At 40.5% G+C, this 144,179-nt stretch overlaps 4 pseudogenes and 7 gene segments (V, D, J or C); all 11 read left to right on the top strand.

Annotated features, from left to right (window-relative positions):
• The first annotated feature begins 27,557 nt into the window (after positions 1-27,557).
• LOC132656341 (T-cell receptor alpha chain V region CTL-F3-like) lies at positions 27,558-28,058 on the top strand. The segment is given in 2 exon segments: positions 27,558-27,609; positions 27,724-28,058. Coding segments are annotated over 2 exon segments (387 nt in total).
• A 5,398-nt stretch (positions 28,059-33,456) lies between these two features.
• LOC132656477 (T cell receptor alpha variable 23/delta variable 6-like) lies at positions 33,457-34,042 on the top strand (annotated as a pseudogene).
• Positions 34,043-34,437: 395 nt separating this feature from the next.
• On the top strand, positions 34,438-40,992 carry LOC110544814 (T cell receptor delta variable 1-like). The segment is given in 2 exon segments: positions 34,438-34,507; positions 40,606-40,992. Coding segments are annotated over 2 exon segments (384 nt in total).
• A 27,193-nt stretch (positions 40,993-68,185) lies between these two features.
• LOC110543185 (T cell receptor alpha variable 13-2-like) lies at positions 68,186-68,908 on the top strand (annotated as a pseudogene).
• Positions 68,909-72,624: 3,716 nt separating this feature from the next.
• Positions 72,625-73,134, top strand: LOC110543184 (T cell receptor alpha variable 9-2-like). The segment is given in 2 exon segments: positions 72,625-72,670; positions 72,782-73,134. Coding segments are annotated over 2 exon segments (399 nt in total).
• Positions 73,135-85,604: 12,470 nt separating this feature from the next.
• LOC132656340 (T cell receptor alpha variable 8-3-like) lies at positions 85,605-86,110 on the top strand. The segment is given in 2 exon segments: positions 85,605-85,650; positions 85,776-86,110. Coding segments are annotated over 2 exon segments (381 nt in total).
• A 4,040-nt stretch (positions 86,111-90,150) lies between these two features.
• LOC132656339 (T cell receptor alpha variable 9-1-like) lies at positions 90,151-103,800 on the top strand (annotated as a pseudogene).
• A 6,783-nt stretch (positions 103,801-110,583) lies between these two features.
• Positions 110,584-111,079, top strand: LOC132656338 (T cell receptor alpha variable 9-2-like). The segment is given in 2 exon segments: positions 110,584-110,632; positions 110,745-111,079. Coding segments are annotated over 2 exon segments (381 nt in total).
• A 5,074-nt stretch (positions 111,080-116,153) lies between these two features.
• On the top strand, positions 116,154-116,675 carry LOC132656337 (T-cell receptor alpha chain V region CTL-F3-like). The segment is given in 2 exon segments: positions 116,154-116,199; positions 116,323-116,675. Coding segments are annotated over 2 exon segments (399 nt in total).
• Positions 116,676-130,251: 13,576 nt separating this feature from the next.
• Positions 130,252-130,835, top strand: LOC132656336 (T cell receptor alpha variable 23/delta variable 6-like; annotated as a pseudogene).
• A 6,371-nt stretch (positions 130,836-137,206) lies between these two features.
• On the top strand, positions 137,207-137,792 carry LOC132656335 (T cell receptor delta variable 1-like). The segment is given in 2 exon segments: positions 137,207-137,255; positions 137,479-137,792. Coding segments are annotated over 2 exon segments (363 nt in total).
• The last annotated feature ends 6,387 nt before the right edge of the window (positions 137,793-144,179 follow it).

The following is a 144,179-nucleotide window of genomic DNA, read 5'->3' as shown; positions in this document are numbered from 1 at the left end:
CAAAAAATCAGGAAGCCCCAAAAGAACATCTGTCTAGTTCAATGTCTCCTTCCTGTACTGGCAGTGTTTCATTCTCAGTTAAGCTTTTGGCCTCACTGGTTCAGGACTTTGGTCTTAATCTTCATTTCTCAATATATACTCACTCCTAAGTAAAAATGTCCAACTTGGAACTAACAGAGAAGCTTATGGGAAGAATAAGTAAACATGAGCTTTTTGGAGGGATTATAATGTAATTTCAATGTTTCTCCTTTCCCTTTCCTCCCGTTAAAGGCTCTCATATAACCCTCTCCTTTATCCTTCAGAGTCATGACCTCTTTTAAAATAATATAGATGTATATTATGTATGTATATGTATATGTATATATGTATGTATATTACTAAATATAACCTGTTTAGTCCATATAATGTCGTTTGTATATATGTTATATGTCTTTTCAGAGTTGATCATTTGGTACTGGGCAACCACAGTATTGAGCTTCAACCTACAAATATTTGTCTTTATACCCATTGACAAGTGTACTCTTCACCCCCATCAAAGAAAATTCTCTTTGCAGTAAATGGAGACCAGTATAGAAAACCACAACCAATTCAAACACAGAGCTGTAGAGCCCAGTCCTAGTGGATACATCTGCAGCACACACACACACACACACACACACACACACACACACTCACAGCTAAGGCTCAGGTAACAGTGTGGAAGAGAGGGCAGAAAGATTGCAAGAGCCAGAGGATGGGGAAGGTTGCTGTGAGATTGTGTCTTCTAGTAGCATCGGTAGCACCAGAAAGCTGAACACATAAAGTCTCACCAATATGAGTGCTCAAACATGAGCTAAACAAGCATGGTGTCAGTGGACATGCCAAACTGGACAGGGAAAAGCCCACAGGGGCAATGTGAACATTTAAGCCACAATGCCCTGACCTCCCAAAATGTGCAAAGCAGAAGAAATGAAAATCCACAGCTGTCATCCATGCAAACTCTGCTGTGGACACTGCTGTCTCAAGCACATTCAGTTCTGACCATGGTGGAGCCCAGCAATGGCAGGCACATGTGTCTGGCCTATTGATGCAGAATCACCCCACATGTTTCTATGCTGCTAAACAGATGTGAGCAGCACTTACTGTGTAGTTTTCCCTCCCTTGAGTCTTGTTCATATCGTGGAGTTTCAATGGGCTAGGAGCCCTGTATAATACTGTTCTTAGATACAAATGTGTTTAAAAGCATTCCATTTTCCTCATAGATCACCTTCTTTCTTTTTCCTGAGGATTCAACCCAGGGGTTCCATGGATGCTAGAAAAGCCAAGCCGACCAAAATGAATACATAAGTGGGGAAAAGGTCCCAGTCCTTAGTGAGGAGCTATTGGCTGTTGACATATGATGAAGGAGGAAGAGTCTTCTTTGAGAATGTGTGTCCTGGCAGGTGTCCAGTTTCCCAGTGGATGGCCCCACACTCATCCAAATATGGCCAGAAAGAACTGGACTTAGGGGGAAAGAAAATGAGAAAGAGAAACAATAAAGTCAGAGGGAGAGATGTTTGGTATGGCGAAAGGAAATGGGAGGTATGTGAAATTTTCAAGGAATAACAAAATAATCCTTAAAAGAAATGAAAATACCAGCTTTTGAAATATAAAGAAAGATCCTGATAAATGTTTCATTGAAAAAGAAAGTCATGAGGGTTAAAATAAATGAAAGATGAAAAAGAGGAGGTGCTGAAGCAGCCTCTTCCAGGAGCCAGAAAGGTGGAGACTGTTGTATCCATGGGGCAGATGGTCACTGAACTTGTGGACTCACACTCTTTCCTACGCTTTATGCTGCTTCTGATCCCACACTGAACAAGCAAGAGTCTGATGCCCAACAGAGGGGTCTTCGTTGCTTCTTTGTGTATCAGGCTGCTCTGTGTACCAGGATCCTCTGCTGTATACATTTAGCCTTCGGGTTCTGTGGACTAGGCAGATTTTCTTACTCTCTCAAGTCTCCCCATGTTGGATGCCATGTGGGGCAGGTAATGTTTAGTTTGGGGGCTATGTCTCAAGTGCCTTAGGAGCATGGGAAACAGCATAGCCTTGAAATCCTACAACTACAGGATTGGTCCTTGTCCTTTCAAGACCTCCTGAGAATTAATAATCGTGCTTGAGGGACATATGCAGATCTCCTGATCTCTCCTGGAACTTCAGAATCTTTGATCTCTGTATCCAGGAATGATAGATTGGTGGCTCCAGAGTCTGAATGGCCTCAGTCTTAGAGCTGTCAAACCCCAGGTTGTTCTCAGATTATGAGGTCTCTTCTCAACCACTGAGAGGGGGTCCAAAATCGATATGCATTTTATGATTCTCCTGACTCCTGCACACTTTGGCTCCTTGGTGTCCAACTTTTCTGCTCTCCAAAACTTCCTCACTGGACCTTTCTTTACCTGCAGTTTGGCCAAATTATGGCTTCTTGGCCAGTCATGATCCTAAGTAGGTCACTATTAAATCATAGACTCTTTTTAGGAAGTACTGGACCTCTACTCTAAGTTATAACAAAATGGGATTTCTCTCCACCACCTGTTCACTGGATGAGTCACTGTCTCATGGATATCCATAAGCTGTACTTGTGGCTTGTTACTGCTGTGGGCTTCCCAAGATAATAGAGCTGTTTACCTTCTAGAAGCTGCTCTGGGGAGGATCTGGGAGGAGTTGGGAGAGGGGAAACCATGATCAGAATTTATTGTGGAAAAAAAATATTCAAGTAAAATAAACACCTGCTCTGGGCCCTTTGACCCCAACCAGAGAATTTCATGGACAAAGTTGTTTAGGTGACCTAATTGGGTTCCCCTTTTCCCTTTGCAGGGAGCCATTTTATATTTTAATTTATTTATTCACTTCCCTCCCTCACTTCTGCTCAATTCAGTGGGATCAGAATTGAGCTTATCCTCTTTCCCTGTGGCCTGGTGAGGCAGCCCCCAACTGCGGGTGGGGTGGGGGCGTGATCAGAAAGCAGGCAACAGAGTCCTGTCAGAGACAGCCCTTGATCCTCTTACTAGGGAATCCACATGAAGCCTGAGCTGCCCATCTGCTACATCTCTGTAGAGGTCCTAGGTCCTGTTACACATGTTCCTTCATTGGTGCTTCACAAGGCCCTCTGGGCCCTGGTTAGTTGGCTCTGTTGCTCTTCTTCTGGAGATTCTGGCACCTCCAGATCTTTCTTCCTCTCAATTTTCCATAAGACTCCCGATGCTTCACCCAAAGCCCAGTGTTTGGCTCTGAGTCTCAGCACCTGTTTCAATCCGCTGATGGTTGGTGCCTCTGGAGGACAGCTATGATAGGCTCCCGTCTTGATCTTTCCCCTTTGCCTCTTCCACTGTCTATTCTACTTCTATTTAATTGTTTTGTAGATTCTCAAGCTCTTCCTCTGATTTTGTCTTTGAGATTAATTCTACATTTTTCTTAATCTGACTTTATCTTACTAGCTCACACAAACAAAAATCCTCTAGTCTACCTTCTTATTCATAAGTCTCTAGTTAATTATTTTCTTATGAAAACAATTATGTGGGAATTCTTTTGATATTTCATTGAATTTTTAGTAGGCCTTGGGGAAAACTAAAGCTATTGAATCTTCTAACTTATTATTGTGATTTATCTTTCTATTTACCTATCTTTGTTCAACTTTAGTTAATATTGTTTTGAATTTTGGGAGAGGGAAGAGGAATAGGGATCTTTGAGAAAACAGAATGCCAAACAAGCAATCAGGAGAAATAATTTGAAATATATTGTTCAAATAACTTTAGATATAATATGTACAAAGTTCTAATTCACTGAAAGAGAAAGAAGAACCAGTTTGGAAAAGGACAAATTTTTTTCATAATGAGTGTGGCTTACTAATAACTGCCTGAAAAGGTACTCTACTTTAGGGGTCAACAAAATATAACCCCTCTCAATTCTAGCCATCTTTCTACTGTTTAGATTTTTCTGAAAGAAAAAACATGGACAAAAGAACTATATAGAGTGCTTAAAATTATCACTTAAAATTATCTAAATTTAAAGTCTCTATAAGACCATGTTTTGTCAGTGTGAATGGCTCATGCTGACTTGATTTTAACATGGGAGGAAAGGGAGCATAGACAGTGATAGAACTTGAGAGCCCACTGTGTGCTCTGCAAAGACCTCAGGGCAGGTGTGGTGCATATGTCACACTGCAGAGACATTGTTGGTCCCAAGTGTGTCTGGTATCCTAAGCAAGTATGCCAGATCTCGGTGAGGCACACCTCAGTACAGGACAGAAAGCACAAAACCTCTGCTCTCAACAAGGACAAAGCCTTTTCTATTGGAAGGAATATTGGTGCAGGAGGAAAACTCACTCATGCAGAGGTTTCTGCAAACAAACTTTTAGGAACTTTTAGCTTGGCTGTTGGTGAAGAATTCCATGTTTGGCCACAGAGGGGCAGTGCTGTACCAAAGCACATGAACTTTTTTATTATTACTATTTATTTCATTGGAAAAGAAAAAGAAGGAAAAATTGTTGGGATATACAATTAGATGACAATTAAAGTAAACTATATGGAAGCAGAGCTCACGAAGAATAAAGATCACCGAGGATTAGGAAGCACAAACAGGTAACGTTTAGTGAGAAGGGTGTAAAAAAGAACAATTTCTACTAGTTTCATGATAGTTAAGGAATAAATTGAGATGTTTCTCATTCAGGCCTCAAATTAAGCTATTAACAATTTTCAGTAGACAATATAGTGATGAAATGTAGGTCAGCTACATCTCTGAGCATTTGTTCTTTTTAGTCTAATCTTGGATTGTGATAAGAAGCAGCAGTAGCTATGTTATAATCATTTACTATTTGCATTTAAATATTAGTGTTTAAGTTTAAAATAAAATCAATAGTTTATTTGTTCTGAGTTAAAGCCCTAATTAAAAAAGACATTACTTTAAAAATCTTATTTTTCCAAAATATTTCACATTTTATGATATTCCCATAGAAGCATAAATGTTAGCTGAGCTTATCCAAAAACTTATTTAATTTAAAATTTTTATAAATATTCCCTGTTACATCCTAATTGTAGCTCTCTCCCTCATTTCCTCTGGTCCCACCTTGTGTCCTTCTTCCCCCAATCTCCATCGCCAAGTCCTCAGAAAGTTGAGGCCTCCTCCCCTACCAACTGACTGCAGCCTATTTAGTCTCATCAGGACTCCCTGCATCCTCTTCCTCTGTGGCCTGGCAAGGAGTCACTGCCAGGAGAAAGTGTTCAAAGAGCAGGCAACAGAGTCAATGTCAGAAACAGCCTCTGCTCCCCTTATTAGGGTACCCACATGGGGACTGAGATGCCTATCAGCTACACCTGAGCAGAGGGTCTAGGTTCTCTCCATGCATGCCACCCTTGGCCCAGATTTGTTGGCTCTGTTGGTGTCCTTGTGGAGCTCCTGTCCCCTCCAGGTCCTGCAGTTCCCTACTACTCCAAAAGACTCCCTGTATTCTGCCCAACGTTTAGCTGTGAGTCTCAGCATCTGCTTCGATCCCCTGCTGGGTGGAGTCTTTTAGAGGACATCTATGGTAGGCTTCTCTCCTGTATGTTATCATTCATATTCATCACAAGCAAAAGATTATTGCTAAAAACTAAGTTAGTATTACCCACCTTGCTTAAGTTAAATTAGAGATCAAATACAGTTATTGTTCTCTTTATCTTTTTTGAGTTGTTTGACCATAGCTATAGTCATTCTTTTGGGTCCATTGCCCAGAGGTTATTTCATGTCATTTTTATTAAATGTTATTACTATGGAATATGTTGGTTTGGGAGGAGATATGTTATATTGGGTTCACTCATTCTTTTCATTTCTGCACTTTATTCCTGTTACTTAAGCATCTGCAGTTAATTTGTTGGTTGGAATTTTCTTTTCTTTTTACTCACTTCATCTTTGTTGTTTCAGCAGAGTTCTTTACAGTGTTCAGGAGAAGCTAATTCATAGTGGGATTGAGTTGTTTGATTTCTTCAGTTTGGTTTTTGAGGGTGTAAGACCTGGGGTCTCACAGCTCAGGAGTTTAAGATCACACCCTTCCCAGAAACTCCCCAGACCAAGACTCGTTGCAAAAGCAAGAGGTTTATTAACCATTGCACAATGGGGTCACCCCTGCTGGTCAGCAAAGAGTGGCACCCAGAGACAAAGGCCTTTAGGTTTTTAAAAGAAAAATTGCGGGAGATTTGAAGTTCTAGTTTTGGCAATTTAGGATTGGATGAGGAAGCTATAAAGTAATATAATTGGTTAGTCTTAGGTGCTCAAGCTTGGCCAATCCTGCCAAGTGTGGATGCAGATGCAATTTAAGGTGGGGGTGGTTAGCTCATCATTGAAGATTAGGGGCTGCAGACTTTTGGCTGCAGGTCAAAAGCTACTCAGAAGAAGTCTGGGTTCGTTGCTAAGAAATGCTATCTCAAAGACAAGGGTCTGGTCCTTTTTTTGCTGAGTGAAGGTCATTGCTTGCTTGCCTTTTTTTATATCTGTCCTCACAGATATGGTCACATTCCTCCATTCTCTGGAAAGGTACTAAGAGGCTTTAGCTTAACCTGAACTGAAAATTCAAAGCTATAGGCTTTAGAAGACATACAGTTTACAAAGTTAATCTAACCCTTTCAAGGGCTACAGACATCTTTTAATTGTCGACTACATTCTCCTAAGAGTTTGGGGCAAGTTCCTTCTGGCAGGATGAACTCCTCCTGTGTCTCAAAGCTTTATAAGGCAACTAGAAGATCTCAGTATGGCAGGTGACAGGGATTAGGGCCTCTGGGTCATGGGTTTTGGCTTGAGTCCCTAGAGACTGGGCTGGAATTTGACAAGTCTCAAAGGGAAAAGGAGGGGTTGGAAAGAGGTGGAAAAGCAGCCAAAGAACCTGAACTCATTGATCAGACTAGACTGGCAAACCAGTGAGTCTCCAAGCCTTCAGTATCTGCTCCTGAGTGCTTGGATTACAGATGCACCTCACAATGCTTAAGCCCAAATATAAGACCTCATGTTGTACAGCAAACAATTTACACACTGAAACAAAATATCTACTGCTCCTAACAGCCAACATTTATTCCTCTTATAATTTCACAAGACATAAATCAATGAACAACTGCCAAAATTCTGATGGGTGGACTTTAATCCTGAGGTTTAGAAGCAGCTTTGTTAGTTGCAGAATTTAAATAAGTCCTAATTACCCTGTAAGGAAGAAAAAGGTGTTAACATTGTTTTCAATAACAGCATTTTCACAGAAAACACAAAACTGTGAGGTTTTATAACATCAAATTATATTAGATTCTGAATGGAGAAAATTAAATACATGTTAACACTTAGTAAGTATTTCTGCTCAACATCACTGCTCAGCAGGGACAGATATTCTCAAGCTTCCTTTTAAGTGCTGTCTCTTCTAATTACCAGAAAAGACAAGCCAGCAAGTAAAAGTCTGTGGTGAGCTGCATTTTTTTTCTCTTTGTACTTAGAACTTGTGATCATACAAAACCCCGTTTCCTGGTTGGGGTGCAGTGTAAGAACACAGGCGAGAACCCACATACAATTGTCAGGCACTCAGACATTGGATGCTGAGCAAAACAGAGCAGCCAGACACACTGATGCAGAGGGACCTGTGTCACATGCCTCTCCGAATCCTTGTCTCCTGTTGGTGGCCTTGGCCTTCTCTGGTATAGATGTTTACATATAGCTAAGGATCCTAAGCAGGATGCTCTAGGCATATGGTGTTTTTTTTTTAAGGCCAACGGCATAGGGATTGGGGAAAACAAGCAGAAGTTATGTCTCGGTCTTAGGTTAATCGAATTCCTATGAGTTTTTATTCTCAAATTTACAGGCTCATCTCTGTTCTCTAATTGTTCCCACAGACTTCTCTATAGCCCAAAAAGTGACTCAAGTACAACCAGCTATAAACAAGCAGGAAGGGGAACAGGTCATCATGGACTGTTCCTATGAGACAAGTATGAGATTTTACCAACTTTATTGGTACAAACAACGTCCTAGTGGAGACATGATTTTCCTTATTCATCAAGTTTCATCTTATCATCACAATGAAAGCAGTGGCCGCTATTCTGTCATCTTCCAGAAGTCAGCCAAGTCCATCAGCCTCATCATTTCAGCCTCACGGGTGGGAGATTCAATGAAATATTTCTGTGCCCACGTGGAACCAGTTCAGTGTCTGAAGTAACAGCACAAGCTGAACAAAAACTGGAGCTCCTTAAGCACAGCGCATCGCAGGAGCCCAATTGAGAAGAACACCTGCACATGATGAACAGGAAGGTTCCAACCTGCAGTATGCATAAGAAGTGTCTAACTAAAACACACTCCTATGAAATTTGGAAACAGTCATTGTTTTCTCCTAATATTTCTTAAAACTTTTAAGCAAAAAAATGGTCATAAAATCTATGAAAAATATTTCTATAATCAAAAATCTTACACTGGAATGACTTTAACTGTTGTTTTCTCTTAAAGATACATGATAACAACATACACCTAGGTCTGTGTATCTGGGCTAAAAAGAAAAGAACATAATTTCTTCATGAAAGTTAAACTCAGAGAGGCAGAGCCATCACAAATGAAGCAGTCAAAGACACTTGAAGTTGCAAATCTTTGTCTTTGTGTCTGGTGCTTTGTGTCTGAATCACCACAGTCAGCTAGACCAGCAGTGGGGAAGGATGGCTATATGAGGGTAGCACATGGATGCACCATGACTTGTGAAGATATAGTGAGTCCATAAGACTACTTGGAACCTAGGAGAACAAGCCTGTCTGTTTTACAGCAGTTTCTTCGAAATGTAAACCTTCAAATATGGAGGTAGTCTTAATTAGGATAATAGACTATTTTAAGGCAGGGTGTTGGAGGGGAGGTGAAACAACTGGATGTCTTGAACAGAAGTGAAACATCCTATCCCAAAAGACATGTTTTGTGCTCAGAAAAGCGAGCAACTCAGAAGTTTGAGGAAGTCCCCAAAACTGACTATACTCAGTAGGCTTCTCCCTCCATAGGCGTGTATAAGTAAAGCAGTAACAAGTGTAAGGAGACACTCTTAGATACGCTGAGCTGTCTAGACAAAGGAGACATCACCTGAGTGGTTTGGAAAGAGGTTTAGACCAATGGAACTAAGTGGAAATGGCACTCTCTCACCTGATGAATTGGCTGCAGGTTCTATAGTGCACTTCAGGCTTCCAGCTTTTATGAGCTGCCACCCTTACTTAAATAGGTTTTTACGATGCAGCTGCCATTGAGACATTTCTGCTCCTGCAAGTAAGCACTCTGATATTCTTGTAGGTTAGCCCCCAAAACACTCTCTGTCTCATCAAGTTGGCCTTCGGTGGTATCCATTATGTACACTGTTGTTAGTTCCCTATCTGGAGTGAATATACATTTGTCTACATCTCACCAGAAATAATGTCACACAATATTCCCTCCTAAATCCCACTTCTTAGAAGAACTTCAGAAGAAACAATGTCATTTACTAACATACTACATTGATACTTAACACAAGACCAAAATAAAAATTTAAAAAAAGGAAATAAGAAAGAAGGAATCAGCAAGAAGTGTAGCTGGCAGATCATGAACAGATATGAGCCATCCCAATGTCTAGGGCCTGAATGTGTACAACACTATCAAAAGTAAATATTCTACCACATCAGTTCTCCAATCCATACAGTTTCTTTTTCAATGACAGACTTTGAAACAGAGTGAGACTGGGAAGGAAATTCTGTTTCCTTTTCCCAGATCAAGCTATTACAGGAATTATAGATAAAATATAATATTAAAAACTGTGTTAATGTGATCAGATGAAAACTCAGGAAAGAGCTAAAGAAAATGGAAGTTAGCTAAGTTGTGAATTAAAAATGGCTAATCAGAGCATTTTTGGGGGAGCCAAAATGGCGGCGACGGGAGAGCACCGTGTTTGAGAAGCAGGACAGTACTCTCTGTGCAGAGACCAGGAGACTGAACTCTGGGCCCTGAAACTACATCGATTGTGTTTCCCAGGTGAGGGGAGGCTCAACACGGCGTGGGAATCGGTCGGGTCCACTCATGGATACACAGCCAGAACCCGGAAGAAATCCCGGGTAACGCGGGCTTTGTGTCTCCAGGCTGGAGCCGCAAGCGTGCGTGTCCCAATCACTTTCCCAGGCTGATCCCTGGGCACAAGGGTACCTGAGACTGGGAGTCCCAGTCGCAAGAAAACCCCACGGGGAAGCAAAGTTGCCAGTCTGAACACTGGTCACCCAGACTTTCCCCGGAAGGTCTCTAGGATGGCGCGTACCCACCACCAACACAACTGAGCTCCTGCCGCGCTCAGCTCAGCAGTACAGACAAGCTGCATGCCCCAGTACAACAGGGACTTGGAACCCCTGTCCAGAGAGGACCCCACAGGGAAGGAAGAAACCGTGCTGCTGGGGTCACCTAGGGAAAGTCTAGCAGCCTGCAGATCGCAAACAGGTGAGTACGCCCAGCCATCACAGATCTGGGCCCAAACAGGGAGCACAGAGTGATTGGAAACTCAGCTCCCGCAGACTAGCAGGTGGGTGCAAGCTCCACCAGCCCAGAGGCCTGCTTTGTACCAACTACACCTTAAAGGCAGAACTGTGCGCCCCAAGACACCAGAGCAGTACTCACCTGCCACAGATTACCTCTCAGGTTCTGGGGCACAGAGCCCCAACCTCAGACCTACAAAAGACCGAGAACCCTGAGATAAACCCCCAGATACTGCTCTAAGGGGCAACCAGTTATCCCTAACAAAACCGACCAAACCACGGGACACACAGGTTACAGCAGTTGATCACTAAATTTACAGCAAGAAACCCAGAAGGAGGGCAGCTGTCTCCATGACTTCTCCCAGTGAGAAGAGAGCCCTCTCGACTAATCAGGACCACAGTTACTACCCAGGTCTCTATGCCTGAGGTGAGCAGTAGCAACTCCTGAAAAACACCAGACATCCAGTGACTATACCCAAAAAGCTGGGAGGGCTTCCTTCAGGAAAAACCATCTTCCTGCCCAAGGGATTCTCTCCACTACAAGAGTCCAGGAACAACCAGAAACTAAATTCAAACAACTAAGATAGCCCAATGGGTAGAGGACAGCGTAAAAGTTCATCCAACAAAAGCCAGAGCAATATGGCACCTCCAGTACCCAGTTATCCAGGGGCAAATAGCCCTAGACACCCCAGCATAAATGAAATTCAAGGAGATGACCTACCATCTATGCTCATGAAGAAGATAACAGAGGAAACAAATAAAATACGAAAAGAATTAGAGGAAGATAAAAACAAACAGATTATGGCTATCCGTAAAAAATTGGAGGAAATTAAAGACAAGGAGATTATGGCCATTCCATTCGTGAAGAAATACGGGAAGCTACAGCCAAACAGTGTGTGGCCTTTACAGAGGAAATGCTTAAATCACTGAATGAAATAAAAGAAACAGTGGTTTGTTCAAACAAACAGCTGAAGGAATTGACGGAAAAACATGAAAATACAGTCAGACAGGGGAAGGAAACCAACAAAATAGCTCAAGACCTGAAGATAGAATTGGAAAAATTAAAAAAAATACAAATAGAAGAAATTGTGGAGAGAATTTCTCAACATAAAACCTGACACATTAAATCAGCTAGAAAAAAAAATGGGGAATACACTAGAACTCATTGGTACAGGAGAAAACTTCCTGAAGAGAAATCCAACAGCACAGGCTCTAAGAGCAACAATCAATAAATGGGACCTCATGAAACTGAAAAGCTTCTGCAAAGCAAAGGAGACCATCACCAAAAGAAAGCTACTGCCTACAGATTGGGAAAGAATCTTCACCAACCCTTTATCTGACAGAGGACTCATATCCAGTATATATAAAGAACTAAAGAAGCTGAAAATCAGCAAACCAAGTAATCCACTTAAAAAATGGGGAACAGAGCTAAACAGAGAATTCTCTGTAGAGGAATACCGAATGGCAAAGAAGCACTTAAAGAAATGCTCAACCTCACTAGCCATTAGGGAAATGCAAATCAAAACAACCCTGAGATTTTACCTTACACCCATGAAAATGGCTAAGATCAAAAACTCAAGTGACAACACATGCTGGAGAGGTTGTGGAGAAAGGGGAACGCTTCTCCACTGCTGGTGGGAGTGTAAACTTGTACAACCACTCTGGAAATCAATCTGGCGCTTTCTCAGACAACTAGGAATAGTGCTTCCCCAAGATCCAGCCATACCACTCCTGGGCATATATCCAAAAGAGGCTCAAGTACACAAAAAGGACATTTGCTCAACCATGTTTGTAGCAGCTTTATTTGTAATAGCCAGAAGCTGGAAACAACCCAGATGCCCCTCAACTGAAGAATGGATGCAGAAATTGTGGTACATCTACACAATGAAATATTACTCAGCAATGAAAAATAAGGAAATCATGAAATTTGCAGGTAAATGGTGGGATCTGGAAAGGATCATCCTGAGTGAGTTGTCCCAGAAACAAAAAGACACACAGGGTGTATACTCACTCATATAGACATACAACATAGGACAAACCCACTAAAACCTGTGCGTCTAAAGAAACTAAGCAACAGAGAGGACCCTAACTAAAATGTCCAATCCCCATCCGGAAAGGCAAAGAGGATGGACATCAGAAGAAGAAGAAAACAGGAAACAACCTAGGAACCTACCACAGAGGGCCTCTGAAAACCTCTGCCCTACAGACTATCAAAGCAGATGCTGAGCCTGATGGGCAACTGTTGGGCAGAGTGAATGGAATTTTAGCTAAGAACTGGGAAATAGTAAGAGCTGGAGAGGACAGGGTCTCCACAAGGAGAGCAACAGAACAAGAAAATTGGAATACAGGGAACTTCCCAGAGACTCATACTCCAACCCAGGACTATTCATGGAGATAACCCAGAACCCCTGCACAGATGTAGCCCAGGGCAGTTCAGAGTCCAATTGGGTTACATAGTAATGTGAAGAGGGACTGTCTTTGACATAATCTGATTGGCCTGCTCTTTGATCACCTCCCCCTGGCGGGGAGCAGCCTTACCAGGCCATAGTAGAGGACAATGCATCCACTTTTGATGTGAACTGATGGACTAAGATTAGAAAGGAGAGGAGAACCTCCCCTATTAGTGGACTTGGGAGTGGCATGCATGCAGAGGGAGGAGGGAGGGTGGAATTGAGACGGGAGGAGGCAGGGGCTTATGGTGGGATGCAGAATGATTAAAGTGTAATTGATGAAAAATTAAAAAAAAAGGGGGAAAATAATTTAAGAACCTTAAATGACTTTCAAAAGTGGAGGAAAACATGGAGTTAGTCAATTTACATGGAGCATGTCTCGCCCCTGGGGGCAATAGTCTCCTGAACCTACTCAGACCTCAGACACCACCACTGCTAGTTCTAGAACTGATGAAAGATGTTCCAATGAGGGGGTTAAGGCTTCTCATAATATTTCCTATAAGCCCACACCTGTTTGTTTATATCCCCCATTTTTATTCATTATTAGCCAGATAGAGCCAAGTAATTGTGGTGATGATACTTGCTTTTTTGCCCAATGCTGGAATGCTAGTAAATTTAGGTATGCCCTGGTTATTCGCATGCCTCGCTGGGTGCCTGTGCCCATTGATGCCCCTCGTGCTATGACTCTCTTCAGACAGAAAAGGGATCTTGGAACTACAGCCGCCATTGTTACTGCCATCTCATTGGCGGCTGTTGGAGCTACCACCGTGGCATTAGCCATGAGTCATACTGTGCAGACTGCTCAGACCCTGAATAATCTTTTAGCTAATGCAACTCATGCCTTAGATGTACAAAAAGGAATTAATGCTCAACTAAAAGGAGGCTTGATGGCGTTCAATCAGAGGATTGACCTCATGCAGGAGCAAATTGATACCCTATGGCAAATCACTCAACTTGGCTGTCAATGAAAGTATGCTGGACTTTGTGTCACTAGTATACAACATGGGAATTTTTCCTGTGCTGCAAATCTGTCTAAACAATTGTCTAGCTATATTTTAGGTAATTGGACTGGAGAATTCGATACTATGATGGAGCAGCTGAGAGTGGCCATTGTCACGGTAAATTCTACCAGAGTGGACACAGGAGTAGCCACAGGATTATCACCATGGATTGCTGCAGCCATGAATCATCTGAAGGAATGGGCATGCATCGGAGCGTTAGCAGGCCTTCTGGTGTTGGTCTCCTTGGTTTGCCTGTGGTGTATATGCAAGATTAGAGTCTCACAACAGTGTAATGCAGCCATGATCATTCAGGCCTTTACAGCCATTGAAGCAGGACAGTCTCCCCAAGCATGGTTGGCTACCATAAAAAGCTAAAATGTTATGCTCAGGATGCGAGGCTAAGCACTGCACTCAGGGTCAGCCGCTTTGGACCCAGAGAAGAGCATGTCTGATTGCATGCGGGTTGATGCCCCAGGTCCCGCCTCTGAGAAAAAGGTATTGGACAGGTCTGATGCTCTTTGGGTGGATGACACCTAAATGAACATTGGTACAAAGTCCCAATTTATTTCTAATATCAGAAATCAGACCTCTTCTCTTGCCTGATGCATCTAAAACAAAAAGGGGGAACTGTGGAGAGCTGCGTAATGCCATGCCTTAAAGATGGAGCTGGTTTCTGCCTTCCACCTTCCTGATGGTGAGTGCTCTCTGTCACAAACAACTCCACATTTGGCTCAGGCTGAGGATCTGGCTTGCTTCCATGTATGTGGACCTATCTGCATTGCCCACGTGGCACGCTGGGGTTGGCTACCCAGAGGCTATTTAAGCTGTGGGCTGGCTTTCCCCAGGGTCAGATGATTGTTCAAGGTTCCTGAATCAGCCCAGCAAAAACATACTGCTTTTGCCACCATCACCAGCTCTAGCTACTAGCAAAGTTTCCCCAGGTTAGGACTCTGACAGGGAGAAATTCAGGATATGGTCATGCAGCCACAGGCTGTGTTGGCATGCAGGCAGAGTCAGCAGTAGCTGTGCAGGTGATGGACAGCAGAGCATGACTGTGGCACAGAAGACTGAAGCTGAGGTTGATGGATGTTTGCCAGTGTATCTGCTACTTTGCTGTTGCTATAATGAAATATCATATCTAAGAAAGTTATAGAAGAAAGAATTTACTTTAGCTTGTGGTTCCAGAGGATAAGAGTCCACAATGGCATGAAGACATGGCAGCAAGCAGCAGGGATGGTAGTTGGAGCAGGACTCTTAAGAGCACACACCTTCAAACTGCAAGCAAGAAGCAGAGAGAGAGCTGGATGTGGTGAGAAACTATAAACACTCAAGCCTGCCCTCAGTGACATACTCCTTACAGCCAGTCCAACTAGGAACTACATGCTTAAATATCTGGGCCCTGGAGAATATCCTCATCCAAATCCCTACGTTCATACATATATAGGTACATAGAACATCCCATGATCATACCACAACACAGGAATGTTCTGTGGAAACTGTCACAACATCCTGATAGCCATCAAAACCTGGAAAGTTGTTACTGACAGGTAAATGGTTTGGATGGAGAAAACATGGAGTAATTGGAAGAAGGAAAGTGAGGAAAGGAATATATTTATATTTTAATTAAATTATTTTAAAAATATTACCCTGAAAGGCTATAAGGGAAAAAATTAACTCACATTCAAAGGCACCAACATAAGAATACAATGAGATTAATTGTAAGCAACCTTAAAAGTTAGGAAACTATGGAATAATATGCTTTAAGATCTGGAAGTAAATAGTTATCAACCAACATTGTTATAATTGGCAAAGTTATCTCTTCAAATTGATAGAGAAATTACATTATTACAGAACAAGCACAAGTTAAAGCAATTCACAAAACCCAAATCACTCTATTAGTTGCTTTTCTGTTACTGTGGTAAAACACCATGACCGAGGCAATTTATATATAAATCATTTAATTGAGCTTATGGATCCAGAGGGTTATGGTCCATGATGGAAGAGTGAAGGAATGGCAGTAAGTATGGATGAGAGCTCATATTTCAACCCGCAAACAGGAGGAGAGATAGACCGGCTTAAAAGACCACAAGTCTTTTGAGAGCTCAAAATCTAGCCCCCCTTCATGACACACTTCCTTCCACATGACCGCATCTCCTGTGCTAGCTAGTTATGTTAGAGTCATCAGAGAGGAGGGAGCCTCAATTGAGAAAATGTCTCCATAAGATAGGCTGTAGGCAAGGCTGTTGGGCATTTTCTTAGTTAGTGATTGATGTGGGTAGGCCCAGCCCACGGTGGAGGTCTAAGTTCTATTTAAAAAAAAAGCAGTCAGAGAAAGCCATGTGGAGCAACTCAGTAAGCAGCATCCTCCATGGCTTCTGCTTAGGCTCTTGAAACCAGGTTCCCACTGTGCTTGAGTTTCTGTGCTGACTTTGTTTGGTAATAGAGTATGGATGTGGAATCATAAGCCAAATAAACCCTTTCCTCTCCAACTTGCCTGTGGTCATGGTGTTTCACCATGGCAGTAGTAATCCCAGGAAACCTCATAATCTTTCCCAAACAGCTCCAACTACTGAGGACCACCATAGCTATTCTCATTGAGACCACCACAGACATGGATGGGGTGGAATCTGGTAATAATTGGGAGGGGAAACTGAAATTAGTGAAATTCTCGAAGAATTAAAATAAAAACCCTTCAATATCCAAATACGGTTTCCAAGAAGCACACTTCACTTCACATGCACAAACATCAACAAATTAACAGTCCGAAGATGAAAATCAGCATGCCAAGTTTCATACATGCTGATTTTAAACATGGCATAACAAGTTTGATATCTGAGAAAGTAGACTTCAAACCAAAGGTAGCTAGAAAGATAAAGAGAGGTAACTGTGTAGTAGTAGAGGCAATAGTGCATTAAGAAGATATTACACATCTTTCCAATTTACAGAGGCAATGTGCTCCCAATCACAATCTCCACAATATTATTCACAGAAATTAAAAAGTCATCTTAAAGTATCATCTTAAAATTCAGAGTCACAAAAGACCAAACCAATCTTAAAGAAGAATACTGGGAAAGAAGGAGGAGGAGGAAAAGGAGGAGGAGGAGGAGGAGAAGGAGGAGGAGAATGCTGGAAAGATTATAATTTCAGATCTCACTATATTACAGAGATCTAGCAATAAAAATGCAGCATGATATCAGCACAAAAACTGACATATAGACCAATGGAACAAAACAGAAGATTCAAACACGAGTAACTGTATACAGCCACCTGATACTTGATGGAGTCGAAACTACATACTGGAGTGGGGAAACATCTTGAACAAATGGTAAAATAGGATATCCCAAAACAGAAGAATTAAATTAAACCTGGATTTATCACCCCTCACAAAAATTAACCCCAAATTTATCAAAGACTACAATGTGAAAATTGAAACACTGAAATTGCTAGAATAATACATATCTAGCATCCTACAGGACACATATTGAAAAAGACTTCCTGTTGTATCAAAGCAGATATTAAGATTCATAACCAAACCCCACCATGATGATAATGGACTAAACCTTTGAAATGGGGTTAAATGTTTTTTAACCCCCAATTAAATGTTTTTCTTGTAAGAGTTGCCTTGGTCATGGCGATTCTGTGCAGCAATAAAGCAGTGACTGAGACAAATATAGCAGAGGGCTGATATCATATATGTGTATACACACCCACATTCAAAAAACAGATAGGAAAACAAACAACCCCATTTAAAAAGTGACTGTCTGAATAGAGCTTAAAAAATGAAATAAAAATGACTAAGAAAAAGCTCAAAAAGTGTTCAACATCCTTAATAATTAGACACATGCAAATGAAATCAGAATGCTTAAAATGAAGAAAACAACTGACAAAAATTCTAGAGAGGCTGTGGAGAAGCAGGAATCCTCATTCACTGATGGTGGAATTGGAAATTGGAAATAAGGGTAAAGAATTCTCAAAATAAATAGATAAATAAGTCTCCTATATGACCCAGCTCTACCTGCTTTGCATACATCCCAAACCTAGATGCCCTATTCTATAGCTACTTGCTCAGCCATGTTCATTGTTTCTCTATGTAATACAATAGCAATTAAATGGAAATTACCTAAATATCCTGCAATTGATGAATGCATCATGAAAAGGTGGTACATATGCAGTATGGAAAAAGTATTAATCAGCTGTGAAAAAAATAAAATCAGGAACTTTGCATTGCAGGTAAATAGATGGAACTGGAAATACTATAGTAAGTGAGGAAACACAGATCCAGGAAAAAATCAATACTATATGCCCTCTCTTTTGTGGCTTCTAGTTCTGATTTTTCAGATGGTAGTATGCAACTTGGAATAATCTTAGAAACCAGAAAAGTATGAACAAGGCAGTGGAGGAGTAGCACTAAAGAAGAGAATTGCTACAAAGGAGGAAATTAAAAATGGCAGAGGTCTCAAATTGGGGCTGAGTGATATTGAGTGAGAGAAAGAGAAAAACAATGGAAGAAGAATAAGTAACACCAAGATGTTCAGAAAAGCCATAGGAACCATATTATTCTATACTTAATTAAAATTACTTATTATATATACGCAAAGAGGGTGAGAGAGAGAGAGTTTTAAATGATGTAAATCCACTTGGATTGGTAATGCCATAGACTAACAAAAGCCCCAGAAACAGGAAAAAAAAAGAAAGAAAGAAGAAGAAAAAAACTCCTTTTGAGTTGTTTCTTAGGAATTCCGAGAGACTAAAAATAATATAATTTAATAATATTGTCTCTAGTGGCAGACCAGAAAATGAAGATAAGATCCTACTGCTAAAAACACCTTGGACACAGGACCGATCAGAATCAAGTTACAGCTGACTTGGAATCTTCCCAAGGACCAGCTCTCATGGTATTCAAAGGTGATATGTAACCTGACATAAGAGAAAAGCAACCAATAACCTTGCACAGTTGTAAAGCCTGCAAACCACAACATGACAAAAAAACATCCCCAAAACACCCAAGTGCAATAGTGGTACTTACATCTTGGGAGTAACCAACAGCTCCCAATTGAATTTAAGGCACACTCAGTAGAATGGGATTTATTCCTAACACTGTAAACCTGGCTAATGAGTTGTTGAAGTCATTGACCCTAGAGAACCTACCACTGCCACTTTCCTGAACCAACACCATCCCTATCTACATTCTAAACATTTGTTCTTACACCACAGAATGGTGTAGTTCTCACCCCTTGTCATAAAACTTGTTTGTTTTATTCTGCAAGCAAATGGAGAAAGAGTTGGCTAATCTTGTGTCAATTTGACACAGCTGGAATTATCTCAGAGGAAGAAACATCACTCCAGAAATTTGCTTCATAAGATCACGCTCCTTGTTGGTAAGACTCCTGTAGGCTCCTGCAGGGCTTTTTCTTAACCAATGATTGACATGGGAATGTCCAGCTCAATGTGGGCAGGACTACTTCTGGGATGGTGGTTCTGGGATCCTATAAGAAAGCAGGCTGAGCAAGCCATGGAAAGCAAGCCATGTGGAGCAAGCCATGGGGAGCAAGCCAGTAGGCAGCACTCCTCCCGGCTTCTGTATTAGCTCCTGCCTTCAGATTCCCATCTAATTCAAATTCCCGCAACTTTTAAATTCTGAAACAATAAAAATACAGACAAACAAACCTACTGACTATTAATCACAACACAGAAAATAGTAGCTATCACCGAGTAACTTTGGCAGTTACTTTAACGACCTGTCCGTAACTTTCCTATAACTGAAGACAAACTTAGTAGTTTCATCATTTTTCAAACAAACAACTTAAATTGGAATTTTTATTGATTTTTTTATTTTTTATTTTTTTTAGAAAAAGATTGAGAAATGGGGATGCCAGTATGTTTCTATGACATGGTAAGGACAAGAGCTGATATGTGTCCATGTGTGGTAGGAGATGTGGGCATGGACTCCCTCTAAAGTAATGAATAAGCTCTTGCATCTTGAGGTCAGGAGGTTGAGTTCTCATCAGTTCTTAAAGAAAGAATGAGGTAGTCCAGGAAAGACAAGGGGCAGGTGTGGAAGTGTCTAATCGAGGGGTACACGCTCAGTGTATGGTACAGTGACCATACATTAAGGGGAGATCTAAAAGCATGCTTTGTCGTGCTCACAGCAAACTGCAAGACACAAATTTTCACAAGAGAGGGAGGATAGACATTACATTCAGGTCTGGGGAACCATAGAGAGCCCTTTTGCCCCAACTTGTCAAAGTGGTGAGAAAGATAACAGCCACTTTTGCACCTGAGATACCCTTTAAACTCTGCAGAAAGCATTTTATGTATCCTTGCATTCCCATCCAGATGACAGTGTTACCCTGTCTACAGCCTAAGATACAGAATAAATTACCAGGACAAAAAATTAAAAAAAAAAACAAAGAAAGAAAAAAAACACAAAACAAAAACAAAAAAATATGCTGCAATACAGACAGGAACCACAAGAGGAAGGTTCCCCTTTATGCTATTGATAAATACAAACTCACCCAATGCTTCTAAACATACCTCCCAGCCTCCTATCTCAGCACAGTGCCATGATCTTGGGCATAAGTGTTTGTCTTGCTTAATATGTGAGACAGATTTTGTTGTTGTTTTTTTTAAGTCTTATATTACATGTCTATATGAGTGAGTATATACCATGTGTGTCTTTCTGCTTCTGGGACAGCTCACTCAGGATGATCCTTTCCAGGTCCCACAATTTACCTGCAAATTTCATGATTTCCTTATTTTTCATTGCAGAGTAATACTCCATTGTGTAGATGGACCACAATTTCTGCATCCATTCTTCAGTTGGGGGGAATCTGGGCTGTTTCCAGCTTCTGGATATTAAAAATAAAGCTGCTACAAACATGGCTGAACAAATGTCCTTATTGTGTACTTGAGCCTCTTTTGGATATATACCTAGGAGTGGTATGGCTGGATCTTGAGGAAATGCTATTCCTAGTTGTCTGAGAAAGTGTCAGATTGATTTCCAGAGTGGTTGTACAAGTTTACATTCCCACCAGCAGTGGAGGAGGGTTCCCTATTCTCCACAGCCTCTCCAGTACATGTTGTCACTTGAGTTTTTCATCGTGACGATTCTGATAGGTGTAAGGTGAAATCTCAGGGTTGATTTTCATTTCCCTAATGGCTAATGATGTTGAACATTTCTTTAATTTTTTTGCCCTTCGATATTCCTCTATAGAGAGTTCTCTGTTTAGCTCTGTTCCCCATTTTTTAATTGGATTACTTGGTTTGCTGCTTTTCAGCTTCTTTAGTTCTTTATATATACTGGATATTAGCCCTCTTTCAGATAAAGGTTGGTGAAGATTCTTTCCCAGTCTATAGGCAGTCATTTTGTTTTGATGATGGTGTCCTTCCCTTTACAGAAGCTTTTCGGTTTCATGAGGACCCATTCATTGATTGTTGCTCTTAGAGCCTGTGTTTGTTGGTGTTCTGTTCAGGAAGTTGTCTGCTGTACTAATGAGTTCTAGGGTCTTCCCCACTTTTTCTTCTAATCAATTTAATGTGTCTGGTTTTATGTTGAGGTCTTTGATCCACTTGGACTTTAGTTTTGTGCAGGGTGATAAGTATGGATCTATTTGCATTTTTCTACATGTCAACATCCAGTTAGAACAGAACCATTTGTTGAAGATGCTATCTTTTTTCCATTGTATGGTTTTGGCATCTTTGTCAAATATCAGATGTCTTTAGGTTTGTGGGTTTATTTCTGGGTCTTCTGTTTGGTTCCATTTATCCACCATTCTGTTTCAGTACCATGATGCCAGTACCATGCAATATAGGATTAACCTACTAAAATCTGTCCATCTAAAGCCACTAATCAAGAGAGAGGACCCTGACTAAAATGCTCAATCCCCATCCTGAAGGACAAAGAGGAAGAACATCAGAAAAAGAAGAAAACAGGAAACAAGCTAGGAACCTACCACAGAGGGCCTCTGAAAGGCTCTGCCTTGCAGACTATCAAAGCAGACGCTGAGACTTATGGCCAACTGTTGGTCAGTGTGCATGGAATCTTATCTAAGAAGTAGGAAAGAGTAACAGCTGGAGAGGACAGACACAAAAAGAGCAACAGAGCCAGAAAATTTGAACACAGTCTCTGGGTCTTCCCAGAGACTCATACTCTAACCAAGTACCATGCATGGAGATAACCTAGAACCCCTGCACAGATGTAGCCCATGGCAGTTTAGTGTCCAAGTGGGTTACACAGTAATGGGAAAAGGGACTGCCTCTGACATAATCTGATTGGCCTGCTCTTTGATCACATTGACCTGCGTGGGGTGCAGCCTTACCAGGCCACAGATGACGATGTAGCCACTCCTGATGAGATCTGATAGAGTAAGATCAGAAGGAAGGAGAGGATGACCTCCCCTATCAGTGGACATGGGGAGGGGCATGTGTGAAGAAGAGGGAGGGAGGGTGGGATTGGGACCGGGGAGGGAGCGGCTTACAGGGGAATACAAAGTGAATTAAGTGTAATTAATGAAAAAAATCTTGTAAATGATTTGGTGACTTTTTTGTCTGCAAGAGACTATATTTCTGAAAAAAGAAGCTTCTTTGATGAAAGGTAATATGTGCATATATCATATATATATGATATATGTACATATATGAAATATATATTTCATATATATATATATATATATATATATATATATATATATATATGTCTGCTGATCTGACAATGCTCTCCATAAGAACCATAGACTAACAAAAACCCCAATACTGTGTCTCTGAAAACTAAACAAGCTATTGCTGCTGCTCTTAGTTATTTCTCAGCTGGAAGGGAAATCCCTCTTGCTGAAGACAGTATACTTTGGACACATGACTCAAAAGACTCAAATGGATCCAAACTGATTGTCTCCTCCCTGCAGTCTACCATTCATGGTACAAAAGCCTGTTCTGTAAGGTACCAAGAGAGGGCAGCAAATAACAGTTTCATCCATTGGTAACACCTATGAATCACAATAATAAACAGCATAACAAGATATCCTACCTTGAAATAGTGGTATTAAAAGCTTTGTGCTTCTCAGGGTCAGCTGCTGTAGACCCAGAGAAGAGCATGTCTGATTGCATGCGGGTTGATGCCCCAGGTCCCGCCTCTGAGAAAAAGGTATCGGACGGGTCTGATGCTCTTTGGGTGGATGACACCTAAATGAACATCGGTACAAAGTCCCAATTTATTTCTAATATCAGAGATCAGACCTCTACTCTTGCCTGATGCATCTAAAACAAAAAGGGGGAACTGTAGAGAGCTGCGTAATGCCATGCCTTAAAGATGGAGGTGGTTTCCGCCTTACACCTTCTGATGGTGAGTGCTCTCTGTCACAAACAACTCCACATTTGGCTAAGGCTGAGGATCTGGCTTGCTTCCATGTATGTGGACCTATCTGCATTGCCCACGTGGCACGTTGGGGTTGGCTACCCAGAGGCTATTTAAGCTGTGGGCTGGCTTTCCCCAGGCCCAGGGTCTGATGATTGTTCAAGGTTCTGAATAAACTGCGTTGAAAAAAAAAAAAAAAAAAAGCTTTATGCTTACCAACAGCACTTTAACGGGCCTTAAGACCTGCTCAATGAGAAGGAAATTTTGCCTGGTACTAGAAACTTAGTCAACTACCCAGGGCTAGTGAGGTCAAAGATTGTAGAGGAGAATATGTTACTTCCACTTTATGAGAGTGAAAGAGTGAAACAGTTTTTAATATACTATTCTATAGAAAGGGGCACCAGAATAGAGAAATGAAAACAACAGCTGATGTGCTGATTTTATAAGAGATGGAGTTTTTAAGACTCCTTGATTAAGAGAAACCCATGCCAACTTGCCATTGAATAAAATGTTGTGAATTTACTTTTGTTCATTCTTATGAGTAGGAAACACACAATGTAGATAAACACTGTGTGTGTGTGTGCACACACGCATGCTTTCTTTCTTTCCATTATTTGGCATGACACACATATGACAGACTATAGACGTGCTGCTTCCCCCCATGGCCCTGACAACAGATTCTGTTATTCAGGGGACGTGATGTGAATGTTTTCAATAAGAATAAAATATTTTTCATATAAATTTGCCAAAATCCTTTCACTAGAAATGTAGGCAGAAAAACTGATGCAAAGTTTTGCATTCTTATTAACATTTCAATCTTTTGTTTTCTTCTAGGAAAAAAGACTGTATTGATAAAACTAAAAAGGACATGGAAAGTCATCCATGTATTACTAGGTTTCATAATAAATTGCATGTCCTGTGTTGTCCATTTAAAAAAAAAAGATCCGAAATTTAGCCCATGTTATTACTGATGGTTTCCAGTCCGTTATAATGAGATCAACAGGTCCTCAAGGCAGACTAGCATTCTCCCATGCCCATACAGGAAGGTAAGACAGGGCACAATTAAACTTGCCCCATAACTTTCAATGCATTTCCTGTTGGGGAGGTTGCACCACACAGAGCAGCAACCTTGCCTGTTCCTCTTAAGCACATCGTATAGATTAAGATCTGGGTTGAGAAAGAACATAGAATATTTCACTGCAGACAAGAGCTAACAACATGCTGATGCTGAGCCTGCTGGGAGCAACCCTCAGCTTCTTTTGTTTTGGTAAGGATGTTCCCTAGCACAGGATCAGGCTCTTATCCCTGAAGCTCACTGGAGGAAGAGGCCATTGTTTTCTGCTGAGGCCCAGAAGGGAGGGATTATCAGGATTCTGGCTCATAAACTATTTCTTCCTTTAGAAGCTGATGTCTCTGTGCTCTTTCCATCAGCAACCAGCATGGCCCAGAAGGTAACTCAGGCTCAGACTTCAGTTTCTGTGATGGAGGAGAAGACTGTGACGTTGGACTGTGTGTATGAAACCAAGGAAAGCACTTACTCCTTATTCTGGTACAAGCAAACAACAAGTGGGGAAATGGTCTTCCTTATTCGTCAGGACTCTTACCAAAAGGAAAATGCAACAGAAGGTCACTATTCTCTGAACTTCCAGAAGTCAGAAAGCTCCATTGGACTCATCATCTCAGCCACACAGATTGAGGACTCAGCAGTGTATTTCTGTGCTATGAGAGAGGGCACAGTAGCAGGGACGTTTACAAGGGCCCCACAAAAACCTCAACCAGAGATAGAGGTTCTGAGGAAAGACTTCACAGGCAGGAAGAGGCAGGGCTGTGGCCACACACATACAAGACAGGCTCTGGCAATAGACCTCAGTTCAGTTCGTGTGAATGTCTGTCTATCTTTATAACATACCTGAAGTGTGCATGTTCAGGGCCTGTGTGGGTCTGCACCAGGTCCTCTGCATATAATGAGAGACAGAAAAGATAAATGAAAGGGGAAGTGGAGAGAAGCTGACAGACAGATGCAGTAGTACGTGTGTGTAGATACCATTATATATGTGTACACACATACATATCATATCATAACATATCATATCAATCATATCATATCATCTACCATGACTTCCAGTTAAGTGTTTTTGTGGGATTCCTGAGTGTGCGAGCAAGGAAGTCTCTGAATCTTGTGCCTTCTTTTGGGCTTTTGTCCTTCTGTTGGTTTGTCTTGTCCACCTTTGAGGTGATAGGTTTTATTTTTATTTTAATGTTCTGTTGGTATCTCTGAGAAGTCTATTCTTTTCTGATGAGAGACAGTAAAGGAGTAGATCCAGTCGTAAGGGGAAGTAAAAATTAACTAGACCCCAAGTCTATACACTTAGAATTGGCTAATGCCAACTTTACTTTTCCAGGTGTTGATAAAGTGACCATACACATATTTTGGGTTTCGCTGAAGTGAATAATTCAGTTTGAGTAGATTGTTCATTCAACATTTTTTTCATTGTACACGTAGGTGTTGCCACCAAGATTTTACAGCCGTTAGCTGCAGTCATTTTACATTGTGACTGCATCCAATATTCTTTTCTAATCTCACAGCTCACTGCTACCACACTGCACTCTGATCTGTCTAAAGAGATTCTGTCTTTTGTGTTCCTTCTGGTGGCACAAAATTGCCTCACTGAATGGTACCTGTTAAGGCTTACAGTAATTATCTTTGATTCATTGATAGGTTTATTTGCAAAATTTAATTCTTACAATACCTTGCTACAACTAGAATTGTGGTAGGAGCATTGGAAGGTGATGCTTGTGATTCCTGGTGTGCAAGACCAGCATAATCTCTTGTTGCAATCACCTACAATATGACAGGTGTCACTCCTAGGATTAGGTTACATTTCATAAGAAAGTCAAGGAGTAAAAAAGTCCTTAATCACTTTGACACATGCTGAATTTGACTTTGAATTAGCACAATCAACTGGAATTTGTAAGTTTCAGGCCTGTTATAATAGTTTTATTTACTCAAATTACTTTTGTAATTATTTTCTGGCTCAATAATTTTTAATTGGGTCTTCTTATGGCATCACATTTATAGTGTTTCCCATGAAGAGAGAAAAGAAAGAAAGAATGCTGTGTTTATTACTAGCAACATCATCGAAATTTCTACTCATGATGTACTTTGATGATATTTAGAGCTTTAACAATAAAACATTATATAGTTTTCTGAACAGTGATATTTCTGGTAGGTTCCTTTAAAATATGTTAAGGTACTGTATTTTTTGCCCTCTAATTTTTTTGTCTATAATATTTTAAATTCTAACATTTCAGGTTTCTAAAGTTTAGAAAACCTAACTTTTCTTTGATATATGACTGTTCTAGCTACTTTTCCTTTTGCTGTAACAAACTATGAACCAGAAGGAAGTCTAGGATGAAAGGGTTTATTTTAGCTTACAATCTTGGGCAGGAACACCAGGCAGGAGGGAGTGAGGCTATCTGGCCTGCTCAACTTGCTCTCTCATACAAGACAGGACCAGATATCTGCTCAGGAGCAGAAATGTCCAGAGTGATCTGGGAACTTCCAGATCAATCACCAATCATGAGACTGATCATCTACAAAGATGCCCAGAGGCTAAGCTGAAGGAAGAAAATACTTTTTTTGGGTTCCCTCATACAAGCTGACTGTAGTTTGTGTGAAGCTGACAAAACATTAACACATAAAATTTTCCCTGGTTCATAGACCATCCTCTACTGAAGGAACAAAGCTAAGAGTATATGGGAAGAACAGCCTGAAACGCAAAAAATTATGCGCCTTATTTTAAAAAGAGAGGCCACAAAATGTTGTTGGTAGGGAAGTTGGGTGTATTTGTCAGAACTGGAGGGAACAGATGAGTATAATAATCGTTCACTGCACAACATTCTCTAAGAACTAATAAAAAGAGAAAAATGGATGAATTTTATAAGAGGTATGGGTGTGTGTACACTTTTATTTACACTCACCACATTAAATACCATAGGATACAGGTGGTTCAGTAACACAGGTGTCAACTAGAGACCTGTCTGCTTAGGGTGAGCTTTCAAGTTTCTTCACAATGACTTGTGCAGCCACCTGTGGTGCAGGTTGAAGGGAAATCAGCAGAGGGCGCTGCTTCCTTAGATGTGGGTTACATCTCCTTCAGATGGCTTAACATGACAGACTCACTGTGCAGACAAAGGTCCTTGTCCATGAGTGAGGGGTTGGATGAGGTCCTGCTGAAGACTTGCCCTGTGAGGTTGATGCACTCAAGGACCAAGTGTCATTTCTTCTATGAACATGCTTCCTGTCACCTGCTCAGCTCTTGTGCTCCTCTTCATGCTCAGTAAGTTACATTTTACCCTGAGTGTTAATGATGTCTTTGTCTTACAACTATGGCAGTCTTTAACCTTCCTCCTCACATAGAATAGTAATTCCTCCTTGTTTGTTTGTTTTTTAGGAAGGAGCAATGGAGACTCAGTGACCCAAACAGAAGGCTTGGTCACTGTCACAGAGGGGATGCCTGTGATGCTAAACTGCACCTATCAGACTACTTACACAAATACTTTCCTCTTCTGGTATGTGCAATATCTCAACGAAGCCCCTCAGCTACTCCTGAAGAGCATCACAGACAAGAGGACAGAGCACCGAGGGTTCCACGCCACTCTCCACAAGAGCAGCAGCTCCTTCCACCTGCAGGCGTCCTCAGTGCAGCTGTCAGACTCTGCCCTGTACTACTGTGCTGTGAGTGACACAGTGAGGGAGAGTGCAGGGGAAGCTGCACACAAACCATAGGTGCAGGAGGCCTAGGGGAGCAGCCCTGTGAGGGAGGCTGTGTGCTTTCTCCAAGTGCTCTCACCAGCTTCCTGAAAAACAGCAACAAGTCTCAGGTCAAATATCTAGAAACCTAGGAATCTGTGGAAATTCTCACTGACAGGATGGAAGTCAGTGCTAGAGACAACCCAGGCTATGATCCCTTGAAATGATGTTTTCTCCCTAACTGGAAGTCTTAATAGCAAACTTCTCCATTAAAACCCTGACATAGGCTTTGTCTTTACCAAGATGTCTCACAAAACCTAGGGACTTAAATTCTCCAGCAATCTTCTGTTATTACCCCACAAATTTACGATTTAAATAAGAAATCTAGACTCTAGTCATTAAAATTGGGCTTCAGTCTCATTCTATAAATTATTTAGAATATAACTCACCTTGGTCCATGTTACAGAGTGTTCCCCAACCTCTACTCTTAGTTACTTGTCTATTGCTTTGAAGAGATACCATGGATGATCAAGACAACTTATGAAAGAAAGCATTTCATTGGAGGCTTGACCACAGTTTCAGAGGGTTATTATCATGGTAGGGAGTGCAGCAGCAGGCAGGCAGGCTGGCATGACCCTGGAGTAGTAGCTAAGAGCTTACATCTGAGTACAAGCAAGAGGAAAAGAGAGAGTGAAGCTGGGCCTAGCTTTGGCTTTGAGGTTCCAAAGTCCAGCACCAGTGACACACCTCCTCTCCACAAGGCCACACATCCTGATCCTTCCTAAATAGAACACAAACCGAGAGCCAAACATTCCCATATAGTAGCCTATGGAGGTCATTCTCATTCAAACCACCATGCTCCCTGACAGCCTTCACTTACTGAAGCTATACAGCTGTTGTAGGTCTGAAGATCATGCCCAGAATGGCATTTCCATTTCTTTCAAAGGTTCTTCCACCTTTTCTTACACACGTTGTATGTAACAGCCAGGTCATGAAAGTCTCTGTCCAAAAATCCCTTCCCCTTAAAGTCTATTCTTGTTTGCCATTGTGCTGTGCTTCAATCCCAATGGTGTGGTGGACACACTCACCTGGGATTAGAGTTGGGTTCTCTCATAATTTTTCTGAAACATGAGAAAGGAGGCCAAGGTTTTTGATTCATCTCAATTCTGTAAACAAAATGCTGGTTTAAAGTAAAAAGCTCTACGACTTACACTTATCTCTCTGTAATAAATAAAGAGCTGAAATAATAATAAGAGAAAACCCACAATGTCTTTCAAAGAAGACTCATGTTTGTATATACAAAGATCAGAAAAAAAATTACACATTCTATTATCGGTTAAGGAGAATGATGAGACGTCAAATTGCTTTTCTAAACCCCCAAAACTACTTATAATGGCATAGCATAGAATAGAATCCCTTTTATGAGAGCTTGTGAAATCTAATAAAAGCCTGAATGTAGGCTTAGATTTTACTTAAATACCTTTACCTCCCATCCAACCCCCAAATTTAGTTAGGAGATTAATAGGAAAAAGGGTTGTAGACCTCTTTTATCTACTTCCTACTGGTTAGGATACATGGGTCTTTAAGGGATTACCAAACTCAGTCCACTCCAAAGGCCAAAACCGTGCAGCACCATGAAGTCAGTGAAAGCCACAAGACTTAGGTGGTTGGCCCCAACAAGTTCTCTGGGACAATTCTCTTTGCAAAGAATGAAGATCAGCTCAGTGATGTCGATCCAAAAAGGGATGCCTCTCTGGTCTTTCATTTATCTCCTCTACTCAGAGTCCACCCATGGATGTTCTCAGCTGGCTAACATCATTCGCCTTGCATGAGAGAGATGACAGCAAAACACCACATGCCCTTTCCCAAGACCATCTCCAGCAAAACATCAAGTGTGCAGTTTGCAGGAAAACATCACATGATAAAACTGAGTCTTCAGGGAAAACAGAAACTTACACTTCACATGAGTTCCAGGAGTGGGAACACTTCTTCCAAGTTCTTAGTTAGGTGGTTCAAGAGACTGCTCCAAATAATTGCCATTACCATTTGTTACCCCCATGGAATTTGAAGATAAGACCATAGTTCTAAGAATACCACATACCTTCGACAAGGACTTGTGAGGATTTATCTAAAACTGACCTGACAACTCCTCCCTAATGACAGGTTCTCACAGTATCCAAAGGTATCATCAAGATCCCAAGGGAGAAAAGCAATAGGTAATCCTACCAAGCTATAGAAAGACTATGAATCAAAACAATGACAAAAATGGCAAGAAAACCCACAGAAATGCAATGGTAGCACTTTCATCTTGGGGGAACTAATATATGCTTCATTGGACATAAGGCCTATTCAACAGGAGGGAATTCAGGCACAATACTGTAAGCCTAGTTAACTCCCATGGCTGGAGATGTCATAGACACTAGAGGAGAAACAGTTATGGCCATTTTTCTAAATCAACATAGCTTCTAACTGCATTTTAAATATGTATAATTACTCAAAAAGAAGTGTATTTCTCACCTCTCATCAAAGAAGCTTCCTTTTGAAACAAGTAGAGGATAGTACAGTAATGGGCAAATGGGCAAAATTCAAAGAGTACCTGGCCTCAAGTTATCTAGTGTAGTTAATACATCCAGAATGCAATTCCTATATACAAGGCTCAGGGATTAGCACAGAAGAGGAGTGGGAAGGAGTAGTAAGAACTGGAGGGAGAATACTTCTTCATTGCTGATGTGAATACAAATGGGTACAACCAATAAAAAAATCAGTATGAAGCTTCTTCCAAATGGTAAACATAGAGCTAACACAAGATCTAATTGTTCCACTCTTGAGGATTTAACCAGCAGATTCTACATCTTTCTACAGAGATACTTGCTCTTCCATGTTCATTGCTGTGCACTTTGATCTGTGTGAAGAGGGTTCTGTCCTTTGTGTTCTGCATTTGGCCTAAAACCTACCTTAGTGAATGGTACCTGTTAAGATTCCCAGTGACTTTATTTTAATTTTCACACACACACACACACACACACACACACACACACACACACACACAGGAAAGGGAAAAACTTACACTTCTGGGTAGGAGTTAACCCTTAAGTACCTTGCTAGAATGAGAACTGTTGTAGTGGATTTGCTAGGTGATGATCCTAACTCCTGCCCCCTGGTGTCTACACACAGCATAGTCTCCTCCTGTGTTCAGAATCTAGACTATGGCAGGTGTAACTCCTAAATTGTGTTTTATTTTATGAAAAAGACCAACAGATTGCACAGGCAATCCAGTTTCTCCTTAGTTCACCACACCCTGAATTTGACTTGGAGTTCATCAAATGAGGATTGTCCATGACTTGCATGTTTTTCTAAAATGCAATTTTACAATAATTGTTTGTATCTATACTTCCCAGTAACATCAATCACAACATTTTCCCACATGTTTTGGTGGCATTGTGTAGAACTCATACAACTGTGCAGTGTTCTGAATGCTAAGTTCCTCGCACTTGTTTTGAAATGTGTAAAGATTTTGTAATTTTATCGCTAAATTATTTTCAGCCATTTCAGTTCATAACTTTATATTCTTTAAAAAAAGGCATGAGTTTTACAGTTAGAAAGCATACACCTTCCTCTGTGCATGGTCAGAAAGCCTTGGGATTCCTCATGCAATGGCAGCAAGGACAGTGGGAAGTCCATTACAATTGTGAATGTTTTATTTCTCAGATGGGACTCTAGAGGACAGTCCATTCTAAAGAGTTAATGGCTTCTCCATAGAGCAGTCTGTAAATGGACTTATGTAATAGGACACATGAAAATAATTAGAATAAAATTTAATTTTTTCTTAAGTGAATGGAACCTATATGCTTCTTGGTTCATTTACTCATAACCTTACCTGGTAATAGGATAGTATAATTCATTGCATGTTTTCAACACATTTTGTTAATATTTGCAATAAACCCCAAATGATCTGGACCGGAAAAGACAGCTCGGCGAATAAGCACATTTGATGTATCAATGCTAATCTTGCTGTCCATGCTAGGACTTTTGTCTTTCTTAAGCTTGCACAGGCCTTGTGCAGACTGTCACAAAACTGCTCCTTCATAAGTTCAGCTGCCTTGATGTGTCCAGAAGACATTGTTTCCTGTAGTCATCCACCATCTCTGGTTCCAACACTGACTTTTCTTCTGCAATCATCCCTGAATCTCGAGAGGAGAGCATGTGGTAGACATGTGCCATGAGGGCTGACCATTCCACAGTCTCTTCTCTGCACATTGGCTGACAGTGGGTGCAGGGCTAATCATTGACCAGTGTAGTGAGTTTCTAACGAGCACGGAGAGCTCCATCAATCTATATGTACATGATGCAAAGACATTAGGAGTTGGATTCATACTATAACCATTCAGAAAACTACTATAGTCAGTTCTCCCATAGGGCATATGATATTACCAAAATTATCAACACACATTAATTGTACAAATTAGTGGGTTTGTTGTGAATTTTTAATGTATGCTTATGTGACAATTTCCTCATATTCATCTTGTCTTCACTCTCTGTTGTCCTCTCCTTTCCCTTTGTCCCTGTTCCCCTTCTCTTACTCATTTGTCTGACTTCTGCTTTCGGATCATATTTATTTTCTTTTTCTTTACTCCTCTTTTGCTTTTGTTTTTGATTGTTCATTTGTTTACACAGATGAGAACACATACATATTGTGTATGTCTACAGGTCTGCTTATTTTGCTTAACACCTTGTCCTTAAATACTATCCACTTTCCTACAGATGGCAGGAGCTTATTTTTTCCTAGTGGCTGACCATTACTCTGTAGTTTCAGGGACAATATTCTGTCCATTCATTGGTTGACAGGTGGTCCCTACGCTGTGTCTACATCTTGCAAGTCATGAATGGTGCTGTAACACACAGGCATATGCAAGTGTCTCTCATGAAATGACCTCTTTCTCCTGGATAAATGCCCATAAGTGGTATTAGTTAGATTACCGGTCTTTCTTCCTTCCTTGCTTTCTTTCTTCCTTTCTGCTTTCTGTCTTTTCTTCCTCCTTGCCTTCCTCCTTCCCTCCCTCCCTCCCTCCCTCCCTCCGTTCTTTCTTTCTTTCTTTCTTTCTTTCTTTCTTTCTTTCTTTCTTTCTTTCTTTCTTTCTTTCTTTCTTTCAGAAAAACCACACTATTCTAGATGTCTATATCAAGACACATTTCTAGCAACAGTGTATGATGGTAGAATGGTAATGAGGGGATTTCTGATTCTCATGGCTCTATTTTCAGCAATACCAAATTTGAGAATAATGGAGAAGTGCTTCCTCTGTCAGAAATAGCTTTAGGTAGTGTTAGTGAAGGGTGGAGCCAGCTGAAAGAACTGAGGTGCCTGTGAAGTTGGAGTCAGTGTTCTGTGGGGGATAAAAGGCCACCTGAGTTCTCCCCAATCTTCGGTCTAGGAGGAATGGGCAAGGTCCTGAAAGCATTGTTTTTAGTCCTAGGCCTTCACCTAGCTGGTAAGTCATGGAAGAGAAACCACATATCCCAGGATATGTGATTGATTCAGAGGCAGGAGGGAACTGCAGCACCAGACAAAGTCATCCTTCTTGAAACTATCAGCAGATCTTAGGAACCTAACACCATTTGCTGTTTTCCTACACAGGGGTGAGTGGCCAGCAGAAGGAAGGCATGACCAGCAGCAGGTGAGACAAAGTCCCCAATCTCTGACAGTCTGGGAAGGAGAGACCACAGTTCTGAACTGCACTTACAAGAACAGCGCATTTGACTACTTCTCATGGTACCGGCAGTTCCCTGCTGAAGGCCCTACTCTCCTGATAGCCATACGTTCAGTGTCCAATAAAAAGGAAGAAGGACAATTCACAGTCTTCTTCAGTAAAAGCGACAAACAGCTCTCCTTGCACATCGCAGACTCTCAGCCTGGAGACTCGGCCACCTACTTCTGTGCAGCAAGGGCACAGTGCTTCACAGAAACCTGCAGCCCAGACCCAAACCTGCAGCTGAGGCTCCAGCAAAGCCTGCAATGGGGCTGAGCCTGGAGGGTGTGCAGGACCAGGTGACAGGGGGCACTGTGAGTGTAAGGGTTAGACTCCCTCAGCCCAGAGACAGACCAAGATGAAGTCTCAGCATGCTTTTCTACATTCTCTGTTTGCTCTTCAAGAACAGCTGGAGTTTTAGATCCATTTTCTTAAGTAGTCTAGAGGATTTTTTTTTCCTCCTTTGTTGTAGAAATAGTTTCCTGTGTGTTTGGTTTGAAGCAACTATGAATTATGGAGGCCCTGTTCCCTACACTCTTGTCTGAATGCTGTTCATGTATAGTTGTTACAGCCCAGTGTCAGGAGACCTTGACTTTGGCCTCTGGGATAGAAATCACATAGTCTTTTCTTCTACAGTAATCTCCTTGATAACTAGGGCATTGGGAATTTCTATGACCAATGAACTCTTCTACTTCCTCTTCTTTTGCCTCTTATGTCTTCATCTGCCTTCAAGAAATTCAGGTATGTACCCCAGGAGGCCCTCACAAGGATGCAGGTGTGTTTAAAATAGATGAATGACATCAGTGGGGAGGAAAGAATGCGAATTAATCTATAATGAAAATACACAACGTTAATTAAAGAAGTTATTTTACATGTGTATTTCATAAATGAACAAAATATAAAAATGAACATAAAGGCTTAGTCAATAGAAGCTGCTGCAGTATTTGTAGACATCAGCAAAACACAGAATTAAAGATTCTTTCACTGCCTAATAATTGGCAAGGATTGCTCACTTAATGCTAAATAAAATCCAAAAAGCTTTCCAATCGAGAAAAATTTAAATTTGTTTTTATGCCACATTGTTAATGGCTTTGGAAGACCTAACTTCTATGGGATCCTTACCAGGAGGAATTTTTGAGGCTAGATTTGGTAGGCTAGCCTGAGCAACATAGTAAAACTCTGTCTCAGAAAACCAAAACCAACAAAAACATCATGGAAGACATTATACATAAACATCTAAAGCCTACAAGTTCTTTTTCTCATTTACAGTGAATAGTTTTTCAGTATGAAAACAGAACAGTCACATAGGAAAATAAAGTTAGTGGGTTCTTAGGAGTAGGAGATAGATCTCACAGTACGAATAGGTGAACTCCTCCTGGTTTTCAAGGTCTTCTATCCCTGTCAAGTTTTAAACTTGAATCTAAACAAACAAACAAACAAACAAACAAAAAACACCAGAATATCTATCTGATTGAAATACTCTTCATTGAATACAACAACCTAGCTTGGAAGTCAGCAGAAGAGTGAAAGCATATTTAAGGATGTGCAACAGAAAACTTGGAAACTCTGTGTACCTCAAGACACACCCTGAGCATCTTAGGGAATAAAAGGCTGGAAATAACTGCAAGAGTACTGAGGGAAGGTGAGGGCAAGTTGACTTAGAATAACCCAGTCATCACCACGTGGGTGTCTTCATACAGTTATCAAGCAAATTCTATTTTTAGAGATTGAGGTTTGATATAAATTTCTTCATCAAATGCATTTTCAGCATACAGTCAAGGAGAGTCTTCATTCCTTCAGGGTCTGAAGACAAAAACGTTTATATTGGGTATTGCTCACATATACACAGATTTGTGAATGAAAGATCATTTAGAAAGGGGGTTTGTTTTCATGAAAACTATAACAACTATGGAATAGCATCAAACATGGGCATGGTTCAGTGCCAATGAATGACATTGCCAAACATCTGGTCACAGATGCTCCTCACTCTCATTCTTCTCATTCCCAGACTTCTGAGAAGAGTGCCATAGAGTTGTGTAATCACAATAATCCTTTTTTGGGGTCAATCACTCTCCAGAACCCAAACATAGACTTCAGACTCACAAGTCTGTTTTGATTTCATTTTTCTGAGCTGATGCTTTGTGGATGTTGATGTCCCAGTGGTCTGGGGTGAGGATTCATGGTTTGTCTCTGAAAAGAGGCCAGGACTGATGTGATCATATTTCATTGTCAATCAAACCAGAGTCAGAACAGTTGGAAGTTGAGTGAATACAAGCAATACATTAAGAATTCTTGCTGTCTTCCCGTTCCTTCATCCTGTCCACGAATTTCATGTTCTTTCTCTTCATCTCACTTTCAAAAAACAAAAACAAAAACACCATACAACAAAAACTATACACCCACAAAACAAAACCAGAAGTTCAATTAAATTAAAAATTCCAAAACCAAACAAAACTCATGTTGCAGGAGTTAGAGAATAGGAAAAGTTTGATTAAAAATATTGTATTAAAAAAGTATTAATTTAACAGGTAGCAATTGCTACCTCTTTAGAAAGGGAAAATCTCTTTTCTTCAATATAGAGACACCAAATTTACCAACCACGACACAACCAAGGTAATGCCATCCTGTCCTGACTCCATTTTGTTTCTTCTTAGACACTTCTCAGTCAAGTCTGCCTTAGCAACACATTTGGTATTTCCTTCCCCCTGACCTTGGTCCAGACATATTGACCAAAGTAAGTAATATTTGTACAAACTAAACATGAATTAAAATAGTTTAAGAAGGAAAAACTTAAAGTTAAATGTCATATTGGGCCTGAAATACCTACTATGTACTGTCAAAACAAATGTTAAAAAGTTCCTATGACAATGAAAAAACTAAAGACTAAATACTGGCTTGTCTTGAGAAGGCCACTCAGGCCTTATCACAGATTGATTTATTAACTTTGATATTTTTAATTTATTGCTTTATTTTGGTTAAAATAGAATTACATCATTTTTTACATATAACATTATATCCCTGAAACCCCTTCTGTGTCCTTTATCTCCAGCCTCTCCCAAGCTCTCCAATAATAACTGCCAATCCATGGCCTCTTTTTCTATGATTATTGTTGTTTTACACAGATGCACACACACACAAACATACACACAATTATGTAAATACAACCTACTGAGTCTGTTTTGAGTTGGTTCTGTGTACATGACTTCAGTTCTGACCATTTGCTATTGTATCCCTGGGGATGACCATTTATGCCTCAAAGCATTACTGAGTTGTCTGTAGTTCCTTGTATAGCTACAGAAGGCCCCATGTCATTTCTGTAGTAAAAAAAATTTCCTTAAAACACACAAAAACATTATAGGTATATGTTATTGTTTTAGTCAGGTGTGTAGATACGCGACTGAATCATAGCAGGTGACTATGATTTCCCTCATGATCTAACAAGGGTGTGTTTCTGCTAGCTGCAGATAGTTTCTGTGATTGTCTCAACTTTGGAATTCTGGGAACTTTTCAGAGGATCTTTAAATGCTAGAGACCCAAGTAGCAGAGTTGCTGTTCTTGGGTGGTTGTTGGTTGGATGCTGTTTGTCAAGTAGTTGTATACAAAGAATCAGTTAGAAGTTAGGCATCCTGATGGAGTAGATCAAATTTACCCAAGGAAACCTGACACCTCAGATAAGCAAGAAGTAGCCTAATGATAACATTTCCCGCTTTCACCTTTATTGGTTTTTCTCTATAAGAAATGAAGAACATGGGATGGTGAAGAGTAAAGAAGAAAAAAAGAAACCCAAACTGTAGAAACATCCAGCTATAACTTTTCATGGCTAGTGGTATCATCATTGTTCAGTACTTGTTGTGCAGACATACTTTTGTGGTGTCAAGGCTATTGCTCCCCCATCATTTCTAACAGAACTTCTTGCAGCACACTTCCTGGTCTTCTTGTTCTTATACTTTCTTGTGCCTTGTTTTCTTCAATGTTTTTTGAGCCTTCATTGTAGGAATCTTGTTGTAAATGTACTTGTCTGGGGGGGGGCTCCCATAATCAGTTGTTCTCTTTTTTTTTTTTAAATCAGTTGTGATTTTCTGTGATGGTCTTCACCTGCGGACAAGAAGAGCTTTCTTGAGAGGCATGAGAGGTAGTCTTCCACGTCTCAGTCCAAAGTATATGGCATCCTCAGTTGAGACTTGCTCTTGATCTCTGAGAGGCAACCTAGCACAACAGCAATAGTCAGCATTCTTCCAAGAGCCTCTTGGATCCCTTGATCAACATAGTGAAAAAAGGTTTCCCATGCCTGGTACTTGGTTTCCTGTTTGATGATCCTTATTTTGAGGGGGATATTGCCAGACCAAGTGGAATAACTTCATTAAAAATATATATGACATATAAAGGTAAACATGAAGCAATAAATATCATTAAGGGTATTTCAAACATCCTCAGTGGTATTTATCTTCTCTCTTTCTTCTTCTGTATTGACCTCTCTGCCATCTTCCAAATGAAGCCCACCATTATCCTCATTTTCCTCAACAACAGATCTCTACTTGTAGTTCTTTAAGTTTCATTCTTTTTAAATGTTTAATGTTATTTATTTATTTATTTTTATGTGTGTGAGCTGGGTGGATGCACACAGGTCTGTGTGAGTATACAGAACCTTGTATACATACATGGGTAGACATATCTGTATGTACGAAAAAGCCAAAAGTTGGTGTCCATGCACTCAAAGGTAAAGTTTCAGGTTTTTCAGAAAACATAACTTATTAAATGTGTCCTGAGACATTAACTTCAGTATTTATCATTAGCAACTGGATCTTTTAATCGTTGAACTATCTGTCCACCAACCTTAAGGTTTATCTTCACTGGGAAGCAATGTTTATCAATTAAATCACAGGAAAGTCAAAGCAGTATTTAGAATTTGACCAACTGTCCACTTCAGCACTTAAACCCAGTGTATTCCAAAGCCATGTCTCAGAGGCTGTGTCTATACAGCTTTTGCAGAGCTCTGCAAGATCTGGAGATCTAGAGCAGGGGCACAGCCCTGCCACCCTGTGCTGCCCATGCTGCTGTGGCTCCCATGGTCTCCTGCTTAGCCACAGAGAGAAATCCAGGGCATGGGCTCTCAGCACTAAGCAGTGAAATGGGCAGAAGAATGTGACTCTGATCCCAGCAACTAGTCCCTGAAGTACATGTTGATCTGCTTTTTTTTTTCCTCATAAAACTGGAGCTCTTTCAGAGGCCTGTTTGCATTTTCTCTTCTGAGTGCCTTTAGGGTAATTTCCTCCATTGGGATAATGAGAGCAGATCAAGGATTAAGAGCTATATTCTAAATGGTGATATAGCTGTACACAAATATTCAACCACAAACCCATGTAGTAACATGACTCTAATGCTTGCAGGTTATATGTATCTTGGACATATAATATGCTTAAATCACAGAGAGACTTAGGAAGCTTATCATGAGACTGGTTTATAAATTAAAATACACAGACTTTAACAAGTGAGATGGAATATGACAGTAAAATGTTACAGAAACTTGTAGGACATGTAACAAGCAAGAGTTCTCTGTGTGGAGAGAACAGAACACATCCTGTGAGTACAATGTGATGGTAAACTTTTAAAAACGAGTCAGTTGTTTAGCAGTGGATTTTAAAATTATTGTAAGTCCTCACCCAACTGTGTATGAATGTGTCTGTGTGTGTGTGTGTGTGTGTGTGTGTGTGTGTGTGTGTGTGTGTGTGTGTGTGAACCAGTGGTCATTACTGGTTATCTCTCTATATTTGCCACATTTGTTTATTTGTTTCTTTTTGTAGGAACTCTTACTTAAACTGAAGCTCATCAATGACTGACTAGTGAGACCCCAAGATTCTCCTGTCTATGCTTCCCTGAGCTCAGACTGCAGGGGCAGCCGCTGAATCTGGATTCTTTTGGGGATCCTGGAAATCCACACATAGGGATTCATGATGTACAGCAGTCAACTTACATAATGAACATCTTCTTAACCTCTGAAGACTATTATTTTATTCCTGTTACAATTTGCCAGGGCATAAGCAAATGGGGATCTTCTGGAATGTGATGGGATGCCCTTTACTACATGTTGTAAAACTAGCTTTGTAATTGCAGAATTTAGGTAGACCCTTGCACTGAGCAAAGGAGGAAGACTCAGATACCATTGTTTCACAGGGAAATTGATGGATCTGAGACAATTTTATTTTTTTATTAAGCTTAAATAGACAGTCAGACAATAGATGGAGGGAAATAATACAATGGTCTGCAAGTGAATTATATATCAAACATAGATGATGATGAATTTTACTTTGGTTCCCGAAATCATCTCCCTGAATAACACTCAGGGATGCAAAGCAACTTCCCCCTCAGCCAGGATGGATTTTCTCAAACTCCATTTTCAGACAAGGAAGCAAGTAGAGGCCTGTGGTGAGCTACCCTTTTCTCTCTGTATGTGCATATGATCACACCAAACCACATTTCCTGCTTTAGGCAATGTCAGAAACACAGGAGGTAAACATGCTCAGTGCCTGGCCCTCAGACACTGAACACTGAGCTGAAGCAGAGCTGACACACTCATACAGAGGGACCTGTGACACATGCCTCCCTGCAACCTGCTCTGTGTGTTGGTGGCCTTGGCCTTCTCTGGTATGGACATTTTACATATAGCTGAGGATATTATGGCCTTTTACATGGTCATGAGGGCGAAGAGGGATTGGAGAAAAGTAAGCAGAAATGTCTTCAGTTAAGTTTGCCTTTGGGTCTTATGTGGCCCTCTTCCAACACTGCTTTGTGTACACTATCATAGGATAAGCTTTTTATTCTTTCCTCTGGTTGTTCTGCAGGATGCAATGTGGCCCAGAAAGTCACTCAGGTCCAGTCAACTGCAAGCAGTCAGTATGGAGAAGTCACCCTGGACTGTTCATATGAGACAAGTTATTACTATTACCAATTCATTTGGTATAAGCAGCTTGTTACTGGAGAGATGATTTTCCTTATTAGCCAACTTTCTTCTTCTACTGAGAATGAGAGGAATGGCCGCTATTTTGTCACATGGCAGAAATCAGCCAACTCCATCAGCCTTGTCATTTCAGCCTCACAGCTAGAAGATTCAGGGACATATTTCTGTGCGCTCCGAGAATTGACCCACAGTGTTTGAAGTGACAGCAGAAGCTGAACAAAAACTGGAGCTCCTTAAGAGTTGCCCACCGCAGGAGCCCAGCTGAGAAGCACACCTGCACATGCTGAACAGGAAGTCTCACTGTGGATGCTTCCTCTGTGGTCTACATCAGTAGTGTGTTTCTAAGTAAAACCTCATCCCAGGCAATTCAGAGACAGTTATGATGAGTGGTTTTCTTTTAATACTTTGTCTTGAAATTATTTAGTTAAATATAGATCAGAGAATATGTGTAGCATTTTCTATATTTGGGAATATTGCACCATAATAATTTAAAGTGTTAGTTTCTCTTCATATTGGCAACAGCACACACTTCAGAGGAGTTATCTGGAAGAGCAAAGAACGTAATTTTCTTGTGAAGTTACATTCAGAGAAGCAGAGCCATCATGAGTAAAGTGGTCAGAGACAGATCATAAGGACTTCATCCATGAAATACTGGTGGTTGCTGGTCTATCCCTACAAATCATTGTCTCTGTATCTGATACTGTATCTGAGGTGCTGAAGGTCAGCTAGATCAGCAGTTGGGAAGGAGAGTTACGTGAGGGCAGCACATGGGTGTACTGAGACTTGTGGAAATACAGTGAGACCCAGAAGATAATTGATGTCTGCAAGGACAAACTGCCACAAGGCTCAATCTCTCTAGTTTTGGGGAAATTCAGAAGAAGCCATCGTATTTACCAACATGATAAACACACACTTGCCCTAAAACAAAGAGAAGCTATAAAAGTGAGGAGTAGAGGGTTAATGGTAAATGGAGCTGGCACCTCATTGACATCAGATGTGCTTGGAGCCTGAATCTGCAGAGCTATAACATAGATTATCCAATATATAATATAAATAATCACTCATGATTTTAGTCTTCTACTGTTGCTTTTTCCACGCTCACTCCAAAAGAGAATGACACGGGGAAAGAAAATCTGAGAAATGTGTTTCTGAATGTGTATTTAAAGATTTTTTATAACATGAGTGTAAACTGTTTTGCCAGCATGTACAAGTGTGTACTGTGTGCATGTCTGGTTTTCATGGAGGCTAGAAGGGGCATTAGATTCCCTGACATTGGAGTTATTTTTTTTTCTTTTTTTTTCTTTTTTTATTTTTTTTATCAGTTACATTTTATTAACTCTGTATCCCAGCCATGTCCCAATCCCTCATTTCCTCCCAGTCACTCCCTCCATCCCTCATCTCCACCTTGCCCCTTTCCAAGTCCACTGATAGGGGGGACCTCCTCCCCATTCATCTGATCCTGTTTTATCAGGTATCTTCAGGACTGGCTGCAAAGCCCTCCTCTGTGGCCTAACAGGACTGCTCCTCCCTTCGGGGGTGGGGAGACCAAAGAGCCAGTCATTGAGTTCCTGTTAGAAATAGTCCCTGTTCCCCTCACTTTGGGAAACCAATTGGTTACTGAGCTACCACAGGCTACATCTGAGTGGAGGTTCTAGGTTATATCCATACATGGTCCTTGGTTGAATGTCAGTCTCAGAAAAGACCCTGTGCCCAGATATATTTGGTCCTTGTGGAGCTCCTATCCTTTCCCCATCAGACTAACTCCCCTTCTTTCTTATGATTCCCTGTACTCTGCCAAAGGTTTGGTCATGAGTCTTTGCTTTGAAAACACTGCTAGTTAGAGTCTTTCAGATGCGCTCAGTAGACTCCTGTCATACGTTCAATGCACATCCCATCTGTCTTTCTAAATGAGGATTGATCATCTTACCCCATGTCCGCTCAATTGATTATCTTTTTTAGGTTTCATTATGTTTATCATATCTTATAGGTCTATATAAGTGAGTATATCCCATGTTTGTCTTTCTCCTTCTGGGATATTTCACTCAGAATGATCTTTTCTAGATCCCACCATTTGCCTGCAAATTTCATGATTTCCTCCTTTTTGATTGCTGAGTAGTATTCCATTGTATAAAAATACCACAATTTCTGTACCCATTCCACCGTTGATGGACATCTGGGTTGTTTCCAGGTTCTGGCTATTACAAATAGAGCTGCTATAAACATGGTTGAGCAAGTGTCCTTTTTGTGTACTTGAACAAACTTTGGGTATATACCTAGCAGTGGTATAGCTGGTCTTGAGGAAGCACTATTCCTAATTGTCTTAGAAAGCGCCAGATATCTTTCCAGAGTGGTTGTACCAGTTTACATTCCCACCAGCAGTGGAGGAGGGTTCCCCTTTCTCCACAACCTCTCCAGCATGTGTTATCGCTTGAGTTTTTCATCTTGGCCATTCTGATGGGTGTAAGGTGATATCTCAGGGTCGTTTTGATTTGCATTTCCCTGATGGCTAATGAGGATGAGCATTTCTTTAAGTGTTTTTCTGCCATTCGATATTCCTCTGTCGAGAATTCTCTGTTTAGCTCTGTTCCCCATTTTTTAATTGGATTACTTGGATTGCTGCTTTTCAGCTTCTTTAGTTCTTTGTATATACTGGATATTAGTCCTCTGTCAGATAAAGGGTTAGTGAAGATTCTTTCCCAATCAGTAGGCAGTCGTTTTGTTTTGATGACGGTATCCTTTGCTTTACAGAAACTTTTCAGTTTCATGAGGTCCCATTTATTGATTGTTGCTCTTAGAGCCTGTGCTGTTGGTGTTCTGTTCAGGAAGTTTTCTCCTGTGCCAATGAGTTCTAGGCTGTTCCCCACTTTTTTTTTCCAATTGACTTAGGGTATCTGGTTTTATGTTGAGGTCCTTGATCCACTTTGACTTTAGTTTTGTGCAGGGTGATAAATATGGATCTATTTTCATTTTTCTGCATGTAGACATCCAGTTGGTCCAGCACCATTTGTTGAAGATGCTGTCTTTTTTCCATTGAATGGAATTGGCTTCTTTGTCGAATATCGAGTATTCATAAGTGTGTGGATTTATTTCTGGGTCTTCTATGCAGTTCCATTGATCCTCCTTTCTGTTTCTATGCCCTGTGGGCATGATTGAGGAGCTAAGACAGTTAATGCCAGAAATTGCGCTGCGATCATCATTAGCTCCTGTGACATATACAGTGCAGAGCCCCTCCCACACACTCAAGGGTTCAACATTAGCCATCACTCTGTCCCTCGAGAAACTCATCCACGCACACTTACACACACAGACAAACACGCGTGCGCGCACACACACGCTTGCATTTGCCCCGTTTGCACCTGCGTACTTTCCTCCCACAGGTACAGCTAGTCCTCAGCACACGCTGAGAGTGGTCAGCTTCCTGAAGAACTCTCCAGACACCAGAGAGAGACAGCACCAGTCTGATCTGCAGAATCCAAAAACAAACAGGGAAGGTTTCAGATAAGCCAATGGCCAGAGGTAGGCGAAAGAACACTTCCAACATAAATCAGGACATCATGACTTCACCAGCAAACCCCAAAATCGATGGATACACCAATTCATCAGAAGCACAGGAAAATGATTTTAAAGCCATGCTTGCCCAATTATTTGAGGCTCATAAGGAGGAAATGAACAAGTCTTTCAAAGAGATGGCCAGTCAATTGGAGGCAAAGAAAGAAGAAATAGACAATATCCTTAAAGAAACACAGGCAAACATAGCCAAACAAATAGATACACAAGTAGAGGAAAAATTAATGGCATATAAGAAGGAAATGAAAAAAGAAATAGAGGCCATCGTAGACAGACAGGAATCCAAATTCAAACACATGAAAGAAATGGTGCAAGGCATGAAAACAGAATTAGAATCAATAAAGAAAACACAAAATGAGAAAACCCTTGAGCTGGAGAACTTGGAGAAAAGATCAGGAACCACAAAAGTAAGCATCACCAACAGAATACAAGAGATGGAAGAGAGAATCTCTGGAGCTGAAGACACACTTGCAGAAATGGATACTTCTCTCAAAGAAAAAGTAAAATCAGAAAAGTTCCAATCACAAAATATCCAAGAAATCAAGGATGCTATGAAAAGAAAAAATCTAAGAATAATAGGAATTCACGAAAAAGAAGACTCCAGACTCCAAGGTCCAGAAAATATTTTCAAGAAAATCATAGAAGAAAATTTTCCCAACTTAAAGAAAGAGATGTCCATAAATATACAAGAGGCCTACAGAACTCCAAATAGACTAGACCAGAAAAGAAACACATCACGTCACATCATAGTCAAAACACTAAATTTACAGAACAAAGAAAAGATATTAAAAGCAGCAAGGGAAAAAGGCCAAGTAACATATGAAGGCAGACCTATCGGAATCACACTGGACTTCTCATCAGAAACTATGAAAGCCAGAAGGGCCTGGGCAAGTATCATGGAGACTCTAAGAGATCACAAATGTCAACCCAGACTACTATACCCTGCAAAGCTCTCAATCAACATAGATGGAGAAAACAAAATATTCCATGACAAAACTAAATTTACACAATATCTACACTGCAAACCATCCCTACAGAAGATACTAGAAGGAAAACTCCAATCCAATGAAAACAAATTCACCCAAGAAAACAGGGCATACAGATAATGTCGCAACAAAAATGAAAAGAAAACAAGCAATGAAACAGGGTTAGATCATCGACTCCATTACAAAAGGAACTAACATGAATTCGTCACTATTATCTATCAATATCAATGGACTCAACTCACCAATAAAAAGACACAGGCTAACAGAATGGTTAAGGAAACAGGATCCAACATTCTGTTGCATCCAAGAAACACACCTATGCAACAAAGACAAACACTACCTCAGAGTAAAGGGCTGGAAAACTGATTTTCAAGCAAACGGTTCCAGAAAACAAGCTGGAGTAGCCATCCTAATATCTAATAAAATAGACTTTCAACCCAAGTTAATAAAAAAATATAAGGAGGGCCATTATATTCTCATCAAAGGAAAAATCCACCAAGAGGACATCACAATCTTGAATATCTATGCCCCAAATACAAGAGCACCGACATTCGTAAATGAAACATTATTAAAGCTTAAATCATACATTGATCCGAATACCTTAATAGTGGGAGACTTCAACACTCCACTCTTACCAAGGGACAGATCAACTAGACAGACACCAAATAGGGAAATAAAAGCACTCACAGAATACCTAAATCAAATGGACCTAATAGACATCTACAGATCATTTCACCCAAACTCAAAAGAGTAAACCTTCTTTTCAACACCACATGGAACCTTTTCCAAAATAGACCATATAGTGGGCCAGAAAGAAAGCCTCAACAGATACAAAAGGATTGAAATAATCCCTTGTATACTATCTGACCACCATGGACTAAAGCTCGACCTCAACAACAACAGAAACAACAAAAAGCCGACACACACATGGAAACTGAACAACTTACTACTCAATGACAGCTGGGTTAAGGAAGAAATAAAGAAAGAAATTAAAGACTTTCTAGAATTCAATGAAAAGGAAGGCACAACATACCCAAATTTATGGGACACATTGAAAGCAGTGCTCAGAGGAAAATTTATAGCACTAAATGCCTGCAAGAAGAAATACAAACAACTTAATGGCCCAACTGAAAACCCTAGAAAAAAAAGAAGCGGATACACCCAAGAGGAGCAGACGGCAGGAAATAATCAAACTAAGGGCTGAAATCAATCAACTAGAAACAAATAAAACTATCCAAAGAATCAATGAAACAAAAAGCTGGTTCTTTGAGAAAATCAACAAGATAGACAAACCCTTAGCCAAACTAACTAAAAAGCAGAGAGAAACTATCCAGATCAGCAAAATCAGAAATGAAAATGGGGACATAACCACAGACATTGAGGAAATCCAAACAATTATTAGGTCATACTACAAAAGCCTATATGCCACAAAATTTGAGAATCTAAATGAAATGGATAATTTTCTTGAAAGATTCCATCTACCAAAACTAAGTCAAGATCAGGTAGAAAGACTGAATAGCCCTATATCTCCCAAGGAAATCGAAGCAGTCATTAACAGTCTCCCCTCCAAAAAAAGCCCTGGACCAGATGGCTTCAGCGCAGAATTCTACAAGACCTTCAAAGAAGTGCTAACTCCAATTCTCCTCAAGCTATTCCACAAAATAGAAACAGAAGGAACACTACCAAACTCATTCTATGAAGCCACAGTCACCTTAATACCTAAACCACACAAAGACCCAACAAAAAAAAGAGAACTTTAGGCCTATCTCTCTTATGAACATTGACGCAAAAATACTCAATAAAATACTTGCAAACCGAATCCAAGAACACATCAAAGATATCATCCACCATGACCAAGTAGGCTTCATCCCAGGCATGCAAGGGTGGTTCAACATACGGAAATCCATCAATGTAATCCACTACATAAACAAACTGAAGGAGAAAAACCACATGATAATCTCCTTAGACGCCGAAAAAGCATTTGACAAAGTCCAACACCCATTCATGTTTAAAGTCTTGGAGAGATCAGGGATACAAGGCACATACCTAAACATAGTAAAGGCAATATATAGCAAGCCTATAGCTAACATCAAACTCAATGGAGAGAAACTTAAATCAATCCCACTGAAATCAGGGACAAGACAAGGCTGTCCATTGTCCCCATATCTCTTCAACATAGTACTTGAAGTCCTAGCCAGAGCAATAAGACAACTAAAGGAGATCAAGGGGATACAAATCGGAAAGGAAGAGGTCAAAGTGTCACTATTTGCAGATGATATGATAGTATACATGATCGACCCCAAAAATTCAACCAGAGAACTCCTTCAGCTGATAAACACCTTCAGCAAAGTGGCAGGATACAAAATCAACTCAAAAAAATCAGAAGCCCTCCTATATACCAAAGACAAAAAGGCTGAGAAAGAAATTAGGGAAACAACACCCTTCACAATAGCCACTAATAACATAAAGTACCTTGGTGTGACTCTAACCAAGCAAGTGAAAGACCTGTTTGAGAAAAACTTCAAGTCTCTGAAGAAAGAAATCGAAGAAGATATCAGAAGATGGAAAGATCTCCCGTGCTCATGGATTGGTAGGATTAACATTGTGAAAATGGCCATACTGCCAAAAGCAATCTACAGATTCAATGCAATTCCCATCAAAATACCAACTCAGTTCTTTACAGACTTTGAAAAAAAGATTCTCAGCTTCATATGGAGAAACAAAAAATCCAGACTCTCCAAAACGATCCTGTACGACAACAGATCATCTGGAGGTATCTCCATTCCTGATCTCAAGCTGTACTACAGGGCAACAGTAATAAAGACATTGGAGTTATTGAAGGGAATGAGTTACTATGGAATGCCAGGAACTGAATCTGATTCTTCTGCAAATATAGCAAGTGATTCGAAGTACTGTGTCTAAGTTCCAGCCCCCAATTCAAGGAAAGCTCTTTGACTCACCAATTAGAAGTCACAGGATAACTGTCTGGGTTAACAAACAATGCCAACTATTTGTGTCTCCAGGAAGCATCTCTCATAAAGAACATCTGAAACTGGTAGTTAAAGGTTAGAGATCAACATGCCAAATAAATGAAAGCTGTAAACATGGCACAGTATCTAAAAGAGGAGATTTCTGGCCAGACAGGAAGATGAAGAGAACAACCACATAGCAATAGAGAGTAGACCCTGGAAATCTTGGTGCATGGCACTATGGCGCTCCCAGTTCAACAAAATGAACACTAAATGACATGAAATGTCACATGGACCCCTAATCAGTAAGGATCTGAGAGTGCATTGCTCACTGTGATTTTAACAAACCCTCTACATAAAAAACCCAGCAAAAGAATCTTCAAAGTTACTAAGGACTTCTGCAAGTTCACCTCTCTGATTTTGGAAGAAGAATTCCAGGCAGGCAAGGCAAGGCAAGGCTTGGGAAGTACTTAGAGAACTCACTCAATGTAAAAAAACAAAATCTGTTAACAAATGTAAAATTCATGTTCTCTCTTCTGAGAAACAAAAGCCTGGTTCTTCATTAGAAGAAAAGTCAGCAGGGGAAACAAATTTTAAGGAAAAGTACATACATATCGCTAACATCCAGTGAACTTCTTTGCAATTGTCCTTCTTAAAGGTTACTCAGTTGGATTCAAGGGCATCTGCCTGCTGGCTTAAGTGGTCTGTGCACGTGAGACAGAGGATTGCCAGTTTGAATTCATTCAATAAAACAGCTACATTCTGCCTAAAACAAAACATCAACAAATTTCTTTCTTTTTTTTAAATTTTTTATTTAACTTTTATTAATTACACTTTATTTCTTTTGTATCCTCCAATAAGCCCCTCCCTCCTCCCCTCCAGGTCCCACCCTCCCTCCCTTTCTGCATGCATGCCTCTCTCCAAGTCCACTGATATGGGAGGTCCTCCTCTCCTTCTTTCTGATCTTTTTTTTTTTTTTCTCAATGCAGTTTATTCAGGAACCTTGAACAATCTTCTGACCCTGGGGAAAGCCAGCCCACAGTTTTAAATAGCCTCTGGGTAGCCAACCCCAGCATGCCTCCTGGGAAATGCAGATAGGTCCACATACAGGGAAGCAAGCCAGATCCTCAGCCTTAGCCAAATATGGAGTTGTTTGTGACAGAGAGCACTCACCATCGGGAAGGTGGAAGGTGGAAAACAGCTCCATCTTTAAGGCGTGGCATTACACAGCTCTCTACAATTCCCCCTTTTTGTTTTAGACGCATCAGGCAAGAGTAGAGGTCTGATCTCTGATATTAGAAATAAATTGGGACTTTGTACCAATGTTCATTTAGGTGTCATCCATCCAAAGAGCATTAGACCCGTCCGATACCTTTTTCTCAGAGGTGGGACCTGGGGCATCAACCCGCATGCAATCAGACATGCTCTTCTCTGGGTCCAAAGTGGCTGACCCTGAGTGCAGTGCTTAGCCTCACATCCTGAGCGTAACATTTTAGCTTTTTATGGTAGCCAACCATGCTTGGGGAGACTGTCCTGCTTCAATGGCTGTAAAGGCCTGAATGATCATGGCTGCATTTACGCTGTTGTGAGACTCTAATCTTGCATATACACCGCAGGCAAACCAAGGAGACCAACACCAAAAGGCCTGCTAACGCTCCCATGCCTGCCCATTCCTTCAGATGATTCAAGGCTGCAGCAATCCATGATGATAATCCTGTGGCTAGTCCTGCGTCCACTCTGGTAGAATTTGCCATAACAATGGTCACTCTCAGCTGCTCCATCATAGTATCGAATTCTTCAGTCCAATTACCTAAAATATAGCTAGACAATTGTTTAGACAGATTTGCAGCACAGGAAAAATTCTCATATTGTATGCTAGTGATACAAAGTCCAGCATACTTCCATTGACAGCCAAGTTGAGTGATTTGCCATAGGGTATCAATTTGCTCCTGTATGAGGTCAATTCTCTGATTGAACACCATCAAGTCTCCTTTTAGTTGATCATTAATTCCTTTTTGTACATCTAAAGCATGAGCTACATTGGCTAAAAGATTATTTAGGGTCTGAGCAGTCCACATAGTATGATTCATGGCTAATGCCATGGTGGTAGCTCCAACAGCCGCCAATGAGATGGCAGTAACAATGGCGGCTGTAATTCCAAGATCCCTTTTCTGTCTGAAGAGAGTCATAGCATGAGGGGCATCAACGGGCACTGGCACCCAGGGAGGCATGCGAGTAACCAGGGCATACCTAAATTCACTAGCATTCCAGCATTGGGCAAAAAAGCAAGTATCATTACCACAATTATTTGGCTATATCTGGCTAACAATGAATAAAAATGGGGGATATAAACAAACAGGTGCAGCCACTTTTTGTGTGAACTGGTGGACTGAGATCAGAGGGGAGAGGAGGACCTCCCCTGTAGGTGGACTTGGGGAGTGGCATGCATGCAGAAGGGGGAGGGAGGGTGGGATCGGGAGGGGAGGAGGGAGGGGCTAATGGGGGATGCAGAATGAATAAAGTGTAATTGATGAAAAATTTAAAAAAAAAGAAAAAAGAAAGAAAAGAAAAGATAATTTAAGAACCTTAAATGACTTTCAAAAGTGGAGGAAAACATGGAGTTAGTCAATTTACATGGAGCACGTCTCGCCCCTGGGGGCAATGGTCTCCTGAACCTACTCAGACCTCGGACACCACCACTGCTAGTTCTAGAACTGATGCAGGATATTCCAACGAGGGGGTTAAGGATTCTCATAATATTTCCTATAAGCCCACACCTGTTTGTTTATAACAAATTTCTATACTGGGATGTTCACTGGCACCCTAAAAAATAATGTTGCAATGAAGACTAATCCCAAATGATCCCCATATAGAAGAAAAGAAAGGTTTTACTGAGAAAAAGATGGTTGACTTACTTCTTGTTACTTTTGTTAACATAATGGAAGACTGTATATTTCATACTGTAACTCAGACATGATAATCTTGTATGATGGCTCTTTTCTCATTTTTGGTTTTCAGGATGGAGACGCAGATTTTTCTAACTTAATAGCATCTCTCAGTTTAATATCAGCCAGAATGTAGCACAAGAGCAGTGCCTAATGTGTAAGGGTTTTTCTTCTGCTTCGTGTTTTGTTTCTGATGAGGAGCAGTAGCTTGGAGCAGGGTGGCTGGATGCTTCAGTTATGGTGAGATTACTGGTTGCATCTAAACTAAGGGAATGAGAAAAGGATGCCAAACCTAAATACACATTGCCCAAGAGCAACAAATTTAAAAAAATCATTAATTAAGCTGTTAACAGTGCTGAGTGTCTTAACAAGAAAAGAAAGAAAATGAAAACGAAGGTTTTTGACTGAATCTCTACTTAATTTCTTTTTTTTAATAATTTTTATTTTTTATATTAATCATAGGTTATTTACTTTGTATCTGAGCCATAGCCTCTCCCTCATTCCCTCCCAATTTCACCCTCCTTCCCTCATCTCCTCCATGCCCCTTTCCATGTCCACTAATAGGGTAGGACCTCCTCCCCTTCCATCTGAACCTAGCTTATCAAGTCTCTTCATGACTGGCTGCAATATCCTCTTTTGTGGCCTAGCAAGGCTGTTCCTCCTTCCAATGGGGGGTTCTAAGAGATAGCCATTGAGTTCAGGTCTGAAATAGTCCCTGTTCCCCTTACTAAAGAACCCACTTGGATACTGAGCTACCATGGGCTATATCTGAACAGGGGTTCTAGGTTATATCTATATATGGTCCTTGGTTGGAGAAACAGTTTCATGAAAGACCCCTGTGTGCTGATATATTTGGTACTCGCGGAGTTCCTGTCCTCTCCAGGTCTTACTAACTCCTTCTTCTTTCATATGATTCCCTGCACTCTGCCGAAGGTTTGGTTATGAGTCTTAATATCTGCTTTGATACTTTGCTAGGTAGAGTAATTCAGAGGCCCTCTTTGGTAGGCTCTTGTCATGTTGTTTGTTTTCTCCTACATCCAAATGTCCATCCCATTTGTCTTTCTAAGTAAAGATTGATCATCTTATTCCAGGTCCTCTTTCTTGTTTATCTTCTTTAGGTGTATAAATTTCAGTATATTTATCCTATCTTATAAGTCTATATAAGTGAGTCTATACCATGTGTGTCTTTCTGCTTTTGGGACACCACACTCAGGATGATCATTTCTAGGTCCCACCATTTGCCTGCAAATTTCATGATTTCCTTGGGTTTAATTGCTGAGTAGTATTCTGTTGTTTAAAAGTACCACAATTTCTGTATCCATTCCTCAACTGAGAAATATCTGGGTTGTTTCCAGATTCTGACTATTACGAATAAAGCTGCTATAAATATGGATGAGCAAATGTCCTTGTTGTGTACTTGAGCATCTTTTGGATATATGCCTAGGAGTGGCATAGCTGGATCTTGAGGAATCACTATTTCTAATTGTCTGAGAAAGCACAAGATTGATTTCCAAAGTGGTTGTACAAGTTTGCATTCCTACCAGCAATGGAGGAGGGTTCCTTTTTCTCTACCACTTCTCCAGCATGTGTTGTCACTTGAGTTTTTGATCTTTGCCATTCAGATGGGTTCTACCTAATTTCTATTTCAGTCTCTTGTTGACATACCTTGATAGTTGAGTGAGCTCTTTGCTGCCCTCTACTGCTCATGAATTAAATATCTAGAAGGCCTGGTGGTAGCAGCAGCTATCCTTACTGATCTGAAAAATGAGACTTCATGAAACTGAAAAGCTTCTGTAAAGGAAAGAACACACTCATCAGGATAAAACAACAGCCTATGGATTGGGAAAGGATCTTCACCAACAGTATATCTGGCAGAGGGCTAATATTCATAGTATATAAAGAACCCAAGAAGTTGAAAAGCGACAAATCAATCAAGCCAATTAAAAAATAGGGTATAGAGCTAAATGGTGGATTCTCAATAGACGAATATCAGATGGCAGAGAAGCACTTAAAGACATGGTTAATGTACTTAGTCATCAGGGAAATGCAAATCAAAATGACCCTGAAATTTCACCTTACATGGGTCAGAATGGCAAAGGTCAAAAACACAAGTCACAATACATGCTGGAGAGGATGTGGAGAAAAGGGAATACTCCCCGATTTCTAGAGGGAATGTAAACTTGTACAACCACTTTGGAAATTAATCTGATGCTTTCTCAGACAATTCGGAATAGTGCTAGCTCAACATCTGACCCATCCCGTGGGCTAGTCGAATAGGGTCCACCTGAAAGAGGGAGTGGAAATTGGGGGACAGATACACGAAGAATGGAGACAAGACGGATTCCTGATCAAGTCTCAGTTTACTGAACGTGCAAACAACACTTATAAAGCAAAGGGTACAAGCAAATTTTTTTTCACAGTAGCAACACATCTGTGACACCTGGCAAGGCATGCAGGAATTCACTCAAGGTCACATAAAGTCTGCTATCTGGTTCCCAATGTTGCAGGGAACTTGCTATCTATTTCTCAGGCTCAGAGCACCCTGCCTACAGAGACTGCCAAGAACAGTCTCTGAGAAATGGAACTATGGATAAGATCTGCATCTGCCAAGGCCAGGAGGCAGAATTCCAATTACCAGAATCCTTCAGTTCCCCCTTCTTTGTTTTATGGAGAGCCTGTCTTAGGTTGGCAAAATGTGCATTTTTCTCTTACCTGTCATCAAGGTCTTGGATTCGATTTTTCACGAGCCTCTGTCTTAGATTGGAAAAAACACAATTTCACACTTACCTGTCATTGACTTACCTCCATATCAAATGGGGTTGTTAGAGATCTTTAATTTAAATTCATGCAACCGTACTTGCATGCGTTGGTTGAAGTTGTTGAAGAAGGAACTAACACACAAGGAAGGCAGGCACAGGCATAGGGTTCTTCATTAACATCATTATCATTGTCAAGAGAAAACTCCTCATCCATTTGTCACACCAGGCATTCCAGTACCCATCGAGCTGCATCATTTTCCTGTGAAAAAAACAGACAGCTCCTTATCCCCATATGAGTACAGGGTCAGGTCCATGCCATTGATTTGTTAAAGGATCCATCCATTTTACTTTAGCAAAAGTTTTTTTTTTCTTGGTTTCTGTATGCCAAAATCTATCTGCTGCAGATTTACCATGCTTATCCAAATTTCTAACATTCAGAATTAAAAGAACATGATTAAGAGGATTCTAAGGTATCCAGGGAAGTAGCTCCCCCTTTGTTTTTTTGCAAGTAAATCTTGTATAGTGGGCACATTCTACCATGACTTGTCCTTGAGGATTGTAAGGTATTCCAGTTATATGAGAAACTTGAAATTGTTGACAAAATCTTTTAAAAGATTTGTTAGTATATCCTGTTTCATTGTCAGTTTTAAACTGCTTAGGAACAGCCAGAACATTGAAAGCCTGCAGACAATGAGCAATAACATTCTTTGTGGCTTTTTTTTCTGGTTAAGGAGTGGCAAAAATAAATTTAGAATAGGTATTAATGCAAACAAGTACATATTTTATTTTTTTTAATTTAGGAATATGAGTGATATCCATTTGCCAAATTTGATTTGGAACCAATCCTTTAGGATTGACTCCCAAATGAGGAACAGGTTGACTAAGGACAAGTACTGCAAGCTTTGACTATATTATGGGCCTGTTTCTTAGTCAACCATATTTAAGTCTCAAGGTTTGACTATTAGATGATGCATATTATGAGCATCCTGGGCTCTTTTTAACTGTGAACAATAAACTTTGGTAGTTTTATTTGTCAATATATTTCCTTCAGACAGGGGTCCTGGCAAATCAGAATGAGCCCTTGAATGTCCTATGAAAAAGGGAAAGTTTCTTTCTTGTATCAAATTTTGAATTTGTAAAACTAAAATTGCAACAGAAGAAGATGTCTGAATTTGACCTGCACTCTCTAACCTAGGCAAAGACTGAGCTACATATGCACTATCTGTAAAAATGTTCAAAGACTGCTTATTAAAACTTTGAAACATAGCCAATACTGCAGATAACTCTGCTATTTATGCAGATATGCTAGACACTTGAAAAGAAATTATTTTTCTTTCATAAGTATAGGCAGCAACACCAGATAATGAACCATCAGTAAATACCATTAAAGCATCAACAATTGGAATAACTTTGTTTAAAATGGAAAAACTATAAGTTGTATCTTTAAAAATTGAATTAATTTCTTTTTTTTTTGTGCCTCAACAGGTTGGACTCTGTCATAATAAGCTTATATATGTTAAAATGCCATATTTGTCAGATCTCTGACAAGTCTGAGGGCTAGCATATTTATTTGAATTACTGTTTGTCTACCTTTATCATTTGCTCTAAACTGCAACCTATAAAACAGGATGTTATAATTTCTAATTTTGGCATATTTTTTAAATGTATGATTTAGAATTAAATTTTAGGTAGATTTATATAGGCAAACTTTATGGTTACCCATTTTAGATTTAACCTTAAAAAAACAAACAAACAAACAAAAAAAACAACCTAAACAAAGAGACTAGGTAAAACTCAATCTTGTATTCAACTATACTCTTAGCATAACTTTAAATCTGTGATTTTTAAACTAAAATTAAAGCAAAACTTTTAAGTAAACATAATTTATAAAAGGGCTAGCAAATTTTATTAATCCTATTATACTGTATTAAAACTTAACAGCAAAAAATTAAAGGACAAAAGTTTTATTTAGCATTAAACAGAGAACTAAACTTAGCCTGTAGCCCTCAGCAAAAATGAACTATTCTGGCCATACCAAATCTATAGGCCAGAAAGAAACAGCATTAAATAATTTATTTAGGTACTGGCAGCCAGGCATATATTTTATATAATGGTTAACAATGATCTGAATATAACCCTGCAAAAACCTGGGCTAACATGGAACTGTAGTCCTTTTTCTCCTATAAAGGAGCATAAGCCAACATTTTGTATTGAAGAATTTCTAGCTGTGTCATCCTTTTTGGAGTTAATGGCATCTAAGTAGTGAAATTTGGCCTCTTGGTTCTGGCTATTTTCCAAAGTCCAGTCTCTCATAGACTGACCTTGGTGGTCCTACAGTGGACTGCTCTGACCCTGGGGAACTCTGTGCAACCATAGTAAACCAGACAGCAGGCTCTGTGTAACCTTGAGTGAGCCCTCTCATGTTTTGGCTAAGTAAAATTGCCTGCACGAGAAACTGCTTATACTTTTTTGCCTACTTAAGTGTTAACCTGACACCCATTAAATCGAAATTTGATCAGCATGTAGACTTGGTGTCCTTCTCTGTGTTGCCCTGTCTCTCTCCCCAGCCCTCTCTCAGGTGGTATTTAGATGTCACTGCTGGCGGGTGACATCCAGCCTTTTTAAATGAAGAACAACATATGTTATAGTTTTTTTTTTACGTGATATAGTGTAATAACTGCCATTTTTGTTTAATTGGCTCAAACAGCATGGCTTGGTTTTAGTTTCTAAATTAATAAAATAAATACCAAGGTATTTTGACCTTCCCCAAAGAGTTGAGAAACTGTTTTAAGGTTTTTGTTAGATTGTCCAAGGGTTATTATTCTCTGATGGGTTGAAGACCAAGTAGTTACAGTATCACATTTAAGATTAAGTTGTTTAGAAGTTAAGAAATCTTTTTTTATAGGTAATACCAATAAGGATAAAAGTTAATATAGGTATAGAACTTTAAACTTGTCAAGATAGATAGGATAATCAGACACTTTCTCCTCAGATACCCTCTCCATGTGCTAAACATGGACTAGACATTGCACGTGTAGATCTTACCTAACAGTTTTCATAATTTCATAATTATTATTGTATTAAAAAAGGAGACTTTTATTGGACTTAAAGGGGAAAATGTTGGTATAATGTTCTTTTAAAATGTATATGCCTTACCCTTGTTAATTCAAATGCTGATTTCTCCACCCCCAAACTCTCTGGTTTCAATCTGGATATTGCATTGTGATACTCACTATAAGCATCCTGTCTCAACTCTTGTGTAAACAGGACACAAATAAAGGCATAACTGTCCAGTCTGCATAAAAAAGGGGCAAGCCAAAAAATAGCCACTAACAATGTAAAGTCTAGGTACAAGATGCCTAGGGTATGCTTAAATGCTAGAGGTAAGAGGGAGTTTAAATAAAAAGTTTGGCTATAAAGGCATAACTGCCCATCCTATATAAATAAGGGACAAGCCAAAAAATAGCCACAAACAATGTAAAGCCCAGGTACAAGATGCCTAGGGTATGCTTAAATGCTAAAGGTAAGAGGGAGTTTAAATAAAGTTTGGCTATAAAGGCATAACTGCCCATTCTATATAAACAAGGGGATAGGACAAATAGCTACAACATATATAAAAATCTAGGGCTAAACCTCAAAACAGGTACAAGATACCTGTGGTATGCTTATATTCTAAATTAAAAACGAGTTTATGTAAAGTTTACTTAAAACATACATTTTCTATTGCTCAAGGCAACCAGCTTGTCTCTCTAATGGAAGGCTTCTCTAGGGAAATAGGTAGCAACTTGGCCTAATGAAACAGGCACGCAAGAGCCCAAAAAGATATTTTAATCTATCTAACCTTGTTTTGATGATAATGAATGTATGTTCAATAAAAATGGTAACTTATATTGCTAATCCCTTTACATGGGAACAACTCTAAAACTGACTGAGACATAAAAATGTGTCTCCAGCCAAAAACTTCAACAATACTTGGCCAATAAATCCTTGGCTATAATATCCTCAAAATGTATTATGCTAACCTTTTAATTTGCATAGATAAAATTGGCTTACAGTTTAGTTTCATCCTGCACATCTCATACATTTATAATTTTAGAACTCTATAATGCTTGTGAGAAATTATATGTTTGCAGAACAAAAGAACTAGACACCAGAGTTGCTGGATCAAACCTAACAGAATCATTCTTCAGCATGCTGAGAAATTGACACATCTGTTCCAGCATCTCGCATGTTCCAGCATTCTGCTTGTTCCTGCCTCAACTGCTTCAACTGCCATTTAACATCAAAGCCTGCTCCCAAAAGAACTTTGAAGAAAGCTACTAATTTTAACTGGTCCAAAATTTTGGACTGTTCCAAAATAGACTTTTATTAAGCCTGAAATTTCTCAACATTCAAATGTTATTGGACCACAAATGTTATTGCTTGTTTAGTTAACCATTTTTATTTGGGCCCCCTACAGGATTTCTACATGTCCACAATGTCAGCTAGAAGAAACTCATGAGAACGGCATCCAATTTCCTTTAAAGGGGGTTGGGTATGTTTTTGGTTGTTTGCTATAGCTATGAAATTTTATTGTCATTGGGAGATGTTTATTATTAACAGTCTTATTCAAAGTAAAATAAGGAATATACAGGGATATTTTATAGAAATAGAAAAAAGGTAGATTATTGAATCTACTCAACTTAAGGTTTTGTTATTCCCAAATAAGGTTAATTTTAACTCTGGTATAGGATTTTGCATATTGATGCAAAAATAAGTATGTTTAATACATTGATATAAGCTTTAGTATATTGATAGAAAATCAAGGTTACTTCCAATACTTTTAAACTACTATTAAAAGGTGGTTAGGATATTAGGTATGCAAATTAATTGTTAGTTATTCAACTCATAGTCTTGTCAGACACTAGTTTAATTTATCACAGGAGTATACATCATAGGTTTAACAGATAGATATGATTTTGTATACAAAGCGATTACATAAAGATAGGTAGTCTTCAAAAACTTCAAGACCTACAGAATATGGAATTTAAAATGTTCTTATTATTTTAAAGATTCTTTGACAATGAGACGAGTCATTTCCTGGCAGCACCCTGCCTACCTGAAAGAAGATAATGAGAATCGAAGAACCTCCATATGGAGATGGCTTCAAATATGTCAAACAAGCCACTCGGGTAAAGAAAATACCCTCGCGTCACAACAGACAAATTCTGCCTAAAATGGGCAAGCTTAAATGCAGGACAAGTCGACTGCCAAACTCTGCCAAGACAGGGTAAGCAAGTCCTAAATAGTTCCTGCTTCATGTATATGTCTGTCAAAATATTCTGAGCCAGAAGGCTGAAGATGATGCTCCAACTTTATAGAGATTTATGGGTGACTAACTGTTCAGCAGCAAACTGTCTCTGTCAATTTTTTTTTATTTTTTGGAAGCTGCTAAGATGCACTTCCTATTTACTCTCATAACTAATTTTATTCCTTCTCAAGTCTCTGATGGGGTTGAAGACCAAGTAGTTACAGTATCACATTTAAGATTAAGTTGTTTAGAAGTTAAGAAATCTTTTTTTATAGGTAATACCAATAAGGATAAAAGTTAATTTAGGTATAGAACTTTAAACTTGTCGAGATAGATAGGATAATCAGACACTTTCTCCTAAGATACCCTCTCCATTTGCTAAACATGGACTAGACATTGCACGTGTAGATCTTACCTAACAGTTTTCATAATTTCATAATTATTATTGTATTGAAAGAAAAGGAGCCTTTTATTGGACTTAAAGGGGGAAATGTTGGTATAATGTTCTTTGAAAATGTATATGCTTTACCCTTGTTAATTCAACTGCTGATTTCTCCACCCCCAACTCTCTGGTTTCAATCTGGATATTGCATTGTGATACTCACTACAAGCATCCTGTCTCAACTCTTGTGTAAACAGGACACAAATAAAGCAACTAGATACAATGTTGTGCAATGGGAGGAGCCAGAGGACAGGAAAGAGGGGAGGAGCTAGAGAACAGGAAGGGGCGAGAAGGAGGAGAAGAGCACAAGGAGAGCAGAGCGAGAGGAGAGAGCTTGGAGGACTTGGAGCATGAACCAGACCTAAGATTTCCCAAAAAGCAAGTATAATGTGGGAAATCTAAATGTTAGGAAACTGAGGGCTTGGAGGTTTAGGAGGGAGTAAATATTGCCCAGCATTGTGTTCTAGGTTAACTAAAAACCCAGTCTCTGTGTGGTGATTTGGTTTTACAGCTGCTGAGGATTAACAGCAGCGTTACTAGAAGATAAACCAGTAGTAAATACTAATCACCGCCTACAACATGTTTTATATACTTTAACTTTGACGGTCCAGGACCAAACTCAGAGGTGTTGGTTTAAACTGTCTCATGTCTAAAAATATTAATGTCATCAGTCAGATTTTAAAATATTGTCAAGTCCACAAATAAAGACATACACACATAGAGACATAGCTAAGGAACATAGAAATCCAACATTGTCACCTTGGAGTAAACAGAATACTCAAATACCAGGACTTGACCAGCCCCTACCAGACACAAGTCCCACAAATTCCAGAAAGAGTGGACCCTCTCATGGGTCCCCCCACACACACATGGATACCATAAGGAGCAGAGCCCCCATGGCCCTCTCCACAGCTTCCAGATGGAGAACGGGCTCCAGCAGCCCTCTTATCACATAGAATAGGGTCCCAGCGACCCTCTCTCCTGGTGCCAAAAGAGTAGAGCTTTTACAAGACCCTTCCCCAGGAATTAGAGCATCCTCCATAGTCCCTTGACCAGATTGGAAACTCTCCAAGTTGCCCCATACATCGCAAGCAAACAAAAAACCAGAAACCAAAACAGTCAGCACACAAAAATAAAAAACAGAGACAAAGAAAAAAAAAAAAAGACGTGGTACCTCCTTTTTAAACATTTAAATATTTTTTAAAACCTGTTTTTGTAATATTAAAACAAAGCACCTTCTTTTTTTTTAAATCTTAAAAATAAAGCTTTAATTCTTAGTTATGTCACATGCCTGTTAATCCCAAAGATGGGAAGAAAATAAGGAAATTATCATGGCCAAATTAACTAAAGCAAGTTTTTTTCATTCATCTAAATGGGCTACCTCCCTTAAGGTGGGGTTCAAGAGGCCAACAATGGATATGAGGAAGCTAAGGCTTTTTATAGCTAAGGGGTAAGGAGTTTCTAAATGGGAGATTTGGTGGACAAAATAGGCACGGTTGCAAGAACAGAACACAAGCATAAAAAATTAGTACTAACGACCTCCTGAAACAAAGACACAACTGCAATACGGACATGACAAGGTAGTCATAACAACAGTTAGTCACAGATTATAAAGCCCTTTGGACACTCTGGAACCTTTTCCACTTCTGACCAGAATTCAAACACCGAAGCTATAAAGGCTATCAAAGCATGGACTTGTGAATGGAGAGCATTAATAACTACTACATGTGTTACAGCACAAACATATCAATGACAAAGCACCTTCTTTAGGAGTGAAATCATAGAGCACATTTATAATTTTAAAAGTCAAAACCAGACTTTAAAATTTACCAGTGCAAACAATTTAATTTATTATTATTTATTATTATTATTATTATTATTTTATTTTCTCTAATTCCCTTAGTAACTGAACTTGTTCCCTTTCTAATTGGACTTTCTCTGGGAGAACAGTAATATCTTCCTGCAGTGGTCTCATCTCTCCTGCACATGTGGCATGGAAAGCCACTGGGGCAGAGGGAACAGGCGGCCAGTCTGAATTATGGGACTTGGCAGTTTCTTCTTCTGACTCCGTTTTATCCTCACTATCTAGCTCTTAAATTATTTTCTGCTCTCAAATTACACAAATCTGTTTGAGCTCCTTTATGAACATTTGAAATAACCTTAGTAGTACTTTTTTCTGCCTGTTTTGCTGCTCTAATTTCTCCAAGTAACTCTTTAGCTTGTGAGATCAAAATTTTCATTTTATCACTCTCATGCCTAGGATCCAGCATGTCTCTAATTAGAGTCCACAGGAAAAAAAAGTTATATCAGGTACCTTTTCAGGACCATTATTAGCGTGATATTCTTGTAATCTTTTCCCTACCCTCTCCCAAGTTTCCAGATTTATGTACCTTCAACTGGGAACCAGGGACAAACTTCATTTACAAACTAAAGGGGATAAGGGCATTTCTCCCAGTTCCTCACTTTTCTTAGCATTGACTTTAAAGTCCTCATAAATAACTCCCTGCTACTGCTCTGCCCCATGATTGAGCTGCCAGCCTACATTGTCTTCTCACTGCCATGGGCGGTCGTCACGAAGCATGTTTTTTACTTAGGCATCCAGAGCTCCAAAAACCAGCGTTTCTCACTTTGCCCCTTGTTTTCAAAGTCCCTTGTTCAGGCGCCAACTGACCCGTTCTGAGGGTTAGTCAAACAGGGTCCACCTGGAAGAGGGAGTGGAAATTGGGGGACAGAGACGCGAAGAATGGAGATAAGACAGATTCCTGATCAAGTCTCAATTTTACTGAATGAGCAAAAAACACTTATAAAAAAAGGATATAAGCAATTTTTTTTTTCACAGTACCAACACATCTGTGCCACCTGGCAAGGCATTCAGGAATTCACCCAAGGTCACACAAAGTCTGCTATTGGTTCCCAAGGTTGCAGGGAACTTGCTATCAATTACTCAGACTCAGAGCACCCTGCCTACAGATACTGCCAAGAACATTCTCTGAGAAATGGAACTATGGATAAGATCTGGATCTGTCAAGGCTAGGAGGCAGAATTCCAATTACCAGACTCCTTCAAACATCCAGCTATACCACTCCTAGTCATATATCCAAAAGATGCTCAAGTATACAATAAAGACATTTGCTCAACCATGTTTGTAGCAGCTTTATCTGTAATAGCCAGAAGCTGGAAACAACCCAGATGCCCCTCCACGGAGGAAAGGATACAGAAATTGTGGTGTATTTTTGGAATACTACTCAGCAATTAAAAACAAAGAAATCATGAAATTTGCAGGCAAATGGTGGGAACTAGAAAAGATCATCCTGAGTGAGGTATCCCATAAGCAGAAAGACATACATAGTATATACTCATTTAAAAGTGGATATTAGACATATTATATAGGGTAATCATACTAAAATCTGTACACCTAAAGAAACTAAGCAAGAAGGAGGACCCTGGGTAAGATAATCAATCCCCATTCAGAGGGGCAAATGTGATAGACATCAGAAGAGGGAGAAAACAGGGAACAGGATAGGAGCCTACCACAGAGGGTCTCTGAAATGCTCTACCCAGCAGGGTATAAAAGCATGTGCTGAGACTCAGCCAAGCTTTGGGTAGAGTGCAGGGAATCTTGTGAAAGAAGGACGAGATAGAGAAATGTGGAGGAGACAGGAGCTCCACAAGGAGAGCAACAGAACAAAAAAATCTGGTCCCAGGGTCTTTTCCAAGACTGAAACTCCAGCCATGGACCATGGACCATGGACCATGGACCATGCAGCCAAGGACCATGCATAGAGGCAACCTAGAACCCCTGCACAGATATAGCCCATGGCACCTCAGTATCCAAATGAGTGCCATAGTAATGAGAACAGGGACTGTCTCTGACATCAACTCAGTGACTGGCTCCTTGATCACTTTGTCCTGAGGGGGCAGCAGCCTTAACAGGCCATAGAGGAAGATAATGCAGACAATCCTGATGAAACCTGATATATAAGGTCAGATGGAACGGGAGGAGGATCTTCCCTATCAGTGGACTGGGAGAGGAGCATAGGAGGAGATGAGGGTGGGAGGGTGGAATTTGGAGGGGACAAAGGAGGGGCTACAGCTGGAATACAAAGTGAATAAACTGTAATTAATAATAAATAAATAAAATTTTAAAAGAACTTTGTGGTAATCATGGCAGGGAGCATTAAGGAAGATCACTGTGGTGTTTGACCTACAGATGTCAGATGTGACAGTGGTTCATGCAGGAGTGTCAAATACAAATCAGGAGTGTTCTGGGCTGGAGAACAGAAGACTGCCTAAGATAAGAGGCTCAGCATTGTTGCCAAGGTGGAACTTTTTTTTCCCCCAAGTAAAATTTGGGTCTATTATTCTGCCCTTTTTGAATTGCAGAAACATCCTGAGATGTGGAAACCAGTCACTGATGGGAAGAAGCTGCTGTAGGGAACATGGCACAGTGAGCTCTGGCTGTCCTCCCTCTGCCTTCCACCCTCCCATCATAACACACAGTGTTCCCATTGGCAGTAAGACATGTGACAGACCATGGATGCCTGTGAGAAGCCATGAGAGCCGTAATTAGGATGCTCTTTCAGTAGACCTCAGAAGACACCATGAGCTTTGTCGTGTGGGAGACACTGCAACTTCAGAGTGTGCAGCTGGTCTTTATGGAGTACATGAGAAGCAGACACACTGTGTGAGAGAAGGTGCCAGTGAATTCCATGTGTTTTCTTGGTTAGTACTAAGTGGACATGCCAAAGCTGTTGAATCTTCCCTCCTGGAGACTAGGACTTGGGTTGAAGTTCCAGATCTAACACATTAGCCATGGGGAATTGGGCAGACTGCTGCATAATTTTTGTGCTTCATTTATCTCATTTCTGCAGTTGATTACTGGAAATATCTACTACAAATTTCACTGGAGGGATAGACAAAATGATGGCAACCAGTGCTTAGTAAACCACAGTCAAAGTGTACAACCTCATTTGCAGAAAGGGAAATTGGGTGTGTGTGGAAATGAATACCTTGCCCAGTGCCACCACAACCCTCTCAAAGCAGATTTTCTGTGCTGCTATTTAGAGCCTGCCATCCTGTGCTTGCCTGCATCCCTTTAAATGATCTATTCAGTAGGATTCTCACAGGGGAAGAGATTGAAGTTACTAAGCAAATCTTATTTCTTTTTACTCAATGTGCACAATAATGTGTTTCTTTATGACATTTTATCCAGACATATCACTGTCTGTTTATATTGAACTCATCACCATACCTTGTTCTAATTCCACTCTGCCAGTCTTCTCTTTCTCTAAGGATTACCACTCTACATTCTCTCTTCATCTATATGAATATGTATGTGTATGTATGTGTGTTTGTATGTGTATGTATATGTATGTATTTGCAGCCATGCAACTTACTGATTCCATTAAATTTGTCCATATGGACATGTGTTCAGGACTGAGAAGATGGGATTGGAAAATCTGCATGGGAGCTTGTCCCTGGAGAAAGCTTATCCTTCCTCTGTCTGAAGCTTTTACAACTTGAACCTCTTCATCTAAGAATTGAAGCATGTGGACTCTCCCTTACCCATGCTGGCATGCCTCTGATGTAATCATGATGTTAGTTTTGCTCAAACCACCATATTTTTGAGATGCTTGATTGCATTTCCTTGTCATTTCTAGAGGAATATATCTAGCAGCAGGGATTCTAGTCCTCTGGCTTTCGCCATCTTTCTGTCACTTCCCCTGTGACTTTCTTGAGTCTTTGTTGGAAGGGTTGCATTACAGATATTTCGGTTGGATTTTGTACTGTAGGGACACTTATTCTTTGTATTTTGAGATCTTGTGGATTTCTGGCCTGTGGGGGAGGGGGATGCTCAGAGATTTGTCTTTGGGGATTGTCTTGGCTATTAACTGCTGCAGCGAGGTTCAGCTCACTAAGGATCAGGCCATCCCTAGGCAGGTGGTCCTAAAGTGTATAAGAAGGAAATGAGCTTAAGCTGACCTGCAAGCCAGATGGTAAGCACCATTCTCCTGTTCCCCTGCTGCACTTCTTTGGCTGTAAAGTGTATTGCTGGGCCAGAGGTAATGCTGTATAGAGCAGGAAGCAAGGCTGATTTCATGTTTCTGCACTGACCTCCCTCAGTGATGGACTGTGATCTGAAACTATAAGCTAAAATAAATTTTTCCTCTTTTCCTGTCATCTGCTTCTCTTTTTGTGTCTGCTTCCTTCTATTGTAGAGCTTTCAGGTGTGCTGCTAAGTTACTAGTGTGGGATCTCTCCAGTTGATGAAGGGGCTTAGTGTTATGGATGGACTTTGCTCTTAGCACTGCTTTCCTTGTGTCCCATAAGTTTGGGTATGTGGTGCTTTCATTTTTATTGAATACTAGAATGTCTTTAAGTGTTCCTCCTTATCCCTTCTGATTAATTTGAGCTTAAACCCTAAATTTTTGTGGCATATTAGTATAGGATCAACTGCTTTTGTGTCCTGGTGTTCCCCTAGGTAATTCTCATTGGGAAACATTTCTATAGAACTGGTGGGGTTGTGTGGGAGTGGGGTTCTCTTGGCCTTTCCTATTCTGTGTGTGTTTGTTATATGATCTAGGCATGCTGTCTTCTTTCATTGTGTCTGATATTGTAGCCTGCCTCTGCTTGCCACGGACCAGCCCAGTCGGATTCCCTGCGTTCATGGGGAACAAGGCTCTGGGCAGGAAGACATGGTTTCGGCGATGAATTGACAAACAGAGACACCTTGATGGTTTTGGCTCTGCTGTAATTTTACTGAAGTCAGGCTAACAATTTTATAGTGATTTCATAAGGAAGCACCTTAAAGTTGGCATGCTTTCCAAAACATTCAAACTTTTACCAAGGATACAAAGTTTATGTTTTAACTCGAAAGTGTAGCCAAGCATAAAGCAGTGCCCACAAGAAATCTGAGTATAGAAACTTTCTGATCAACGCAAACAAGAAACAAAAACCTCAAACTGTAGTTTCATTATCACTGACTAGTGAAGGGGAGAGTCAGGAGCTATAATAGTCCTCCAAGCCAAGTCAAATACCTGCCAAAGTCTTTTTCTACATTAAAATCTAAATACACCTTGGTCAACCATCCTCCCATATGTCTTGTTAAAGATTTATAATCTTTCTTAGAAAGAAGATCCTAAAGGAAGGCATGCTCAAGCCTGCTGTACTTGCTTATGCTATTTTTTCTTAAGAAGGAGCCCATTATTTCTTTTTCTATTCTTATAATACTGTCTGATACTAAATCTAATTCATTACTTCTTTTTCTTTTACTCTATTTTTGCTAAAGCTTTTAATAATCTATCAAGAATATATTTCCTTGAATAATTAGTTGTGCTGTACCAGGAATCATAGAGAAAAATCAAAAGGCTCATTCAATCCTTCATCTGAAAAAGCAGGATTTTCAGAGTACATCTTTTTGGCATAGATGGCCAGGGGGAACATCCAGGGACTTCCAGGGAGCGGATTCCCGTAGGAAACCTGTCTTTTCGTCTTAGCAGCACAATTTTATGCTTATATAGCACATTTTTTTATGCTCATATAGTCTCTGGAGTTAGTGTGGCATCTGCTGAGTGGCATTTTGTTCTTGTTCTTGATGTTTTTCAAGCTTGGTTCCTTTCAGATCAGGTTCTAAGAATTGGTAGGTCACATTTTCAGATACAGGTACTTATAAATGATTGCAGGGATGAAAGTGATGCCATTTCACAGCCAATCAAGGAGTGTGAATATGACTCAGGTCTGGGTCTCTGTGCTGAGGCAAAAGCTGTCCAAGCTAAGATATGCCTGGGAGTGTGAGGACGGCACAGGGAGATTCTGGGAAATTTACCAGTTTCGGTTGGTTTGCAAGCGACGGGACCTAAAATATACTTTCTGGTTGTGGGGAGGTGTGAGTTGATGGAGATCTGGGCTTTCCAATTGGAGGTGCTGCTTTACAGGTGAAGGAACCACAGCTAGGCCTGTGAGTGTGGAGATGGAGTGGGCAACTGGGGACCTGGAACACTCTTCTGGTTACAGTGCTTCAGAGGCCAGGAGCCCAGCTAGGTCTGAGAATGTGATACTCACAGGGTGAATGAGAAGATAAAACAAACCCTCACCTGGTTAGGCTGGTTCACAGTCTACATGAGCACAGCTATGTTTCGAAGAGTAGGGATGGCACTGGTGGGCTGGAGTCTCTTTTGAAGTTTATCTATCTATCTGTCTATCTATCTATCTATCTATCTATCCATTTATCTACCTATCTATCTATCATCTATCTATTTAATGTAACTTAAAATACTAGGAAAGAAGCTAGAATCCAGCAGTTAGAAATCTAACCACAGGGTGCCAGTGCACCTCAGCTGATGCACTGAAAGGCAATCTCAGAGTATTCTCAATTAACAGGCTTGCTTCTCATTGGCTGGGCAATTAACTCAGCAGGTGTGATTGTCACAAAGGGCCAATCTAGACTTGCAAGTGGCTCAGCTGGCTGGAGAATGAGCATCTGCAATTGATCTGAATAGGAAGCAACATGAAGATAGCTGTTCATGCTTCATTCATTTTCCTCTGGCTGCAGATGGACTGTGAGTTGAGGATTGGGTGTGTGTGTGGGAGGAGGGAAGGATAGAGTGTGTTAGTGGATAGTCCTTAGATGTCCATAAAATGGCTTCATTCAGCTTTTTTCTGCTTACATTAGCAGTAAGTAAGGAAGAGAAATTACTTGAAAACCTTTCTTTCCATCTTTCTCCATAGGGGAGAGCCGAGGTGAGCAGGTGAAACAGCACCCTTCTTCCCTGATTGTCCAGGAGGGAGACAGCGCTGTCATCAACTGCACTTACACTGACAGTACCTCAGCCTACTTCCCTTGGTATAAGCAAGAGCCTGGAAGGGTCCTCAGTTCATCATTGGCATCCATTCAAATATGGAAAGAAAGCAGAACCAAAGGCTCATCCTTTTGTTGGATAAGAAAGAGAAACACCTGTCCCTGCAAGTCACAGCCACTCAGCCTGGAGACTCAGCCATCTACTTCTGCACAGGAGATACATACGGCACCCCAGGCACCTGCAGCCTGTCCTCAAACCTGTCACCACTTGTTGAGTGCTTTGCACGGCCCTTGTGGTTCAAGGACAAACACAGTGATTGGTCATGGCCTTTGCTTTTGGTTCTGCGGATTGAGTTTAGAGTCTTGAAAGTATTCAACAAGTGTTCTAGCATTGCATCATGTTCAAGCATAATACAATTAACTTCAACTTAACTTCAAATTAACTTCAATTAACTTTAGCATATCATTCCTGGGTTCCACTTTTTCAGAGGATAGCAGGTGATGAAAAAGTGAAATTTCTGAGGGATAGTAAGGTATACCCTCAGTGTTCCAGGAAACTTTTCTTCATAATTATTAGGAATCTAGGTAGAGAACACAAAATGAAACTGAATTTTTACCATTATGGGTATTTTGGATGAGATGTCTCTAATCCTGTAGAAAACAAAAATACATGCTCTTGTTAATACATATTTATATTCAAACAAGAATGCCATTTTATAAATTCGCTGTGGAGATATTTAAATGATCCAATTGGCCTGAGTTTTTGTTAGAATAGCAGCCTTTCAGTTTCTATCATTTTTTTTGTCATTTAAAAAAGACATAACTGAACATAGCCATCTATTCTAAAAAACATTCCATACCCTTGGACACCATTAATAGTAGTTTGCTATGCTTGCAGAGAGGAATCTAACGTAACTAACCTCTGAAAGGCTTCACACAGAAGCAGAACAAAATAGATGCTGAGAGCCAAAGACAAACACTAGGCCGAGCTAAGGGAGATTTGTGGAAGATTTGGGGGAAAGTAGAGACATTAGGAGGGGCAAGAACTCCACAAGAAGACCTAACAGTGTCAACTAACGTAGGCCCATGTGTCCTCAAAGAGACTGAACCACCAACCAAAGACCAAGCAAAGACTGAACCTAGCTCCGTACACACATGTACCTCATTGGAAGCTTGGTCTTCATGAGGGCTCACTAATAATGGGAGCAGGGAGTCTCTCTGACATGGAATTTGTTGCCTGATTTTGGATCACTTTCTCCTGGCTGGGCTACCTTGTCTAGGCTCAGTGAAAGAGGATGCACTTAGTCCTGTTGAGACTGGATGTGCAGGGCTGGGTTAGTTGCTTGGGTCTTCTCTTTTCTTCGGAGAACTGGAAGGAAAAAGTAGGAAGAGGGTGGGACCAGGAGAAGAGGAGGAAGGGGCTGCCATCAGCATGTAATGTGAATGAATAAGTTAATTAATTAAAAAAACAAACATTCCCTACAAACAATTAAGTGGCAGCCATTATACCCATGCCATCATGAGCTGCCTGTGCTGGATTTTATCAAGTGCTCATTGGACATCTGTCAGTCCAGCAGACTACATTACTAGCTTTGATCACATCTTTTCTTCATTGAAGAAACAAATCAGTTCTTTGTCATGTTTCTTTACAACACTGTGAATTACATGTTAGATGCATGATTTTCTGCATTTAAATGGACTAATAATCCCACCTGTGCATTCGTGTTTTTTTTGTTTTGTTTTAAGTTATCCATTCTAAGATGAGAGTCAGAAAGACATGTATAATTTACAGTGATCATCTATTCAAGCATTTCCCTAATTTCAATAATGTCCCCTATGTTGTAGGTATGTTTTTAATAACCCCACTTTTTTCATAATTCTACTTTGAGTAATGTTTAGATTTCAAACAATTCATTCATCACCTATTAACAATGGGAATACATGTGATACACATCTATAAGAAGTTTAGAAAACACCACTGTCACTATAATACATGAAAGCTTTAGACATCAAAGTGTTTATCTTATGATTGCATTATTTTGTAATTTGGCATTCCCAGGAGGAAGTCATTAGTTGAGTAACATGAATTAATTTTTCTTTTTTTAAGGGTTGTATTTTATAATGGTGTAAAGAGTAATTGTTGTCATTACCTATATCAATGTCCAGCATTCCACAATAACCCACTGGGAGCATTAGTGGTTTTCACACCCTAATTGAACTTATGATTTGCTCAAGAGGAGGATAACCATGCCTGGTATGGAAACATAGTCACATACTCAGAGCCATGTGTGTGATATCTCCATGTGAGTTATTTTCCAGGAAGACCCCACAGGTCTTCACACAGTATGTGATACTTTTCTTAGTCTTAGTTATGTAACATAACAAATTGATACAGTTGTATTGATGAAGAAAACATGTACAATGATGTAACATACAGAAAAATAAAATCAGAACTGACTTAGAGTATTCTCTCCTAGTTAGGGGAGATACATCATCATTGGAGTTATTCTCTGTGGATCCTATTTGCTAAATGACCAACCTAATTAGAAAGACATGTCCACTAATGCAACAATGATGTGATTGCTTTTAGGGGCAAACAACTACTTTCTCATTGGACTTGAGACTTGTTCTGTGACAGAGGTACATTTCCATATGTCAACCTATACAAAAGCCTACAGCTATGAAAATGTAAAATTAAAAGGAAACAAGAAAGAAAATGCTATTTTAATAGGTGATTCCAATCTCATATAGAAATGCAATATGAAGAGCACATTCTAAAGCAATTATAAATGTTGCTAGTGAGGAAAGCCCAGAAAGGCTCGATATTCATTATCTTGAACTGTAAGAGACATAGGTTCTGAGCCACAGGCTGTCACTTAAGGATTACATTTATAACTTCAAAACAACAAGAATTAAGAAAAAGATGTGTACAAAGGGGAGAAAGAACAGTTTTGTGAAAAAACCAATCCTGTTGATAGTTGAAATTGCTAAGACCAAATTAAATGATAAAAGGAGCTTCCACAGACACATGGCAGCCATGAAAGCCAGGCTCATGAGTGGACACTTTGAATTTGAAGGAAGAAGATTTTCTGAAGACACATTGGTGAGCTGACTGCTTGGGATGCCATCTGCAGGTTCTCAAGAAAGAGCTGCAAATATCTTGCCAATCCCAAATGACAGTCATCTTCATGTTTCTTAACAACAGCCACCACTGGTCACAATGACATTTACAGAAAAAAGCTAACATTGATTCAGAGTGTGGTGTAACATGTGTGTTATATCAGTTGTGACAATCCCAACTGCTTTCTTTCTTGTGGTTGTTCTATACAGTTAATGTTCAAATATTGTTTCAAGACACCAGTGGCATCCTAAGTAAATGGGCAGCTCAAGCCCATTCTTTAAAACCTTCCAGAAGATACAAAGAGCAAATAGTAGTGATTACACACTCTTAGAGTCAATTTATAATAACTGAATTTTATAGTATGTTCTTAAATTTTTAAAAGCATTTTATTCTACTTTAGGTGCATGAGTGTTTTTCTTCCATATGTGTGCCTGGTGCCAACAGAGGTCAGAAGAGAGAGAGTGAGTTCCCCTAGAGCTGGAGTTATAGTTGTTGTGAACCAGTGTGTGTTCTGAGAATCAAACCTGGATTCTCTGCAAGTGCACCAAGTGCTCTTTAGTACTGACCATCACTCCAGGCCTGGATAGTATCTTTATACAAATTTGGATCACTTAAAATAAAGTGTAAAAACCTCCTTATTGCCATTCAATTTATCATATGGTAAAGACCAAAACAGAAAGCCCACCAGTTGTTCTACTATAACATGTACTCTACTTTCATGTCAGATTTAATCCTCAGAATGATGACAATCAATGTGTTCATGGCCACTGTGCATGTTCTTTACATTGTCAAGGGCCTCTTGAAGTCTGACTTGTGCCCTACAATTGATGTAGATGGTGAGAGTACATTTGTGCCTCTGGGAGGATTGCCAAAGACCATTGTTGAATCTCTATCCAACAGGGGGTGGAGTTTCCTAACACAAGATCATCATCTATGTAAATCATAAGCTTCACAGGTTCATCATTTGATGTCATTTCATCATTTCTTTCTGTGAAGAGTCAAGAACAGTAGCTGGGTGACACTGAAGATGAACCCTCCTCCAGCTTTAGTGACTATGATGCTGCTCATGCTTGGTAAGTAAGTGACTTCCCATTTGCACCCTTATTTATATGATGTCAGAACAATATTTAATCATCCATGAGCTTTGTTGTTAATGTAACAGAGATATCCTGTTCTTGCCCCAGGGAGGATCCATGGATACTCAGTGACACAGAAACAAGGTCAAGTGACCCTCTCAGAAGGCAATTTTCTATTGATAAACTGCACGTACTCAGCCACAGGGTACCCAACTCTCTTCTGGCATGTTCGATATCCTGGAGAAGGTCTACAGCTCCTCCTGAAAGTCATCACAGCTGGTGAGAAGGGAAGCAGCAGAGGGTTTGAAGCCACATATGATAAAAGAACCACCTCCTTCCATTTGCAGAAAGCCTTGGTGCAAGAGTCAGACTTGGCTGTGTACTATTGTGCTCTGAGTGACACAGTGGCAGACACTGCAGGGGAGCTGAGCACAAACCCTGAGAAGCAAAAGAAAGCCTGACTTCTGATCATCTGTCTTTTAGATCATGCTGTTTTTCACCAGTCTGCGTGTGCCCCAAAGTTTCTCTGGTTGGTGAAAGTTGTACAAACAGTCATAGCAGAACAAGAGGAAGATGTTATCACAGCTGGATTTTCATAGGGGAAACTGAAACCCTACAATATCAGTGGTTATTCATGAAGTGTCACATTGATTTCACAGGAAAGCTGTGGATACCATGAAGTGGTCATTTTTCTTCATCTCCACCTACCTACAGGTCATTCTCTTCATATAAAACAGGACACCTCCAGCCCAAGTTCTTCATGCAGAACAACATACTCCAGGAAAGGTGTCATCTATATAATGTATATCTAATACTTTGGAAGGACAGGTTATCAGAGGGCTACAGCCTTTGTATACCTGAAGATTTGTAATAAAGATACATAAGTAGAAAAGACAGGAGAAAGGAAACCCAGAGCAGGCAGATGATCTTCAGAATTTCAATGTCCCCCATCTCCTCTAAATCCAAACCCCAGTCTCATCCTAAGCCATGTAGTAGACTGCCTGCTGTGGTCCTCATATCTCTTTGTCCACATTCCCAGAGCACTAGACTGATCCTGATGCCACTCCTTGATTTCTTCCCTACCATGGATCTCCTCACGCTACATCTTTTAGCCCACCCCTTTGCCTAAGTGTTAGCACCCAATTGGAAAGAAACACATTCTGGCTGGAATCCAGTGTCCACACGTTGCAGGATCTCAAAAGGATTCCCTAGCAGGCAACCCACAGCCAACACCGTGTTCTTAGAACCACGGAGAATAGAATCCAAGGAAAAGAGCATACATCTGACAAAGGCAAGAACACACACCAGCACAGAGAATTACAATGACCTCAAACCTAGATGTCTAGATTCCAGCATAAAAACAATAACATTGAGAATGATATGTCTTCATTAAAGCCCCAAAACACTACTCCAGTAGGCCCTAAGAAACACAAGATAGCTGATGCACGTCACAAGAATTTCAAATTACCCTTTATAACTATGTTAGAGGTCTTGAAAGAGAAAGTGAATATATTCATTAAAGAAATCAATGAGCAAAAAAATCTGGGCCCAGGAGGGCCTGCAGAGACTGATGAATCAACCAAGGGCCATATATGGAGAGGACCTAAACCTCTGCTCAGATGTAGGTTATGGGCAGCTCATTCTCCACAGGGGTTCACTAGTAAGGGGAACAGGGGTAGTCAGTAGCATGAACTCAGTTGCCTGCTCTTTGATCACCTCCCCCTGGAGAGGATGCCTTACTAGGCCACAGAGAAAACGGATCTAGACTGTCCTGATGAGACCTGATTAGGCTAGCTTCAGATAGTAGGGAAGGAGGACCTCCCCTCTCATTGTATTGGGGCAGGGGTATAAGGGAAGAAAAGGGAGGGAGGGTGAGATTGGGAGGGGATAGAGGAGCGGGCTAGAGCTGGGATACAAAGTGAACAAACTGTAACTATATAAAAAAAAAAGAAAATGCTTTCTTTATTCCTTGTATGGTATTGGCTCCTTTGTCAAAATTCAAGTGTCCTAAAAATACACTATGCAGTATCAGTTGACCTAAGCATGAACCAACTTCTTGGCTGTGTTGATCCTACTGCCTTCTTGCTTCCACAGATCTTTACTCTGCTGGCTGTGGAGCTCTCACAGACTCCTGCAGGACAGTTGTTTCCAAACTTGTTCTATGTGGACCCAGTTCAACTCTGGCACAGACATTCCCCTGGTTCAGATGGCTTCATGTCTATGTTAGGAATGGAGAGTGGGAGAAAGTAGAAGTGTTAGGGAAGAAGAGAGATAAGGAAGAAAGGGGAGGAGTGGAGATGGGAGGGAGAGTCAGAAAAAGGGAGGAGGAGAGAAACCATATTTACAACTTTCATGATCAATCCCTAATCAAAGGACTTTATTCAAGAAGAGAGAATAAGAAAAATAGAGAAATTAACAAGCTCCCCGAGTTTTATTTATTGTTGAGTTGCTAGACACAGTTCCATCTGTTCTGCACCAAGCACACAAATATGTTCCTGGCTCTAAATAAAATAAATAATCCCAGGCCTTTCTAGACTCTAACCTAGATAAGCACCCTGTCTAGGCCATCTGTAATGCTTGTAGATGTATTTGAATGGGAGTGACAAGGGTTAGATTTATGCTGTGTGAAAAAGCCTCACTCAGATTTCTGTGGCTGTCATGTCTAGGTGGTTTTCCAGTGCAGGTGAACGCCTGTGTGTGACACTGATTATTACTGAGAAAGAAGACAACATATGCAGAGTGTACACACACACACACACACACACACACACAATCTCACTCCCCACCCACACTTGGGGGGCAAAGGTTTGTTTAAAATGCCAATTGTTCTCTCAAGAACTTTACTTTTAATAATTACATTAGAAGAATTTACAGTTTGATTATTTCTTTTGTCACTATCATAAATCCACAAGATGGCAGTGTCTTCTTAGGGATCCTAAGTAGTGTTCTCAAGTGGGAGAGAGGAAGGGAGGGCAGGAAGTAGAGGGAGGGGTGGAGAAAGGGCTGGAGGAAAGTCTTGGTGCTGCAGAGGTGGTGAAGAGAGTCCCTTTTCTCATTGCTAGCAAAGCGGCTTTTCATGTTTCCTGAAGCAGGAGAGGTGGAAACTTTTGAATGTGACCAAATGAGTTTAGAGTTGAGAATCTGAATCCTAAGTGAAGAGGGAGGAGAGAGGAAATCCTTGAGTGTTTCACTAGTGGTCCTGTGGCTTCATTCAAGGTGTAAGTTTGGGAATTTCTTTGGGATCAAGGTGTGGTATATAAAGTTGTTGCCTGCTCCAGGCTAATGGTAGAAAACACATATGTTTTTAATCTCTAGGTAGGGGTGGGCAGACTATTGAAAAAGCATTCTGGAGTGTTAGCATCCCTATGCCTCCAGGTCTGTTTGTCTGACCTTTGTCTTTCTGCACAGGGGTGAGCAGCCAGCTGAAGGTGGAGCAGATCCCAGAATCCCTCAGTGTCCCAGCGGGAGCCATGGCTTCTCTCAACTGCACTTTCAGTGATCGTAATTCTCAGTACTTCTGGTGGTACAGACAGCATTCTGGGAAAGGCCTTGAGGCACTGATGTCCGTCTTCTCCAATGGTGACAAGGAGGAAGGCAGATTCACAGCTCACCTCAATAAAGCCAGGCTGCATGTTGCCCTACACATCAGAGACTCCCAGCCCAGTGACTCTGCTGTCTATCTCTGTGCAGTGAGCACACAGTGCTCCCCAGGCACCTGCAGCCTGCACACAAACACACTGGGTCACAAAATGCCTTCTAGAGAGCTCAGACCACACAGTGGAGAAATTCTGTTTCTATTCTATATGCAATGGGAATTAATAGCAAGAGCAGCAAGGACTTGATATTGATTGGGAAGGTATTTTAACATTTTGAAAAGACGTAGTCCTGAAGAGAAAGGCAAACTATTGGTTCATTTGAAACATTTTCCACTTTTCTCTTCTCACATGCTGATGGTTATGTAACAATGTTGGAAACAAATATATGGCCATGACACTCACCACATGCTGTGTTATGAAGACGACCACCATCACCACTACAACACTCTAGCTTTCTTGATTTTAAGAGGTTTAAATAAAACCTTCTTGTTTTTTAATTTTTAAAAACAGCTTAGAAAGTCGCAGGTTTCTGTATATCAGGTTCATACATATTTACTTCTGGTTGTCTCTTCTCCCATCTTATCCTCTCTGTCACCTCCCAGTTCCCCATTCCCACTCAGTCCTTCTTGCTCCCAGTATCCCTGCTTCCACTTGCACATCATGGGTTCTATTACCTCCCATTCATCTATCTTAATGATTCAATTTTCCCCTCTCATTGGCTGCTTTCTAGTTGTGTGGTGTCTACACACACTCATATTCATGTGAATACACAAAAATAAAAATTAGAAGCTAAGATTTGCATGTATTTGTCTCTCCAAATCTGAATAACTCACTGTAGTATTTTTCAATTGTGGCCATTTTCATACCAATTCCATAGTTTTATATTTCTGAGCAATGCTCATATGTCTATGTGTCTGTCTATTTCTGTGTATATCTATCTATCTATCTATCTATCTCTCTTTCTATCTATTATTTATCTCTATGTATCTATTTACCAACTACCTATATATCTATAGATGTATCTATCTATCTATCTATTTATCTATTAGATAGGTATACAACTACACAAAGTTATTATTCATTGTTTTGTTGATAACACATAGAATGCTTTCATTCCCAAAGAATTTTGAACAGAGCAGCAATTAACAGGATTGAGTGAGTATTTCTGTCATAAGATATAGAGTACTTCAAATATAAAACAAGAAATTACAGAGTTAGGCCACATAACACTTCCTCTTTTAGGTTTATGAAGCCATTTTATGATTATTATCACAGGTGTCACATCTATGCTTCCAGCAACGGTGAATAAAATCCTGTTTATCAACATCCGCATCAGCATTTGTTATCATTTGATTTCTTGAGGATAGCTGTTCTGAATGGGATGTGATGAAGTCTCAAATCAGTTTAACTTAATTTCACTGATGACTAAGGATGTTCAATGCATTATTATCAATAATGCATTCATTATTCATTTGCATTTTTTTCTTTTGATAATTCTCTGTGCCCAAACCCATTTTTTGATTCTTTTTATTGTTTAGAGTTTTTTTGTATGTGTGGTTTTATCTTCTGTCAGTTGAGTAGCTGGCAAGATTTTCTTTCATTTGTAGTTTGTCTCTTAGATTTGTTAACTGTCTAATCCACTGCCTTCCTGTATTTGCTTTCATTAATTCATTTAGCTTTGGATAAGATTTTGTTGTGGAGCCTAAGCCGGCCTAAAACTCTTGCCCCTTCTGTCTCACCCCGAGATATGGGATTACAGGCTTGTGTCACCATAAGTACCTCCATTTATTACTATTTAAAATGCTGAAAATGTCCCCTCATTTGGTATATTCAGTGGGTGCTCACTGAAGATATACCACAAGTCAGTTCAGTAGCTCTGGATTTTATCATTCTTGGATACATGAAAATGTTATATAACAGATCTCCCTGGGAGTAAGTAATGTACTTCCTTTATCTTAGTCTCTCAAGACACTGTTTATATAGTCTACGATTCCAGGGAAACCTGTATATCAAGGACTGGATATTTGGTTAGGTGTGTTCACATACACACTTACTAAAAGGATGCTACAGAACCAGGATTTTCTATACATTCTCACTGTTCAGAAGTGGAGACTGAACAAATGTTTCCAGATCATGGAAGAATAATGTGAAACACTCCAAAGCATGTATTTAAAAGACATTATATTTTACCATGATAGGTAGATATAAACAGAGACAGAGTAAATCTTTTTCATTATTATTATTATTATTATTATTTTATGTGCATTGGCCCTTTTCCTGCAAGGATATCTGTGTGAGGATGTCAGGTCCATGGAACTAAGGTTACAAATAGATGTGAGCTCCATGTAGGTGCTGGAAATTGAACATAGGTCATTTGAAAGAGCAGCCAGTGCACTTAACCCCTGAATCATCTATCTCTCCCACCCCATGGGATAATCATTCTTAATTAAAATATGGCCACTGGTGAGTTTCACATGCTCCAGGGTATGTCCCCATAATGGACATATGGGTAACACACTAACTGGACATAGTAGATTATAGGGCAAAAAGGACCTCAATTTGGAGAGGAGCTTGTTAGGGAGAAATCTATCTATCTATCTATCTATCTATCTATCTATCTATCTATCTATCTATCTATCTATACATATACATATATAAATATGTTATATATTTATAGTTTATGTCTTTGCTCAGATAACTGTCTCACTGCTTTTCTGTGTTTATTTTAATTAATATAGAAATATATTATGTAATATTTATATATGATTACATAATATATACAGGATGTATTATATAATATAAATATATATGTATATTTAGTGGAAAACTGGGGGTAGATGCAATATTTTATTGTGTATCTGTGTGGCATTTTCAAAAATATTGAAAAGGCATTGAGGAAGAGTAAAAGATTGAAATACAGTAAAAATATTTAAAACTGTGCTCAGTTTTGTATTGTGTAACCTCTGGGTTTGTGGCATTTTGGCAAGAATCCAGGGTAGTGTTCCAATCTGAGTATGGCCTTTGTTACTAAGAGGTCCATGGTGGTTTAATGAGAATGGTCCTCATGTTCTCACACACTGAAGACCTGGTACCCAGGTGGTAGCACTGTCTGTGGGAACACACTGAGATGAGGCCTTGCTGGTGAAGCTAGTCCCTGGGGCTGGTCTTTGAGAGTTACAGCCTCACCCCATTTCCAGCTGACACTTTCTCTGCTTCCAGCACTTGGTTGAAGATGTGATCTCTCAGCTTCCTGCTCCAGCTGCCATGCCTGCTGCTCACTGTCTTCTCTGTCTCCCACCAAGTTGGACTCTTATTCCTCTGGAACTTTAAGCCAAAATAAAGTCTTCCACAACTTTCTTTTTGCTTCAGTATTTTATCACAGTCACAGAAAGAAACTGATTTAGGTTCATTTGCTATAGAGTCTACTATGATAACAATTTCAATATTTGTTTTAGGATTAAAAGAAATGAAATAATACTTTTTTTTTGCCCACGAACAATTGAGGAAAATAAGATGAGATGGAAGAGGCTGGGCTTGGAAGAGGTACAGCTCTTGTATTGATTCAGCCTTATCTTCCAGATCATGAACTGCACCTCAGAGGTTCTAAAGGAATATTGCACACAAGTGAGGAATTATTATTATTCAAGAATCCTGAGACTTCTGGAAAGAATAGACAAATTACTCAACAATAAAGACATTATCTCAGTAAAACAGTAATATTTTAAGATGAGCAAAGGATGAAGAATAAAAGGAATGGAAATAATCAGAAAGAATAAAATGGCATACCTTCACAATAACCCCAAGTGTAAATGGTCTAAGTTCATCAATTAAAAGACTGTTGCTCACCCTAAAACCACATACTTAGCAGTATGCTGTCTTCAAGAAACTCACCTCACTGACAATGGTATACACATACAGAAAGTGAAAGGGTGAAAGATATCATTCTAAGAATTTGGAACTCAAGAGCAAGCAGAAGTAGCTGTGCTTATTATCTGAAAAGCAGATTTCAAGCCATAAACAGTCAGAAGGCACAAAGGTACATGGACAAAGGGAACAGTCCAGCAAAAACAGAGCATTTGTAATTATATGTGCCAGTGATAGTTTGTAAAGAAAACTATGCTAGACAGAAACAGACACACCCAGATGTAATAAGGAGCATAAAAATGGGTGACATCACTCTTATTCTGGCCAATAGGTAAATAATCCACACAAAAAAGCTAGCCATGAAGCATTAGAGATAAACTTCACATAGACAAAATGGCTTATGGGATATCTATAGAATATTTCATTGAATGGCCACAAAGTACATATTACTCTTGGCATCTCATATAACTTTCTTCAAAAGTGACCACATTTAAGCCAAAAGAAAACTTAAACAAAAGAAAAATTAAAATAGCTTCTTAAATCTTATTGCACATTAACAAAGGTAGTAGCAAAGCAAACCTCCACCCTCACAATTCAAGTGTCAGGTATTACACTCATTCTCACAGGGTTTTTTAAAAGCTAAGGAGTATTTCTGCTAACCAAGAGACAATTAACACTCAAAAATAATTCAGAATTCAAACAAGCATATGTAACTTATATATATATATAATACATGTGTATAAATGTATGTAAATACAGAAAATTATAAAGTTGTGATTCCAAATTATTACTTATGATTAGATTACATGACATGATCTTGTTGTTTAAAATAATGAAGACATTTTCACATGCAGAACTGAGACTCCATATGGCAGTAGCAACAAGTGATGCTGACCACATGGACACATGACCTGGCCATGTATTCAGATGGATTGCTTTTAGATTTTTTTTTTTAGAACAGGATTTATTCTATGTTGCTTAGGCAAGCCAGAAACTACTGGATTCATAATTTTCCTGCTTTATTCTTCCTAAGTAACTGGGACTATCAAGATGTGCCCTTGTATCCATCTCTGGGACACATATTTATGAAAAGGCTAACTTTCAGAATTTATAAAATTTCATGGAGTCATAAGAAAAATAAGCTATAAAATATGAAAATGGAGCCATTTCCAAGCTTACTCATTAGGAAAAAAATAGCGATGCTTCATTGTATGTTTCATGTGCATTTTTAAAGTATCCTCTGTGTTACTGTAGTCAAACAGGGTAGTTAAATATGTGACTACCAGCAGGGAAAGTGATAGTTAAGTGTTCTGGAAGCTTTCGTCAGAAAACACATATAGATGGAAGAAGAAATAAATGAGCCTCATATTGGGAAAGAAAGGGTCTCACTAAGACAGAAGTTGATATATTGAAGTTACCATGTGTGAGGCAATGAGTTATCTACTCAGTCACCATCTGATTTAAGTACCCTGCCCACCCCTCCCATATTTATCAGACCCTCCCATCTCCCAACTTTCTCCTTTTAAGAAACCGTCCAAGTCCAATTACTGCTGCCCATTTATAAGTGGACATGGCACCACCCACTGGAACAGGAAAAACCCACCAGATGCTGCCCCCAAAAGAAAACTGATTCATAGCCAGATTCGATGATGAATGCCTTTAATCCTAGCACTCAGGGATTCAGAGGCAGGCCAGTCACTGTGAGTTCAAAGCCTGCTCTGCAAAGCAAGTCCAACACAAGCAAGGGTACAGACAGAAATCCTGGCTGAAATAAACAAAAAACAAAGAGAAAGAGAGAGAGAGAGAGAGAGAGAGAGAGAGAGAGAGAGAGAGAAAGAAAGAAACAAAGAACAGTGTTCTCCTTCTAACAGTCATCAACTGTCACCAATTCCATAGCTAGTCGTGGGAGTCCTGGATCTCTCCCATCCATGCTGGAATGCTGGCTTGATATTGTGCAGGTCTTGTGCAGACAAGTGCAGATGTTGTGAGTTCACAAGCACATTAGTTCTGTCAAGTCCAGAAGCCATTATTTTCACATGTTCCACCCTCTCTTCCAAGAAGGATATTGAGCTCTGTTTATGTGTGTGTGTGTGTGTGTGTGTGTGTGTGTGTGTGTGTGTTATAGATGAACCGTTTATAGCTGTGCAAACCACAGAGAGTATTTCTCTATATTTTGTCCAGTTTTGAGTTTCTTCATGAAAGGTTCTCCATTGTATAGAGAAGCTTCTCTGTTGAGGTCTGTACTTTAGTTTGCATGTTTATACATACATACTTGTTTATGATCTTCATATGACAGAGAACATGTTTTGTAGCTTCTGCCTATGATTGTCATATGACAGAGAACATGTTTTGTTTTGTTTTTTTTAGCTTCTGTCACCTTGATTAATAATATACATTATAAGCCCACAATTTCCCTCCTTTTTTATGAGATTCATGTTTAAAATGCAATTTGATACTATGTTTATGTAGGAAAAGAATGGGTTTATCCACAAGGTGTATGATCTCCCAGCCATAGAGTTTTGGTGAGATTTACAGTACCATCCTGTATGCATTCAGACAAGGCTCACCACAGTGTAAGAATGTCTGAATCTGTTTTTCTTTATTGAGAATCAGTCTCTCAATGCTCTCCATGGAGGGGGCGGTAGTGTATCATTGAAGCAGCGCCATCTGGTGTCCAGCTAAAATATTTATGCTGGTTATACTGCCTTCATTGCTGCCCTACAGTGTTCATGTGCTAAATTATGAGAAAGCCTAGTGCAATAAGGGAGTCCAGTGCTAAACTGAAGTCAAATTCCTGTTGTAGCATTAATGCCAGAAAAAAAATCAGGAGAACAGGCTCTTCTATCTGTTTCTCTCCCAGGTCTGCTTGAGCTTGATTTGAAATAAATTCACAGGGATGGGGGGGTTAGTGCTATGTTTGGAAACCATACTTGGCATTGCTATGCTGGTGGGAGAACTTTTAACTTTTCCTTCTCTTCCTGGTAAATGGAATTGTGTCTGCAGCTATGTCCCTCACTGCATTGTAGAAATATTATGAGGAGTGGAAGTGAGTGTAGATGGAGTAAATGTGTCATTTAAGGATGTTTATACAGCAGAAGGTTTTCTTTATTTTATTTATAGTACCTCTCAGTATCCCAATGTAATATTACAATACAGTAATTTCTCAAGTAAGATATTTATTAGACTATGAATCTCTATGGTGCTCTGTGAAAAATGCTATGTAAATGGAAAAGTACACCACAGAAGGATATTATGAACTTAGTTTATGAATCAATTTCACTTCAATTTCATATGTGTCTTTTTTACTTTATATGTCAAGTACATCATACTGAATGCCCAAGATGAGGAGTTATTATTCTAGACGTTTTATGTGCATTCTCTTTGGAGTTCCTTAAGGTTTTAGCACCTCCTCCCAGGGATGTGGTGTGATAGAGAGTTTGACACTATAGAACTGGGGTAGATTTCAATCTTTAGGGGACCTCTGGGTCCAAGAACTTACAGAGAGGGTGTATCCCATATGGCATTGAGGTTTTGTATAATAACAAAAATGGTGATACTAAAATTTTTTGAATTATAATCTCACACATCACCCAAAACTCAGAAATACAGAGATATTGGCATAAAGAGTAAAAGAGAAAGCGAAACAACAATAACAAAATCCCTCAAAAGCAACACAAGTATCAGAGTTTCTTTTGTTTCAATCTACAGCTTAAAATAATTACTTTAAATATAAGCAGCAAAACATTTCAATCAAAAGAGAAGAACCATGAAGTTAGTTAATACCACCAGGCAATACACAATTCTTTAAAAACAAAACAAAGCAACAAAACAAAACAAAACCCTTTTCACTGACAAGACAGACTGACAAATGAAAACATAGAAAAAAATTCTTTACCATGCTAGTACCTGAGAGGCCAAAAGATTAAAAATCAGTGGCTATTATTTTAAAGTTTAAAGCACAGGCCTGAACTAAGGCTAGCTGGGTGGAGATATGATCAGCCTTAATTCCCTGAGGGGAAGAACTAGCCTTACTGCATGCTTTTCCTGCCCATTAGAGATAAAGTTATTAGAACATTGGCCCATCCACCTAGGAGGGACACCAGATCATAATGGCTTGGGGATTTTCCTATAGCTAATTAATTCAAAATACAACATCCATTTTGCGTTTTGACCAATACATGCTTGCCAGGCAGGAATCACCCCTGCTTTGGGCATGCTGGGAGGGACCAGAATCTTTAAATCACCCAACTAACCTGAGCATGGGGCTCTCTGCTCTCACCACTTTGGTGGTAGGGAATGTGAGCCCAAGCTGCAGCTTGTAATAATTTGTAATAACCAACTTAATTTGAATAGACACACAGAGAGAGACAGAGAGAGACACACACAAAGAGACACACACACACAGAGACAGACACATACACACACAAAGGGAGAGAGAGAAAGAGAGAGAGAGAACCTTAGACCTAAGAGCAATCTGGGCATAGATGGGATAAGACTGAATGTCAAACTGATTTTCTTTGTTCTGGTTCTCTACAAAAATGCTAATGAGAAAATGGTGGGGAAGGCAGAATTTTCTCTGGCTGCTTACATTGAAAAAAGCACAGTTTAAAACTTCAGTCTCTGGGTAAGCTTACTTGCAAATTACTGCTTTTATACCCAATGAGCCCCAAATTTAATGGCTTTGTCATATGATCATTTTTTTCTAAAGAAAATGATCCTTCCATTATACACAGCTTGTTTTTCTTAGGTTAGGATTCGACACAATATAGATTAATTCAGAAACATGAATTGCACTCTAAACAGAAATAATGCACTATTTTGTTTCAAAACGTCTTTATCCCTGGGTCCCCTAACAATGGGAGTAGGGACTGTCTCTGACTGTTGCCTGCAACTGGATCCCTTTGCCCTAGTTTGGCTGCCTCTTTAGGCCCCAGTGGGACAGAATGTATCCTTCTCTGACTTGAAGTGCCTGGGAGGGTTGATAACCCTTGGGGGTCCTCCTCTGAGAAAAACAAGAGGGGAGAGTGGGGGCAGGGATTGGAGGCAGGAAGCGTGAATGCAGGACTGGGAGGAAAGGGAGCTGGGATCAGGCTGTAAGGAGATTAAATTAATAAATAAATGGGAAAAAAAGAAAGGAACGAAAAGAAGAGGGGGAAAGTCTTCATCCTGCACTGGCCGACAGAGGGCGAGGTTGCACAAACCAGAGGTCTCGGTTTCTGATACTAACTTTCAACTCAGTCCTCCCTTGCATCTGGCAGAGTACCTGCCAATTGAAGACAATCAAGAGTCCAGAAAGTCAGGACCAGGACCACGTCTTCAGGTTTTTCTTTTTCTTTAGAATTTCACCTAAACAAGGAAGCTGTTTTGTCAACCTTGTGCCACCTGTCCCCAAGAACTGGGAACCGCAGCCACTATCCTGCTTGAACCAAGCTTTTCTATACAGGCATCAGTGGTGTTTCCTGTAATAAGCCATGCTCTGGGTCCTAACCTCCTTCCTGGGAATACAATTTTTCCTGGGTGAGTATAATTATTGTTTTTAGATGCACACAATTCGCTGTTTTTCTTACTTAAACTTCAGGAAGATCATTTTTCATCATAAAGCCCTCATCACATTTACCGACTTATTGTTGATTTCTCAGGAGCTGTCCAAACACAGTCAGTTACCCAGTCTGATTCCCAAGTCACTGTCTTCGAAGGAGAGTCGGTGGAGCTGAAATGCAACTACTCGTATGGTGGAGCCCTTTCCCTCTTCTGGTACATCCAGCACCGTGGCGGTGGCCTTCAGCTTCTCCTCAGGTACTACTCAGGAGACTCAGTGGTCCATGGCATAAACGGCTTTGAGGCTGAGTTTAGCAAGAGCGATTCTTCCTTCAACCTGAGGAAGGCCCCTGTGCACTGGAGCGACTCAGCTGTGTACTTCTGTGCTCTGAGCGCACAGTGTCTGGGGCTGCAGGGGGAGCTGAACACAAACCTGTAAGAACCTGTGAAGATAGCACAGCTGAGTGATCTTAAATCATCCACGCACCTGTAAGGAATTCAAATAACCTCCCTGGCTCTCCAAGTTGGACTTCTCTGGAATTGTCACTTTTCTCTGCCATCCGGACCTATCTTGGGTATACTGGCATTTGGTCATGGCTCCAAGGAAAAGAGCAGGGTAAAAAAACACAAAATGATTCCTGAGGCACGATTGCTTCTTTAATGGTTATTTTGTAGATTGCTTTTGCCACTGACAGATTATCTCCATGAAACTTGAAGGTACAAGTCAGTTCCATATGACCAATGACTGTAATGGGGATTTACATAATGTGAACCAGAGGGAGAGGTGTTGGCTTCCTTCAGCATTAGACTGAAGGCTAGTGTCAGGAAGGGTAACTGCTTGCACTCGATGCCTCAAGAGCCTCAGAGACACTCTCCACCTGTGATGGTTGATTTACTTCCCTTGACTCAGTGTAGAATAACAGTGTAGCATCTCAGCAAGGACTTATGTGGATCAGGTTGGCATGTAAACATGTCTGTGTCAGATTACAATGACCACTGTGGGAAGACACTGCCTGAACTTGGGCAGCACCATTCCAAGTTTGGGCCCTGGGCACTGAACGAAATGGAGAGTGTGAGCAGAGCACGCCATGCCAACATTCTATGCTCTTTGTTCTTGATTATGGAGGGGATGTGACAAGTTCTGTGGCTGGGAATTCCATTCTAAGATGGACTGTAACCTGGAATTGTTAGGTCACATAAATGCTCTTTCCTCTAAATGATCTTTGTCAGACTCTTTTGTCATGGCAACTGGATAGGGAAGTAGGATGTCATCCTTACTCCAGCACATGTAAGAACACAGAGTAAATAGACAGGAGGCAAGAAAGACACCACACTCTGACCACAACAGGTGAGACAATTTCAAACAGTGAAAGATAATCTTTTGTGGGATATGGAGGTCTGCAAGGAAAGAGGGAAATACTTGGAGTTCGAAAGGGGAATGTGATAAAGACTTGTGTGCAGTTGCAAGGGGCCACATATAGGTTTGCAGCCTCTCAGTCCTGGTGTTGTCTGCTCATTTGAGACAGACTGTCTTGGGAAGCAGCCTCTCTCACCAAAACTTTTCCTTTCTGGGGATCACTGGGGCCAGAGCAAGGACAGCTATAACCTTATAGGGATTTTGTTTGCACAGCTGAGCATGTGATCATATGTGGCCAATACAGTATTATTTTTTCTTCTATAAGTGTGGCAAAAGTTTTGTAAATCTACAAATGAGGAAGTGGAAAACCTCAAAGCTTTAGGCAGTTATATATGCTATTTGAACAAATTACAACATCCTTTAAGTTTATTTTTCTAAATAAATATACTTTTGCTCAAATATAAAGCTTCATTTAAAATTTCAAATATTTACCAATAATGTTGTCATTGCTCTTGTTTTTCTTCTCAGTGTTACTCTCTTTCATTATCTGACAACAAAGATTACAAACTTTGCTTCCCTAGTTTGTGTTTTGCATTTGTAATGTATATGTGTTTGTTAACAGGGTGCAGTGTAGCCTGGCACGGTGGCACATGGCTTTAATCCCAGCACTCAGGGAGGCAGGAGCAGGCAGATCTCTATAAGTTCAAGACCAGGCTGATTTGCAAAATGAGTTCAGGATAGCGGAGGATCCACAGAGAAACCCTGTCTCGAAAACCCAAACCAATCCAAACCAAACCACCACCACCATCACCATCAACAACAAAAGCCAGTGTGCAGCTCTGTGTTTTTAAAATATATGCGAATAATAACTCATTGTAAGCATGATTGTGAAGCTTGATGTTTTCACTAAAATAATTTGAAGGTACAGAAATTTTGTAATAATCTATTTCAAAGTTTTGAACTGCTATGAATCATCTCAACTCAGGAAGAAACAATATGTCACTTTCAATGGGCCTTTGGACAGAGCAGTACCAGCAGAAGTAATGGCAGTCTCAATCAGAAGTCAGGTTCACAAAGATCAATAGGTCACTAGCAGTCATCTTCAGCCCTCTGCACAGTTCAGTCTGCCTGTATCTGCCCTTGCCACTTCTCCTCCCAAATCAAGTGCACAGCTATGAGGGAACATGACCAAACAGACCACCCAGACTTAGAAGAAGCATGCCACAATCAGGCACCAATACTCATTGTTACATTTCAAAAGTCACTAGGATTGTTTTTAAGTATTTACAATTTTCATATTTTTCTTATAATGTGAGTTGTATGGGTTATTCTTAGTTAAATTTATATTTCTGTGAAGAGGCACTATGGCCTAGGCAACTTATAGAAAAAAGAGTTTATTTGGGCCTTACAGTTTCAGACAGTTGAGTCCATGACCTTCATGGTAGGGAGCATGGCAGCAGGCAGGGGTGCATGGTACTGGAGCAGTCCCTGAGAGCTATGTCTTGAGACACAGCACAAGGTAGGAAAAGTGACATTGAAAATTTCTCAAATTTTTTCAAGCCTCAAAGCAGACCACGCCTCGTAACTCTACCCAGTTTTACCAGCTGGGAACCAAGAATTCATGAACCTACAGAGGCCATTATCGTGGAAAAAGACCATAGTGTTTATTATTATTTTTTATCTTTTAAAAAATTATCATTCATTACAATTTATTCTATTTGTATCACTGCTGTGGCCCCCTCCTCATTTCCTCCCAATCTCACCCTCCTTCCCTCTTCTCCCACTATGTCCCTCTCCTAGTCCACTGATAGGGAAGGTCATCCTCTACTTCTATTTGACCCTAGCCTTTCAGGTCTCATCAGGACAGGTTGCATTGTATTCCTCTGTGGTCTTGCAAGGCTGCACCACCTCCAGGGATAGGTGATCAGAGAGACTGTCATTGAGTTCATGCCACACAAAACCTCTGCTCCCCTTACTAGGGCACCCACTTGGAGACTCAGCCTATGGTTTGGAGCACCTGTCCCCTCCAGTTCTTTCTATCTCCCCCTTCTTTCATAAAATTCCATGCACTCTGCTCAAAGTTTGGGTACATGTCTCACCTCTGCTTCGATATTTCAGTCAGTAGTCTTTCAGAGGCCCTCTGTGGTAAGCTCCTCTCCTGTTCCCTGTCCTCTTCTGCTTCCAATATTGATCACATTTGTCCTTCTGAGTGAGGATTAACCATCTTCCCTAGGGACTTCCTTGTTGTTTGTAACCTGGAAGCAGAAAGAAGAACATGGTCTATACTCACTTAGAAGTGGATATTAGCCATATAATATAGGATAAACATACTAAAATCTATACTCCTATTATTATTATTCTTGAAGTGATGGAGACTGACCCTAAGGCCTCATGCATGATAAGCTAAGTGCTGTATCAGTAAATAATACCTATGCTATTTAAAAATAAATTATATATATGTAATAGAAAATTGTCATTTTTCTTTGCAAAATTTTATTAGGTTGAGTTTCTTATGATAAGTGTTTCTAATGTGAAACAAATTGGTATTTTAAGTAGTGACATTCCTTTAATAAAATAACATTCATTCATGTATTAATTAAATAAATATTTTAGCTAATTTTTAGATTTATTCCATTTGTCCAAGTATGGGGATAACACAATTGAGAAAGTTTGTTTCTTTCCTCAAAAGTAATTTGGTAGTGGTTAAATATGTGTTGACATTCCTTGCTTGTGTCATGTTTCCAGTGGATTACAACATGTACAAAACTGGCTACCTGAGACACTTAGAAATGACATGGAAATGTATTACCAGGTAAGACAACACACAAGGTGCAATTAAACCTGTCACAACTACTATTCAGACTTACAGAAATACCATCCAGTAGCTACAGGTGTCTCAGGCAAAATAAAAGAGCCAAGAGCAGCACACTGTCATTGACTTCTGAGAATATAGGTCAACAATCCTCTGAGGTGTTTAAATTATCCACATGTGTTGGGGGGGGGGTCTACACAACACATAGCCATTTCCTGTTTAATTCTGAGCTCACAACCATCCTTTCACTATAACTGTATTCTTTCCTAATATAAGAAGTTAGAGTCCACATCCTCCCATGGCTCAGAAAATGAACTCTTCCCTTGGCCTTACGATTATACTCTTCTTAGTGCTTGGTAAGTGGAATGACACATTGAGCTTCTGTCTTGTCCCATGATATTGATGTAAACTTTTATAGCTCATTTTCCTATGAGGCAGAACCCAGGTCATAGCTGCACTGAACTGTTATTAATTTCTCTTTTTAGGAGAAAGCAATGGAGACTCGGTTACTCAGACAGAAGGCCAAGTGACACTCTCTGAAGGGAGTTCTATGACTGTGAATTGTTCCTATGAAACCAAACAGTACCCTTCCCTGTTCTGGTATGTGCAGTATCCTGGAGAAGGTCCACAGCTCCTCTTTAGAAGCCTCAAAGGCCAACGACAAGGGAAGCAGCAGAGGGTTTGAAGCCACATATGATAAAGGAACAACCTCCTTCCACTTGCAGAAAGCCTCAGTGCAAGAGTCAGACTCGGCTGTGTACTACTGTGCTCTGGGTGACACAGTGACATTAACTGCAGGGGGAGCTGAGCACAAAATCTGAGGAGGAAGGGACTGGCTGCTGAGTATTCTGAGATCACTCTTTTAGGGACCACAGGCAGGTCTTCTATTGTTGATACTCACCACACACCCCGGTACTGCTGGAGTATAAAAGCATCCAAGCTAACATTACAAACAAATTAGGAAGGAAGCATGTCTTGCTTTAGACTTTATCAGGATGAGTGAAAGCAGTCACATACAACAGTGATTTCCTTTTTTTTTTTTTCATTTTGTGAGATGGGATTTCAGGTAGCCCAGGCTGGCCTTGAACAACTTGTGAAGCTAAGGTTGGCCTTGAACTCTTCTTCTCACCTGCACCCCCAGTGATCTAGAGTTTTAGGCATGAACCACCATCAAGGCAGAATGTGTGATTTCTTAAATACAAAATTTTTTGTTGAATGAAACTGTCTGTATGCTCATCATCCTCTATATTTCTAACCTGCAGAACCTGACTCACATCATTCATGGAATTATCATGTAGAGACAATTATCATGTGTAGAGACAAGCCAAGACATATGAGGCTGCATGTTCCTACACATCTTACTTGTAAACTGCAGAGATAAAGGGTTAATTCTTTTATTTCTTCTCAAAGTCTGATAATGTATTTGTTACTTGTAAATATTCTTATGTTTGACTGAATTTAGAAGTAGAAGCTCTTAGTGGAGACAGTTTATATCTTGTAAAAATACATTCCTCCCATTTTTATTTGGCTTTCTTTGTTCTTTTGGCCAAAATCTAGCATATTCTGTAGCCTCATCCTTATGTTTCTAGTGTGTTCTTTTTTGGTGCAATCTGTCCGCAGTCGTGATATGCATGGACTAAAAAGGTGATGCATCTTGGGTGCTTTGGTCCTGGGGGAAAAGTAGAGTAAGATGAAGAGATGAGAGGACTCAGTTCTGTTTACCGGTCAAAGAGAGGAACCTGAAACAAGCACTGGGTGATTCAGAGCTGGCATTGTTAGGAGCAATAAACGTATGGTGGAGCACTTAGGAGATAACAGAGGCAAGATTAGAGAGAGGGTGTAGACAACTATCCCGAAGAGATTCACAGACCTCCAAGAAATCATGGGACAAGTAGATGGACATTCACAAGTCTATGGAAGGAATATTCCTTCTTTCTGTAGGATATTCCAAAAGACAAAATGGATCCCAGACCCAAAATGTAACAACAAGTTATGATTCATTTTCCAAAAATTATTCAGTTTGGGTGGTGTCTCTGTGTGTGTGTGAGTGTCTGTGAGAGGGAGAGGAGGTAAGAGAAAGGGAGGGAGAGGGAGAGAGAGAGGGAGAGGAAGAGAGAGAGAGAGAGAGAGAGAGAGAGAGAGAGAGAGAGAGAGAGGAAGGATACATCAAGTAGAGAGGAAGGATACATCAAGTGTCCTAAAGCTGAAATTACAGGCAGTTCACACCTGGGAACCAAACTGCAAGAACAGTTAGTGCTCTGAGCCACTGAGCCATCTCTCAAGCCCCAGCATAACATGTTTAGGTAATAGAGATAAACTTCCATGACATGATTTGGGTAAATGTGTCTAGATTATGACAACAAAAGGGCAAGAAAATAGTGAATATAAAATATAAACTGAAGATAAAATACTTGGTCCTCACTGATGTGAGAAACATTTAATTTTTTAATTAATTAATCTTAAATTCTGGTTGAAACTTCCCCTCTGTCTTCTCCTCCCAGCTCCTCCGTCTGCTTTCCCCTCCCCTCCACCTATGCCTACTTCCTTTCTTCTCAGAGAAGGGGAGACCTCCTGGGGGTATCAACCACCTTGGCAGATCAAGTAGGACAGGGCACATCTTCTTCTATTGAGGCTAAACAAGGCAGTTCAGTTAGAAGAAGGATCCAAAGACAGGCAACAGAGTCAGAGATAGCACCTGCTCCTGCTGTTAGAGGTTCAACATGAGGGATCAAGCTGTACATCTGAAGAAACATTTAATTTTTTCGATGCTAGGGTTGAACATAGGCTCCATGAATGCTAGTCAAGTGCTCTTCTGAGCTATAGGCTTAGTTTTTAAATGCTTATGCTTTAAAGCTTACCATTAATAAAGTGAAAAGAGAATCCAAAAGTTGAAGGAAATGTTTGCGAATCATGTATCTCCCAAGGCAGTGTCAAACAGAATGTATAAGGATACCATTTTAAAAAACTCTATGGTAACATGAGAAATGCAAAGTGGATAAGTAATTCAATGCATGCTCCTCTAATAAGCATTAATGGTGGCACATGTTTGCAATTGCAACAGTCAGATTGAAGTGACAGAAAGATTATGAATTTGAAGCCAGCCTAAGCTCCACATGACTATTTTAAACATAAAAGATAAACATAAAGCATAATTTAAAAGATAGAATACAAAGTCAGTCTTTAGGATACTCTAATTTTACTCAACATAATAGATAATGTCAAATGAATGTGAAATGGTGATTGTTGGCATTGATGTAGAGTGTTTATACATTTTAGGTACCAATATAAAATGCTGTGGTTAGAAGTAACTTTACTTCTGTTTTTATTCTGAAGAGAATTAATATCATGTCCGCACAAAAAGCTGCACCAAAATGTTCAGGCCAGAATTAGTCATGATAGCCCCAAAGGAGAATAATCTAATGCCTATCACTAGATGAGTGGGAAGACATCCTATATGTTCCAAAGGATATTTTGCACCAATAAAATTGATAGCATACTGATACATAATAAAATATAATGTCCCCTAAAAAATTGAAGATGCTGTGATGATTCTTCTTGGTTATCAGGTTGGTTGGATCTAGAATCAACTAAAAAGTCAATCTACTGTGAACAGTGTTTCTCCTCTTCTGGAGAGCTCTGACTGATTCAGATGCCATGCATTGTCTTTCTATGCACTGTTCAGTATAGACAAGTCTACAAACACATCATTTTTTTCTATCTAGAGTTAGTGAGCTCAGATGTCAGGGAAATTAGTGTGATGGCGAGTGATGATGGTCATACAATTGTATGAACAAAGTAACAATTACTGAAATGTATAGAAAAATGCATATTTTAAATGACTGAAATTATACAGCATATAAAGAATACCTCATAAGATCTGTTAATTATATAAATCACTAGAAAGATGAAAAATTATATTTTATAAAAGTAGCTTTAAAAAACTGACCAAGCAAACAAAAGAAATCCAGTGGCTCAATTTTCTAATTTGATACAGAGACTGTCTCCTCTCAAACCTTCTGATCCTACTGTCTCATTGGAGCCCAAGTATCTGGCAGGTTCTAGAGGCTTCAAGTCCTGCTTATTGGGTTTCCTGCATCTCTACCTGATAGAGGACACTTTCTGTTTCAAAAAGAAACCAGATCTGTTCTTTAAAAACTAAGCAATCTTAACTATCAAAACAAATAAAAAAAATACCCCAACCTTCTCTCAAACCAATCATTTCCTAGTTCACTCATGATAAGCCCCAATGTTTTATTATCTTAAATATTTTGTCACTGCAAGCTCTAAGGAGGAGATCTACTTAGTAGATCTCTTTATAGTTGCTTTGAAAAGCATCCCTTTGAATATACTCACAGATAATTTCTAGTTTCTGCTCAAATCTACTTTAGTGATGTCTTCTCTAAACATCACATATAGAAGGGCAATACTTCACGTGTCATTTAGGCTTAGTCTTTTCTGAATGGACACATGTTATCCATCTATCTATCTATCTATCTATCTATCTATCTATCTATCACAGTTCTACAAGCAAGAATTCCAAGATAAGGGTGTTGACAGAAGTTTCTTCTGAGGGCTTCCTCTTGACTTGTAGATGACCCCTTCTCCTTAAGTCTTCACCATTTTTCTCTGTTGATGTTCATATATTCATATATGAACATCAGCTCATTTAATTAGAGCTGGCCTCATTTTGCTTTGATCCTTTATTTTAAAGGCTCTGTCTTTGAATAAGTCACATTTTGAGGTAGTTAGGGTCTTAGCTTGAACATAAACATTTTGTTGAGGGTACAATTCAGGGTTCAGAAGACTGATATTAAATATATTCTAAATGCATGTGGAATGTAGATTGCTCCATTTCAGTTAGATTTTCAAATTTTGTGGCATACAGATTTTTAAGTAAGTCCTAATGATTGTTTGGATTTCCTCAGTGTCTGTAGTTATGTCCCGCTTTTCATTTCTAATTTTGTTGATTTGGATGGTGTCTCTCTGCCTTTTCGTTAGCTTGGCTAAGGGTTTGTCTATCTTCTTGATTCTCTCAAAGAACCAGTTACATGAGGTTTTGAGAAGAAGGTAAATTCTTTTATGTTTGGGTGTAAGGCTCTGTAAATGTCTGTTAAGTACATTTGATCCATGACCTCTTTTAGAGGCATTGTTTATTTGTTTAGTTTCTGTTTTGTTGACCTGTCTTTTGTTGAGAATGGGGTGTTGAAGTCTCCCACTATTAGTGTGTGGGGATCTATGTGTGGTTTAAGTTTTATCAATGTTTCTTTTACAAATGTGGTGCCCTTGTATTTGGGGCATAGATGTTCAGGATTGTGATATTTTCTTGTTGGAATTTTCCCTTGATGTGTATGAAGTGTCTTTCCCCATCTCTTCTTATTAATTTTGTTTGAAAGTCTATTTTATAGATATTAAAATGGTACTCCTGCTTGCTTCTTGGGACCATTTGCTTGGAAAACCGTCTTCCAACCCTTTTTCCTCAGGTAATGTCTATCTTTGTGACTTAGGTGTGTTTCTTGTATGCAATAGATTGCTGGGTCTTGTTTATGCATCCATTCTGTTAGTCTGTGTCATTTTATTGGAAAATTTAGTCCATTGATATTGAGAGAGATTAATGACCAGTGGGTATCAGATCCTTTGATTTTGTTGTTGGCTGTGGTCATTAGTTTGTGTGCTTGGTTGCTTTTTGTGTTGCTGTAGTGAGGTTATTTTTTTCCTGTGAATTCCTGAAAGTAGTTAGTTTTCTTGGGTTCTATTTTTCCTTCTAGTATCTTCTGTAACGCTGGATTTGTGTGTAGGTATTGTTGAAATTTGTTTTTGTCATTGAATATCTTGTTTTCTCCCATCGATGAAGAAGGACTGAGAGTTTTGCTGGGTATAGTAGCCTGGGTTGACATCTCTGTTCTCTTATTGTCTGCACGGTATCCGTCCAGGCTCTTCTGGCTTTCATAGTGTCTGTTAAAAAGTCAGGTGTGATTCTAATGGTTTTGCCATTACTTGTTACTTGGCCTTTTTCCCTTGCAGGTTTTAGTATTTTTCCTTTGTTCTGTATACCTACTGTTTTGATTATTATGTGGTAGGAGGATTTTCTTTTCTGGTCTAATATATTGGGTATTCGGTAGGCATCTTGTATTTTTATTAGCCTATCCTTTAAGTTGTGGAAATTTTCTTCAGTGATTTTGTTGAAAATATTTTCTGTGCTTTGGAGGAGGGAATCTTCTTTTTCCTCTATTCCTATTATTCTTATGTTTTGTCTTTTTATATTGTCTTGAATTTGTTGGATTGTCTGTGTCAGAAATATTTTAGATTTAACATTTTCTTTGACAGATACATCAATTTCTTCCACTGTATCTTCCACACCTGAGATTCTTTCTTCCATCTCCTGTAGTCTATTGGTTATGCTTACCTCTGTATTTCCTGTTTTCTTCCCTAAGTTCTTTCTCTCCACAATTTCCTCCATTTGTGTTTTCTTTAATTTTTCCAATTCTATCTTCAGATCTTGAGCCATTTTGTTGATTTCCTTCACCTGTCTGACTGTATTTTTCTGTTTTTCCATCAATTCCTTCAACTGTTTGTTTGAACAATCCTCTGTTTCTTTTATTTCTTTCAATGTTTTAAGTATTTCCTCTCTAAAGGCCACAAACTGTTTGGCTGAAACTTCCTGTATTTCTTCACAGATGGCCATAATCTGTTTTTCTTTATCTTCTTCTATTTCTTTGCAGATAGTCATAATCTGTTTGTTTTTGTCTTTCTCTATTTCTTTATGGATGGCCATAATCTACTTGAGTTTATCTTCTTCTAGGTCTTTATGTATTTTATTTGTTCCCTCTGTTATCCTCTTTATGAGCATAGATTTTAGGTCATCTTCTTGAATTTCAATTATGCTGTGGTGTCCAGGGCTACTTGTCCCTGGATAACTGGGTTCTGGAGATGCCATATTGCTCTGATTTTTGTTGCTTGAGCTTTTATGCTGGCCTCTACCCATTGGGCTATCTTAGGTGTTTGGAGTTAGTTTCTGGTGGTTCCTGGGATCCTGTGGTGGAGAGAATGCCCTTGGCAGGAAGATGGTTTTTCCTGAAGGTAACCTCCTCAGTTTTTTCATCATAGTCACTGTATGGCCGGTGTTTTTCAGGAGATTTCACAGATCACTGCAAGCATATAGATCTGAGTGCAACTGTGGTCCTTGTTGGTCGAGAGCTCTCCTCTCACCTGGAGAAGTCCTGGAGACAGCTTCCCTGCTTCTGGGTTTCTTGCTGTAAATTTAGTGATCTGCTGTTGTAACCTGTGTGTCCCTTGGTTTGGTCTGTTTTGTTAGGGATAACAAAACTGGTCCCTTGGAGCAATATGTGGGGGTTGATCGTGGAGATCCCAGGCTTTTGTAGTTCTGAAGTTGGGACTCTGTGCCCCAGAACCCAAGCAGTAATCTGTGGCGGGTGAGTACAGCTGTCCTGGTAGCAGCAGGCTATCTGGTGCACAGCAAGTCCCTGGGTTGGGCCAGTCTGAGGGACCTTTTCCAGGGATATACTGGGAGGCCTAATTCCATCCCCTTTGCTTTGTTCCCTGTGAGGATTTCTCCCGACAATGACTACAAGTCTCTGGCATCCTGGGCACAAAGTTCTGTCTGTGAGGAATAGTTGGTACAGAGCAGGGCTCTTGGCTGGCGGCACACCAGCTTGCTAGTCTGAGGGACATTTTCCAAGGGTATACTGGAAGACCTAATTCAGGTACCCATTTCCTTTTTTCCCTGTGGGGTTAACTCCCTACAGGGACTGCCAGTCTCTGTTGCCCTGGGGGTGCACAGCTCTGTCTGTGCAGGAGAGCTGGGAATGCAACAACTGTCTGTGCTTTGGGCTTGAGCCCAGTTCAATGATGGCGGCTCGTACCTGCTGGTCTGCTAGACCTTCCCCAGGCAAAGCCTGGGTGGCCCAAGTCAGCACCATTTCCTTCCTTTCCTGTGGGGCCCTCTCCCGAAAGGGATTCCCAATTTCTGTTGCACTGGGGCGCACAGCTCCATCTGTGCCAGGCAGCTGGGCGTGCAACAACTGTCCATGCTTGAGGCTTGAGCCCAGTTCAGTGAGGGAAGCTCAAACCGGCCTGTCTGTGAGACCTTTTCCAGGTAAAAACTGGGTGACCCATGGCCAGTCCTGCTTTCCTTCCCCATGTTTTTTTTTTTTTTTTTTTTTTTTTTCTCGTGACTGGGACTCTCAGTCTCTGGTGTTATTGTGCCCACCTTTCAGCCTGGGAAGGTGATTTGGACTCGCTGGCATGTGGCTCTGGTCTGGAGACCTAGTGCCTGAACAACTGGGAAACCCTTCCGGCTTCTGGCTGTATGATCTGTGAGTGGACCCAACAGATTCCAACGCCATTGGGGTTTCCTCTCACCTCCGAAACATGATGGCTATTGTTTTAGGGCCCAGAGTTCAGTCTCTTTGTTGCTGTATGAGAAATATTGTCCTTCTCCTCAGACGCAGTGTTCTCCTGGCACCGCCATCTTGTCCTCTCTATTTTATTTTTAATTACACTTTACTTACTTTGTATTTCCCCTCTAGTTCCCTCCCTTCCTCCCCCTTTTCCACGCATGCCTTTCCCCAAGTCCACTGGTAGAAGAGGGTTTCTTTTTCTTCCTTGTGATCCTAGTCTGTTAGGTCTCATCAGGAGTGATTGCATTGTCTTCCTCTCTGGCCTGGTAAGGCTGCTCCCCCCTAAGTGGGAGATGATCAAAGATCAGGCCAATCAGTTCAGGTCAGAAGCAATCCCTGTTCCCATCACTATGGAACCCACTTTGACACTGAACTGCCATGGGCTACATCTGTGCAGGGGTTCTAGGTTCTCTCCATCCAGGGTACTTGGTTAGAATATGAGTCTCAGGAAAGACCCCTGTGTTCAAATTTTCTGGTTCTGTTGCTCTCCTTGTGTAGTTCCTGTCCTCTCCAGATCTTACTGTTTCCCACTTCTCTCATAAGATTCCCTGCGCTCTGCCCAAAGTTTGGTCATAAGTCTCATCGTCTGCTTTGACAGTCTGCAGGGCAGAGCCTTTCAGAGGCCCTCTGTGGGAGGCTCCTAACTTGTTTCCTGTTTTCGTCTTCTTCTGATGTCCATCCTCTATGAATTTCTGAATGGGGATTGAGCATTTTAGCCAGAGACCTGCCTCTAGATTAGCTTTTTAGGTGTACATATTGTAGTAGGTTTATCCTATATTATATGTCTTTATGAGTGAGTATATGCCATGTGTGTCTTTCTGCTTCTAGGGTACCTCACTAAGGATGATCTTTTCCAGTTTTCACCATTTAACTGCAAATTTCATTATTTCCTTGTTTTTCATTGCTGAGTAATATTCCATTGTGTAAATGTACCACAATTTCAGTATCCATTTTTCAGTTGAGGGGCATGTGGGTTGTTGGCCTGAAATTTTCTTTCTTTGTTGGGTCTTTGTGAGGTTTAGGTACCAAGGTGACTGTGGCTTCATAAAATGAGTTTGGTAGTGCTCCTTCTGTTTATATTTTATAGAATAGTTTGAAAAGAAATGGAATTAGCTCTTCTTTGAAGTTTTGGTAGAATTCTGCACTGAAACCATCTGGTCCTGGCTTTTTTTGGATGAGAGGCTTTTGATGACCACTTCTAATTCCTTAGGGGATATAGGACTATTTAATTGATTTACCGGTCTTGATTCAGCTTTGGTAAGTGGAATCAATTCAGAAAATTGTTCATCTCATTTAGATTTTCAAATTTTGTGGCATATACACTTTTGAAGTAAGACCTAATGATTTTTGGATTTCTTCAGTGTCTGTTGTAATGTCCCCCTTTTCATTTTTATTTTGTTGATTTGGATAGTTTCTCTTTGCCATTTAGTTAGTTTTTCTATCTTGTTGATTTTCTCAAAGAACCAGCTCTTGGTTTCATTGATTCTTTGAATTGTTTTATTTGTTTCTCATTTCAGCCGTGAGTTTTCAGCTAGTTTTATGTCAACTTTACAGAAGCTGTAGCCTTCTACCTGGATAACGGCAATAGGTTATATTGTCTGGGGGGCTTATTGTTACCCTGATCTCTTTTCATTGTATGGTTTTGGCATCTTTGTCAAAATCAGGTTTCTATAAGTGTATGGGTTTATTGCTAGGTCTTCTATTGATTCCAATGATCCACCAGCCATTTTGTCCCTCATTTTAGGAAAGGATATAGAAATTTTGGTACATTTACACAATGGAATACTATTGAGCAATTAAAAGCAAGGAAATCATGAAATTTGTATGCAAATAGTAGTAAGTAAAAAAGGTCATTCTGAGTGAGGTATCCCAGAAGCAGAAAAACACATATGGTATAGACTTACATATAAGTGGATATTAGACATACAATATAGGATGATCATACTAACATGTATTGAAAGGGTTAGACTTACTTTGTAACCTATATGTCTTCTAAAGCCTATAGTTTTGAGTTTTAGGTCCAGGTTAAGCTAAAGCCTCTTGGTACCTTTCCAGAGAGTGAAGGAATGTGACCCTATCTGTGAGGACAGATATAAAAAAAAGGGCAAGCAAGCAATGACCTTCAGATATAAAAAAAAGGGCAAGCAAAAGGAGGACCAGACCCTTGTCCTTGAGATAGCGTTTCTTAGCAACGAACCTAGACTTCTTCTGAGTAGCATTTGACCTCCAAGCAAAAGTCTGTAGCTCCTAATCTTCAAGGATGAGCTAACCACCCCCACCTTAAATTGCAGCTGCATCCACACTTGGCAGGACTGGCCAAGCTGAGCACCTAAAACTAACCAATTATCTTACTTTATAGCTTCCTCATCCAATCCTAAATTGCCAAAACTAGAACTTCAAATCTCCCGCAATTTTTCTTTTAAAAACCTAAAGGCCTTTGTCTCCTGGTGCCACTCTTTGCTGACCAGCAGGGGTGACCCCGTTGTACAATGGTTAATAAACCTCTTGCTTTTGCAATGAGTCTTGGTCTGGGGGAGTTTCTGGGAAGGGCGCGATTGAACTCCTGAGCTGTGAGACCCCAGGTCTTACAGTATACCTAAAGAAGCTAATCGAAAAGGAGGAAACTGGGAGGACCCTGCCTCATGCAGAAAGGCAAATGGGTTGGATATCGCAAGAGGAAAAAAACAGTACAGGAGCCTACCAAAGAGGGACTCTGAAAGAATCTATCTTGCATTTTGTCAAAGCTGAGGCTGAGGGTCATAGCCAAACTTTGAGCAGAGTGCAGGGAATTTAATGAAAGGAGGGGGAGATAGAAAGCCCTGAAGGAAAAAAAAAGAGAGAGAAAAGCAAAAAAAAAAAAACAAAAAAAAAACCTCAAAACAAAAGAACAACAAAACAAAACAACAGGAACAAAAATTCTTGGCACAGGGAACTTTTCTGAGACTGATACTCCAACCAAGGACCATTTGTGAAGATAACCTAGAACCCTTGCATTGGAGGAGCCATGGCAGCTCAGTGTCCAAGTGGGTTCCCTAATAATGGGAACAAGGACTGTGTCTGACATGAACTCAGTGGCCTGCTCTTCGAACAGTTCCCCCTGAGTGGGGAGCAGCCTTACCAGGACACAGAGGAAGACAATGCAGCCACTCCTGATAAGACCTTATAGACTAGGATCAGATGGAAGGGGAGGAGGAACTCTGCTATCAGTAGACTGGGGGAGGGGCATGGGTGAAGAAGAGGGATGGAGTGTGGGATGTGGATGGAATGAGGGAGGGGGCTAGTGTAGGGATACAAAGTGCATAAACTGTAATAGATAGATAGATAGATAGATAGATAGATAGATAGATAGATAGATAGATAGATACATTTTTAATAGGTGGAAGCTGAGAGACCAGGAGTAATAAGCATGTTTGAACTTCATGAGACCTTGTTTCAATAAAGAGATAAAGGAAAAGTAGGAAAGAAGAGATGGAGGATGGGATAAAACATTTTAAATGAATTGATATGTTTCCCCCACACATATGAGGCCCTAGGTTCAATACTCACACCATCCAAAAGGAGGGGTTTAGACAACACACATACAGTCACACAAGCACACACAAAACAATAAACCAAAGAACCCAAACCATATCAAGCCAAAAGAAACCAAACCAAACCAAAATCCCAGAAATCTAACCACTGAAGGAAAAGCATAGGCATAGAACCTTGAAAACCAGGAGATGAAGAAGTGACTCACTGAGTAAAGGTACTTGTTGCCAAGCTTGACAACCTGAGATTGACCTCTGGGATGGACATTGTCAGAAGAGGCAACCAACTTCTGCAAGTTGTCTTCTGGCCCCCACACAAGCTATGGCACAACCATGCGCACCCACATATATATGTACACAAATAAATGCATTTACTAAAAACTTTAGAAACAGATTCCAAAACTAGGCAAGTCTAAATACTGTATTGTCTAATGACATAGACATTCATGATCAAATGGTGCAGAAAAGGCAGAGCTCCTTGCAGATTCACACAGCCTTTTCAATGAGAAAAGGAAGGCTACCAGCACACTGCTAGGGAGGCAACCACAGAGTGCTCAGGATATTCTGGAAGGTTTATTGGTCATAGTGGGAAAAGAAAGACCTGTCTATATATATGACAATATACCCACCAGCTTTTGTGTTTTCTGAATGGACAGATACTACAGTGAAGAAGCATGGATACTGCTGTGACAGTACAGTACCTTTCCCCCTTCCTTTCCTGCTGGCTGTGGCACATTCCACTACCATATATCATTCATGCCATTCTGCTTGGAATATTGTTAGCTGTTCACAAGTGTGTCTGTCTTCCTCTGCCCTTCATTTGTTCATTTAGCTGACAATTATGGAATGTTCCTAAACTGTCAGCATGCAGAAAGGATGTCACTGAAAGGATCATCCAACAAAGAGGATCCACCAGCTATATGGGTATGCCGACATGCCTCACATCCCCAGAATAAGGAAAACAGAAGCAGATGGATCAATAGTCTGACTCCAGCCTAAGTATATGAGACTTCATGTAAAACGATGATAAAAACAAAAATAAAGTCTGACTTCACTTTGGTGGAAAGGTTGACAGAGCTATCTGTACAAACATGACCTGAGTTGGCCCTTTGGTTTCTCAGGACTTATCACACAGAAGGGACAGAATTAGGGGGGCTGAAAGCTTGTCTTGTCTTATAACCCAGCCTAGGTTTCTCAGAGCAGGCCGACACCTCCCTGGACCCTGAGCACAGCCAAGAGCATGGAGACAATTGCTTGGGCCTGGGGTTATGAAAGTCTTAAGTATCACTCAGAGGAGACTCCCCCAGCTTAAATGCAAGCACAGTCACAAAAGTATTTGGCTTTTCTTGGAGGGGACTTCATGGGGTTCAGGCTCACTGGAGCCTTACTGATAAGGGTCTCTATGGTACACATGCAGGTTTAGTTTCCCAGAGGGCCTAACTTGAGTGTCTGTGCCAAAGCCCAGGAACCTGGAAGTCAACATGTCCCTCTAGTGTCTCATGCATAGTCTAGGGATATAACTGCTCTGTGCTAAGAAAGGAATTTTAGAGAGCAAAAGTACTTGTGAACACAGATTAGTATTGGAGAATCCAGGGAAGTCAACACAGAGACTTAACCCTCAAAGAAAAGAGATGTTTACTAGTCTCCCTCCAGGAATGTTGGAAAGGGTGTGGTTTAAAGTCTGATGAGCATTTGCAATTTGTAGAGAATTGTATGGCCCATATCACCCAGAAATGATTATTTGTCCTGTATGCTTCTCACTGGACTCTGGAGCATTTCCTCTAAGTTTATTAAATCCTTCCTTATGAGAGATGCCACTTGTAGTTTATAGTAACCTAAGTCCATTTTATGTGTTTTTAGGGCCTGATCCATCTGGGTTACAATTGGCATTATGCTGACCTCAGTGATTCTCCCCAGACCTTCAATTTTGAGCACTGTTTTTGCATCAACATTAACCATCTGTCAGGGAGATTCCATATGGACTTTGAAAAGAGATTCCATATAAACATGTCTTAACCTTTGTCGTAGACACAGATTGAGCTAATTCTTTTTCAGAACTGGTGGTATGTTTAAATATGGCTAAAACAAAGGAACTCATGTCAGACTCTAAAAGTATGACCCCTTTATGGACAGCTAATTCAAGCAAAACAGTTTCTTGTCTCTCCCTGGATCCTTTGGCTTCTGGACAAGAAACCTTCAGGGACTCCTGCACATCTTATTGTCTGGGAATCCCACATGTTTCTGAGACTAAAAAAAAAGCTAAGAATAGAAGAGGAATCACATTCCTATGAAATTCAAATGAGTCCTTCAACTCAGGAATACTCCAAAGAGTCTACTTGCACATTCTTTTAAAAACATTCCTGGAAGGTACACTGAGGTAGAAAAGAGGTAGACCTGGTTTGGAAATTTGTGGCTTGCACAGGTGTGTGTGTGTGTGTGTGTGTGTGTGTGTGTGTGTGCCTCTGTGTGTTTCAGGTTGTTAGGATATTGTTTTCAATGCTGAATGTTGAACCCAGAGATTTGAGTATGCCAGGCTGCTCTCTACCATGGGTATGAATATTAACCCCTTTTCTTCTTGAAACATGAGTTGGCTCCATGATAACTCAAGCTTTCCTGTTTGCTTAGTAGAAAGACTAATAATGTTATGTATGTCAAAGGGTGACTCTGAGGACTGAGTGATGGGAAGCAAAGGAGCCTGGGATGCAATGGACTCCACACTGAGATTTCAGGTCCCTTTGATCTTGTCTGTTGGTGAAGAGGAGGCAGTGCTGGAGAGAAGTCATTCCAGTGAGGGAGAAGCTGCCTCCCAGAATAAAGGAGGCTCAGAGAGGTAGAGTACAGGTAACAATCCCAGAATCCTGAGGAGGGCCTCTTCTTTTCTGAGAAATAAGAGAGGAAGGGAAGGAGAGGAGGGAGAAGAGTGGGATTGGAGTATAAAGTGATTAAACAAATAAAATTTTAAAATGGGTGAAGAGTTGGAATCTGCATTTTTAAAATTTTGATTAATGAATTTTTTAATATTTTTATTTTTATTAATTACAGTTTATTCACTTAGTATACCCCTGTAGCTCCTTACCACGTCCCTTCCCAATCCTACCCTCCCTATCTCTTCCTCACCCATAACCCTCCCCCAGTACACTGATAAGGGATTTTCTCCTCCCCTTCCCTCTGATCCTATCTATCAGGTCTCATCAGGAGTGGCTGCATTGTCTTCCTCTGTGGCCTGGTAAGGCTGCTCCTCCCTCAGGGTGAGGTGATCAAAGAGCAGGCCAATCAGTTTTCTGAGTGAGACAGTCCCTGACCCCATTAATATGAACCCACTTGGACACTGAACTGCCATGGGCTACCTCTGTGCAGGGGATCCAGGCCATCTCTAGGAGTGGTCCTTAGCTGGAGTATCAGTCTCAGAAAAGACCCCTGTGCCCAGACTTTTTTAATCTGTTGCTCCCTTTGTGGAGCTCCTGTCCTCTCCAGGTCTTACTATCTCCAACTTCTTTCATAAGATTCCCTGCAGTCTCCCCAAAGTTTGGCCATAAGTGTGACCATCTGCTTTGATACCCTGCAGGGTAGAGACTTTCAGAGGCCCTCTGTGGTAGGCTACTGTCCTGTTCCCTGTTTTCTCTCTCCTCCGATGTCCATTCACTGTACATTTCTGAATGGGGATTGACCATCTCAGCCAGATTCCTTCCTTCTTGATTAGCTTCCTTAGGTGTACAGGTTTTGGTATGTTTATCCTATACTATATGTTTAATATCCACTTATGAATGAGTATATACCCTGTGTGTCTTTCTGCTTCTGGGACACCTCTCAGGATTATCTTTTCCAGTTCCCACCATTTATTTGCAAATTTCATGATTTCTTTTTTTTTTTTTTTTATCACTGAATAATATTCCATTTATAAATGTACCACAATTTCTGTATCCATTCCTCAACTGAGGGGCTTTTGGGCTGTATCCAGCTTGAGGCTATTACAAATAAAGCTGCTACAAACATGGCTGAGCAAATGTCCTTGATATATTCTTGATCATCTTTTGGATATATGCCTAGGAGTAGTATAGCTAGATCTTGAGGAAGCGCTTTCCTAATTGTCTGAGAAAGTGCCAGATTGATTACCAAAGTGGTTGTACAAGTTTACATTCCCACCAGCAGTGGAGGAGGGTTCCCCTTTCTCCACATCCTCTCCAGTATGTGTTGTCACTTGTCTTTTTGATCTTAGCCATTTTTAAGGGTATAAGGTGAAATAACATGGTTGTTTCAATTTGCATTTTCCTGATGACTACGTTGAACTTTTCTTTAAGTGTTTCTCTGCCATTCATCAACCCTATATCTGACACAGGGCTAATATCCAGTAAATATAAAGAACTCAAGAAGTTAAACAGCAACAAATGAAGTAATCCACTTAAAAATGGGGTACAGAGCTAAACAGAGAATTTTCAATACAGGAATCTGTATTTTTAATCATAAGAAAATACATTTTAAGAACAGTTATTAATAAAATAATCAGTTCTCTAACCAAAGTTTATAAAACAATAACAAGAATATATAAGTCAAAATAAGAAATTCAAAAACCAAAACAGCCAAAATAACAACAACCATAACCAAGAAAGCAAAACAAAAAACTAAAATTTACACGGAAAATTATGCTCATCAGTTTTCTCTCAGTGTAGATTTAGCAAGACAGCTCCACAGCCTGTGGCTTAACTTGAACACTTAGTGGCAAGGGATACAGCATTTTTCTCAAGGAGTGTTGTCAGAAAAGAGAAGGAAATGAGAGGCCAAAGCAGCCTAGCTGGCTCACTGGCTAGATAAAATTAGGGCTTGTTCATACAGAGGAAACCCATTCTGAATAAGACAATTCCTCCCAGGAATTCAGTGTTTCCTGGGGCTGGGGTTCAGCAGGTGGCTCCTGATGCAGCAGCTCCTTCTGCAGGAGGCTCTCCTCATGGGCTGTGGCCACTTCCATTTGAAGGTGCAGCTTTTCAGACCTGGGAGAGGAAGGCAGTTAAGACACAGGCCTAGTTGCAACACCCTATCTCAGCCTTCAAGCTGCTCCCTCCCACCACCTCAGCTGTGCTCCACAGTCAATACTGATCTCTTCACTGCAGTCAATGTTTGTAATTCATGACAGAAGGGTCACACAGTATCTGTGCCTACAAAATGTTTCTGCTATTAAATGCATGTCAGAATTAGATCTAGGAACGGATGTTCTCTGTTCTACTACAAAGACTAGCCCTTTCTCCTACAGCCCAGGAACATCATTATATAAAAGAACCTACCCAAATATGAACACAATATAAGTTATTCATGATGACTCACTGATGGATCACGTCATTTAAATAGATAGAAATACACCCTTGCAACCTGGGCCACTGAACAATGTCATGAGGCTAGCTCATTTCTCCTGCTCAGGAGGCACCTTGTACCCAGGTAACATGCATGATGGAGCCTGGCATGCTGGGGAAGCCTTTCATGAGTTGTGTACCTGCCAACAATAGTCCTGCACAGGCTGAGGTACCAGACTGAAAGCTGTGTTTTCCTAAGAACTAGAGCTGGCAGACCACATCCTGGCTCATTATGGGAGTGAGTTACAGAACACTCTTTGAATGTCTGATATTCCCTGCTTCAGAGACATCTGCCTGGCTTCTGGAAACTCCTTAACCTATTCTTTCCAGAGAACCCTTCTCACAGAAATGGGTAAACACTGCAGAGATTAGGGTTAAAGGGGAGAATCTGATCACTACACGGGTTGCTCTTAAACAAAAGTATAATTTCAGCCTGGTGTGGTGTGCACATCTTGAGTTCCCATCACTTGGGAGGCAGATGTTGGCAGATCTTGTGACTTTAAACACAGCCTGCTAAGAATATTGTAAAGAACTCAGGAGGGGGGTCACAATGCTCTAGACACATAAGGTGCCAATCACATTGTTTCCTTCACAGAAGTTCCTGTAGACTGGGTCAGCACAACTCTTTGAGGTGTTCTTTCCCAGGAGGGGCTTTTAGCCATGCTGGAGAGCAATCCAGCACAGGAATCCAGGAACAGGGTCCCCAGATATCTTCAACTTCTCCTCCCAGCCTGGGCTCCTACCTCATCCAGAGGTCCTCAAATTGATGCTGCATCTTTATGGCTAAGTCCCTTTCCTGTATGGCCAGCTGAGTCTGCTTCCTCAAATACTGCAGGAGTTTCTCCAGTCTTTCCCGCTCCTGTTCATGACAAGATGGTGTTCTCAGTGGAGGGCTACACACTGGCTTGCACACACTGTCTTACAAGAGCAAGCATAGATAGAGGACCCAAGAGCTGGCAGGACAGCCACCCTAGCCAGAAGATACATCTTCAAGGGAAGTAAGAAACCCTGTTCCAAGATAGAAACTGACATGAAAGAAACCCAATGGCCTCCTTTGAACAATGAACACATGCATGATGGACCACAAAGCTCATGGGCTTCCTGCTAGAAGAACATGGTTTTGAGACACAGCACACAAGCACTTTTTCAATGGTCTCACAACTCTGCTATCATCCATTTGGGAGCTAAGTTAGCTGTGAAGAGCTTGCTCTGCTTGGCTAGACTGTGTTGAGTTGGTTATTGACGTTTTTCCGCTGAAGTCTCAAGACTCTGACCTCCACAAATTGTCTGTCTAAAGTCCTTCCCATGTCCTTTGTTGTCCACTCATCTCCAGACTATACATACTCTCACAAAACCCAAAGGAAACAGGGCTAAGAAAATAGAAATCAGGCATGTATCAGTGTGAATTAAGAGCTGGCCAAATGGAAAAGACCCATTGCAGTGAAGAAAAATGGGGCAGGCCACATAACATTGGCATTGATGACAAAAAGAAGCACTCATTTGACAATAGGACTAGACTCTTCCTTTGCAAGCTGCTCCCTCCCTTGAAGTCATATGACCCTGCAATCAAAAATAATCACAGGACCTTGAAGGAACCAATAATCAGCTTACATGACAGCCCAGCTATTCAGGGACCATGTAATTGTGGGTTATCATATTACCCAAACTCTGCGTTTTGGAATGCACCTTCAAGCAGAAGAGAAGGGTATGCTTGCCAATAATAGAGTTTCTCACAAGAGGCTTATTTCCCAGAATACTTAGGCAGTGGCCGAAAAAAGAAGTCATATGGCATAAGGCGGGGAGATGGCAGAAAGTATAAATTAGTAAGGAGGGTGATGGGTGAGAGCTCAGGTGTGTAGATGAGCAGAAAAAGATTCCAGTGGGCAAATGGTTCCTGACCTTGTCCATTTGCAGTGTCTAGTGGTCACTGGTGTTCTCCTCTTGGTCCTTACACATCTCCTGCATTTCTGCCAACTGGTGCTTTAACAGGATCCAATTTTCTTGAGCCATCTCATTGTCCTGCTTGATCATGTCCATCTTCTTTTTCAGCTGAATCTGTTCCATCAGGAGCTGGCTGTGGAGGTTGCTGGAAACATCCACTGAAGAATAAGCCTCTGGCAGCCTCCTCATGCCCCTCCACCCCTGCCAGCATGCATTTGCCATCCCTACCTTCTGGGCCTATTAACTCCACAAGGACTAAGGTTTCCATGAGGATCTAGGAAAGAGCCCAATACAACCATGCCTGCCGCACTAAGAAGACCATAGAGAGAACAGCTAATTCACAAAAGAATATCAACTACAAAAGTCCCCAACACTGAAAAGGTTCCCTGTCCCTCAGAAAGAAATAGAAGTCTCCACATGTCCTTTATTGTTGCAGGTAATGCAGAAACATCAAAAAATATGAATGTCAGGGTAGGAAAGGAGAACCAAGGGGAGCACATGCTATCCATCTACCTGTTCCATAACACCTAGCTCTGTAAAACTCTGCCTGATTCCCAGATACTCAGGCTCCCTGTGATGATATGAATTGATTTCAATCTAGAGTCTACTGAGGTTCAAAAAAAAATCCTGCAAGAGGCTAACAGTCTCTTTCATACTTAGCAGATCTGACTCCAAAAGAATATGTAGGCTGATATCTCTGAGGCAGAAGGGGTAGAACTAGTACTGGGGACTCCCAGTCCAGAATAAAGGCAAACAGAGACAGCATTTCACAACTGTTGGGGTCCATTACAGGCACTTACCGACAGAAGCCAGTCTCCTTTAAAATCAGTTAAATTTATAAAATGTTTGTAAAGTTTTAAAACTTTTTAATTCTACTTTAGGTGCATGAGTGTTTTTCCTGCGTTTGTGTTTTTATTCTGTGTGTGCTCCTGTTAACAGTGGTCAGAAGAGAGAGTCAGTTCCCCTAGAGCTGGAGTTACAGTTGTTGTGAACCAGTGTGTTCTGAGAATCCAACCTGGGTTCTCTGCAAGTGCACCAAGTGCTCTGTAGTGCTGAACTATGACTCCAGGCCTGCAGAGTATCTTTCTACAAGTTTGGATCAGTGAAAGTAAATTGAAAAAACCTCCTTTTTACCGTTTAGTTTATCATTTGGTAAAGACCAGAACAGAAAGCCCATCAGTTGTTGTACTATAACATGTACTCTACTTTCATGTGAGGTGTAATCCTAAGAATTATGACAGTCAATATGTTAATGGCCACTTTGTATCATCTTTACATTGTCAAGAGCCTCTTGAAGTTTGACATGTGTCCTACAATCGATGTTGAAGGTGAGAGTACATTTCTGACTCTTGGAGGATTGCAAAAGACCCTTTTTTAATCTCTGTCCACCAGGGGGTGGAGTTTCCTAACACAAAATCATCAACTGTATGAGTGATAAGCTTTGCAGGTTCAACTTTTGATGTCATTTCATCATTTCTTTGTGTGAAGAGTCAAGAACAGTAGCTGAGCATCCCTGAAGATGAATGCTTCTCCAGCTTTAGTGACTGTGATGCTGCTCGTGCTTGGTAAGTTAAGTGACTTAAGATTTGCAATCTTTCCCTTATGATATCAGAAAAATACTTAATCATCTATGAGGTTTGTTGTTAATATAACACAAATATCCTGTTCTTCCTCCAGGGAGGATCCATGGAAACTCAGTGATCCAGAAACAAGGTCAAGTGACCCTCTCAGAAGACAGTGTTCTCTTTATAAACTGCACTTATTCATCCACAGGGTACCCAACTCTTTTTTGGTATGTTCAGTATTCTGGAGAAAGCCCTGAGCTCCTTTTGAAAGTTACAACAGCTGGCGAGAAGGGAAGCAGCAGAGGGTTTGAAGCCACATATGATAGAGGAACCACCTCCTTCCACTTGCAGAAAGCCTCGGTGCAGGAGTCAGACTCGGCTGTGTACTACTGTGCTCTGAGAGACACAGTGGCAGACACTGCAGGGGGAGCTGAGCACAAACCCTGAGAAACAAAAGAAGCCTGATGTCTGATCATCTGCTTTTTAGATCATCCTGTTTTCCACACAGTATGGGTTGTGTGCCGCAACCTTTCTCTGGTTGATGAATGTTGTACACATGGTCAGAGCAGAACAAGAGGGAGATGATATCACAGCTGGATTTTCATCAAGGATATCAATGGTTCCTCATGGAGGGTCACATTGATTTCCCAGGAAAGCTATGGATACTGTGAGGTGGTCAGTTGTCTTCATCTCCACATATAGGTCATTTTCTTCATATTATTGAATGTCACCTCTAGTCCAAGTTATTCACACAGGGCAACAAATGCTGGGAAAGATGTCATCTAGATAATGTCTATCTAATACTTTGGAAGAACAGGTTATCAGAGGGTTACAGCCTTTCCATACTTTAAGATTTGTAATAAGGATACATAGGTAGAAAAGACAGGAGAAAGGAAGTCTGAGCAGGTAGGAGATTTTCAGATTTTCAATGTCCATCCTCTCCTCTAAATCCACCCCCCAGTCTCATCCTCACCCCTGTAGTAGAGTGTCTGCTGTGGTCTTCATCCCTCTTTTTCCCCATTTCCAGAGCACTAGATTGATCCTGGTGGCACTCCAGGATCAGATTTCTTTCCTACCATGGAACCTACACCTCTTTTTAGCCCACCTCTATACCTAAGTGTCATTTGCCTATGTGTCAGTACCCAATTGGAAAGAAACACATTCTGTCTGGAATCCAGTGTCCACACATGGCAGGATCTTGGAAGCATTCCCTGGCAGGCAACCTATAGCCACCACACTGTTCTCAGAACCAAAGAGAACAATAGAAACCAAGGAAGAGAGCACACATCTGACAAAGGCAAGAACACACACCAGCACAGAGAATTACAATAATCTCAAAGCCAGATGCCTAGATTCCAGCATGAAACAATAACATCCAAGATGACATGTCTTCATTAAAGCCCAGAAACCCTACTCCAGTAGCCCCAAGAAACACAATATGGCCGATGCACAAGACAAGGATTTCAAATTAGTCTTTATGACTATGTAGAGTTCTTGAAAGAAAAAGTGAATACATTCATTAAAGAAATCAATGAGCCAAAAATCTGGAGTGAGGCAGGCCTGAAGAGACTCATGAGTCAACCAAGGACCATGCATGGAACGGAACTAAAGCCCTGCTCAGATGTAGTCCATAGGCATCTCAGTCTCCATTGGGGTTCCCTAGTAAGGGGAGCAGAGGCAGTCACTGGCATGGAATCAATTGCCTGCTCTTTGATCACCTCCCCCTGGTGAGGTGGACTTACTAGGCCACACAGAGAGAGGATCCAGACAGTCTTGAGACACCTGATAGGCTAGTGTCAGATAGTAAGGGAGGAGGACCTCCCCTATCAGTAGACTAGGGGAGGGAAATGGTGGGGGAGTGAGGGAGGGTAGTATTGGGGGGAGGTGAGGGAAGGGATATAAAGTGAATAAGTTTTAATTAATAGTAATAATAATAATAATAATGGCAAAAAGAAATTAACAAAAACACAAACAATGGCATGAAATGAAGAGCACAGTTCAACACTTCCCAGTGGAAATAAAATCAAAGAAAACAGAAATAGGGGGAGAACTGGAAGAGAGGAATTTAGGAACTCAAACACAGGCTCCCAGGATTCGTCCCCATCCCAGAGATTCTCCTACCATGATTTTGGTCTCGATTTTTCAGTCTCTATTTTTCTGTCTCACACCCAGCCCCACCCCTCCTGCTTTTTCTCAGGGCTCATTCTTACTCTCACTTTCACCAGCAATGGAGGAGTGTTCTCCTTACTCCACATCCTCTCCAGCATGTGTTGTATCTGGAGTTTTTGATCTTAGCCATTGTGATAGGTGTAAGACAAAATTTCATGGTTTTGATTTGCATTTCCCTGATGACAAATGATGTTGAACATTTTTTGAAATGTTTCTTGGGCATTAGAGATCCTCTGCTAAGAATTCTCTTTTAGCACTGTATCCCATTTTTAATTGGGTTATTTGGTTTATGGTGTTTAATTTCTTGAGTCTTCATACATATTATTAACCCTATGTTGGATGTAGGCTTGGTGAAGATATCTTTTTTCCATTTTGTTTGCTGCTGTTTTGTTCTATTGACAGTATCCTTTGCCTTACAGAAACTTTTCAGTTTCATGAAGTCCCATTTATTAATTGTTGATCTTAGTGCTTGAGCTGTTGGTGTTCTGTTTAGGAAGTTGTCTCTTGTATCTGTGTCCGACACTATTTCTCATTTTCTCTTCTAGCAGATTTAGTGTATCCAGTTTTATGTTGATGTCTTTGAATCACTTGGACTTGAATTTTGTACACGGTGATAAACATGGATGTATTTGCATTTTTCTACATGCAGATATCCAATTAGACCAGCACCATTTGTTGAAGATGCTTTCTTTATTCCATTGTATGGTTTTAGTTCCTTTTTCAAAAATCAACTGTCCTGAAGATACACTACTCAGTAGTATCAGAGAACTGAAGCATGAACCAACTCCTTGGCTGTGTTGATCCTACTGCCTTCTTGCCTCCACAGATCTTTTCTCTGCTGACTGTGGAGCTCTCACAGACTCCTGCAGGACAGTTGTTTCCTGACTTTTCTCTGTGGACTCAGTTCAGCTCTGGCACAGACATTCCCCTGGCATAAACATGTGGCTTCATGTCTATGTTAGGAATGTAGAGTGGGAGAAAGTGGAAGTGATAGGGAAGAAGAGAGATAAGGAAGAAAGGGAGTAGTAGAGAGGTGAGGCAGAGTTAGAAAGAGGAAAGGGGAGAGAAACCAGATCTACAACTTTTTTATTTTATTTTTTTTTATTTTATTATTATTTTTTTATCAGTTACATTTTATTAACTCTGTATCCCAGCCATGTCCCGATCCCTCATTCCCTCCCAGTCCCTCCCTCCCTCCCCCATCTCCATACAAGCCACATACCTAAACACAATAAAAGAAATATACAACGAGCCAAAACTCAAGTTAAATGGAGAGAAACTTGAAGAATTCCAGCCAAAATCAGGAACAAGCCTAGGCTGCCCACTCTCCCCTTATTTCTTCAATATAGTTCTTGAGGTTCTAGCCAGAGCAAGACGACAAGCAAAGTTGCTAAAAGGGATACACACTGCAAGTAGAGAAGTCAAAGCTTATATTTGCAGATAATATGATAGTATATAAATGACCCCCAAGATCCTACCAGAAAACACCTACAGCTAACAAACATCTTCAGCAATGTTTATGGATATAAAATTAACTCAAAAAAATTCAGCAGCCCTCCTTTATACAAGTGACACAGGGCTCAGAAAAAAAAAATTAGAGAAACAACACCCCTCATAATAGCCACACATAATATAAAATATCTTGGTGTGACTCTAACCAAGGAAGTGAAAGACCTGTCTGAGAAGAACTTTAAGCATTTGAAGAAAGAAATATTTTAGAAAATGGAAAGATTTCCCATGATCGTGGATTACTAGGATTAACATAGTAAAAATGGCCTTCCTGCAAAAAGCCATCTTAAGATTCAATGCAATACCCAATAAAATTCCACCACTATTCTTTACACACCCAGAAAGAGCAGCCATCAACTTTATATGGAAAAATAAAAAGACCCAGGATAGCTAAAACAATTCTGTACAATAAAAGAAATTCTGGTGGTATAAACATCCTCCCTGATTTCAAGCTATTCTATGGAGCAATAGTAATAAAAACTGCATGGTATTGTTGTAGAAAAAAAAGCAGGTTGATCAATGGAACTGAATTGAAGACCGAGAAATAAACCCACACTCCTCCAGGCACTTGATTTTTTGACAAAGAAGCAAAAAGCATACACTGGAAAAAAAGGAAAGCATCTTCAACAAATGGTGCTGGTTTAATTGATGGCTGCATTTAGAAAAATGCAAATACACCCATATTCATCACCCTGCACAAAACTCAAGTCCAAGTGGATCAAAGACCTTGACCTCTAAATCTATAAGAAGTCACAGTGGGGAAAATTCTGGAACTTATTGGCATAGTAGACAGGTTTCTTACAGAACACCAATGGCACAGAATCTGAGCTCAACAATTAATAAATGGGATCTTATGAAACTGAGAAGCTTCTGTAAGTCACAGGACACTGTCAATAGAACAAAATGGCAGCCTAGTGATGGACAAAAGATCTTCACCAGCTCTACATCAGGCAGAAGACTAATATTCAAAATCTACAAAGAACATAAGAAATGAAACATCAACAAATCAAATAATCCAATTAAAAATGGGTTACAGATCTAAACTGATAATTCACAACAGAGCAGTCTCAAATGGCTGAGAAGCACTTAAAAATGCAGCTGTACATATGAACTCGTAGATGTTGGCAGCAGACATAAGAGTAGCAAAGGATCAGGCCAGACTAATTCCATCAGAGAAGGCCAAAGTGGGCATTCCCACTCTTAGCCAAGGAGCTACTGGCAGTTGGTAGCTGCTGAGAGAGATATCCATTTTTATTTAAAAATGCAGCTCCTGGTTCATAGACCACCCTCTACTGAAGGAACAAAGCTAAGAGTATAAGGGAAGAACTGATGGAAATAAACAAACAAAAAATGATGTGTCTTATTTTAAAAAGAGGGACACAAAATGTCCTTGGTAGGGAAGTTGAATGGATCTGTCAGAAATGGAGGGAACAAATGAGTATAATAAAAATTCACTGCACAACATTCTCTAAGAACTAATAAAATGAGAAAAATAGATGAATTTTAAAAGAGGTATGCATGTGTGTACACTTTAATGTACACTCACCACATTAAATACCATAGGATACATGTGGTTCAGTAATACAGGTGTCAGCTAAGGGTGAGGTTTCAAGTTCATTCAGAATGTCTTGTGCAGCCACCTGTGGTGCAGGTTGAAGGAGAGCAGCAGAGGGCGCTCCTTCCTTAGATGTGGGTTACATCTCCTTTAGGTGGCTTAACATGATAGAGTCACTGTGCAGACAGAGGTACTTGTCCATGAGTGAGGAGTTGGATGAGGTCCTGCTAAAGACTTGCCCTGTGAGATTGGTGCACTGAAGGGCCAAGTGTCATTTCTTCTATGAACATGCTTCCTGTCACCTGCTCATTTCTTGTGTTCCTCTTCATGCTCAGTAAGTTACATTTTACCCTAAGTGTTCATGATGTCTTTGTCTTACAACCATGGCAGCCTTTAACCTTCCTCCTCACATAGAATAGTAATTCCTCCTTGTTTGTTTGTTTGTTTGTTTTTTTAGGAAGTAGTAATGGAGACTCAGTGACCCAGACAGAAGGCTTGGTCACTGTCACAGAGGGGATGCCTGTGATGCTGAACTGCACTTATCAGACTACTTACTCAGGTCCTTCCCTCTTCTGGTACGTGCAATATCTCAATGAAGCCCCTCAGCTACTCCTGAGGAGCTCCACAGACAAGAAGAGGACAGAGCACCGAGGGTTCCACGCCACTCTCCATAAGAGCAGCAGCAACTTCCACCTGCAGATGTCCTCAGTGCAGCTGTCAGACTCTGCCCTGTACTACTGTGCTGTGAGGGACACAGTGAGGGAGACTGCAAGGGAAGCTGCACAGAAACCACAGGTACAGGAGGCCTAGAGGAGTGGCCCTGTGAGGGAGGCTGTGTGCTTCCTCCAAGTGCTGCTCACCAGCTTCCTGAAAAACAGCAACAAGTCTCAGGTCAAATATCTAGAGACCTAGGATCTGTGGATATTCTGACTGACAGGATGGAAGACAGTGCTAGAGACAACCCAGGCTGTGATCCCTTGAAATAAAGTTCTCTCCCTAACTGGAGGTCTTAACAGAAAATATCTCAAGAAAAGTCCTGAAGTAGGATCTACCAAGACATCTACCAAGATGTCTTACAAAATCCAGGGATTTATGTTCTCCAGCAATCCTTTGTAATTACCCCACAAATTAATGATTTAAATAAGAAACCTAGACTCTAGTCAGTAAAATTTGGCTTAAGTGTCATTCTATAAATTATTTAGATTATTCCTCGCCTTGGCCCATGTTACATAGTGTCCCCCAATCTCTGCTCTTAGTTACTTGTCTATTGCTTTGAAGAGGCACCATGAATGATCAAGACAACTTCTGAAAGAAAGCATTTCATTGGAGGCTTGAACACAGTTTCAGAGGTAATCATCATGGTAGGGAGTGTAGGAGCAGGCAGGCAGGCAGGCAGGATGGCCCTGGAGTATGAGCTGAGAGCTTACATCTGATCACAAGCAAGAGCCAGAGAGAGGGAGAAACTGGGCCTGGCTTTGCCGTTGAGATTCCAAAGTCCAACACCAGTGACACACCTCCTCTCACATGGCCATACATCCTGATCCTTCCTAAATAGTCCACAAACTGAGAGCCAAACATTCCCATATAGTAGCCTATGGTGGCCATTGTCATTCAAACCACCATGCTCCCTGACAGCTTTCACTTAATGAAGCTGCTCAAGAAATACAGCTTTTGGAGGTCTGAAGATGATGCCCAGTGTGGCAAGTCTTTCCAGTTCTTACACACCATGTGTGAAACAGTGTAGTTATAAAACAATCAGTCCAAAAATCCTTCCCCTTTTCTGTCATTGCACTTTGCTTCAATCCTGATGATGTGGTGTATGCACTCACCTGGGATTAGAGTTGGATTCTCTGATAATTTTTTCTGAAACATGAAAAAGGAGGCCAAGGTTTTGTTCCATCTCAATTCTGTAAAAAAATGTTGGTTTAAAATAACGTGCTCTAGTACTTATAGTTATCTCTCTGAGAATAAAGAAAGAATGAAATTAAAAAAAAAAAAACACAGTGTCTTTGAAGAAAGACTCTTGTTTGTATACACAAAGATCAGCAAAATAGTACACATTATCTTAACTGGTTAGGAATACCATGGAATATCAAATTGCTTTTCCAAACCCCCAAAACTACTTCTAAGGCATAGCATAGATTAGAATCTCTCAGATGAGAACATGTCAAATCTAATAAAAGCCCTGATAAAGGCTTAGATTTTACTTAACCTACTGTATTTAGGGTTCTTAAACACCTTTACCTCCCCACCCTTAGGTAAGAGATTAGTAGGGAAAATGGCTGTAGACTTTTTTTTATCTGCTTCCTGCTAATTAGGATCCATGGGTCTTTCAGGGATTATCAAACTCAGTCTTCATGATAGCATCAGTCCAGTCCAAAGGCCAATAGCAAACAACAACATGAAGTCAGCAGAAGCCACAAGACTCAGTTGGATTGCCCCAAGAATTTCTCTGAACATTTCTCTTTGGGAAGTCAAACACTGGAGCATGAAGATCACCCCAGTGATGTTGATCCAAAAAACAATGCCTCCCTGGGGCCTTTTATTTATCTCCTTTACTCAGAGTCCACCTATGGATAGTCTCAGCTAGCCTAAGTCACTCCCCTTGCTTGAGAGAGCTCACAGCAAAACATCACCTGCCCTTTCACAAGCCCACCTCCAACAAAACATCAAGTGTGCAACTTGCAAAAAAAATCACATGACAAAACTGAGTCTTCAAGGAAACCAGAAACTTCCAATGCACCTTGAGTTCCAGGCGTGGGAACCCTTCTTTCAAGTTGTTAGTTAGGTGCTTCAAGAGACTGCTACAAATGATTACCATTGCCCTTGGTTACCCCCACAGCATTTGAAGATAAGATCCTAGTTCTAAGGATACCACATATTTTAGACAAGGATTTATGGGAATTTAGCGAAAACTGACCTGAGGTTTCCTTCTTGGTAACAAGTTCTCACAGTATCCAAAGGTATCATCAAGATCCCAAGGGAGAAAAGCAGTAGATAAACCTACCAAGCTATAGAAAGACTATAAATCAAAACAATGACCACAATGGCAAGAACATTCACAGAAGTGCAGTGGTAGGTAGCACTTTCATCGGGGGGAACTAATATATGCTTTATTGGACATAAGGCCTGCTCAATAGGAAGGAATTCAGGCCCAATACTCTAAGCCTAATTAACTCCCCATGGCTGGAGATGTCATAGACACTAGAGGAGAACCAATTATCACCATTTTCCTAAATCAACACAGCTTCTAAGTGTATGTTAAATCTGTATAATTATTCAAAGATAAGTGTAGTTCTCTCTTCTGATCAAATAAGCTTCATTTTGAAGCAAATAGAGGGTACTACAGTAATGCTGAACACAGATCTACAGCAAGATCCAGATATACCACCCTTGAGGGTTTAACCAACAGATTCGTCATCTTTCTACAGAGATGCTTGCTCTTCCATGTTCATTGCTGCTCTGTTCATAATCACAAGCAAAACTCTAGATGTCCATCAGCTGACAAGGGAATTGTGAAACTGTGGTAAATTTACACAGTAGGATATCATTAAACTGTTAAGAAAAGTGAAATTACAAAAATTTCATGGAAATGGGTGTAAATGGAAACAGTCATTCTGAGCTATGTAACCCAGACACCTCCCAAAACAAACAATTTTTCAAGTGTGTGGATTCTAGCTTTTAATATGTGTGGTTCATATGGAATACTCATAGATATTAGGTAATCAGTAAGAGACCATGGAAGAGGAGGCGATCTTCACAGGAAGAGGAAATGAAAAGCATCTATAAAAGGAGAAGTGGAACAGGATTTAAAGGGGCAGTGATGGGAGGTCAGGGTGCAGGAAGGAATGTGTGAAGAGATAACTAGCACTAAAGACATTTTGAACAAATGTTATAGAAACCATATGTTAAAGAAAGTTCCTGAGATACAAACTGCAAAAGCAAAATTGAGACTAGCAATAATCTGTGAGAACAAATGATACTTATAAGGCATTTAGATGTGACTGTTTATTAAAGTAAAAATAGCAGTTTCCCCCTTTGGGCCCATGACCTCCTGAACCATGGGATTTTGGGCCATGTTACAGTACTAGTGCTGAATTCCCTCCTATGAAGTAGGCTTCAAGTACAATCAGAAATCCATGGTTATTCTGTGGCAGTAGGGCCCCTACTTCACCACTGAACACATATTAACTGGAAGTTATGTCTTATAGCATGCACGGTCCAGCACAGGTTAAAAGTATTGCTTTTCTCCTACCTCATGGCAGCTTGCATGGGACCTTCCAGCACTATGAAAGCTATCCAACAAAGGAGACCTTTCCCCAGTCAGTTCAAGCTTGATTTCTCTATGCCATGGAGCAGGAGAATGTGGTGTCTTTAGCCACAGGATCTTACTAGTTAGTTATAGTGGACAACCAAAAACAGTGACAACAGCCTGTATAGTTTTGTTACTTTAAATATTCTTTTTAGAACATGCAGGTGATAAGTTATCCAAAAATATTTACCCTGTGATTGGAAGAATATTTAGTGTGGGGTTAATGAAGCCCATGCCCCTGAGTCTCTAATACAGACTCAAGTTCTGAGAGGAGCCCAGTGGGATGATCACATGACATGGTCATGAGTTTGGACTTGAGTTCAAAAAGTAAAACATTTTGAAGGCTGTTCTTCACCACTTACCTCTCAATTACAGGTTTTATTGGCCAGGTGTTGATGAAGTGGCAATAAACATATTTTCTATCTGGCTAGGATGATTGGCTTAATTGGACTTACTCATGTGACCCAATGTCTCTTTGTTGTATGCTTAGGCCACCACCAAGATTTCACAGCCTTTAGCTAGCGCTGTTTTACAGTATGACTATTTGCTTCTTAGTTCCTTATCTCAACATCATTTTGGTGTATTTCCAGACAATTTCTGGTGTTGGCATCTGTGTCTCTTCTCCCTAAGTGCTTCCAGCCTTCTTTTCTGCTTTCTCTGCTCCTGTATTGCACTTTGATCTGTCTGAAGATGGTTCTGTCCTTTGTTATCTGCCTTTGGACTAAAAACTGCATTGCAGAATGGTGCCTGTTAAGATTCTCAGTGACTTCATTTTTATTGATCACACACACACACACACACACACACACACACACACACACACACACACCACATGAAAAAGGGAGAAGCTTGCACTTATTGGCAAAAGTTAACCCTTAAGTACCTTGCTAGAATGAGAACTGTGGTAATGAATTTGCAAGGAGATGAGCCTAACTCCTGCCCCCTGGTGTCCATACATGGCATGGTCTCCTCCTGTGTTTAGAACCTAGGATATGTAACTCCTGAATTATATTGTATTTTATGAGAGAGACCAACAGATTGCAGAGGCAATTCAGGCTCTCCTTAGTTTGGCATACATTGAATTTGATTGGAGTTCATTGATTGTCCATGATGTGCTCTTTTTTCTAAAATGTACTTTTACAATGTTTATTTGAATCTATACTTCCCAGCAACATCAATCACATCATTTTCCCAGGCGTTTCGATGGTGTTTTGTATAGCTCTAGCAACTGTGCAGTGTTAGGAAAACAAAGTCCTCACACTTGTTTTGAAATGTGTAAAGATTCTGTGATTTTTGTCACTAAAATATTTTCAAACATTTCAGCTCATAACTTTATATTCTTAAAAATAACTCACAAGTTTTACACTTAGAAAGCATACACCTTCCTCTGTGCATGGTCAGAAAGCCTTGTAATTCACCCTGGGAAGGCAGCAAGGACAGTGGGAAGTCCATGGCAATTGTGAACTCTTCATTTCTCAGTTGGGCCTCTAGAGGACACTCCTTTCTAAAGAATTAATGGCTTTTCTATAGAGCAGTATAAACTCATGAACCTTCCTTCTCAGCCTCAACCTGCCATCCTCCGCTCCACCTAACCAATCCCTCATGCTCCCCCTGTTGACATTATATTACCTGTGTTCAACTACTCTTATCTCTTAAGCTCTTTCCTCTTGCCCTAAAGCCCCATTTTTAGTTTTCTGGCTTCTGCAGGGGCACTGGGGTATAGTGGGTTCCGGGAGAGGTGCAAGAGGAGCAGGGGGGTGGTGGTGGATTTGATCTAAATACATTATGGTCATATATGAATTTACCAATAGTTATTTTTTAAAACCTCCATTCATTCAGTAGGTTTTCTGATAGAACATACTTCACAGATGGCAGAGGTCGGCCAAGGAAAATAAAGTGTCTCTTGCTAAGGGTCGCTCCAATCTCCCTAGGATGAAGGTATCTAAGCCTCCTGAAGCTCAGAGCAACCTCTGTCTTCCTCTCACACTCTTCAGGCTTTACTTGCTTCCTGAGAATCTCCAGGAGGAGGGAGCTGCTTCTGCTCCTATTGCTGACCTTGCTGAGCATCCTGAGCTTGGAGTGCTCTGTGAGTGTGTCTCTGCTTTAGTCCATCTTCACAGAAAGAATAATGTGGCCTCACTCTGTACAGAGACCCACCTGTGGCTGAGTCCACACAGCACTGATGCAGCAGAAGGATGCAGAGCCCAGGGCTGCCCATGTGCTGATGGCTGCATCTGCCCATGTGCTGCAGCCACTCTATAGCTGAGGGGGAGCTGCTCATCCCTGCTGTTTTTCACAGAATCTCAGAGGTTTGATGTTGTCAATGAAGAATCAGGAGGAAGATGCCTGGGTGAAAGTCTGCTACCTCAGAGGGGCAGAGCAAGCTTCCATCTGAACTTCCTCCTCAGCCAACATCCCAAGAGAAAAAAAGTAATTCTTCTACACGCTGTCTCAAAACCCCTAAAACTGAAATTCCCTTCTCCCTCCTTTCTGTGCGTCTCTCTACTTATCCTCCTGACTTCCTCTTACTCTCTGTTTTTCTCCCCATGTTCATTCCTTGTCATCTGGTTGATTCATCTGCCTTTTGACCTGTGGTAGACTTCATTTAATCCTGTCTTGGACTAACGGTGTGCGCTATGGCTGAGCCATACCAAAACTAGAAAAAAGGTTTACAGTAAACGACACAATCTTGGTATTCACAGTGTGATCTAATATTCTGAAACAATCCCTTGTACATCAGGCTCCTTTCCTGCATGTGTTACACCCTCATCTGGGTCTCAGCCTCTCCTGAAGACCACAGCAGGAAGTCAGCCTGTCAGGCATGGAGGAATTTCAGACTGAGTACAGAAGGGTGGAAATCTTTCCACCTGAAGATCCTCTGACAATGGGACTGAGGAAGCTGGGGGAATCTCTACCTTGAGTCACAAGTGCAGTCAGTGCTGGACACAAACCACCTGAGGCCTGCAGAGTAAGACCAGGGTCCCAACCTCAGTCAGTCAGGAGCTGGCGTGTTCTGTAAAGGCTATAGTACAGGGAGAGTGTGGAATCCTGGGAAGTGCTTCATTCTATGGGATAGAACTTAGTCATCACTTACTTGCTTCTCATTGAAAAGATCTCAGTGTTGAAAAACCTTTTACCGAGAAGTAAAAATTCTACCCAAATTACACTGCAGGATGTTGACCAAGCAGGAGGTCATTCCTTGCTCTACTACTGTTTGAGACAATGAGAGGCTTAGAGAGCATAGAACTGGCTATGAGCTCTTTATGAGGAGATTGTGTCTTTCCTTTTCATCACTGGTCTCATCTCTTAAGCACTCTTCTTTTGGTGAAACCTTAAGCTTCATTCCTCTTTACATATGATCACACCGTGCCTTGTTCCCGGAAGGCACCACGTGCAGAGCACACAGTGCTCTTGACCTGCTCCTCTGCAATGCAGCCCTCCACACTAGTTTCCCCAATTCACTTCCTCCTTATGGGGTCACGTTTTTAAACAGCAGTTAGAACAAACCTTGACTGCTCAGAAGCAGGAAACCATGAACTTCTACTTTATCAATATTATCCTGTTTATTTTTATTTTTTATTGCAGTGATTTCACTTAATTTATTTCACAGATGAAGATTTTTTTTTAATATATATATAGAGTGGGTCTGTGTAAATTTTGGCACTTGTGCACAGGTTCTGAAGAGGACAGAGGAGAGCATCAGATGCCCTGGAGCTGGAGTGACAGGCAGCTGCGAGCCACCTGATGTCATGCTAGGAAGGGAGCTAAGGCCTCATGGAAAGAGAACAGATACCCTTATCTGCTGAGCCATCCTTCAGGGCCCAATCAAGAGTCTTCTTTGAGCATGTACCTGTTCAGGGAATCAGCTCATGTTACCCTGAGTTTCCAGGGTCTGTGTGCAGCTGAGGCATGTTCTCCTTGGTCCTCTCCTGCTCCAGGTTCCCTAACACAACATAACCCCATGCTCATGTCAAAATGTCCCTCTTCTCCACTGTGCTCCACCCAGACTCTCAGGCAGGTCTGGTGTGGGAGGAGCTTCAGGTTCTGAAGGCTGTGAGGGAACTCAGCAGGGTCTGGCCTGGCAGGGTTCCTGGGTGGAGCTGACTGCAGAAGAGAAACTTCAACAGCCCCCACAGCCCAGGAGTGGGTTGCTTGCTTCTGTCTCCAGCAGTCCTACCAGCACCATGAAGAGGCTTCTGTGCTCTCTGCTGGGGCTTTTGTGCACCCAGGTTTGCTGTGAGTCTGGCTGTCCACATTCAGGGTACCTGAGGGGATATTGCACATGGAGGGGTAGGGAAAGCAGCTCAGGAGTCCTGCAGAGCTCCCACCTTCTCAGAGGACATGAGGTTGCATTCAGGGCTCAAGGGACACTGCAATGACAGCCACCTGTGAATCTTTCTCTGTTTCCAATCAGGGGTGAAAGGGCAGCAAGTGGAGCAGAGTCCAGTGTCCTTGGTTCTGCAGGAGGGAGAGAGTGCAACACTGCAGTGCAACTTCTCCACGGCTATAACTCAAGTGCAGTGGTTTTACCAAAGTCCTGGGGGACCTCTCCTCAGCCTGCTTTCCAATCCTTCTGGAACAAAGCACAGTGGAAGACTGACATCCACGACAGTCCCTGTGAAGCGTCGCAGCTCTTTGTACATTTCCTCCTCCCAGAGCACAGACTCAGGCACTTATCTCTGTGCTGTCATCCACATTGCTCTCCACACACCTGCAGCCTGTATGCAAACCTTCTGCTGGGTGGATGTGGCCCTTTACACTCACCAAAATTCAAGAAGCCACCACAGAATCCCTGCATGTTTTAATAGGGGGAAGAGGGAGGAAGTTTGGTACTGGGAGGGGGAGAGTTGAGGGAGGTGGATTCAATTGGGAAATATAATGAATGAATTGTGAAAAAAATTGAAATAGAAAAGAGCATAAAAAACAGCAAAATGAGCAGACTCTCTAAATGAACATGTATGGGATAAGAACAAATATTTTGAATGTGGTTAGGTATTGTCTGGTTTACTAAAGTGGTGGTTGTAGGTTCTTTTTCAAGATCCATGACTTTACTAAAAGTTGGAGGCCACTGCAGAAAACCACAACCAATCAGGATGCAGAGCTGTGGGTCCTAGTCACAAGGAACATATCTGCAATGTAACTCCTGCACCTGCTCAGGCTCTGGAATCCCTGAAGAAGACAAAAGGAAAGATGGTAAGAGCCAGAGGATCAGAGTTTGCTGTGAAATTGTTCCTCTTAGGAATGTCACCGTAGACATGCCAATGTGAATGGGGAAAGTGCACAAAGCCTCTGTCCTAGACAATGAACTATTGGCAATTAAGGAATGCTGATAGGGAGAGAAAGAGTCTTTCCCAGAGCTGAGCACAGCAACTGCTAATCCAATACTGATTTGTCAGTCCTGAATACATACTTACAAGTAACAGCATCAAGACTAAACAGGTTGTATATGTGTATTTATGAAAAAATATGTATATAATACATATGTTATATATATAACATAATTAATGAAAGAGGAGGCCATAAGTGTGAAGGAGAGCAAGGATGAATAGTTAGGTAGCTTTATAATAAAGAAAAAAGGAAAAAAATATTATAATTATATAATCTCAAAATAATAGAAATATTAAAAATGTAGTGAAAATATTTTTTGTGACTTAATAATCATCAACGTACAAATGGTTTGTATAAGGGGCAAATAAAATATACCTAATGTAAAATCTTACCATTTATTTATTTCATAAATCTTCATTGTTAATAACAAGCATTGTAATTTAATTATGTCTTATGAATGGCTTCTCAAATTTTCCAGAATGAAGTGGTTTTAGGAAAGATAGAAAGATAGAAAGGAAATCAGGATGATGCATGGAGAAAATGCTAGAAGTAATGGCTCCAGAGAAAGATTCAATGCATTTCCTCAAGGCCTGTGATATTTTTTAGCTGATTCTTTGTGAGTTTCCCATCATGCAACCCAATCCTACTGATCCTCCTCTCCCCTCATTTCTACCCTGTGCCCTTGCAACCATGCAACAAAATAAAAAGCAAAGAAACCAAAAAAATTAATCAAAAGAAAGCAATGCATAGAAGACATCTCATCATGGCAGCTGTACAGTGTGTCACAGCGTCCCATAGTACACCCTCTGTCCACACATCTGCGCGGACAAATGTTCATTGCTGTGAGCTAATGGTCTGGTTTGAGATCTCTGGCTTCGATGACACCATCAATATTGGATCCTCCCAGTTGTCTTGTTGTTGTCCTGTGTAATGGAGATCCTGCAGCTTTGGATCAGCAGGACCAGCTCTTGCACATGCCCTATCAGTTCCAAGAAGACATAGATTTTGGGGTGAGCTAACTGAAAGCCCTGGATCTGGGCCTAGTGGTAGCTGAGTTGGCAGCATACTGGCTCTCCCTTATCAGCACAACCAGGGGGAGCTCTCTTGCACTGCTCAGGTTAGACCACTCCATGCTGCCATTGGCAGGAGACATGGTCAGCTCATGCTCTCATGCCCTCAGCAACAGTTCACTTCTCAGGACACTGTGGAGTGAAGACCTTCCTATTTGGCCACTGGGGGGCAGTGCTGCTTCAGAGCAGGTGAAGGCTGTGGCTCTTCTACAGACTCCTCAGAGAGCTAGGAGTTAAAATTATTTAAAATAAGTCAAGCATTATCTCCTATGTTGCTTAAGTTTAACTAGAGATCAAATTACATGTAACTTTCAGCCATTTTCTTATATTACATCTGTTTATCCTGGGCCCATAGTGTTGATAAATAAGAATCAACAAGTGAATACTACAAAGATGCATACTCTCCTTCAAGGCAAGGATGACATTACCTCCTCTAATGTACATTTCTAAGGTTGTCACCTTCACTTGGTTCAATCTCCAGCTATACTGATAGAACCTGTGTCTAGAAGTATGTTTTATGTCCTTTCTACTGTGAAGTCTACTCATGGTTGAAGCCAGTTCAATCTTCTTCTCCACCAGGATATTCTCTGGCTGGGTTGGGAGCAGTGTCCACACCCTTTTCTTCACCATCTTGTCTAGACAGACAGGTGCCTTTGGTATGCTTCAGTTTTCAGTTCTTGAGTGCTGAGTCTATGTTGAAGATTGAAACTGTTCCTGTTGAGAAAGACACCCAAGCACTCAGCAAATACAAAGCACTCCATATACTTTCAGTTTTTTATTTTCAGGTTTCATGACCTTGTATTCAGTCACAGTCTTTAACATCAAACAAACAGTTATGAAACACACGGTCCATTTATTTAAAAAATCCTCTTCTTTCTTGTGATATCAGAAAAACCTCGTCAATGATTGTGGGCATCTTTGTCCAGCATCTCATTGCTGTCCCTGCCACCAGCCTGTTTTCACCAAGCAGCTATTCTGTGTCTTTAGAAAGACTGTTCAGGAAGCACAGTGCTGGTTGGTGCTACAATGTAGATATGTCAAAGAAAAGAACATATCCTCTTTTTCAGTGAAAATGTTGAAGTTTTTCATAGGTGCAGAAGAAAACCCAATATATATGAGTGGGTCAGAACTATTTATGATTTGAGACATTCATCGTGGAATGTTTCTCCTACAGACAATGGATGTAGTGTATGTGGGACAGAAGTGTGGCCAAAAGGAAAGGAAAAAGAGAAAGTATCAAACATGTAAAAAAGCAACAGCTCCTCCCCCAAGGATGCTAAAGAATAACATGTTTGGACAGATTTTTGTTATTTTTTTATTTTTGGAGACAGTTTTAGGTGTTGACACCAACCTGAGTCTTGTTATGAACTAAAATGTCCTTCAGTTTCTGATCTTCCCATTCTGCCTTCTGAGAGCTGGAATTCAGGTATGTGCACCATGCCCACTTTATACCTGCTGGCAACCAAAGCCAGGGTCTTGGAGGTGCAAAATCTACTGACTGCACATACCTAGTTCTTTCTCTGAGACTGTGGAGCATAGACCATTGTCTGCTGTTTGACTGTGATATTGTTATTTTTTTAATTGGGCCTGTGATGATCTCACATATATAACAAAGTTCTTTCTGTGATATAACTTCCTTATATTCTTTTAACTTCTATTGTTATAGAACAGAGGTCCTCTACTTTAGGAAATGCTTTTTCATTCATTCTCTGCTTCTATGCCTTGTTGATATCAGTAGAGAAAGCTGAACTGATTTAATATTTATATTTTGTCCATGAAATTAAATATAAGGAAGATACTCAATGTTTATGTAGACTGGGAATGAGAGCAGTCAAAATGCTGCATTCTTGAAGGTGTGTGTGCCATCTAGGATGCAGAATATTTTCTACCTTTCCTCACTGATCTGAAGACAAAACCTTTTCCAGAGTAGATCATTCTACTAAATTCTAGTTTCTTTTTACAAGCATAGTCTTAGATACAGTTAGTTTAGCTGGTGTTTATTTTTATAAGAGTATAATGAAATCTCAATTTAAGTCTGTAAATGCACTTTCGTAAATACAGAAATAAAATGATTATAAGAAATTTTATTTTTTCTTAAGTGAGTGGAACATATATATTTCTTGGTTCATTTATGTATAACATTAGCTGGTAATGGGATAGTATAATTCATTGCATGTTTTCAATACATTTTGTTAATGTTTGTAATAAGCCCCAAGAGATACTGACCTGAAAAGAAAGCTCAGTGATTAAGCACAGTTGATGTATTCATGCTATTCTTGCTCACCGTGCTAGGATTTTGTCTTCCTTAAGCTTGCACGGGCCTTGTACAGACTGTCACAAAACTGCTCCTTCATAAGTTCAGCTGACCTGATGTATCCAGAAGACACTGTTTCCTGTAGTCACCCACCGTCTCTGGTCCCAACACTGACTTTTCTTCTGCCATGATCACTGAATCTCGGGAGGAGAGCATGTGGTAGATATGTGCCATGAAGACTGACCATCCCACACTCTCTTCTCTGCTCTTTGGCTGACAGTGAGTGCAGGGCTAATCATTGACCAGTGCAGGGAGTTTCTAACAAGGACTGAGAGCTCCATCAATCTATGTGTACATGACTCAAAGACATTAGTAGTTGGATTCATACTATAACCATTCAGAAGACTACTATAGTCAGTTCTCCCATAGGGCATATGACATTACCAAAATTATCAACACACATTAATTGTACAAATTAGGGGGGTTGTTGTGAAAATGTAATGTATGCATATGTGCAACTTTCCTCCTATTCATCTTGTCTTCATTCTCTGTTGTCTTCTCCTTTCCCTCTATCCCGTTCCCTCTTCCCTTACTCATTTGTCTAACTTCTACTTTCAAATCATATTTACTTTCTTTTTCTTTACTCCTTTTTTGCTTTTGTTTTTGATTGTTCATTTGTTTTTACAGATGAGAACACATACATACTGTGAATCTCTACATGTCTGCTTTATTTTGCTTAACATCATGTTCTTAAATACTATCCACTTTCTTACAGATGGCAGGAGCTTATTTTTTTCTAGTGTCTGAACATTACGCTGTAGTTTCAGGTACAATATTCTGTTCATTCATTGGTTGACAGGTGGTCCCTAGGCTGTGTCTACATCTTGGCAGTCACGGATGCTGCTGTAACACACATGCATATGCAAGTGTCTCTCTCATGAAATGACCTCTTTCTCCTGGATAAATGCCTGTAAGTGGTATTAGTTGGATCACTGGTCTTCCTTCCTTCCTTGCTTCCTTTTCTCCTTTCTGCTTTCTGTCTTTCCTTCCTCCTTGCCTTCCTCCTACTCTTTCTTTCTTTCTTTCTTTCTTTCTTTCTTTCTTTCTTTCTTTCTTTCTTTTCTTTCTGTCAGAAAATCCACACTATTCTGGGTTTTTATATCTACACACATTTCTATCAACACTGCATCTGCATAATGGTAGAATTGTAATGAGGGGATTTCTGATCCTCATGACTCTATTTTTATCAATACCAAATTTGAAATCAAAGGAGAAGTGCTTCCTCTGTCAGAAATAGCTTTAGATAGTGTTTGTGAAAGGTGGAGCCAGCTGAAAGAACTGAGGTGCCTGTGAAGTTGGAGTCAGTGTTCTGTGGAAGAGAAAAGGCCACCTGAGTTCTCCCCAAGCTGCAGTCTAGGAGGAATGGACAAGGTCCTGAAAGCAGTCCTAGGCCTTCACCTAGCAGGTGAGTCATGAAGGAGAAACCACATATCTCAGGATATGTGATTCATTTAGAGGCAGGAGGGAATTGGGGCACCAGACAAAGTCATCAATCTTGAAACCATCAGCAGATAGTACATCCTTAGGAACCTAACACCATTTGCTGTTTCCCTGCACAGGGGTGAGTGGCCAGCAGAAGGAAAGATGCGACCAGCAGCAGGTGAGACAAAGTCCCCAATCTCTGACAGTCTGGGAAGGAGGGACCACACTTCTGAACTGCACTTATGAGAACAGCGCATTTGACTACTTCCCATGGTACCGGCAGTTCCCTGGTGAAGGCCCTGCACTCCTCATAGCCATACGTTCAGTGTCCAGTAAAAAGACAGAAGGACGATTCAGTCTTCTTCAGTAATAGTGACAAACTGCTCTCCTTGCACATCACAGACTCTCAGCCTGGAGACTCAGCCACCTACTTCTGTTCAGCAAGTATACAGTCCTTCACAGACACCTGCACCCCAGACCCAAACCTGCAGCTGAGGCTCCAGCAAAGCCTGCAGTGGGGCTGAGCCTGGAGGGTGTGCAGGAGTTCTTATTTGCAGGACCAGGTGACAGGGAGCACTGTGAGTGTAAGGTTTAGACTCCCTCAGCCCAGAGGCAGACCAAGATGAAGTCTCAACATCCTTTTCTACATTCTCTGTTTGCTCCTCAAGAAAAGCTGAAGTTTTAGATCCATTTCCTTAACTGGTCTAGAGGATTTTTTTCCTCCTTTGTTGTAGAAATAGTTCTCTGTGTGTTTGGTTTGTAGCAACTATAAATTATGAAGGCCCTGTTCCCTACACTCTTGTCCGAATGCTGTTCATGTATGGTTGTTACAGCCCAGTGTCAGGAGACCTTGACTTTGGCCTCTGGGATAGAAATCACATTGTCTTTTTTTCTACATTAATCTCCTTGATAACTAGGACACTGGGAATTTATATCACCAATAAACTCTTCTACTCACTCTTCTTTTGCCTCTTATGTCTTCATCTAACTTCAGGAAATTCAAGTATGTAAACCAGGATACATATTGGTTTACATATATGTGTAAACCCTCACATACATGTGGGTGTGTTTAAAATAGATAAATGACATCAGTGGCGAAGAAATAATGCAAATTAGTCATGTAATGAAAATACACAACTTTCATTAAAGAAATTATTTTACATGTGAATTTCATAAATGAACAAAATATAAATATGAACATAAAGGCTTAGTCAATAGAAGCTGCTGCAGTATTTATGGACATCAGCAATGCACAGAATTAAAGATTCTTTCACTGCCTAATACATGACAAGGATTGCTCACTTAATGCTAAATAAAATCCAAAAAGCTTTCCAATTGAGAAAAATTTAAATGGGTTTTTATGCCACATTGTTAATGGCTTTGGAAGTCTTAACTTCTTTGGGATCCTAGACAGGAGGAATTTCTGAGGCTAGATTTGGTAGGCTAGCCTGAGCAACATAGTAAAACTCTGTCTCAGAAAACCAAAACCAACAACAACAACATGGAAGACATTATACATAAACATCTAAAGCCTACAAGTTCTTTTTCTCATCTACAGTGAATAGTTTTTCAGTATGAAAACAGAACAGTCACATGGGAAAATAAAGTCAGTTGGCTCTTAGCAGTAGGATGTAGATCTCACAATACCAATAGGTGAACTCCTCCTGGTTTTCAAGGTCTTCTATCCCTGTCAAGTTTTAAACTTGAGTCAAAACAAAACAAACAAACAAACAAACAAAAAAACCCAGAATTTTTATCTAATTGAAATAGGCTTCATTGAATACAACAACCTAGAATGGAAGTAAGCGAAGAGTGAAAGCATATTTAAGGATGTGCAACACAGAATTTGAAACTCTGTGTACCTCAACACACACCTGAGCATCCTAGGAAAGAAAAGGCTGGAAATAACTTTAAGAGTACTGAGGGAAGGTGAGGGCAAGTTGACTTAGAATAACCCAGTAATCACCAGTTGGGTGTCTTCGTACAGTTATCAAGCAAATTCTGCTTTTAAAGATTGAAGTTTGACATAAATTTCGTCATCAGATGCATTTTCAGCATACAGTCAAGGAAAGTCTTCATTCCTTCAGGGTCTGAAGGCAAAAACGTTTATATTGGGCATTGCTCACATATCCACAGATTTGTGAATGAAAGATCATTTAGAAAGGGGTTTTGTTTTCATGAAAACTATAATAACTGCAGGATGGCATCAAAAGTGGGCATGCTTCAGTGCCAGTGAATGACATTGCTAAACATCTGGACACAGAGGCTCCTCACTCTCTTTCTTCTCCTTCTCAGATTCCTGAAGATTACCATAGTGTTGTGTCATCATAATAATCCTTTGTTGGGGTCAATGGCTCTCCAGGACCCAAACAGAGACTTCACACTCTCAAGTCTGTTTTGATTTCATTTGCCTGAGCTGCTGCTTTATGAATGTTGAAGTCCCAGTGGTCTGGGGTGAGGATTCATGGTTTGTCTCTGAAAAGAAGCCAGGATTGATGTGGTTATATTTCATAGTCAATCAAACCAGGGTCAGAACAGTTGGAAGTTGAGTGAATACAAGCAATACATTAAGGATTCTTGCTGCCTTCCTGTTCCTTCATACTGTCCACCAATTTCATGTTCTTTCTCTTCATCTCACTTTCAAAAACAAAACAAAACAACCCAGACAACAAAAACTAAATACCCACAAAACAAAATCAAAAGTTCAATTAAATTAAAAAATGCCAAAAACCAAACAAAACTCATGTAACAGGAATTAGAGAAGAGGAAAATTCTGATTAAAAAATATTATATCAACAAAGGTTTAATTTAACAGGTAGCAATTGCTATCTCTTTAGAAAGGGGAAATTTCTTTTCTTCAATATAGAGACACTGAGTTTACCAACCATGACCTGACTAAGGTAATGCCGTCCTGTCCTGACTTCATTTTGTTTCTGATTAGATATTTCTCACTCACGTCTGCCTTGGCAATAAACCTGACATTGGTCCAGACATATTGACCAAAGTAAACAATATTTATACAAACTAATCATGAATTAAGATAGTTGAAGAAGGCAAAAGTTAAGGTTAAATGTCATATTGTGCCAGAAATAACTACTATGTATTGTCAAAACAAATGTTAAAAAGTTCCTATGACAATAACAAAACTAAAGACTGAATGTTGGCTTGTCCTGAGAAAGCCACTCAGGCCTTATCACAGATTGATTTATTGACTTTGATATTTTTAAGTTATTGCTTTTATTTTGGTCAAAATAGAATTACATCATTTTTTACATATTACGTTAATTCCCTCAAACCCCTTCTGTGTCCCTAATCTCTAGTCTCTGCCATGTTCTTCAATAATAACTTCAAATCCATGGCCTCTTTTTCTAAGATTATTGTTGTTTTACACAGATGCACACACACACACACACACACACACAATTATGTAAATACAACCTTCTGAGTTTGTTTAGAGTTGATTCTGTGCACATGATTTCAGTGCTGACCACTTGTTATTGTATCATTAATCAGGGCCCTTTCTGGGAATGACCATTTCTGGCTCTCAGCAATACTTAGTTGTCTGTAGTTCCTTGTATAGGTACAGGGCCCCATGTCATTTCTGTATTAAAAATTTTCCTTAAAACACACAAAAACATTACAGGAATATGTTTTTGTTTTTTTGTCAGGTGTGCAAATATGTGACTGAGTCATAGCAGGTGACTGTGATTTGCTTCATGCTCGAACAGGGGTGTGGTTCTGCCAGCTGCAGATAGTTTCTGTGGGTGTGTCAAGTTTGGAATTCTGGGAACTTTTCAGAGGATCTTTAACTGCTAGAGGCCCAAGTAGCAGATCTGCTGTTGTTGGGTGTTTGTTGGTTGGATGCTGTTTGTCAAGTAGTAGTATACAAAGAATCAAGAAGAAGTTAGGTATCCTGATGGAGTAGATAAATTTTACCCAAGGAAACTTGACACCCCTAATAAGCAAGAAGTAGTCTAATGATAACATTGCCCACTTTCACCTTTATTAGTTTTTCTCTAAAGAAATGAAGGACATGGGGTGGTGAAGAATAAAGTAGAGAAAAAGAAACCCCAAATGTAGCAACGTCCAGCTGCAACATTTCATGGCTAGTGGTATCATCATTGCACAGTACTTGTTGTGCAGACATATTTTTGTGGTGTCCAGGCTATTGCTCCCCCATCATTTCTAGCAGAACTTCTTGCAGCACACTTCCTGGTCTTCTTGTTCTTATACTTTCTTGGTGCCCTGTTTTCTTCAATGTTTTTTGGGCCTTTGTTGTAGGAGTCTCGTTGTAGATGTATTTGTTTGGGGTGGTGAAAGTTCCATAGTCAGTTGTTCTTTTTTTTTTTTTTTTTTTTTTTAACCAGTTGTGATTTTCTGTGATGGTCTTTATCTGCTGACAAGAAAACCTTTCTTGAAAGGCATGAGAGGTAGTCTTCCAAGTCTTGGCCCAAAGTATATGGCATCTCTCAATTGAGACTTGCTTTTGATCTCTGAGAGGAAACCAAAACACAATAGCAATAGTCAGCATTCTTCCAAGAGCCTCTTGGATTTCCTTGATCAACATAGTGAAAAGAGGTTTCCCATGCCTGGCACTTGTTTTCCTGTTAGATGATCCTTCTTTTGAGGGGGTATTGCCAGCCCAAGTAGAATAACTTCATTAAAATATATGTGAAATATAATTCCAGGTAAACATGAAGTAATAAATATCCTTAACGGTATTTCAACCATCCTCAGTGGCATTTAACTTCTCTCTGTCTTCTTCTGTGTTGACCTCCCTCCCAACTTTCAAATTAAGCCCAACATCATCCCCATTTTCCTCAATGCCTGATCTCTTCTTGTGGTTCTTTAAATCTAAGCATCATTCTTTAAAATATTTTATTTTATTAATTGCTTTGTGTGTGTGTGTGTGTGTGTGTGTGTGTGTGTGTGTGTGGTGGGTCGAAGCACACAGGTCTGTGTGAGTATACACAACCTTGTATACATACATGGTGGACACATCTGTGTGCATGTAAAGGCCAAAAGTTGGTGTCCATGCACTCAAAGGTGGAGTTTCAGGCTTTTCAGAAAACATAACTTATTAAATGTGTCCTGGGACATGAACTTCAGTATTTATCATTAGCAACAAGTGCTTTGAATCGTTGAGTTATCTGTTCACCAACCTTAACTTTTATCTTCACTGGGAAGCATTGTCTACCAAATAAATCACAGGAAAGACAAAGCAGTATTTAGAATGAGACCAATTGTCCACCTCAGCACTTAAACCCAGGAAAAACCCAGTGTACTACAAAGCCACGTCTCAGAGGCTGTGGCTATGCAGCTTGCAGGGCGTCCACTCACTCTCTGGAGATCTAGAGCAAGAGCACAGCCTTGCCACCCTGTGCTGCCCAGGCTGCTGTGGCTCCCATGATCTTCTGCTTAGCCACAGAGAAAGTCCAGGGCATGGGCTCTCAGCACTAAGCAGTGAAATGGGCAGAGAATGTGAATCTGATATCAGAAACTTGTCCCTGAAGTACATGTTGATCTGCTATTTTTTCTTATAGAAAGAACTGGAGCTCTTTCAGAGACCTTGTTTGTATTTTCTCTTCTGATTGCCTTTTGGGTAATTTCCTCCATTGGAATAATGAGAGCAGGTCAAGGATTAAGAGCTATATTCTAAATGGTGATATAGCTGTACACACAAAAACATTCAACAACAAACCCATGTGTAACATGACTCTAATGCTTGCAGGTTATATGTATCTTGAACATATAATATGCTCAAGTCACAGGGAGACCTGCCATGCTTATCATGAAACTGGTTTCTAAATTAAAATACAGAAAGTTTACAAGTGAGATGGAATATGACAGTAAAATGTTACAAAAACTTCTAGGACATGTAACAAGGAGAGTTCTCTGTGTGGCGAAAACAGAACACATCATGTGAGTACAACTTGATGGTAAACTTTTACAAGAGAGTCAGTTTTTTTAGCAGTGGGTTTAAAATTATTGTAACTTCCCAACCAACTGTGTGTGAATGTGTGTGTGTGTATGTGTGTGTGTGTGTTTGTGTGTGTGTGAACCAGTGGTCATCAATGGTTATCTCTCTCATTTTTGTCACATTTGTTTATTTATTTCTTTTTGTGGGAACTCTTACTTAAACTGAAGCTCATCAATGACTAACTAGTGAGACCCCAAGATCCTCATGTCTATGCTTCTCAGAGCCCTGACTGAAGGAGCAGCCATAGCTTCTGGATTCTTACATGGGTCCTGGAGATCCACACAAAGGGACTCATGATGTACAGTTGTCAACAAACACACTGAACATCTTCTTATCCCCTGAAGACTATTATTTTATTCCTGTTACAATTTGCCAGGGCATAAGCAAATGGGGATCTTCTGGAATGCTGATGGGACAGAATTTGGATAGACTGAGCAAAGGAGGAAGACTCTTTCAGATACCAGTGTTTCAAAGGGAAATTCATGGGTCCAAGGGGACTTAATCATTTTTTTTATTAAGCTTAAATAGACAATTAGACAATGGATGGAGAGACGATAACATAAGATAATTGTCTACAAGTGAACTACATATCACACACGGCTCATTATGAATATTACTTTGGTTCCCAAAATCATCTCCCTGAATAACACCCATGTGTGCAAAGCTACTTCCACCTCAGCAGGGATGGATTTTCTCAAACTCCCTATCAGACAAGGATGCAAGTAGATGCCTGTGGTAAGCTACACTTTTCTCTTTGTACATGGAGGTTGTAACCTATGATCACACAAAACCACATTTCCTGCTTGAGGCAATGTCAGAAACACAGGAGGTACAAGTGCTCACTGCGAGGCTCTCAGGCACTGAACACTGAGCTGAGTCAGAGCTGACACACTCATCCAGAGGGACCTGCAACACATGCCTCCCTGCAGCCTGCTCTGTGTGTTGGTGGCCTTGACCTTCTCTGGTATGTACGTTTCACATATAGCTGAGGATATTTTGTAGGAAGTATTGTCCCATGCAAATGGCCATTTACATTGACATGAGAGGGAAAATGGATTGGAGAAAAGTGAGCAGAAATGTCTTCAGTTAAGTTTGTCTTTGGATTTTTAAGGGGCCCTTTTCTTACACTGCTTTGTGTACACTATCATAGGATAGGCTTTTTATTCTTTCCTCTGGTTGTTCTGCAGGATTCAATGTGGCCCAGAAAGTCACTCAGGTCCAGTCAACTACAAGCAGTCACTACGGAGAAGTCACCCTGGACTGTTCATATGAGACAAGTTATTACTATTACCAACTCTTTTGGTATAAGCAGCTTGTTACTGGAGAGATGATTTTCCTTATTAGCCAACTTTCTTCTTCTACTCAGAATGAGAGGAATGGCCGCTATTCTGTCACCATGAAGAAATCAGCCAAGTCCTTCAGCCTTGTCATTTCAGCCTCACAGCTAGAAGACTCGGGGACATATTTCTGTGCACTCTGGAAGGTGACCCACAGTGTTTGAAGTGACAGCACAAGCTGAACAAAAACTGGAGCTCCTTAAGCATTGCCCATCGGAGGAGCCCAGCTGAGAAGCACACCTGCGCATGCTGAACAGGAAGTCTCACTGTGCATGCTTCCTCTGTGGTCTGCATCAGTAGTGCGTTTCTAAGTAAAACCTCATCCCAGGCAATTCAGAGACAGTTATGATGAGTGGTTTTCTTTTAATACTTTGTCTTGAAATTATTTAGTTAAAAATAGATCAGAGAATATGTGTAACATTTTCTACAGTTGGGAATATTGCATCACAACAATTTAAAGTGTTAGTTTCTCTTCATATTGGCAACAGCACACACCTCAGAGGAGTTATCTGGAAGAGCAAAGGGCATAATTTTCTTGTGAAGTTACACTCAGAGAAGCAGAGTCATCATGAGTAAAGTGGTCAGAGACAGATCATAAGGACTTCATCCATGAAATACTGGAAGTTCCTGGGTTATCCTCACAAATCTTTGTCTCTGTATCTGGTACTGAACCTGAGGTACTGAAGGTCAGCTAGAGCAGCAATTGGGAAGGACAGTTGCATGAGGGCAGCACATGGGTGTACTGAGACTTGTGAAAATACAGGGAGACCCAGAAGATAATTGATGTCTAGAAGGATGACCCTCCACATCTCCTCAATCTCTCTAGTTTGGGGGAAATTCAGAAGAAGAGATCACATTTGCCAACACAATACAAACAGACTTGACCCAAGACAAACAAAAGTTATAGAAGTGAGGAATAGAATGTTAATGGTAAATGGATCTGGAACCTCATTGACATTATATGTGCTTGGAGCCTGAATTTGTAGTGCTATAATATAAATTATACAATATATAATATAAAAAAATCACCTATGCTTTAAGTCTTCTAATGTTGCTTCTTCCATGTTCACCCCAAAACAGAATGACATGGGGAAAGAAAATCTGAGAAATGTGTTTCTGAATGTGTATTTAAAGATTGTTTATATCATGTGTGTAAACTGTTTTGCCAGCATGTATAAGTGTGTACTGTGTGCATGTCTGGTTTTCATGGAGGCTAGAAGGGGCATTAGATTCCCTGACATTGGAGTTATTGAAGAGAATGAGTTACTATAGAATGTCAGGAACTGAATCTGATTCTTCTGCAAAAGCAGCAAGTGATACTAAGTGCTGTGTCTAAGTTCCAGCCCTCATTTCAAAGAAATCTCTTCGACTCACCAAATAGAAGTCACAGAATAACTGTCTGGGTTAACAAACAATGCCAACTATTTGTGTCTCCAGGAAGCCGCTCTCATAAAGAAGAACATCTAACTGGTAGTTAAAGGTTAGAGATCAACATGCCCAATAAATGAAAGCTGTAAACATGACACAGCAAGTCTCATATCTAAAAGAGGACATTTCTGACCACAGCCAGACAGAAAGATGAAGAGAACAACTACATAGCAATAGAGAGTAGACCCTGGAAATGTTAATGCATGGCACCATGGCACTCTCAGTTCAACAAAATAGACACTATATTACATGAAATGTCACATGGACCCCTAGTCAGTAAGGATGTGAGACTGCATTGCCTCACTGTGATTTTAACAAACCCTCCTACATAAAAGAAACCCAGCAAAAGAATCTCCAAAGTTACTAAGGACTTCTGCAAGTTCACCTCTCTGATTTTGGAAGAATTCCAGGCAGACAGGCAAGGCAAGGCTTGGGAAGTACTTAGAGAACTCACTAAATCCCAAAAAACAAAATCTGTTAACAAATGTAAAATTCAAATTCTCTATTCTGAGAAACAAAAGCCTGGTTCTTCATTAGAAGAAAAGTCAGCAGGGGAAACAAATTTTAAGGAAAAGTAAATACATATCGCTAACATCCAATGAACTTCTTTGCAATTGTCCTTCTTAAAGGTTACTCAGTTGGATTCAATGGCATCTACCTGCTGTCTATGCACATGAGACAGAGGATTGTCAGTTTGAATTCACTCAACATAACAGCTACATTCTGCCTAAACAAAAACAACAAAATTTCTACAGTGGGAAGTTCACTGGCACACTAAAATATATTTTTGCAATAAAGAAAAAGCCCAAATGAACCCCATATAGAAGAAAGGAAAGGTTTTACTGAGAAAAAGATGGTTGACTTACTTTTAGTTAACATATATGAAAGACTGTATTTCACAATCTAACTCAGACCTGATAACCTTGTATGAAGGCTCTTACTTTCCTCAGTTTTGGTGTTCAGGATTGAGACGCAACTTTTCTAACTCAATAGCATCTTTCTTTAATATCAGCCAGAATGTAGCACAAGAGCAGTGCCTAAAGTGTAGGGGTTTTTCTTCTGCTTTGTTTTTTGTTTCTTTGTTTCTGATGAGGAGCAGTAGCTTGGAGGAGGGTGGCTGGATGCTTCAGTTATGGTGAGATTACTGGTTGCATCTGACCTAAGGGAAGGAGAAAAGGATGCCAAGCCTAAATACACATTGCCCAAGGAGCAACAGATTAAAAAGAAATCATTAACTCAGCTGTTAACAGTGCTGAGTGTCTCAGCAAGTTTCTCTGCAGTCCCGTGCTGTGATGTATAAGGATCCAGAGGGAAAGATTTTCCCAGAAGCACACAGGGCACATTCCCCCTTCAGAGCCTGTGTCCCTGTCCTTTGCCCTGTCTGCCCACAGTGCTGCCCCATCACGTCCCAGCCAGGTGATGCCCTGCACTTCCTGGGAGTCTTTACTCAAAGGCAACCACCGGGGAAGGCGTGGTCTAAATCTTTCCATTTTCCTTCCTTGAAGATCAGGCTCTAGCACACACATTTCCAAATGAGGAAAAGGAAAGTAGTTCATTACAAAATTATTATGTCTTAAATGCTTTTATTGCAGAGATCAGACCTCTACTCTTGCCTGATGCGTCTAAAACAAAAAGGGGGAACTGTAGAGAGCTGCGGAATGCTGTGCCTTAAAGATGGAGCTGGTTTCCGCCTTCCACCTTCCCGATGGTGAGTGCTCTCTGTCACGAACAATTCCACATTTGGCTAAGGCAGAGGATCTGGCTTGCTTCCATGTATGTGGACCTATCTGCATTGCACACGTGGCACGCCTGGGTTGGCTACCCAGAGGCTATTTAAGCTGTGGGCTGGCTTTCCCCAGGGTCCGAGGATTGTTCAAGGTTCCTGAATAAACTGCATTGAAAAATAAAAATAAAAAAATAAAAAAACAGAATCCAAATGAACTTCTGAAAGAGTAGAGGAGTCATGGAGTGGATGGGAAAGCATAAGCAGACCCCGAGGTAGAGGCTTCTAGGTCCTAGAAGACATTTGTAGAGAAGTAGCTGGAAGGTAAGGATGTGGGTGTCTAAACAGATGGACACAGGAAAGAGGACCAAGAGGGCCACAAAAGACTCATCACAGAACCAGTTTCCCGAACTCTCAGCCTTCGGGCATCTCCCATTCCCAAGGGATAAAGCTTTACTCTCTCCTCCTCTGAGGCACATCTGTCTGTCCCTGATATCCAGTCCTGTGTCTGTCCAGGGAATGTGCTTTGCAAACCCTAGATGACCATCAGCATTACTGCCGCACCCCTCCCCTGTGTCCTTCCTCCTGGCTCCCTGACTCCCCCTTTGAGCCCTTTCTGATTTTGTGTCACCTGTATTTTATTATTCTTTGTGCTTTCTGCTTCTTTTCCTTTTTATTTTCATTTTCCTGCCCTTCCTTAAGATCTTTTTTCCCCCCTCCCTAATTGTCCTTTTATATTTCCATGGAGAATGACATTCCTCTTCTTAGCTATGTATGTATAAGCATTAAAATCTGGGACCTCATGTGAGAGGAAACATGAAATATTTGCATTTTTGAGACTGAAAATATAAAAAGGAAAATAAAATAAAATGAAAACCAAAGTTTTTGACTGAATCTCTAGCTAACCTCTACTTAGTCTGTTGTTGAAGAACTTTGCTATTTCGCTGAGCTCTTTGCTGCCCTCTAGTGCTCATGAGTTAAATGTCTAGAAGACCTGGTAGTAGCCACAGCCATCCTTACTGATCTGAAATCAGAACTTTGTGATAATCATAGCAGGGAGCATTCAGGAAGATCACTGTGGTGTTTGATCTACAGCTGTCAGATGTGACAGTGGTTAGTGCAGGAGTGCCAAATACAATACAGAGGTGTTCTGGGCTGGAGAACAGAAGACTGCCTAAGATAAGTGGCTCAGCATTGTTGCCAAGACGAAACGTTTTTTTTGTTTTGTTTTGTTTTGTTTTTTTGTTGTTTTTTTTTCCTAAAGTGAAATTTGGGTCTATATTCTGCACTTTTCAAACTGAAGAAACTTCCTGAGATGTGGAAACAAGTCACTGATGGGAAGAAGCTGCTGTAGGGAACATGGCACAGTGAGCTCTGGCTGTCCTCCCTCTGCCTTCCACCCTCCCATCATAACACACAGTGTTCCCATTGGCAGTAAGACATGTGACAGACCACAGATGCCTGTGAGAAGCCATGAGAGCCGTCATTAGGATGCACTGTCAGTAGACCTCAGAAGACTCCATGAGCTTTGTTGTGTGGGAGACACTGCAACCTCAGAGTGTGCAGCTGGTCTTTATGGAGTACAGGAGAATTGGACCCACTGTGTGAGGGAAGGTACCGGGTAAATTCCATGTGCTTTCTTGTTTAGCACTTAGCAGATATGTCACAGTTCTTGAATATTCCCTCCTGGAGACTAGGACTTGGCTTGAAGTTCCTGGTCTACCACTTATTAGCTGGGGCGAGTTTGGCAGACTGCTGCATAATTTTTGTGCTTCATTTATATCATTACTGCCATCGAGTGCTGGAAATATCTACTATAAAGTTCACTAGGAGGGATCGACAAAATGATGGCGGCCAGTGCTTAGTAAACCACACTCAAAGTGTACAATGTCATTTGCAGAAAGGGAAATTGCATGTGTGTGTGTGTGTGTGTGTGTGTGTGTGTAAAAATTAATACTTTGCCCAGTGCCACAACAAGCCTCTCACAGCAGGTTTTCTGTGCTGCTCTTTAGAGCCTGCCGTCCTGTGCTTACCTGCACCCTTTAAATGATCTGTTCAGTAGAATTCTCACAGGGGAAGAGATTGAAGTTACTAAGCAATCTTATGTGGGTTTTTTTTGTTTGTTTGTTTGTTTTACTCAATGTGCACAATAATGTGTTTCTTTATGACATTTCATCCAAATATATCATTGTTTGTTCATATCAAACTCATCAACATACCTTGTTTTAATTCCACTTCTGCCAGTCTTCTCTTTCTCTAAGGATTCCCACTCTATTTTTCTTTCTCAATACACACACACACACACACACACACACACACACACACACACACACAAGTATTTGCAGCCTTGCAACCTACTGATTCCATTTAATTTTTTCCATGGACATATGGACATGTGTTCAGGACTGAGAAGGTGGAATTGGAAAATCTGTGTGGGAGCTTGTCCCTGGAGGAACCTGATCCTTCCTCTGTCTGCAGCTTTTACAACCTCAATGTCTTCATTGAGGCATGTGGACTCTCCCTTACCCATGTTGACATGCCAACTGATGTTATCATTATATTTATTTTGCTCAGGCAACCATATTTTTGAGATGTGTGATTGCATTTCCTTGTCATTTCTGGGGGAATGTCTCCAGCAGCAGGGATTCTAGTCCTCTGGCTCTTCCAATCTCTCTGCCACCTCCTCTGTGACTTCAGTGAATCTTAGGTGAATGGCTTGCATTGCAGATATTTCACTTGGATTTTGCACACTAAGGATACTTATTCTTCTGGATTTCTGGCCTGTGGGGAGGGGAAGGCTCAGATTTGTCTTTGGGCATTGTCTTGGCTGTTAACTCCTACAGTTAGGTCCAGCTCACTAAGGGCCAGGCCATCCCTAGGCAGGTGTTCCTAAACTGTATAAGCAAGAGATGAGCATAAGCTGAACTGCAAGCCAGATAGTAAGCACTAGTCTCCTGTTTTCCTGCACCTCTTTGGCTGTAAAGTGTTTTGCTGGGCCAGAGGTAACGTTGTATAGACCAGAAAGCAAGGCTGATTTCAAGTTTCTGCACTGACCTCCCTCAGTGACTATGCTCAGTGGACTGTGTTCTGAAAGTATAAGCTAAAATAAAGTTTTTCCTCTTTTCCTTTCACCTACTCCTCTTTTGTGTATCTGCTTATCTCTCTACTTGAACTTTCAGATATTTCTTGTATGAGATCTCTCCAATTTATGAAGGCACTTATTGCTATGAACTTTCCTCTTAGCACTCCTTTCATTGTGCTCCACAACTTTGGGTATGTAGGGCCTTCATAAATTTTTTTTTGAATACTAGAAAGCCTTTAAGGGTTTCTCCTCATCCCTTCTGATTAATTTTAGTTTAAAGGCTAAATTTTTGTGGTATATTAGTATAGGATCACCTGT

Source organism: Meriones unguiculatus, chromosome 9 (assembly GCF_030254825.1).
Source record: "Meriones unguiculatus strain TT.TT164.6M chromosome 9, Bangor_MerUng_6.1, whole genome shotgun sequence".
Lineage (NCBI taxonomy): Eukaryota > Metazoa > Chordata > Mammalia > Rodentia > Muridae > Meriones > Meriones unguiculatus.
The sequence above is the reverse complement of the archived record's forward strand: the minus strand, read 5'-3'. Positions and strand labels throughout refer to the sequence as shown.